General features: G+C 43.7%; 2 protein-coding genes across 2 annotated transcripts in view; both read right to left on the bottom strand.

The window, feature by feature from the left end:
• The window catches only part of LOC306792049 (dnaJ homolog subfamily B member 5), a gene marked incomplete at its 3' end in the record, with an annotated part of 3,088 nt that extends 1,795 nt beyond the window's left edge, over positions 1-1,293 (bottom strand). The window contains exons 1-2 of the mRNA XM_079289038.1: positions 1,159-1,293; positions 301-559 (exon numbers count right to left, since the gene is read on the bottom strand). Coding sequence (XP_079145164.1) covers positions 301-559; positions 1,159-1,266 — 367 coding nt within the window. The 5' untranslated portion in view covers positions 1,267-1,293. The remainder of the gene's footprint in view (positions 1-300; positions 560-1,158) is intronic.
• Positions 1,294-70,685: 69,392 nt separating this feature from the next.
• On the bottom strand, positions 70,686-131,622 carry LOC306792311 (thrombospondin-4-B-like). The gene is made up of 12 exons (XM_079289383.1): positions 131,473-131,622; positions 113,439-114,016; positions 76,532-76,697; positions 75,142-75,260; positions 74,956-75,008; positions 74,641-74,834; positions 73,376-73,554; positions 72,658-72,706; positions 72,375-72,571; positions 72,060-72,232; positions 71,757-71,896; positions 70,686-71,483 (listed from the first exon to the last, which is right to left on the bottom strand). The coding sequence occupies exons 1-12, from the start codon at positions 131,483-131,485 to the stop codon at positions 71,425-71,427; spliced, it is 1,920 nt and encodes a 639-aa protein (XP_079145509.1). The 5' UTR covers positions 131,486-131,622; the 3' UTR covers positions 70,686-71,424.
• Between the last annotated feature and the right edge of the window lie 12,557 nt (positions 131,623-144,179).

The following is a 144,179-nucleotide window of genomic DNA, read 5'->3' as shown; positions in this document are numbered from 1 at the left end:
ATTTCAATCTGCAGCTTGAATTTCTATTCTAATGTTGGTGCTTCTTCAATACAAATTCTGCATCTCCCTCTAGAAGGTTTGCTAATCATCAGCTTTTAGAAAAACTCTTAAATTGCTGAATAATTTATCAGCTGCACATGTTGAGCCGGTTTATTAGGGGTGGATGTGTTTCAGTCCCCACTACAGATCAGTATTTAGCCCTAATGAAGGCATGCATAGTTAATGCACCAGCCTGTCCTACAGTAATTAGCCAGATGTCAGTTGCTGTTTGAGCTATATTAAATCAAATCTCACTCTCACCTTCTTCTCCAAACTGGTCATAGATGCTTCTCTTCTTGGGGTCAGTCAGGATGTCGTAGGCCTCGGCGATCTCTTTGAACTTGTCCTCAGCATCCGCATCGCTGTTCTTGTCCGGGTGGAACTTGAGAGCCATCTTCCTGTAGGCCTTCTTGATCTCATCTTCATTGGATTCCGGGATGACACCCAGGACTTTGTAGAAGTCCTTGCCTGTGGGCTTGATGGCCAGGCAGGGCGTGTCCTGCTCAGACTTGGTGCTTTCCTGTTAAACACAAGAACAATGAGGGTTTAGAACATTTATTTGTCATAACTCCACTCATTTTGCATATGAATTTGAAATATAATGACTATGGTGCATGCCGCAAAAAGGCTGAGGATGAATAACTAATGAGCAACTACATTTATATTTTCATCATCTAGAATACAAAACAGGAGGGTTCATGTATTGGACTTCCTCCACATCAACTGCTGCACAGTATCTATTAATGTGCAGAGAAATGATCCCCCGGCATATAGACACTCTCTGGGAAAACACCCTTATCTCCGTGCTGCTGTGCAACTGCATATATCCATGAATGTTATAGGCTGGTGCACAACACACCGTGAGAGAGAGAGAGAGAGAGAGAGATTTCCCCCAACTACCAAGAGTCTCTGCAGCGATTGGCTGAATGCAAATCGCGACTCCACAGCAACAGAAATAAGTCAATGCTGATCAAATACAAGAGAGAGATGCATCTGCATGATGTTTTACAGCGGATTGACCAACATAATATACCTTGTAAAACATTTAAGAATTCGTTTTTTTAAATAGTGATTTAAAATACACTCAAAACAGTTAAATAATCTCAAAAATGTACATACCGCTGATGATGATGAGCCTGAGCTGTCACCTCTGTGCATAACTCGCACTTTGCACTTGACGTTGACATTTTTGTGCTTAACCCCGAACTGAGTCCAGATGAGAACCATGCTGGCTAGTAGAAGTGGTTTGTTGGAGCTACGTGTCGCTGTCCTGGTGCTGAAATCGCTCCTGGTTGTCGGGCTATGTTTCGTCCTGTCTTGAGCTCTCCCCGGCTCTCTCTTAAATACCACCGCGGCAGCTCCGTTACTATACACTCACCCGCCCACGCAGCGTGACCGAGCTTTCCCCGGATCCGCCTATTTCCTACCGCGCGGCAGGGGATGCCGGTGTCGTCAGATTGCTCGGTGGAAAGCCATTGGTGCTCCGGCGATGATCGCGCGGATGTTGCAGCCTCCCGCTCCTTCTTGAGGCTTGTTTCCGGAGTTCTTGAAGGCAGAGCCGAGCAGACAGTCACGACACGGAGTGTTTTTCTTTTTTTGTTCAGTCTGTTCTTGCCACAGACTGAACAGAACAACCAGCCATGCAGTTAAAAGATCCTGCTGTCTGTCCAGACAGCTGCACCTGCTCAGTGTCGAGTAACTATCTCTATAAATACGGTGGAGCCCAATTAAAATCTCACCCTGACATGTAGTGGAATAGAAGTATATAAAACAAAAAAATGAAATACTCAAGTTAAGTACAAGTACCCAAACTTTGTATGAAAGCACTTAATTTAAGTAAATGTTCTTAGTTACTTTCCACCACTGATTAGCACAGCAAAGGATAAGACCTTGATGCATTAAACATCTTTTTTGAGACCTCTTCTTTCTTGGGGTGTTGTATTGGATTGCATTGTATTTCCACCTCTATCAATAAGAGGTAGGGGAGGAAGAACATGTTCGCCCTACAATTAAGCAGAATTCAAAGTGGAGAAAATGACACCCTTGAAAGTTTACACTGACTGACACTAATTGTTTTCAGGTGTATTTCCTGAAGCTGAAAATGAACTTGGCGCCAATCTGTTCTGTTAATTGTGTTTCACTGAAAAGGTCAAAAAGCTTTACAGCGGCTTTATTTATTGAATGGTTCTTTATCCATTAGATTGTGCAGCTGTGCATGTAAATACTTCCACCCACGTAGTTCTGCATATATCAATTATGTATAGTGCCACAGAAAATACATGCAAACCAATGCAAATGAGCCATTTAATAGCCGACAACTGTGGAGGGAGGGGGCAGCTGCAAGTTATGTAATTGAATTGTGTTAGACCTGCTTTTTGGTGAGTGTTCACATATCTTGCTCCCGTGAAAATTCAAGATATCACCTCAAAATCTTGATGACTGACGGAAGGATGCTGATTACCTTGCTAGAAACAATAATGAACATTTTTGTAGAGTCCAATGAGTAATAATAATGATAATAATGCCTGGTTATACAAATATTATTGGGGTTGGGAGACAGGTTCTCCTCATATTTGAGTTTTAAAAGCCAGATCTTTCCCTCAAATGACTTATCTCAGTTTTTAAGTTGAATATGTTAATGGTACAGTATGTTTTACATAGTCCACATTTCACATTAGGGGCGGATAGCCAAAAACTTAACAAATGTGCTTCCTGTTAGCAGAGATTTGAAGCTGCTCTGTAATCGTTTAACTAACAGCTAACAAATGAACAGTGTCGATGAATCAGTAAACAGGGCCTCATCAGGTTGGGTAGAACAGGTTGGGTTACTATATTCCAAAATATCTCTATATAGGATACAGTTGGGTAGTGAAAAGAAACAATACTGTATATAGACAATGTTTATTGTCAGTTAATAATAAAGATTGTTCTACTCCCAGTTGTTCAGTAAGATAGTTGTCCTCAAACGCTACTTTTATGACACAACACATTTCTGCAGTAAAACAAATAAATAAAATAGAATATACATTTGGGGCAAGAAAAAAAAGAGCTAAACACCATAACCTGCTCATCCCCAAAACAATCAGAACCCCCCCCCCCCCTTTAAGTAAAATAAAAAATAAATAACCCTTCCCCTTTTCTGACTCGCTCTCCCCCCGAATAACTTCTGTACAGTCCCGAACAGAGAACTTTGTAAATGTGAGAAGAAATTGGGGAAAATCTCACAGACCCACGTGATGTTGACTTACAAATCATCACTACATGAAGGAAACTCTTTTTTGACGAAATACAGCAAGTCATCTGCTTGAATTCCGCGTTTACTGTCATTGGGCAGGAGTCAGTATTTCTATTTCGAGAGTATACTACAAGATTACGACACAGAGTCGACTCTGCAGCCGGCAGCGTAGCCATGGATATGGAAATCGGTGTCACGGGGAGCGTACATACATATATGGCAATGCTTCCTCCGCTGTGATGCTTTATACATCCAATGGGGGCTGGAGTTTCTGGGGATTCTCCTTTTGTCTTACAGGAAACGGTAGACAAATTTGGGTTGAAGATGTTGCGCCAGGAGCGTCACGCACCAGATAGCAGCTCTTACATACTATTCACAGATTGAGAGCGCTAGAGTGAATCACAGCAGCCTCTCTCACAGCGTTCATTCTTTCCTGCCCACGGGAACAGTCTGACTGTGTGTTTGGGCTGTTTTTCACACTGTCTCTCTCATAGAAACACTTACACAGTTGCCTGTCAGTCTCGGCGACAAATAACGCCAATTAAAGTGCCAAGATGTTCCGACACAGTTATTGATAGGCGGCGAGAAGGTGGACAGCTTCCATGCAGCTTAGTTGTTCTTGAGGTGTTGTTTGGTCTTCTCACATACTAAGCACTAGATGCACTATCTCTGTGCAGCTGACAGCTGTGGTTATGCAAATATTCAAATCGAGATCAAACACAGTTGATAATCCAGTCACATGGTTGCAAACATTGATGCTATGTATATAGAGTGTAAGTAGTCAAATAGCTGGATTGCACAACTCTTGAGTGTTGTGGCTCAGGGGACCAGCCATTTCTGTGGGCGGGCCTGTTTTGGCTTTTCCCCCACATTGATGTGCATGTGACTGACATGATAGCTACATTTAATGTAGGCCAATGTCTTTATTCAATCAAGAATAGGATGGCTGTTTCTTTATTATATTGTATGCTGTATGCTCAGTTATATTCAAATAATTCTGCTAACTTAGAATAAAATACTAGAATAATATTTGTTGTAACTCAGATCATAACGTTTGTCTTTTTTTGTGTTTTATTGCTGTTTAAATGTAGGCAATTGTAAGGCTTTTTATAACGTATGTCAGGTAGTTGTTCTGTATCACGGAAGCACTGCATCCTTGGGTCCATAGAGTAACAACACACATTTGAACCCATCGCTCCGAGCCACAGTTGGATCCCAAACCTTCAACCTTTGCAGGCTAAACAAAACAAGATTCAACAGTAATATCATCCAACTTGCAATGTGGTACCATTGAATATATCTCGAAAATAACTTTTTTTCTTTAGTTAAAGGCATAGTCCCACATTAGTACTATTGTTTCGTAACGACACTTGTGAAAGAAACTGTTAAAATTATGAATGGATCCCAAATGATTCTTTCGAACATCCCGCACCATTAGTAAATTACCACCAGGTCTACTTCCCCTTTTCTTGTTCCACTTATGCTGTTATCTTCTTTCTGTTGATAATGAACCATATTGAAAATACAGTTATAAAACACTTTGGCCTAGTTTGTTCTGTGAGACTTGCTATTCTTAACTGACGGGCGCTTGAGCAGACACAAAGCCGGTACAGAGACAAAGGAGTGCACGTGACTGTGTGCCCCGGCTCTCTCTTCCCTGTTATGCTCTGTAGGAGCAGTATGAGCTGCCTGCAGGGGACTGTGGAAGGTGAATCACACTGCTGTGAGCACACAGCGCTGGCACAGGGGAGGTGACGCCAACCTCATCTCACACCAGCCCACTGCCAACACTTATCCTGTCCTTCAAAAGGTTGCTGGATGAATCAACGTGCAAAAGTCCACAGACAAATCCTCTGACTAAGGTCACTCTTACCTGCAGGCGGCAGAAAAATATACTGGGGGCGGTGAGGAAAGTTTCCCTCTGTAACTACTTTGGAATATTAAGCAGAAAACAGTTTGATTTGAGGAGGTATTGGGTTCAAATTCAGGGCAAAGATAAATTAGACATTCCAGAAGAAAAAAACCAAAACTGTCATAACAAGTCATATTTTATCACCAGGCAAGAAAATAAGACGTTCTCATTTTCAAATTCTTCCCCTGCCCTCGTCTCGCACCTTCTCCCCCGATGTACTGTGCCTCCCACACATGACTGGGAGTGTGACTGGCTCTTGTGTGTCGCACCGGCTAGCTATTCGAAAGCCATGTGCCTTGGTGCACCAGATGCCCAGACAGGCAGATAGCAATAAACACACCCAGAGATTTACTCATAAATGTAAACACAAATGCAGACACAGACCCAGACAGAGCTCCATATATACGTTCTATCAGCTGACATCTTGGTTGCTTCTCTTCACAGAGATCGAAATCTTCCTGCTCGAGGAAAAGAGGAGAGAGAGAGGTTGTTCTGAAAAGGAGAGATGAGGACACAGGGAGACAGATAACGGCAGAAGAGGGCCTTTGAGGACAGGGGAAGAAGAGTACAAGCAAAAAAGGGTTTCTTAAAACATGTCAAAGCGAGGGAGAAGCACAGCAAGCATCGAAAAGAGAGGTAAAGAGAGACGATAGGAGAGAAGGATAGGACAGATTGGAGTACAGAAGGCAGTGATGGATTATGGCTGGCAGAGAATAGGGTGTTTTTGCTGGGGGAGCACTTTATCACATCTCCCCTACAGCTCGCTGTCTGCTCTGATGAACTGCTCTGCTGCATTTTAAATCAACTCACAGCAACCACGGAAATTGTGGTTTGGAGACAGGTGGAAAGACTGTCTAGTCCTTCACTTTGGTTTGTAGTGGCTCTAAAGGGATAACATCTGAAGACTGAATTAAATATCATGTATGTTATTTGAGCCAAAGACGGTATACATAATCACATTCAAATCTGACCAGTATTTTCCTCAGTGTTACTAGATATACATGCAACAACAGAGGTTCTACTCTCATCTAATCCACGACACATGATGCATATTCATCCCTTTTGTTCCTTTATTGATCATCAGCTGCATTCAATTTTTTTTTTTTTGTATATGACACTTAAATGATGCACATGTACTCATGTTGGTGCATGTGTGTGTGTTGTACAAAAGTCTGTGTTATTTCTTTAATAAGCCCCGGCCTTGAATTAGTTTTGTGATATCGTTAACATTTAAATGGATTTAATTTGTAGGATTTGGTTGACAATAAATACCAGTTTTATTCACTCTACTCAGACTGATACCTCTTATGAAATGTAATTCTTTATGGTAAAATAATTTATAGCAAATACAGGAATAAAGGATAGAGTAATTTAAAGTGTTGTACTGTAAACTACAATTGTAATAGCACATTTGTACTGTAAAACCTCACAACAGTAAATATATTGTGAACAGGTTATATTAAAAGAAATACAGGGATCTTTCCTTTCAAAGTGCCGCCCTCTGCTGTTAAAATAGCTGTACTGCATAAGAAAATGTTTGCCATTTAGAAAATATTTTTCACTGCAAGGACAGCCATTTTATATAACAGACCAGTGGCGGCTGGTCAATAGAGGGCCATGGGGCATGGCCCCACGATGAGCCACACAAAAAATAATAAAAAAAATAAAAAATTATAATAATCATAAATTATATAAATTGTTGAGTTGTTTTTCTTTGATTGATCTGCATCACTTAGCTTGATGTCTTTTGATTCACTGACATTTTATTTATTGTTTTAATCTCTATAGATTTCTTTCATTCCGCACTATTTTTAGCATTTCGTATTTTCCAAACAGCATTATGTAACACAATGTATGAGGGCCGGGTGTGATCAGGTCCAACCCCTTTGCTGCCGCACCAATCCTGATATATTGTGTTGGAGCTGTGTGATGAAGTCAAAGGTGGGGCCTGTTTCATGGTTACCTAAAGTTGAGCTGGTAAAAGTGCTCATACACATGAACAAGAGGCCTGGGGAGCACAACGATTAGGATAAGATGATGGTACGATCAAGAAAAGCCACCGGCAATCTAAAAAAGTATCGAAAAGTGGTGAACACATTCAGGAATGTGTCGGCCTGTTGATCAACTGGAAGGAACTATAGATCTAGATAAGGCTGTTGTTGGTTTGTAATTCCAAAGAATGTGTAGATTGCTTTATCTCAGGACCTTTTTTTATCCTTTTTATGAGTTTGTGTCAGACAAGATGACAATTTTATACCAGTAATGGCAGCAAAGAGTGCAAACAAGACAAAGAACTATTGAGTCACACTCCAGTCACTGATGGATTTAATCCTGATGAACAAAGTGTGCTATGTACAACTGTATGACCCAGTGAAATACACAAACCTTTTACTTTTTATTGATGAAATCATTTGAATACAATATACTGTGCACAGATGCAGGTAAAACCATCGTCTTAAACTTACATTACCATCAAATCAATCATCAATATAATCATCAAAACTATTTCAAACTGTACAGTTGGCGCTCATTCAGTGAATAACTTTTTGTATTGAAATCAGTGTAGTTGAACGGCGGTTAATCATGTGTCACTTCAGAGGTGACTCGTGCTGAAAGCTTTTATCACAAACGGAAACTTTACTGCAACCACAACAGCTAAAGGGGATTGTTTCCTGTGTGGGTTCTCATGTGTCTCTGTAAAGTTGAACGATGGTTAAAAGATCTCTTACAGACTGAGCAGCTGAAAGGTTTTTCTCCTGTGTGGGTTCTCATGTGTGCCTGTAAATGTGAACGATGGTTAAAAGATTTCTTACAGACTGAGCAGCTGAAAGGCTTTTCTCCTGTGTGGGTTCTCATGTGTCGCTGTAAAGTTGAACGCTGGTTAAAAGATTTCTTACAGACTGAGCAGCTGAAAGGCTTTTCTCCTGTGTGGGTTCTCATGTGGCTCTGTAAATGTGAACGCTGGTTAAAAGATTTCTTACAGACTGAGCAGCTGAAAGGTTTTTCTCCTGTGTGGGTTCTCATGTGTATCTGTAAAGTTGAACGCTCGTTAAAAGATTTCTTACAGACTGAGCAGCTGAAAGGTTTTTCTCCTGTGTGGGTTCTCATGTGTAACTGTAAAGTTGCACGCCTGTTAAAAGATTTCTTACAGACTGAGCAGCTGAAAGGTTTTTCTCCTGTGTGGATTCTCATGTGTGTCTGTAAAGCTGAACGCTCGTTAAAAGATTTCTTACAGACTGAGCAGCTGAAAGGTTTTTCTCCTGTGTGGGTTGTCATGTGTAACTGTAAATGTGAACGCCTGTTAAAAGATGTCTTACAGACTGAGCAGCTGAAAGGTTTTTCTCCTGTGTGGGTTCTCATGTGGCTCTGTAAAGCTGAACGCACGTTAAAAGATTTCTTACAGACTGAGCAGCTGAACGGTTTTTCTCCTGTGTGGGTTCTCATGTGGCTCTGTAAATGTGAACGCTGGTTAAAAGATTTCTTACAGACTGAGCAGCTGAAAGGCTTTTCTCCTGTGTGGGTTCTCATGTGTATCTTCAGATTTTGACTCTTGCCAAATGTTTTCTCACACTCAGAGCATCTGAAATGTTTTTCACCAGCGCTACATCGTGAATCAGTGACACGGACTTCATCAGGTTTCACATAGTTTAAACCTGACTGAGGTTCTCTGGTCTTCTTCCCATCACCACCCTCATCAGTGTCAGAAGAGTCTCCAGGCTTCTCATCAGTATCTGGTTCTGGATGTCTATCTGGATCCAAGTTCCTGTCTGGTTCTGGTCCTCCACAGTCCTCTCCATCAGCTTCTGTTCCCATCTGTTTAGTTTGTCTTTGATGAAGCTGTGAGGACTGACCTTCCTCTTCTTCATCTTCACTCTTCACAGGAGTGAATGAGAACTTGACATCGGCCTCCTCCAGACCTTGAAGCTGCTCTCCTTCCTGACTGGTGCAGAGTTCCTCCTGTTCTTCTTTCATGTGTGGGGGCTCTGGGTCCTCCTGGTCCAGACTGGAGCTCCACTCCTGCTGCTCAGAGGGAACCTCTTCTTTAACCAACAACAGCTGCTGGATGTCTGCAGGAAAACAGTAAACACACACAGAGGGGTTACAAAGACATTTTAGAATTGAGCAAATAGTCTCCTGGACATACACTTCCAGAGTATCACTAGAACCAGATAATACAATAATGTAATTAACTTATGTGACATGAACATATGAACCATTTTAAGCTGCCAAATCCATGTGGTGTTATCAAAGAACAAACTTTTACTTTAAGTTGAAATATTTCCTGTCATCTAGAAGCTGAGCGAAGAACCGCATGAACAGTGTTTGAGAGAAGAAATAAAGTGAACCCACGTGCTCTTTGTATCCGGACTTCCGGGTTGTGAACGGCGTCCAGAAGTTCCCGTTGTCGCTTATTCGCCTCTTTTGAACGAGAGAGTTCCTCCTCGTACTCTGCTATCGTTCTTTCAAACAGACCAAATATATCTTCTTCAGCCGCAGTTAGTCGTTGGCTGACTAAAGATCTCAACATTTCTACTTTAGACATTTTCACTAAACCACAGGAAGTTTTTGTGGCGTTACATTCCTGCAGCTATCCCCGTTATTCCAGTCACCAAAGTGGTTAGCTAGTAGCTCCTAGTAGCTAGCATTCACGGGAGAAAAAGAGCAAGCCGCCATTGTCTCTTTGGTCTGGGAACTCACTGACCGTTTATTTTGCGCATGCGCACAACCGCACACAGGCACATCACTGCACAGGCCACTCAACATGGCTTTGCTACTCATATAAGGAATATGCTCAACCGTTTTCCTCCAGACGAACTCCGTTAAAAACACCGTTTACTCTCATTAAACTCTGACTAGCGTTGTGTTGGTCACTTCCGTCCCCGTCCGTCTGTTTCCAGGTAGCATGCTAAGCTAACCTCAATAGCTTTATAGGCTACCAGGAGATTAGTACTCTTCTTCTTCCTCTCCTCCTTCTTCCACTTTAATGGCGGACTACAAACCAATGTGTAAGGCGCCACCTACTGGACCGGAGTGTGTAACATCATGACTTTATGACAGTTATCATTTAAACACAATAATAATGTTATTTATAAATATAATGAAACAATTATAAATAAACTTCATATTGCAGTCATATTCTGGCTTTTTAACCCGTTCCATTCAAAATATTAAATTATAAATTTAAACTGTGTGATGTTTCATGTGGTATGTCAAATGTATTTCATACATTTTGTATAAAACCGTTATCACAAACAGAACCACTATATCTCTTTTTATTGATGAAATCATTTGAATACAATATACTGTGCACAGATGCAGGTAAAACCATCGTCTTAAACTTACATTACCATCAAATCAATCATCAATATAATCATCAAAACTATTTCAAACTGTACAGTTGGCGCTCATTCAGTGAATAACTTTTTGTATTGAAATCAGTGTAGTTGAACGGCGGTTAATCATGTGTAACTTCAGAGGTGACTCGTGCTGAAAGCTTTTATCACAAACGGAAACTTTACTGCAACCACAACAGCTAAAGGGGATTGTTTCCTGTGTGGGTTCTCATGTGTTTCTGTAAAGTTGAACGATGGTTAAAAGATTTCTTACAGACTGAGCAGCTGAAAGGTTTTTCTCCTGTGTGGGTTCTCATGTGGCTCTGTAAATGTGAACGCTGGTTAAAAGATTTCTTACAGACTGAGCAGCTGAAAGGCTTTTCTCCTGTGTGGGTTCTCATGTGGCTCTGTAAAGTTGAACGCTCGTTAAAAGATTTCTTACAGACTGAGCAGCTGAAAGGCTTTTCTCCTGTGTGGGTTCTCATGTGTGTCCGTAAATGTGAACGCCTGTTAAAAGATTTCTTACAGACTGAGCAGTTGAAAGGTTTTTCTCCTGTGTGGGTTCTCATGTGGCTCTGTATAGTTGAACGCTGGTTAAAAGATTTCTTACAGACTGAGCAGCAGAAAGGTTTTTCTCCTGTGTGGGTTCTCATGTGTATCTGTAAAGTTGAACGATGGTTAAAAGATTTCTTACAGACTGAGCAGCTGAAAGGTTTTTCTCCTGTGTGGGTTCTCATGTGTCTCAGTAAATGTGAACGCTGGTTAAAAGATTTCTTACAGACTGAGCAGCTGAAAGGCTTTTCTCCTGTGTGGGTTCTCATGTGTGTCTTCAGATTTTGACTCTGGCCAAATGTTTTCTCACACTCAGAGCATCTAAAATGTTTTTCACCAGCGCTACATCGTGAATCAGTGACACGGACTTCATCAGGGTTCACATAGTTTAAACCTGACTGAGGTTCTCTGGTCTTCTTCCCATCACCACCCTCATCAGTGTCAGAAGAGTCTCCAGGCTTCTCATCAGTATCTGGTTCTGGATGTCTATCTGGATCCAAGTTCCTGTCTGGTTCTGGTCCTCCACAGTCCTCTCCATCAGCTTCTGTTCCCATCTGTTTAGTTTGTCTTTGATGAAGCTGTGAGGACTGAGCTTCCTCTTCTTCATCTTCACTTTTCACAGGAGTGAATGAGAACTTGACATCGGCCTCCTCCAGACCTTGAAGCTGCTCTCCTTCCTGACTGGTGCAGAGTTCCTCCTGTTCTTCTTTAATGTTTGGGGGCTCTGGGTCCTCCTGGTCCAGACTGGAGCTCCACTCCTGCTGCTCAGAGGGAACCTCTTCTTTAACCAACAACAGCTGCTGGACGTCTGCAGGAAAACAGTAAACACACACAGAGGGGTTACAAAGACATTTTAGAATTGAGCAAATAGTCTCCTGGACATACACTTCCAGAGTATCACTAGAACCAGATAATACAATAATGTAATCAACTTATGTGACATGAACATATGAACCATTTTAAGCTGCCAAATCCATGTGGTGTTATCAAAGAACAAACTTGTGCTTTAAGTTGAAATATTTCCTGTCATCTAGAAGCTGAGAGAAGAAATCAGCATACCTGCAAACTCATAAGAGGTGAAAGAGGTGCCAAGCACCCGAAGGGGGGGGGGGGGGGGGGGGGCGGTAGACGATCTACAAGTATTAACAATTTATTAAGTCAAGCATCAAAAACATAGATCTATGGTTTGACAAAACACAAGAATTGATTAAGTAGCCCTAGCAACAGACAAAGTCAGGGCTCCGTATACGCATCTCTCCTCAGTGTTTTGTGAGCCCTGTATCTTTATACTTTATTTGAATTTGTCCAGCACAGGGACGCATTATCTTCACCCACACACAAGCCAGGGTTGGGCCACATTGTGTGTGGGAGTCCTGGAGTCTCAGGGATGGGGAAGGTGCTGTTCCTGCAGGTTGCTACACAATATCCCACCGACTAACCCGATTCACAACACAACTAGTTACAAGTTTTAAGCTGAACCACCTGCGTGTCAGAGCTCCCTCTTTGTACAGGGAGCGCGCGAGTGCCTCACCCGGAGATTCAAACCTTTGCTCTATGACACACGCAACACTATTGCAAATCAGCGCACACACACACACACACGTTATGTTCAAAATTTCTCAAACAAAAGGTAAAGGAAAAAGCCCCCCTCCTTGTTCCAGAGATGAAGAAGCATGCAGAGGAGAAGAGGCAGCCCCCCCTCCCTTTCTTCCATCATTAAGCAGGGCCGAATCAGCTGGTTGAAGTTTAAATCAAAAGGAATTTAATATACTAACAAAAAAAAATGCAGTTACAAACTGAATTACATTATCAGTAGTAATACTTCATGAAATAGAGGCCCCATCCGCACCACACGACAGACTGGTGTGTCCGCCTCATGGTCCAGATGAGGTCTGATTATCTCCGGGGATTCAGTTTCTTTGTCCCTCCAAAGTCTCTGAAATGTCTCATATTACACATTCCTTAGCCCATCGATCAGCTCAGTGATTGGCTGAACCCTTCGGACTTCATTCGGCCACTTCCTTGACCAATTCACCCCCCTTCTTTAAGGCTGTGCTCAGAAACTCTTCAGCAACATCCCCCCTCTCTCACTTTATTGCGGTGTCATAAATTCTCTGGTTTCTCTCACAGTGCACAACAAATTCAGTGACTCTCCCTTTAGTTTAAACCTTCTACAAGTAAACAGATTGTAACATCATATCCATCGCTAGGTGCGCTTTAACACTTAAATTCATCACAATACTTATAAGTTTAATGCCTGTAAATACCGCAAGCATATTTCTACAGTAGCGAGAACCATCGAAATTAAGACAGTGTAGACATCTTAACGCTGATTGGCCAAGACTCGACACGTCGCATCAAATATGTTTTATTGAGAAGATCACGAAATCACATTTTCTCCTTGTCTCACTCCAATCTGAGAAACGCTGGCTGGCCAGTTGAACCCCCCCCCCCCCCCAAAATTGAAAACTCTACGGATCTACACTCACGTGGATGATGTATTTTGATTCAAAACGGCTTATTTCACCGAAAAGCGACACGTTTGCAGGTATTAAATCAGGACAAGAAGAAAACGACGAATTGCAACAGAGTCTCACTCCAAACTACATTAAAAGTTATCAGCCGGAGCATGAACAGTGTTTGAAAGAAGAAATAAAGTGAACCCACGTGCTCTTTGTATCCGGACTTCCGGGTTGTGAACGGCGTCCAGAAGTTCCCGTTGTCGCTTATTCGCCTCTTTTGAACGAGAGATTTCCTCCTCGTATTCTGCTATCGTTCTTTCAAACATACCTAATATATCTTCTTCAGCCGCAGTTAGTCGCTGGCTGACTAAAGATCTCAACATTTCTACTTTAGACATTTTCACTAAACCACAGGAAGTTTTTGTGGCGTTAGACATTCCTGCAGCTATCCCCGTTATTCCAGTCACCAAAGTGGTTAGCTAGTAGCTCCTAGTAGCTAGCATTCACGGGAGAAAAAGAGCAAGCCGCCATTGTCTCTTTGGTCTGGGAACTCACTGACCGTTTATTTTGCGCATGCGCACAACAGCACACAGGCACATCACTGCACAGGCCACTCAACATGGCTTTGCTACTCATATAAGGAATATGCTCAACCGTTTTCCTCCAGACGAACTCCGTTAAAAACACCGTTTACTCTCATTAAACTCTGACTAGTAGTGATGTTACGAGATGTGCCGACGCTTCGAAGCGTGTGTCGAGTAATGGAGGGGGCGTTTCCTTGAAGCGCGTATCGAGGCGTGCTTCATTTAGGGGAGGAGCCAAAAATGATGACGTCCGAAGCCTCGCTGCCCGGCGGTACCACGTGACTGCTTCGGGTTGTGGTTCAGAGTTTGCCGGGAGGTTCGACAGCTATATAAACCACTCAGGCTCCATTCAAAATGTGGGTTGTTGGTGGAGAGTTGCGGTCAGTTGAGAGTTTGGATAGTTTGGAGAGAGAGAGATAGTTTGGATAGCGTTTATATAGTTTGGAGAGAGAGAGATAGTTTGGATAGCGTTTATATAGTTTGGAGAGTTTAGAGAGAGATAGTTTGGAGAGTTAGGAGAGTGAGGAGAGAAGGATAGGTGATGGAGCCAGCTAGGAAGAGGAGGGTTTCCCCTGTGTGGGAACACTTTGATTTGATAACTCCTAATAAGGTAAGCTAAATCTAACTCTATTTCAGAGACATTTGGTTTGCTTATCAAGAACTGTATTTTTCACAGTTTCTTATTTTATTCAAAGGTGAGGTGTTTATTGTGCTCCAAGGAGTTGGGGTACAATAACAACACCTCATCCATGCTAAGGCATCACCGTGCCTTGCATGAGAATAAGGAGGAAACTGGAGCTTCACCCAGCCATTGTAAGTCATTACAATATTACAAATGCACCATCACAATTTGTCCCTGTTCACTTTTGTTTATTGTGCAAATAAAGACAGGTAACAGACACTGTATTTATTCTCTTTTAACCAGCCACCAGAAAACAAGAGCTGGATGAAGCCCTCGTCTCCATGACAGTGAAGGACACACAGCCCTTCAGTATTGTGGATGATGTTGGATTCAAGGCATTTGTGTTTGCGTTTTTGTGCACGCCAGCATCTTCTGTACCCTGTGAAAGGGTGTTTTCAAAGGCCGGAGAGGTCGTGTCAAAAAAAAGGAATCGTTTAAAACCAAACACTGTTGAGAAACTGTTATTTTTGAATAAAAATGAATAAAATGTCCCGTGTCCTGTACATCACTGTCCAAGTTCCACAAGCATATTCAGTCCCCTCTTCCTAGTTCCACAAGCACTTTCACTGTCCTCTGCCTGCTTAAGCCCATGCCATTTTCCTAAAGTGGCATAATAACATTATTACACAACCTGCCATAACATGATACTACCATTTTGGGAAAATGTACACACACAGAACACATTAAAAAAATATTTTATTATGCACATATGTCATAATTTATGTACAGAAATGATTTGGTCATACATTTTTGTAATTCAGTCATTCCCAACAGCCATAACAGACACAACAATTCAATGCATCACATTATGTGGTTCAGATACAGCTGCCTGTGATTATACACTTGGCCAGTAGGTGGTATCGTGTGCACATGAAGCATCGAGTAATGAACCCTTTCTCGAACCAATTGGCTAAAGTGTTACGAGGCCTCATGAGGCTTCATCTCGCCATCACTAACAGAAAGGTTTCCGCCAGACGAACTCCGTCAACTCCTTGTCACCGTTTACTCTGACTAGCGCTGTGTTGGTCACTTCCGTCCTCGTCCGTCTGTTTCCAGGTAGCATGCTAAGCTAACTTCAATAGCTTTATCGGCTACCAGGAGATTAGTCCTCTTCTTCTTCCTCTCCTCCGTCTTCTTCTTCTTCTTCTTCTTCTTCTTTCACTATAATGGCGGACTCCAAACCAATGTTTAAGGCGCCACCTACTGGACCGGAGTGTGTAACATCATGACTTTATGACAGTTATCATTTAAACACAATCATAATGTTATTTATAAATATAATGAAACAATTAGAAATAAACTCCATATTGCAGTCATAGTCTGTCTTTTTAACCCGTTCCATTCAAAATATTAAATAAAGCCCTTTTAAGCTGAACTTGTTTGTCCCCTGTCTCTAACAGTCCTTTGATGCTCCACTCCCTTCCTGTATCTACCACTCTGTTCCTCAGTCTTTCTCTTCCTCCACTCTATCAGCACATGTTCTACAGTTTCTTTACAGTTGCATATCTCACATTTATCCCACTCTGTCTTTTTCATGATGTGTATAATGTGTCATTGAGTCCTGTATGTCCGAACCTTAATCTGAAAGTAACATCTTCTTTTCTACTTTTACTTCCATCACTTCTCACTCTGACTGATGTCTGAATTGTGTTGTAATTTCTACCCTTATTGTCATAATTCCAAATGTCCTGCCAAGATGTCCCATCCAAAGCTTTTACCAGAGAATGTCGAGTACTCCCAACCATTGTACAGGACAGTCGATGCTATATTTCCGTTAAATCCACCCTGAATTCTAATCCAGTGTGATAGTGCTAACTCAGTTCTCCTCACATGCAATGGCATTTCCAAGTATAAGATAGATCTGACTATAAGTACATGTGTGTATTATGGTAAATTAATGTGTTGCAGATGTGTTTTCATGGCGTGTATGACGATATTTTAGCCTTGTTCTTTCAGCTGTAGCCTTAGTGGTGCGAAACAGACTTGGGAGTAAATAGAAAAGAAATGTGTAAATATTCTCTCATCACACATTCACTGACGTGTGTCGGCTTCTTGAGTCGTGTCTCACAGTCTCCGGCTACTTTAATGTTTGGTGTGGGTGATTTTAAGTTATGGAAGGAAACTTCCTTTCTGCTTAGAATTATATTTATATATATTTTTATTTATTTGCCCAAAAGTCAGTTTCACATCGCTGGGGTCTCAGCTGAAAGAATAAGAATACATCAAAGTAAAACATGAACGTGAATACACGTGTTATTATAGTCAGATCTATCACGTTATAGATGAAGCAGTGATATTATAAATCGGTTAATTTACAGAATGACAGTTAGTGATTTCTTGCCAGCTGTCCTTCCTGCATTTGTCAGTTTAAACTGCGTTACTTTCAGCATGAATTATGTTCATGTTGTTGATGTTGGTCTCAGAGTGCACCAGACTGATGCATTTAACTTTAAAATGTACAACATTTTCTTCCAGGTGAGCGTGTCCCCGGCCCCCTCTAGAAAACCAACACGAACTAGAAAATAAAAACTCAATTAGTCTACTGGATCAAGCTAAAGACAGTACCAAATCTGAGCGTGGACTCAATGAGCGATGCTCTCAAATTGAAAGAACGCGCTCTTGGATAAAGATAGGATGAAAGCTCCATCGTTCCTCCCCTGTGTGATGTTTCATGTGGTATGTCAAATGTATTTCATACATTTGGTATCAAACCGTGATCACAAACAGAACCACTATGTCTCTTATATGATTAAAGTGCCATTGATGAATAAATAATTCCTTCATCGGATGAGTGTACTTCCAATAATAAATGAATCCAGGTATACAGCTGTTTTCACAATAACCTGTAACCAAGACTGTGATGGCGTCTGTGCAAATTTACAATATGTGATTTCATATTTGATAAAGAGTCTCTCCAGCGTCATACAAACAGTTCACATTCTTTTCAAAAGACATTCTGAGCATGTGGGCCCCTGAGTGAGAGTATCCCAGTTCTTCCACAGACACTAATCCACGTAGTGCACCTGCGCCTGGAGCTCCTTGGAGATGTACCCGAGAAGGGTCGCCGTCAGCTGCTGCTTCAGGGTGGCGTTGTCCATCACTAGAGCAGTTAGCTGAGCCAAATCTGTCCACTGAATGTCTCCCAGCACGGCCAGAAGACTACCATCAAGCTTCTGCTGCTGCTGAGGACTGAGCTCCATTATGACCTGAGGCAGCGGTTTGAACTGTCCACTGGTCAGCCAGCAGCCCAGAAGGCCTCCGACAGCACCGCCTACAGGGGAAAAGGGTTTCAAACATGTGGAATTATGATTGCACACACAAACACACACAGCATGACAAGGATAGAGTGATTAACCCCCGCTGGATCATCGTCCTCGGTGTGTGCACCCATCTGGGTTGTGTGCCCATCGCCAACGCCGGAGACTTCGGAGGCTACTACTGTCCGTGCCATGGCTCCCACTACGATGCTTCAGGAAGGATAAGAAAGGGACCTGCTCCTCTAAAGCTGGAGGTTCCCTTCTATGAGTTCACTGAGGAGGACGTAGTCATAGTGGGATAAATACTGGAGCTCTGTCTCAGTTCCTCCCTGTAATATGTATTTTTTAGATGGCTCCGTGTGAGAGCGACATAAAACGTGTGTATTTACCATTAAAGACATATTTCCAACTCTATGATTGAGCTATTGTCTTTTCCCTCGTACAAAAGTGAATTCTTTTTCTTTGATTGATCTGCATCAGTTAGCTTGATGTCTTTTGATTCACTGACATTTTATTTATTGTTTTAATCTCTATAGATTTCTTTCATTCCGCACTATTTTTAGCATTTAGTATTTTCCAAACAGCATTATGTAACACAATGTATGAGGGCCGGGTGTGATCAGGTCCAACCCCTTTGCTGCCGCACCAATCCTGATATATTGTGTTGGAGATGTGTGATAAAGTCAAAGGTGGGGCCTGTTTCATGGTTACCTAAAGTTGAGCTGGTAAAAGTGCTCATACACATGAACAAGAGGCCTGGGGAGCACAACGATTAGGATAAGATGATGGTACGATCAAGAAAAGCCACCGGCAATCTAAAAAAGTATCGACAAGTTGTGAACACATTCAGGAATGTGTCGGCCTGTTGATCAACTGGAAGGAACTATAGATCGAGATAAGGATGTTGTTGGTTTGTGACTCCAAAGAATGTGTAGATTGCTTTATCTCAGGACCTTTTTTATCCTTTTTACAAGTTTGTGTCAGACAAGATGACAATTTTATACCAGTAATGGCAGCAAAGAGTGCAAACAAGACAAAGAACTATTGAGTCACACTCCAGTCACTGATGGATTTAATCCTGACGAACAAAGTGTGCTATGTACAACTGTATGAACCAGTGAAATACACACACCTTTTACTTTTTATTGATGAAATCATTTGAATACAATATACTGTGCACAGATGCAGGTAAAACCATCGTCTTAAACTTACATTACTATCAAATCAATCATCAATATAATCATCAAAACTATTTCAAACTGTACAGTTGGCGCTCATTCAGTGAATAACTTTTTGTATTGAAATCAGTGTAGTTGAACCGCGGTTAATCATGTGTCACTTCAGAGGTGACTCGTGCTGAAAGCTTTTATCACAAACGGAAACTTTACTGCAACCACAACAGCTAAATGGGATTGTTTCCTGTGTGGGTTCTCATGTGTGTCTGTAAAGTTGAACGCTGGTTAAAAGATTTCTTACAGACTGAGCAGCTGAAAGGCTTTTCTCCTGTGTGGGTTCTCATGTGTGTCTGTAAATGTGAACGCCTGTTAAAAGATTTCTTACAGACTGAGCAGCTGAAAGGTTTTTCTCCTGTGTGGGTTCTCATGTGTCTCTGTAAATGTGAACTCTGGTTAAAAGATTTCTTACAGACTGAGCAGCTGAAAGGCTTTTCTCCTGTGTGGGTTCTCATGTGGCTCTGTAAAGTTGAACTCTGGTTAAAAGATTTCTTACAGACTGAGCAGCTGAAAGGCTTTTCTCCTGTGTGGGTTCTCATGTGGCTCTGTAAATGTGAACGATGGTTAAAAGATTTCTTACAGACTGAGCAGCTGAAAGGTTTTTCTCCTGTGTGGGTTCTCATGTGTCCCTGTAAATGTGAACGATGGTTAAAAGATTTCTTACAGACTGAGCAGCTGAAAGGTTTTTCTCCTGTGTGGGTTATCATGTGTGTCTGTAAAGTTGAACGCCTGTTAAAAGATTTCTTACAGACTGAGCAGCTGAAAGGCTTTTCTCCAGTGTGGGTTCTCATGTGTCCCTGTAAATGTGAACGATGGTTAAAAGATTTCTTACAGACTGAGCAGCTGAAAGGTTTTTCTCCTGTGTGGGTTCTCATGTGTGTCTGTAAAGTTGAACGCTCGTTAAAAGATTTCTTACAGACTGAGCAGCTGAAAGGCTTTTCTCCTGTGTGGGTTCTCATGTGTGTCTGTAAAGTTGAACGCTCGTTAAAAGATTTCTTACAGACTGAGCAGCTGAAAGGCTTTTCTCCTGTGTGGGTTCTCATGTGTGTCTGTAAAGTTGAATGCCTGTTAAAAGATTTCTTACAGACTGAGCAGTTGAAAGGCTTTTCTCCTGTGTGGGTTCTCATGTGTGTCTGTAAAGTTGAACGCTGGTTAAAAGATTTCTTACAGACTGAGCAGCAGAAAGGTTTTTCTCCTGTGTGGGTTCTCATGTGTATCTGTAAAGTTGAACGCTGGTTAAAAGATTTCTTACAGACTGAGCAGCTGAAAGGTTTTTCTCCTGTGTGGGTTCTCATGTGTGTCTTCAGATTTTGACTCTGGCCAAATGTTTTCTCACACTCAGAGCATCTAAAATGTTTTTCACCAGCGCTACAATGTGAATCAGTGACACGGACTTCATCAGGTTTCACATAGTTTAAACCTGACTGAGGTTCTCTGGTCTTCTTCCCATCAGCACCCTCATCAGTGTCAGAAGAGTCTCCAGGCTTCTCATCAGTATCTGGTTCTGGATGTCTATCTGGATCCAAGTTCCTGTCTGGTTCTGGTCCTCCACAGTCCTCTCCATCAGCTTCTGTTCCCATCCGTTTAGTTTGTCTTTGATGAAGCTGTGAGGACTGAGCTTCCTCTTCTTCATCTTCACTCTTCACAGGAGTGAATGAGAACTTGACATCGGCCTCCTCCAGACCTTGAAGCTGCTCTCCTTCCTGACTGGTGCAGAGTTCCTCCTGTTCTTCTTTAATGTGTGGGGGCTCTGGGTCCTCCTGGTCCAGACTGGAGCTCCACTCCTGCTGCTCAGAGGGAACCTCTTCTTTAACCAACAACAGCTGCTGGACGTCTGCAGGAAAACAGTAAACACACACAGAGGGGTTACAAAGACATTTTAGAATTGAGCAAATAGTCTCCTGGACATACACTTCCAGAGTATCACTAGAACCAGATAATACAATAATGTAATTAACTTATGTGACATGAACATATGAACCATTTTAAGCTGCCAAATCCATGTGGCTTTATCAAAGAACAAACTTGTAATTTAAGTTGAAATATTTCCTGTCATCTAGAAGCTGAGAGAAGAAATCAGCATACCTGCAAACTCATAAGAGGTGAAAGAGGTGCCAAGCACCCGAAGGGGGGGGGACAGGGGACGGGGACGGTAGACGATCTACAAGTATTAACAATTTATTATTTATTCAGTCAAGCATCAAAAACATAGATCTATGGTTTCACAAAACACAATAATTGATTAAGTAGCCCTAGCAACAGACAAAGTCAGGGCTCCGTATACGCATCTCTCCTCTCAGTGTTTTGTGAGCCCTGTATCTTTATACTTTATTTGAATTTGTCCAGCACAGGGACGCATTATCTTCACCCACACACAAGCCAGGGTTGGGCCACATTGTGTGTGGGAGTCCTGGAGTCTCAGGGATGGGGAAGGTGCTGTTCCTGCAGGTTGCTACACAATATCCCACCGACTAACCCGATTCACAACACAACTAGTTACAAGTTTTAAGCTGAACCACCTGCGTGTCAGAGCTCCCTCTTTGTAAGGCGAGCGCGTGAGCGCCTCACCTGGAGATTCAAACCTTTGGTCTATGACACACGCAACACTATTGCAAATGAGCGCACACACACGTTATGTTCAAAATTTCTCAAACAAAAGGTAAAAGCCCCCCTCCTTGCTCCAGAGATGAAGAAGCATGCAGAGGAGAAGAGGAGAAGAGGCAGCCCCCCCCTTTCTTCCATCATTAAGCAGGGCAGAATCAGCTGGTTGAAGCTTAAATCAAAAGGAATTTAATATACTAACAAAAGAAAATGCAGTTACAAACTGAATTACATTATCAGTTGTGATACTTCATGAAATAGAGGCCCCATCCGCACCACACGACAGACTGGTGTGTCCGCCTCATGGTCCAGATGAGGTCTGATGATCTCCGAGGATTCAGTTTCTTTGTCCCTCCAAAGTCTCTGAAATGTCTCATATTACACATTCCTTAGCCCATCGATCAGCTCAGTGATTGGCTGAACCCTTCGGACTTCATTCGGCCACTTCCTTGACCAATTCACCCCCCTTCTTTAAGGCTGTGCTCAGAAACTCTTCAGCAACATCCCCCCTCTCTGACTTAATGGCGGTGTCATAAATTCTCTGGTTTCTCTCACAGTGCACAACAAAATTCAGTAACTCTCCCTTTAGTTTAAACCTTCTACAAGTAAACAGATTGTAACGCATAATATCCATTGCTAGGAGCGCTTTAAAACTTAAATTCCTCACAATACTTATAAGTTTAATGCCTGTAAATACCGCAAGCATATTTCTACAGTAGCGAGAACCATCGAAATGACCATCGAAATGAAGACAGTGTAGACATCTTAACGCTGATTGGCCAAGACTCGACACGTCGCATCAAATATGTTTTATTGCGAAGATCACGACATCACATTTTCTCTTTGTCTCACTCCAATCTGAGAAACGCTGGCTGGCCAGTTGAACCCCCCCCAACATTCTTTTTAAAACTCTACGGATCTACACTCACGTGGATGATCTATTTTGATTCAAAACGGCTTATTTCGCCAAAAAGCGACACGTTTGCTGGTATCAAATCAGGAGAAGAAGAAAACGACGAATTGCAACAGAGTCTCACTCCAAACTACATTAAAAGTTATCAGCCGGAGCATGAACAGTGTTTGAGAGAAGAAATAAAGTGAACCCACGTGCTCTTTGTATCCGGACTTCCGGGTTGTGAACGGCGTCCAGAAGTTCCCGTTGTCGCTTATTCGCCTCTTTTGAACGAGAGAGTTCCTCCTCGTACTCTGCTATCGTTCTTTCAAACATACCTAATATATCTTCTTCAGCCGCAGTTAGTCGCTGGCTGACTAAAGATCTCAACATTTCTACTTTAGACATTTTCACTCAACCACAGAAAGGTTTCCTCCAGACGAACTCCGTCAACTCCTTGTCACCGTTTACTCTGACTTGCGCTGTGTTGGTCACTTCCGTCCTCGTCCGTCTGTTTCCAGGTAGCATGCTAAGCTAACTTCAATAGCTTTATCGGCTACCAGGAGATTAGTCCTCTTCTTCCTCCTCTCCTCCGTCTTCTTCTTCTTCTTCTTCTTCTCCTTCTTCTTCTTTCACTATAATGGCGGACTCCAAACCAATGTTTAAGGCGCCACCTACTGGACCGGAGTGTGTAACATCATGACTTTATGACAGTTATCATTTAAACACAATCATAATGTTATTTATAAATACAATGAAACAATTAGAAATAAACTCCATATTGCAGTCATAGTCTGTCTTTTTAACCCGTTCCATTCAAAATATTAAATAAAGCCCTTTTAAGCTGAACTTGTTTGTCCCCTGTCTCTAACAGTCCTTTGATGCTCCACTCCCTTCCTGTATCTACCACTCTGTTCCTCAGTCTTTCTCTTCCTCCACTCTATCAGCACATGTTCTACAGTTTCTTTACAGTTGCATATCTCACATTTATCCCACTCTGTCTTTTTCATGATGTGTATAATGTGTCATTGAGTCCTGTATGTCCGAACCTTAATCTGAAAGTAACATCTTCTTTTCTACTTTTACTTCCATCACTTCTCACTCTGACTGATGTCTGAATTTTGTTGTAATTTCTACCCTTATTGTCATAATTCCAAATGTCCTGCCAAGATGTCCCATCCAAAGCTTTTACCAGAGAATGTCGAGTACTCCCAACCATTGTACAGGACAGTCGATGCTATATTTCCGTTAAATCCACCCTGAATTCTAATCCAGTGTGATAGTGTTAACTCAGTTCTCCTCACATGTAATGGCATTTCCAAGTATAAGATAGATCTGACTATAAGTACATGTGTGTATTATGGTAAATTAATGTGTTGCAGATGTGTTTTCATGGCGTGTATGACGATATTTTAGCCTTGTTCTTTCAGCTGTAGCCTTAGTGGTGCGAAACGAAAGTTACGAACGTAACTACGGTTCTATGAATCCTGGATGACCGCCAGAGGCAGTGCTTAACACTGAATGTATTCCGTCGCGCGCATGCGCAGGTCGAATATTTATATCAACAAAGTCACGTGTGACCTCGGATGACCACCGTCGTCTATAAGTTCCGGTGTCATCCTGAGCTCAGTCCTATGGAATCTTCTCGCGAGTTCACGGGATTCCGAGTGACCAAGAACTCTGGCGGTCATCCAGGATTCATAGAACCGTAGTTACGTTCGTAACTTTCGTTCTATTTCATCCTTACTGACCGCCAGAGGCAGTGCTTAACACTGGATGACTTATACCAAAAGAGTCACGAGGAAGCACAGTAACTACCCCTTATAGCTCCGGCAGAGAAAATTGGCCAAGAACCATCCCCAGTGGGTGAGGGTCGGCAACGTTAACTCTGTAGTGTTTGGTGAATGTGCTCGGTGATGCCCATGAGGCCGCCGCACATATATCCCCCACAGGCACACCACTCAGGCTTGCCCTCGGTGTGGAGACACTCTTGGTAGTGACCCTTCACCCCGGATGGCCGAGCGCAGCCGCTCGCCTTGTATGTATCGGCAATGGCCTCCACTATCCAGTGGGACAGGTGCTGTTTTTCCTTTTTTTTTTTTTTAAAAAGGAGCACAGCCATTCTTAGGCTCACCATAACTGACTATGCAGGCGGTGGCTTCCATATAAGCTCTGAGGGCCCACACTGGGCACAGCAGCCTTGACCTCTCCTCTCCCGATGGGGGAGGGGGGGGGGGTCAACTTTGCCAGCTGGATAGGCCGGTTTATATGTGAACGTATCCACCCCCTTGGGAGAAAACACTGCCTTAGGCCAGAAAGTGACACCCAAGCCATCTGAGTTCCACCTCAGACATGATTCTTCCCCTGATAGGGCATGCAGCTCGCCACATTGAGCTGAATTGACAGCAAGGAGAAAACCGTCTTGCTGATAGCCATCTAGGCTCCGCCTGTGCCAGGGGTTCAAAAGGACAAGCATAAGCTGTCCAGTACCAAGGGGAGACCGGCCCTTATCCAGGAGGGACTGTAGAAACTCAGTACAGCAGGCACGGGGCGCTGTACTGGGACCTTGTTCTGAGCCGCACACTAGTCGGAGAACAGCTTCCACCTGTTTCTTGTACTGCAGGCAGGTAGACCGCGCACTGGCATTCAGAATAGTCCGTCAGACTGGTTCTATGCAGCCACTCAGCATCCGGTCGGGCCCTCCCGTGACCCCTAATTGAAGGCGGCAGGGATTGGAATGCCAAATCCGACCCTCTAGTTGCGACAGGAGATCCCTCCTGTCGGGGAAGAACTCTGACAAGCTTATAGCAAAAGCAGAGGGACTGGTGGAAAGGCATAAAGAAGATCCTCTGGCCACGTGTGAGCCAGGGCATCTTGACCCAGAGGGCTGGTCCTCTCCGTCAGGGAGACCCAGTGGGGGCAGTGGGTCGACACGTCTGGATGCAGCCGCCACTCTCCCGGTGGAGGCTTGTAACGGAACAGGAAAACCACAACCTTGTTCCATTCTCCTGGTGGGTACATTGCCCACAGGCTGGTCAGGCGAGGGGCCTCCCAAGTCAGAAGGCCACGGTGATCCCCGTAGCAACTTCTGCAGATCTGGTGCCCCATCGATGGTTCATGGGAAATCACAGCAGAGGTGCTGTCCACCGGACAAGCACATGCTTTCCCTTCACACATGGAAGGAAGTGCTCGAGCGCTAGCTCTAGAACCTGGACCTGCGGTCTTTCAGCAGACAACTGCCCCCAGGCTGTCCTGTTCTGTCACCCTGCACCCCGCCTTGAGAGGCAGGTATCTGTTGTGACAATCTCCTGGTGGAATGGGACACTGTTCGCCAGATATGCACTCCCTCCATGGGGATAGTGAACAGATGAATAGACACTGTTTCGATAATATTATTGCCCTGTATCTGTGCCACTTGGCATCCAAGTGAAGGCTGTTCAGCCATCCGCACTGGGGCGACAGACAGGCCCTCATAGGGCCACACTAATGAAGGTTATGCTCTGAGAAGGGCTCAGGTAGCTCCTCTCCATGTTCACCTTGAGGCCCACCGGGCCACGTGAGAGAAGGCGAGCAGTGTCCTGTGGCGCCTGAAGCCGGGACGGCGCCTAGGTCAGCCAGTCTAAGTACGGCAGTATGTTCACGCCCTGCGATTGCAGGGGGAAAGGACAGCAGTAACACACTGTGGACACCCATGGGGAGATGGGAGAATCCGAATGGAAGCACCCAGGACTGAAAGTTGTGGTGATGCACCATGGGAACAGGCGTCGATAGACGTGAACCACTCTCCCTTGGAAATCCGCTGATGGGAGAAAGAACCCCGACAGCCGGCCTGGAGACATCTCCTGGCACCCCTGCCGGGGGGGACGGGGACGTAAGTAGGGTTGTATAGGTAGCGGTCCGGCCTCTCAGCAGGACGCCGAGGCCTGTTGCGGCTACTAGGGTAAGCTGGAGGCTGAGAAAACGGCCTTGTGGGCCAAAAATGGGACCCCTAGGTCTGGGGGTGCAGGCATGTCCCTGCAAAGACCAGAGAACTGCTGCCTGGTCTGGCTAGCTCTAACAGTCCGCTGAAGCGCCTGTACAGCAGCTGACTCGAACAGCTCACCAGGCTCCACTGGGACAGTATGGAGGGTCCTCCTACATGTCTCAGATAGGGGTGACTGCGCCAGCCAAACCTGGCGGCGAGTCTGAACCAGGGTGGACATCATACATCCACGTTCCCTCGATATGAGCGCAAACGCCTGCAATGAAGCATCACTGAGCAGAAGCGTCGAAGTAGCCCGCTGCAGAGAATCTGCGAGGGAAAGCATGAGGTGGGAGAGGGAGTTGTCGATACGGTGCACAGCGCTGCTGTGTCCTAAGCCCTGGATAGCAGGTCATCTTTGACCCGACATTGGGTCGAGGGCACCTGGCATCGGGCCTCAGAGTCTCCTCAGGGGAAACTGATGGACGCCATAGTCGTCTAACTGGCTGGCATACGTGCAAGGCCAGATTTTCCACCTCCTGCATGGTCTGATGTAAGGCGGGAGAGAGCCCTGGTGTCTCCACCATGCACGCAACTCCCTCAGATATTCCTTGGAGGGAGGAACAGAAAAGGTGGTGAGGGCGGGAAGGTGCCGAAGAAGGCACTCACAGGTGGATGTTCCAGCTGCTGTGTATGCCCGGCGTGCAAGCGCCATACAAATGACCAGGGTAGGTTGGTCTGGATTCAGCTGCCCTGACAGGGGGAGGTAGACCTCCCGCATCAGGTGTTCCACTTCGGCCAGCCTAGCAGACCTTACTGCTCAAGGCGTGATGCCGCAGGTCCTGCCTGGGTTCTCCCTGCTAGGGCAAGAGGTCAGGGCCGTCCTCCGGCTGAAGAGGAGCTATACAGGTCCTACAGCCGGGAGAGTTTAACATGGCCGCGATTCTGGTGGAACCCTTGTCCCACTAGTTTATGCGGAATTCCAAATCAGTCCGAGCGGGAGCGCTCTGCTGAATGTTGAGAGAACAGGCAGGGGGCAGTCAGTGGCGAGTGATCCTTCGGACACTCTTCCCTTGGCCAGCCGCTGCGGATATTGGTGACCCACCAGTTAGCCTGAGCGAGAGCACTCTGCAACTGTGGAAACAGGTCAGGCAAAGTCCTTATAGTGAGAGGGGCGAGGACACTCTCTAAGCCCACTCTCTTCACTAAGATAGTTGCTGCAGATATTAGTGTCCCCCCAGTTAGCTTGAGCGAGAGCACTCTGTTACCGTAAAAAACGGACAAAACAGAACACAGTCCGTACAGTGAGAGGGGAGCGAGGACACTCTTCACTAAGACAGCTGCTGCAGATATTGGTGTCCCACCAGTTAGCTTGAGCGAGAGCACTCTGCCACTGTGGAACAGGTCAGGAAACAGTTCTCATAGTGAGAGGGGAGCGAGGACACTCTTCACTCGGATAGTTGCTGCAGATATTGGTGCCCCACCAGTTAGCTTGAGCGAGAGCACTCTGCTACTGTGAAAACGGACAAAAAAAAAAAATCACAGTCCTTACAGTGCGAGGACACTCTCCACTTGGACAGGTGCTGTAACTCTTGGTGTGCTACCAGTTAGCCTGAGCGAGGGCACTCTGCTAACTGATATCCGCTACCGATATGTCCATAATGTTTACAACAATCAATGGACACACCGAGTATTAGCTTAGTCTAGTTAGCCGGAGCGAACTCGACAGCCGTAATGCGTAAAAACCATCAATGGGCACAACCTCAATGTTGATTTAGTATAACTAGCATTCACCGAGTTAGCCTGAGCGAGCACATCCCGCTAACTGTGATCGTTGTAATGCTACAAAGTTGATGGCCACAGCCCCAGTACCAGCTTTGTTTATCTAGTTTCCCACTGAGTTAACCTGAGCGAGGACGCTCTGTTAACTGTGACAGCTATAAGGATACAAAGTTGATGGCTACAGCCCCAGTATCAGCTTTGTTTAGCTAGTGTCCCACTGAGTTAACCTGAGCGAGGACGCTCTGTTAACTGTGACAGCTCTGTTAACTGTGACAGCCGTAAGGATACAAAGTTGATGGACGCAGTCCCAGTATCAGCTTTGTTGAGCTAGTTTCCCACTGAGTTAACCTGAGCGGGGACGCTCTGTTAACTGTGACAGCCGTAAGGATACAAAGTTGATGGCTACAGCCCCAGTATCAGCTTTGTTTAGCTAGTTTCCCACTGAGTTAACCTGAACAGGGACGCTCTGTTAACTGTGACAGCCGTAAGGATACAAAGTTGATGGACGCAGTCCCAGTATCAGCTTTGTTTAGCTAGTTTCCCACTGAGTTAACCTGAGCGAGGACGCTCTGTTAACTGTGACAGCTCTGTTAACTGTGACAGCCGTAAGGATACAAAGTTGATGGACGCAGTCCCAGTATCAGCTTTGTTTAGCTAGTTTCCCACTGAGTTAACCCGAGCGAGGACGCTCTGTTAACTGTGACAGCTCTGTTAACTGTGACAGCCGTAAGGATACAAAGTTGATGGACGCAGTCCCAGTATCAGCTTTGTTTAGCTAGTTTCCCACTGAGTTAACCTGAGCGGGGACGCTCTGTTAACTGTGACAGCCGTAAGGTTTACAAAGTTGATGGACGCAGTCCCAGCTAGCATCCAAGTTAGCCTGAGTGAAGACACTGCTAACTGCGAATTACGTCAGATGTAAAGATTAAATCTCCATGTACACAACGCAAATGCGGATCTAGTGTCTCACAAAGTTTGCCTGAGCAGGAACACTCTGCTAACTGTGATAGCCGTAACACTGTGAAGGGCGGGCCGACAGCGTAATTCTACGCTCTCGTTAGCGCGCCACTCGATTACTAGAGCGGAAGCGCTCTGCCAACCGTGGAACAAACAACTGTTATAGAAAACAATGTTAATCGATCTTACCGATTGCTGTCATCACGACTTAGCTGACCCTTATCAGACTGGTGACGACCGATGATAGGGGCGTCCACCAGTCCGGGGCTCGATGTCCGAACGGCGAACACACCTTTCCCTCCGAAGAGGGACAGCTCGTCGCAGCCTTTGGAGGGCGAGAGAACCGCAACTCCGACCGGTAGTCACAAGGCTACAGCGACGAGCTCTAATATGTCTTGATCGTAGACACATCCTTGTTTAAGCTACCATGGTAGCTAACTTGCGACGCGAGAAGAAAAAAGGGCTGAGCTCAGGATGACACCGGAACTTATAGACGACGGTGGTCATCCGAGGTCACACGTGACTTTGTTGATATAAATATTCGACCTGCGCATGCGCGCGACGGAATACATTCAGTGTTAAGCACTGCCTCTGGCGGTCAGTAAGGATGAAATAGAACAGACTTGGGAGTAAATAGAAAAGAAATGTGTAAATATTCTCTCATCACACATTCACTGACGTGTGTCGGCTTCTTGAGTCGTGTCTCACAGTCTCCGGCTACTTTAATGTTTGGTGTGGGTGATTTTAAGTTATGGAAGGAAACTTCCTTACTGCTTAGAATCATATTTATATATATTTTTATTTATTTGCCCAAAAGTCAGTTTCACATCGCTGGGGTCTCAGCTGAAAGAATAAGAATACATCAAAGTAAAACATGAACGTGAATACACGTGTTATTATAGTCAGATCTATCGCGTTATAGATGAAGCAGTGATATTATAAATCGGTTAATTTACAGAATGACAGTTAGTGATTTCTTGCCAGCTGTCCTTCCAGCATTTGTCAGTTTAAACTGCGTTACTTTCAACATGAATTATGTTCATGTTGTTGATGTTGGTCTCAGAGTGCACCAGACTGATGCATTTAACTTTAAAATGTACAACATTTTCTTCCAGGTGAGCGTGTCCCCGGCCCCCTCTAGAAAACCAACACGAACTAGAAAATAAAAACTCAATTAGTCTACTGGATCAAGCTAAAGACAGTACCAAATCTGAGCGTGGACTCAATGAGCGATGCTCTCAAATTGAAAGAACACGCTCTTGGATAAAGATAGGATGAAAGCTCCATCGTTCCGCCCCTGTGTGATGTTTCATGTGGTGTGTCAAATGTATTTTATACATTTTGTATCAAACCGTGATCACAAACAGAACCACTATGTCTCTTATATGATTAACAGTGCCATTGATGAATAAATAATTCCTTCATCGGATGAGTGTACTTCCAATAATAAATGAATCCAGGTATACAGCTGTTTTCACAATAACCTGTAACCAAGACTGTGATGGCGTCTGTGCAAATTTACAATCTGTGATTTCATATTTGATAAAGAGTCTCTCCAGCGTCATACAAACAGTTCACATTCTTTTCAAAAGACATTCTGAGCATGTGGGCCCCTGAGTGAGAGTATCCCAGTTCTTCCACAGACACTAATCCACGTAGTGCACCTGCGCCTGGAGCTCCTTGGAGATGTACCCGAGAAGGGTCGCCGTCAGCTGCTGCTTCAGGGTGGCGTTGTCCATCACTAGATCAGTTAGCTGAGCCAAATCTGTCCACTGAATGTCTCCCAGCACGGCCAGAAGACTACCATCAAGCTTCTGCTGCTGCTGAGGACTGAGCTCCATTATGACCTGAGGCAGCGGTTTGAACTGTCCACTGGTCAGCCAGCAGCCCAGAAGGCCTCCGACAGCACCGCCTACAGGGGAAAAGGGTTTCAAACATGTGGAATTATGATTGCACACACAAACACACACAGCATGACAAGGATAGAGTGATTAACCCCCGCTGGATCATCGTCCTCGGTGTGTGCACCCATCTGGGTTGTGTGCCCATCGCCAACGCCGGAGACTTCGGAGGCTACTACTGTCCGTGCCATGGCTCCCACTACGATGCTTCAGGAAGGATAAGAAAGGGACCTGCTCCTCTAAAGCTGGAGGTTCCCTTCTATGAGTTCACTGAGGAGGACGTAGTCATAGTGGGATAAATACTGGAGCTCTGTCTCAGTTCCTCCCTGTAATATGTATTTCTTAGATGGCTCCGTGTGAGAGCGACATAAAACGTGTGTATTTACTATTAAAGACATATGTCCAACTCTATGATTGAGCTATTGTCTTTTCCCTCGTACAAAAGAGTTGTTGTTCTTTGATTGATCTGCATCACTTAGCTTGATGTCTTTTGATTCACTGACATTTTATTTATTGTTTTAATCTCTATAGATTTCTTTCACTCCGCACTATTTTTAGCATTTCGTATTTTCCAAACAGCATTATGTAACACAATGTATGAGGGCCGGGTGTGATCAGGTCCAACCCCTTTGCTGCCGCACCAATCCTGATATATTGTGTTGGAGCTGTGTGATAAAGTCAAAGGTGGGGCCTGTTTCATGGTTACCTAAAGTTGAGCTGGTAAAAGTGCTCATACACATGAACAAAGTCAAAGTCAAAGTAGCTTTTATTGTCAATTTCTTGCATGTCAGGACATATAAGGAATCGAAATTACGTTTCCCACTCTCCCACGGTGGAACATAAAAGTGCAAGCACAACACATAAAACACTTCCTAGGCTAGGTTAAGACAGATATCCTAGTTAAAACATATACTGTACTATGATTAAACATTCAATACACATAAGAACGTTCAATACACATAAAAACGGGAAAGTGGGCAATTAATATAATAATTAATATTGTAGGGGCAAATGGGCAATTAATATAATAATGGGAAAAATGGGCAATTAATATAATAATGTGTGTGTGTGTGTGTGAAAAGTGGGCAATTAATATAAAAATTAATATTGTAGGGGCAATTAATATAAGACAATAAAGTGAGCTGGTGATAAGACAGTTCATTCAATTCAAAGTCCTGAGAGGTTTTTTTTTAAGTGGGGGGGGGGGGGGGGTAGTCCTGAGAGTATTCCTGGGTGTGGGCGGAGTGAGGGGAGAGAGTTCAGTGTCCTGACAGCTTGGTGAGTGAAGCTGTTCTTTAGTCTGGTGGTGCGGCAGCGGAGGCTCCTGTACCTTCTTCCAGAGGGTAGGAGGCTGAACAGACTATGTGCAGGGTGACTGGTGTCGCTTGCGATTTGAGTGGCTTTCCGGGTGAGGCGGGTGGTGTATGTTTCCTGTAACGAGGGGAGGGAGGACAAGAGGCCGGGGAGCACGATTAGGATAAGATGATGGTACGATCAAGAAAAGCCACCGGCAATCTAAAAAAGTATCGACAAGTGGTGAACACATTCAGGAATGTGTCGGCCTGTTGATCAACTGGAAGGAACTATAGATCGAGATAAGGATGTTGTTGGTTTGTGACTCCAAGGAATGTGTAGATTGCTTTATCTCAGGACCTTTTTTATCCTTTTTACAAGTTTGTGTCAGACAAGATGACAATTTTATTCCAGTAATGGCAGCAAAGAGAGCAAACAAGACAAAGAACTATTGAGTCACACTCCAGTCACTGATGGATTTAATCCTGATGAACAAAGTGTGCTATGTACAACTGTATGAACCAGTGAAATACACAAACCTTTTACTTTTTATTGATGAAATCATTTGAATACAATATACTGTGCACAGATGCAGGTAAAACCATCGTCTTAAACTTACATTACCATCAAATCAATCATCAATATAATCATCAAAACTATTTCAAACTGTACAGTTGGCGCTCATTCAGTGAATAACTTTTTGTATTGAAATCAGTGGAGTTGAACCGCGGTTAATCATGTGTCACTTCAGAGGTGACTCGTGCTGAAAGCTTTTATCACAAACGGAAACTTTACTGCAACCACAACAGCTAAAGGGGATTGTTTCCTGTGTGGGTTCTCATGTGGCTATGTAAATGTGAACGATGGTTAAAAGATTTCTTACAGACTGAGCAGCTGAAAGGCTTTTCTCCTGTGTGGGTTCTCATGTGTTTCTGTAAAGTTGAACGCTCGTTAAAAGATTTCTTACAGACTGAGCAGCTGAAAGGCTTTTCTCCTGTGTGGGTTCTCATGTGTGTCTGTAAAGTTGAACGCTGGTTAAAAGATTTCTTACAGACTGAGCAGCTGAAAGGCTTTTCTCCTGTGTGGGTTCTCATGTGTATCTGTAAATGCGAACGCTGGTTAAAAGATTTCTTACAGACTGAGCAGCTGAAAGGCTTTTCTCCTGTGTGGGTTCTCATGTGTTTCTGTAAAGTTGAACGCTCGGTAAAAGATTTCTTACAGACTGAGCAGCTGAAAGGCTTTTCTCCTGTGTGGGTTCTCATGTGTGTCTGTAAAGTTGAACGCTGGTTAAAAGATTTCTTACAGACTGAGCAGCTGAAAGGCTTTTCTCCTGTGTGGGTTCTCATGTGTAACTGTAAATGTGAATGCTGGTTAAAAGATTTCTTACAGACTGAGCAGCTGAAAGGCTTTTCTCCTGTGTGGGTTCTCATGTGTCTCTTCAGATTTTGACTATTGCCAAATGTTTTCTCACACTCAGAGCATCTAAAATGTTTTTCACCAGCGCTACAATGTGAATCAGTGACACGGACGTCATCAGGTTTCACATAGTTTAAACCTGACTGAGGTTCTCTGGTCTTCTTCCGATCAGCACCCTCATCAGTGTCAGAAGAGTCTCCAGTCTTCTCATCAGTATCTGGTTCTGGATGTCTATCTGGATCCAAGTTCCTGTCTGGTTCTGGTCCTCCACAGTCCTCTCCATCAGCTTCTGTTCCCATCTGTTTAGTTTGTCTTTGATGAAGCTGTGAGGACTGAGCTTCCTCTTCTTCATCTTCACTCTTCACAGGAGTGAATGAGAACTTGACATCGGCCTCCTCCAGACCTTGAAGCTGCTCTCCTTCCTGACTGGTGCAGAGTTCCTCCTGTTCTTCTTTCATGTGTGGGGGCTCTGGGTCCTCCTGGTCCAGACTGGAGCTCCACTCCTGCTGCTCAGAGGGAACCTCTTCTTTAACCAACAACAGCTGCTGGACGTCTGCAGGAAAACAGTAAACACACACAGAGGGGTTACAAAGACATTTTAGAATTGAGCAAATAGTCTCCTGGACATACACTTCCAGAGTATCACTAGAACCAGATAATACAATAATGTAATCAACTTATGTGACATGAACATATGAACCATTTTAAGCTGCCAAATCCATGTGGTGTTATCAAAGAACAAACTTGTACTTTAAGTTGAAATATTTCCTGTCATCTAGAAGCTGAGAGAAGAAATCAGCATACCTGCAAACTCATAAGAGGTGAAAGAGGTGCCAAGCACCCGAAGGGGGGGGGGGGGGGGGGCGGGGGGGGGGGCGGTAGACGATCTACAAGTATTAACAATTTATTAAGTCAAGCATCAAAAACATAGATCTATGGTTTCACAAAACACAATAATTGATTAAGTAGCCCTAGCAACAGACAAAGTCAGGGCTCCGTATACGCATCTCTCCTCTCAGTGTTTTGTGAGCCCTGTATCTTTATACTTTATATGAACTTGTCCAGCACAGGGACGCATTATCTTCACCCACACACAAGCCAGGGTTGGGCCACATTGTGTGTGGGAGTCCTGGAGTCTCAGGGATGGGGAAGGTGCTGTTCCTGCAGGTTGCTACACAATATCCCACCGACTAACCCGATTCACAACACAACTAGTTACAAGTTTTAAGCTGAACCACCTGCGTGTCAGAGCTCCCTCTTTGTACGGGGAGCGCCTCACCCGGAGATTCAAACCTTTGCTCTATGACACACGCAACACTATTGCAAATCAGCGCACACACACGTTATGTTCAAAATTTCTCAAACAAAAGGTAAAGGTAAAAGCCCCCCTCCTTGCTCCAGAGATGAAGAAGCATGCAGAGGAGAAGAGGCAGCCCCCCCCCCCTTTCTTCCATCATTAAGCAGGGCCGAATCAGCTGGTTGAAGTTTAAATCAAAAGGAATTTAATATACTAACAAAAGAAAATCCAGTTACAAACTGAATTACATTATCAGTAGTAATACTTCATGAAATAGAGGCCCCATCCGCACCACACGACAGACTGGTGTGTCCGCCTCATGGTCCAGATGAGGTCTGATTATCTCCGGGGATTCAGTTTCTTTGTCCCTCCAAAGTCTCTGAAATGTCTCATATTACACATTCCTTAGCCCATCGATCAGCTCAGTGATTGGCTGAACCCTTCGGACTTCATTCGGCCACTTCCTTGACCAATTCACCCCCCTTCTTTAAGGCTGTGCTCAGAAACTCTTCAGCAACATCCCCCCTCTCTGACTTTATTGCGGTGTCATAAATTCTCTGGTTTCTCTCACAGTGCACAACAAATTCAGTGACTCTCCCTTTAGTTTAAACCTTCTACAAGTAAACAGATTGTAACACATCATATCCATCGCTAGGAGCGCTTTAAAACTTAAATTCCTCACAATACTTATACCTTTAATGCCTGTAAATACCGCAAGCATATTTCTACAGTAGCGAGAACCATCGAAATGAAGACAGTGTAGACATCTTAATGCTGATTGGCCAAGACTCGACACGTCGCATCAAATATGTTTTATTGAGAAGATCACGCCATCACATTTTCTCCTTGTCTCACTCCAATCTGAGAAACGCTGGCTGGCCAGTTGACCCCCCCCCCCAAAAAAAATTGAAAACTCTACGGATCTACACTCACGTGGATGATATATTTTGATTCAAAACGGCTTATTTCACCGAAAAGCGACACGTTTGCAGGTATTAAATCAGGACAAGAAGAAAACGACGAATTGCAACAGAGTCTCACTCCAAACTACATTGAAAGTTATCAGCCGGAGCATGAACAGTGTTTGAGAGAAGAAATAAAGTGAACCCACGTGCTCTTTGTATCCGGACTTCCGGGTTGTGAACGGCGTCCAGAAGTTCCCGTTGTCGCTTATTCGCCTCTTTTGAACGAGAGATTTCCTCCTCGTATTCTGCTTTCGTTCTTTCAAACATACCTAATATATCTTCTTCAGCCGCAGTTAGTCGCTGGCTGACTAAAGATCTCAACATTTCTACTTTAGACATGTTCACTCAACCACAGAAAGGTTTCCTCCAGACGAACTCCGTCAACTCCTTGTCACCGTTTACTCTGACTTGCGCTGTGTTGGTCACTTCCGTCCTCGTCCGTGTGTTTCCAGGTAGCATGCTAAGCTAACTTCAATATCTGTATCGGCTACCAGGAGATTAGTCCTCTTCTTCTTCCTCCCCTCCGTCTTCGTCTTCTTCTTCTTCTTCTTCTTCTCCTTCTTCTTCTTTCACTTTAATGGAGGACTCCAAACCAATGTTTAAGGCGCCACCTACTGGACCGGAGTGTGTAACATCATGACTTTATGACAGTTATCATTTAAACACAATAATAATGTTATTTATAAATATAATGAAACAATTAGAAATAAACTCAATATTGCAGTCATAGTCTGTCTTTTTAACCCGTTCCATTCAAAATATTAAATAAAGCCCTTTTAAGCTGAACTTGTTTGTCCCCTGTCTAACAGTCCTTTGATGCTCCACTCCCTTCCTGTATCTACCACTCTGTTCTTCAGTCTTTCTCTTCCTCCACTCTATCAGCACATGTTCTACAGTTTCTTTACAGTTGCATATCTCACATTTATCCCACTCTGTCTTTTTCATGATGTGTATAATGTGTCATTGAGTCCTGTATGTCCGAACCTTAATCTGAAAGTAACATCTTCTTTTCTACTTTTACTTCCATCACTTCTCACTCTGACTGATGTCTGAATTTTGTTGTAATTTCTACCCTTTGTTGGGAACTAAAGGAGCGTGTTTGGGTTATCAGCATTTAAGAAACTGAATTCTTGACATCAATATAATTATTAATGTATGTAACAATTATTAATGATTATTAATAACAACGGGGCACCACCCTGCGAACAGGGACCAATAACCAAACGATAAAACTAAGTCTCATAATTAGTAGTCACTCGTAATGTCAATAGTCTGCGTATGACTATACATTCAGTGACAGTGAAGGTTTTAAGTTCGAGCACAGGCTACTACATACAGTCTTATCAAATACATATGCACAAGTAATCACAGACGACTGCTCCTTAAAGTATAACAGAGTTTATTAAATCAAAATAATAAATGATCAAAGCAATTAATATTGCAACCAACAAACGTTATCATACAATTTTATATGCCTAAACTAAAGAATGAATAAAATGGATGAGGGTGTATGTCTGTGTGTGTATGTGTGTGTGTGTGTGTGTATGTGTGCGTGGGTCTGTGGGTGAAAAGGAAGGGGAGTCTTACAGCTACCGCTAAAGACTACAAAGATGGCGGCGTCGAGTGACGCTGGCCAAAAGGGGAGGGGCCTTAAGATACTACAGCTAAACTACCACCAGATGGCAGAGTCGAGTGACTCGGACAAAATGGCGGTGAGACTGCTGTACGTAATCACATGTGCCGATGCACACATGTGTTGTGAGGCGATCGTTTGAACGGGGTTTCCCCAGGGGCAGAGATAGGAGCTGTGTGTGTGTGTTACATGAGAGGAGGAAGAAAGGAAAAAAGGAGCGAGAACTCGACGTGCATCACACTTCGGCGTGCGATGTTGTAGGGAGCCTGAGTTTGATGGTTCTATCACGCATAAGTATACCGCTGTCGTCTTTGAACTGCCGGTAACATATGCCGTGATAAGCCACGCACCTCAGCTCACTCACAGAGTCGAGTTAATGAAAAGAGAACTCCCACACGGAGTGGAAGACAATGAATGAAAATAATCCCAAATAAACAGTCATAGCAGTTAATACACTAATACAGCGGAGCTTCTCTGCTCCGTAATGATTGCGCGATATCTCAATATCACGCGACAGTAACTTAAACACACAAAAACACGGGAATATCAACATATAAATGAATGGCCTGAATTAAATTTACGTTAATTTAAGCTAAGCTATCCCCAGATGCCAAGAATCTTACTTGTCGATGCGTCGTTGAAGTATGTTCGTGGCAAAGTGGTCCGTTTTCCTCGTCGGGAAGGGGGACAGGGGGAGCTTGCGGGTCGGCGCGGCTTTGCAGCGGGCGCTGTGTGTCGCACGGCGTTTGCTGGTGCGGCTTCGGTCCGTTGGCGTGAGCTCGCTCTGGAGCGAAACGCAGACGTGATCTATCCTCGCTGCAGGGAGGGTGATCTAACTTCGGCTGACGGCGTGGTCCGTGCGTCTTACCGGGAATCGTCGGTGAAGGAGGGAGGCTTGGTCGTCTTTCCTTCGCCGGAATGTGTGCACAAAAAGAAAAAGAAGCAAAAAGCGGAGAACGGATCGCTGAAGCGGATTCGTTATCGCGGGCGGAGTGGGCCTTTACTCGGCGTGGAACACGGCTGTTTCGTCCAGCGAAATGGCTTGTGACCTGACAGGGTTTGATGAGGGTTTGAGGGCCGCGGCTCCCTCGTGGCCTTCGGTTGCCAGCGTCGTGCTGGAGGTAGGAGGCTGGTGTGTCTTCATATGTCCAAGGACGGGTCCCAGGGCGAAGAGAGCGTTGTGTGCTCCCTGTCTCAGCCGAGGTCGAAGGGAAAAGCGTGCAGGTCCAGGGCGAAGAGAGTGTTTGCGTGCCTCCTGTTACCCCGGAGGGATTGTTGGAAAAAGCATTGGGGTGTGATCTGCAGGCAGTTTTGTTGAACAGTGGTTGAACCACAGGGGTCCTGGGGTCTCTTGGCCTTCGGCCAATGAGATGGCAGCGGTGCATTCAGGTGACCATGGTTTTTTGGGGGGGGGGGGACATTTACACCCGAGTGTGAAATTCCTCTGCTCTCATCAAACTACAACTCAGGATGAAACCTTTGCTTGAAAAAGTGCAGGCCTGATTCTCTTTGTCCACAGCACATTTTGAAGCCATTTGGTCAGACCCCAACACCTTATTGTCATAATTCCAAATGTCCTGCCAAGATGTCCCATCCAAAGCTTTTACCAGAGAAAGTCGAGTACTCCCAACCATTGTACAGGACAGTCTATGCTATATTTCCGTTAAGTCCACCCTGAATTCTAATCCAGTGTGATAGTGCTAACTCAGTTCTCCTCACATGTAATGGCAGTTCCCTGGATTTCACCAGCAATGCATTATGGGTGTGGTTTTGACTCGGGAGATGAGTCAGAGGAGAACCATCCAGAAGAAAAGGTGAACATATAAAAGTCCATTCAGACAGGTTCTACGAGGAACATCCGGTTCCGCTGCAACTTGGTGGGTAACAAAAGCCCCTTAAACTAATAAAAAAGTATATCATTACTCCTATCTTCAGTTACCTTCCATCTGTACATATGTAACAGTTGTGGGTCGTGGAACGAGACGACTCAAGTGATTGTTTTCCAACATTTATTTATTGAAGACAAAATATCACCAATGAATTGCCTTCAGACCGTTTTCTGCCCCTCTGCTCCCTCAGCAACGTGTGATTGAATTCATTTTCTTCAAATACACACTGACCAATCAGAGCTCGGTACGTGGACCGTTAATGAATATTACATAATCACAGTTTAAACTGACAAATGCAAAAAAAGACAGCTGGCAATAAATCTCAGACTGTGTGAATTAGTAAATTAACAGATTTATGACATCACTGCTTCATTTAGAGCACGATAGATCTGACTATAAGTACATGTGTGTATTATGGTAAATTAATGTGTTGCAGATGTGTTTTCATGGCGTGTATGACGATATTTTAGCCTTGTTCTTTCAGCTGTAGCCTTAGTGGTGCGAAACAGACTTGGGAGTAAATAGAAAAGAAATGTGTAAATATTCTCTCATCACACATTCACTGACGTGTGTCGGCTTCTTGAGTCGTGTCTCACAGTCTCCGGCTACTTTAATGTTTGGTGTGGGTGATTTTAAGTTATGGAAGGAAACTTCCGTACTGCTTAGAATTATATTTATATATTTTTTTATTTATTTGCCCAAAAGTCCGTTTCACATCGCTGGGGTCTCAGCTGAAAGAATAAGAATACATCAAAGTAAAACATGAACGTGAATACACGTGTTATTATAGTCAGATCTATCGCGTTATAGATGAAGCAGTGATATTATAAATCGGTTAATTTACAGAATGACAGTTAGTGATTTCTTGCCAGCTGTCCTTCCTGCATTTGTCAGTTTAAACTGCGTTACTTTCAGCATGAATTATGTTCATGTTGTTGATGTTGGTCTCAGAGTGCACCAGACTGATGCATTTAACTTTAAAATGTACAACATTTTCTTCCAGGTGAGCGTGTCCCCGGCCCCCTCTAGAAAACCAACACTAACTAGAAAATAAAAACTCAATTAGTCTACTGGATCAAGCTAAAGACAGTACCAAATCTGAGCGTGGACTCAATGAGCGATGCTCTCAAATTGAAAGAACACGCTCTTGGATAAAGATAGGATGAAAGCTCCATCGTTCCTCCCCTGTGTGATGTTTCATGTGGTGTGTCAAATGTATTTCATACATTTTGTATAAAACCGTTATCACAAACAGAACCACTATGTCTCTTATATGATTAACAGTGCCATTGATGAATACATAATTCCTTCATCGGATGAGTGTACTTCCAATAATAAATGAATCCAGGTATACAGCTGTTTTCACAATAACCTGTAACCAAGACTGTGATGGCGTCTGTGCAAATTTACAATCTGTGATTTCATATTTGATAAAGAGTCTCTCCAGCGTCATACAAACAGTTCACATTCTTTTCAAAAGACATTCTGAGCATGTGGGCCCCTGAGTGAGAGTATCCCAGTTCTTCCACAGACACTAATCCACGTAGTGCACCTGCGCCTGGAGCTCCTTGGAGATGTACCCGAGAAGGGTCGCCGTCAGCTGCTGCTTCAGGGTGGCGTTGTCCATCACTAGAGCAGTTAGCTGAGCCAAATCTGTCCACTGAATGTCTCCCAGCACGGCCAGAAGACTACCATCAAGCTTCTGCTGCTGCTGAGGACTGAGCTCCATTATGACCTGAGGCAGCGGTTTGAACTGTCCACTGGTCAGCCAGCAGCCCAGAAGGCCTCCGACAGCACCGCCTACAGGGGAAAAGGGTTTCAAACATGTGGAATTATGATTGCACACACAAACACACACAGCATGACAAGGATAGAGTGATTAACCCCCGCTGGATCATCGTCCTCGGTGTGTGCACCCATCTGGGTTGTGTGCCCATCGCCATCGCCGGAGACTTCGGAGGCTACTACTGTCCGTGCCATGGCTCCCACTACGATGCTTCAGGAAGGATAAGAAAGGGACCTGCTCCTCTAAAGCTGGAGGTTCCCTTCTATGAGTTCACTGAGGAGGACGTAGTCATAGTGGGATAAATACTGGAGCTCTGTCTCAGTTCCTCCCTGTAATATGTATTTCTTAGATGGCTCCGTGTGAGAGCGACATAAAACGTGTGTATTTACCATTAAAGACATATGTCCAACTCTATGATTGAGCTATTGTCTTTTCCCTCGTACAAAAGTGAGTTGTTTTTCTTTGATTGATCTGCATCACTTAGCTTGATGTCTTTTGATTCACTGACATTTTATTTATTGTTTTAATCTCTATAGATTTCTTTCATTTCGCACTATTTTTAGCATTTCGTATTTTCCAAACAGCATTATGTAACACAATGTATGAGGGCCGGGTGTGATCAGGTCCAACCCCTTTGCTGCCGCACCAATCCCGATATATTGTGTTGGAGCTGTGTGATGAAGTCAAAGGTGGGGCCTGTTTCATGGTTACCTAAAGTTGAGCTGGTAAAAGTGCTCATACACATGAACAAGAGGCCTGGGGAGCACAACGATTAGGATAAGATGATGGTACGATCAAGAAAAGCCACCGGCAATCTAAAAAAGTATCGAAAAGTGGTGAACACATTCAGGAATGTGTCGGCCTGTTGATCAACTGGAAGGACCGATAGATCGAGATAAGGATGTTGTTGGTTTGTGACTCCAAAGAATGTGTAGATTGCTTTATCTCAGGACCTTTTTCATCCTTTTTACGAGTTTGTGTCAGACAAGATGACAATTTTATTCCAGTAATGGCAGCAAAGAGTGCAAACAAGACAAAGAACTATTGAGTCACACTCCAGTCACTGATGGATTTAATCCTGATGAACAAAGTGTGCTATGTACAACTGTATGAACCAGTGAAATACACAAACCTTTTACTTTTTATTGATGAAATCATTTGAATACAATATACTGTGCACAGATGCAGGTAAAACCATCGTCTTAAACTTACATTACCATCAAATCAATCATCAATATAATCATCAAAACTATTTCAAACTGTACAGTTGGCGCTCATTCAGTGAATAACTTTTTGTATTGAAATCAGTGTAGTTGAACCGCGGTTAATCATGTGTCACTTCAGAGGGGACTCGTGCTGAAAGCTTTTATCACAAACGGAAACTTTACTGCAACCACAACAGCTAAAGGGGATTGTTTCCTGTGTGGGTTCTCATGTGTGTCTGTAAAGTTGAACGCACGGTAAAAGATTTCTTACAGACTGAGCAGCTGAAAGGTTTTTCTCCTGTGTGGGCTCTCATGTGTATCTGTAAAGTTGAACTCTGGTTAAAAGATTTCTTACAGACTGAGCAGCTGAAAGGTTTTTCTCCTGTGTGGGTTCTCATGTGGCTCTGTAAAGTTGAACGCACGTTAAAAGATTTCTTACAGACTGAGCAGCAGAAAGGTTTTTCTCCTGTGTGGGTTCTCATGTGTGTCTGTAAAGTTGAACGCTGGTTAAAAGATTTCTTACAGACTGAGCAGCTGAAAGGCTTTTCTCCTGTGTGGGTTCTCATGTGTCTCTTCAGATTTTGACTATTGCCAAATGTTTTCTCACACTCAGAGCATCTAAAATGTTTTTCACCAGCGCTACAATGTGAATCAGTGACACGGACGTCATCAGGTTTCACATAGTTTAAACCTGACTGAGGTTCTCTGGTCTTCTTCCGATCAGCACCCTCATCAGTGTCAGAAGAGTCTCCAGTCTTCTCATCAGTATCTGGTTCTGGATGTCTATCTGGATCCAAGTTCCTGTCTGGTTCTGGTCCTCCACAGTCCTCTCCATCAGCTTCTGTTCCCATCTGTTTAGTTTGTCTTTGATGAAGCTGTGAGGACTGAGCTTCCTCTTCTTCATCTTCACTCTTCACAGGAGTGAATGAGAACTTGACATCGGCCTCCTCCAGACCTTGAAGCTGCTCTCCTTCCTGACTGGTGCAGAGTTCCTCCTGTTCTTCTTTCATGTGTGGGGGCTCTGGGTCCTCCTGGTCCAGACTGGAGCTCCACTCCTGCTGCTCAGAGGGAACCTCTTCTTTAACCAACAACAGCTGCTGGACGTCTGCAGGAAAACAGTAAACACACACAGAGGGGTTACAAAGACATTTTAGAATTGAGCAAATAGTCTCCTGGACATACACTTCCAGAGTATCACTAGAACCAGATAATACAATAATGTAATCAACTTATGTGACATGAACATATGAACCATTTTAAGCTGCCAAATCCATGTGGTGTTATCAAAGAACAAACTTGTACTTTAAGTTGAAATATTTCCTGTCATCTAGAAGCTGAGAGAAGAAATCAGCATACCTGCAAACTCATAAGAGGTGAAAGAGGTGCCAAGCACCCGAAGGGGGGAGGGGGGGTAGACGATCTACAAGTATTAAGAATTTATTGTTTATTAAGTCAAGCATCAAAAACATAGATCTATGGTTTCACAAAACACAATAATTGATTAAGTAGCCCTAGCAACAGACAAAGTCAGGGCTCCGTATACGCATCTCTCCTCTCAGTGTTTTGTGAGCCCTGTATCTTTATACTTTATATGAATTTGTCCAGCACAGGGACGCATTATCTTCACCCACACACAAGCCAGGGTTGGGCCACGTTGTGTGTGGGAGTCCTGGAGTCTCAGGGATGGGGAAGGTGCTGTTCCTGCAGGTTGCTATACAATATCCCACCGACTAACCCGATTCACAACACAACTAGTTACAAGTTTTAAGCTGAACCACCTGCGTGTCAGAGCTCCCTCTTTGTACGGCGAGCGCGTGAGCGCCTCACCTGGAGATTCAAACCTTTGGTCTATGACACACGCAACACTATTGCAAATCAGCGCACACACACGTTATGTTCAAAATTTCTCAAACAAAAGGTAAAGGAAAAAGCCCCCCTCCTTGTTCCAGAGATGAAGAAGCATGCAGAGGAGAAGAGGCAGCCCCCCCTCCCTTTCTTCCATCATTAAGCAGGGCCGAATCAGCTGGTTGAAGTTTAAATCAAAAGGAATTTAATATACTAACAAAAGAAAATGCAGTTACAAACTGAATTACATTATCAGTAGTAATACTTCATGAAATAGAGGCCCCATCCGCACCACACGACAGACTGGTGTGTCCGCCTCATGGTCCAGATGAGGTCTGATTATCTCCGGGGATTCAGTTTCTTTGTCCCTCCAAAGTCTCTGAAATGTCTCATATTACACATTCCTTAGCCCATCGATCAGCTCAGTGATTGGGTGAACCCTTCGGACTTCATTCGGCCACTTCCTTGACCAATTCACCCCCCTTCTTTAAGGCTGTGCTCAGAAACTCTTCAGCAACATCCCCCCTCTCTCACTTTATTGCGGTGTCATAAATTCTCTGGTTTCTCTCACAGTGCACAACAAATTCAGTGACTCTCCCTTTAGTTTAAACCTTCTACAAGTAAACAGATTGTAACATCATATCCATCGCTAGGTGCGCTTTAACACTTAAATTCATCACAATACTTATAAGTTTAATGCCTGTAAATACCGCAAGCATATTTCTACAGTAGCGAGAACCATCGAAATTAAGACAGTGTAGACATCTTAACGCTGATTGGCCAAGACTCGACACGTGGCATCAAATATGTTTTATTGAGAAGATCACGACATCACATTTTCTCCTTGTCTCACTCCAATCTGAGAAATGCTGGCTGGCCAGTTGACCCCCCTCCCCCCCAAAATTGAAAACTCTACGGATCTACACTCACGTGGATGATATATTTTGATTCAAAACGGCTTATTTCACCGAAAAGCGACACGTTTGCAGGTATTAAATCAGGACAAGAAGAAAACTACGAATTGCAACAGAGTCTCACTCCAAACTACATTAAAAGTTATCAGCCGGAGCATGAACAGTGTTTGAAAGAAGAAATAAAGTGAACCCACGTGCTCTTTGTATCCGGACTTCCGGGTTGTGAACGGCGTCCAGAAGTTCCCGTTGTCGCTTATTCGCCTCTTTTGAACGAGAGATTTCCTCCTCGTATTCTGCTATCGTTCTTTCAAACATACCTAATATATCTTCTTCAGCCGCAGTTAGTCGCTGGCTGACTAAAGATCTCAACATTTCTACTTTAGACATTTTCACTAAACCACAGGAAGTTTTTGTGGCGTTAGACATTCCTGCAGCTATCCCCGTTATTCCAGTCACCAAAGTGGTTAGCTAGTAGCTCCTAGTAGCTAGCATTCACGGGAGAAAAAGAGCAAGCCGCCATTGTCTCTTTGGTCTGGGAACTCACTGACCGTTTATTTTGCGCATGCGCACAACAGCACACAGGCACATCACTGCACAGGCCACTCAACATGGCTTTGCTACTCATATAAGGAATATTGTTGTGAAAAATAAAGCTATCTTCCACACCCAGGGCAGATTTAAGAATACGACGAAAGCTCTCAGAGACGTTTAGTTATATCAATATCCAGATTTATTATATCAAAGCAATAGATTTATTATCAACAAAGTTATTCAGCCAACACAATTAAACATGCATGGGCTCTAATGATTTTCCTCGCAGAGGTCCACCATAAGACACGCTTGAACACATCAGCGTGACCCTTAATATAGGGGGTCCGCCCCTTGATACACATTGGTCAAAGTCAAATATGCAAACGTAGCACGTTTGTACGTGTATTACGCTTGGAGGCCGTGAATGTCCATTCACCTTGGCCCCTCCCAGAAGGCATCTTCTTCCGTCAGTGTGTGTGAAATGTTGTCGACTGCGGGGGGGTGACTGGTTTAATACAGCCCGAGGCTGCTGGGCCTACTCTAAGCTGCCGGCCCTGCTCTTGTGACGCAGTTAAGCCAGTGATCTGCCAGTAATCTTCCACTGCTGCTCTCTCGCTCTACTGTCTCATATGAGTACTGCCTGAGTCACTATTAAAGCTAAGACTATTTAAGCTGCTATAAGCTACTGGTTATTAGAACTGCAAATAAGCTAGTGTTTAATTAAGCTGCATATAAACTAGTTGCTAATTAAAGCTATTCTATCCCTACTAATTGCAAACAGTAGAAGGTGTAACCTATTACACCTTAAAAGGAATATTTTCTCAACAATATGCTCAACCGTTTTCCTCCAGACGAACTCCGTTAAAAACACCGTTTACTCTCATTAAACTCTGACTAGCGTTGTGTTGGTCACTTCCGTCCTCGTCCGTCTGTTTCCAGGTAGCATGCTAAGCTAACCTCAATAGCTTTATAGGCTACCAGGAGATTAGTACTCTTCTTCTTCCTCTCCTCCTTCTTCTTCTTTCACTTTAATGGCGGACTACAAACCAATGTGTAAGGCGCCACCTACTGGACCGGAGTGTGTAACATCATGACTTTATGACAGTTATCATTTAAACACAATAATAATGTTATTTATAAATATAATGAAACAATTATAAATAAACTTCATATTGCAGTCATATTCTGGCTTTTTAACCCGTTCCATTCAAAATATTAAATAAAGCCCTTTTAAACTGAACTTGTTTGTCCCCTGTCTCTAACAGTCCTTTCATGCTTCACTCCCTTCCTGTATCTACCACTCTGTTCTTCAGTCTCTCTTTCCACTCTGAACTTCCTCCACTCTATCAGCACATGTTCTACAGTTTCTTTACAGTTGCATATCTCACATTTATCCCACTGTGTCTTTTTCATGATGTGTATAATGTGTCATTGAGTCCTGTATGTCCGAACCTTAATCTGAAAGTAACATCTTCTTTTCTACTTTTACTTCCATCACTTCTCACTCTGACTGATGTCTGAATTGTGTTGTAATTTCTACCCTTATTGTCATAATTCCAAATGTCCTGCCAAGATGTCCCATCCAAAGCTTTTACCAGAGAATGTCGAGTACTCCCAACCATTGTACAGGACAGTCGATGCTATATTTCCTTTAAGTCCACCCTGAATTCTAATCCAGTGTGATAGTGCTAACTCAGTTCTCCTCACATGTAATGGCATTTCCAAGTATAAGATAGATCTGACTATAAGTACATGTGTGTATTATGGTAAATTAATGTGTTGCAGATGTGTTTTCATGGCGTGTATGACGATATTTTAGCCTTGTTCTTTCAGCTGTAGCCTTAGTGGTGCGAAACAGACTTGGGAGTAAATAGAAAAGAAATGTGTAAATATTCTCTCATCACACATTCACTGACGTGTGTCGGCTTCTTGAGTCGTGTCTCACAGTCTCCGGCTACTTTAATGTTTGGTGTGGGTGATTTTAAGTTATGGAAGGAAACTTCCTTACTGCTTAGAATCATATTTATATATATTTTTATTTATTTGCCCAAAAGTCAGTTTCACATCGCTGGGGTCTCAGCTGAAAGAATAAGAATACATCAAAGTAAAACATGAACGTGAATACACGTGTTATTATAGTCAGATCTATCGCGTTATAGATGAAGCAGTGATATTATAAATCGGTTAATTTACAGAATGACAGTTAGTGATTTCTTGCCAGCTGTCCTTCCAGCATTTGTCAGTTTAAACTGCGTTACTTTCAGCATGAATTATGTTCATGTTGTTGATGTTGGTCTCAGAGTGCACCAGACTGATGCATTTAACTTTAAAATGTACAACATTTTCTTCCAGGTGAGCGTGTCCCCGGCCCCCTCTAGAAAACCAACACGAACTAGAAAATAAAAACTCAATTAGTCTACTGGATCAAGCTAAAGACAGTACCAAATCTGAGCGTGGACTCAATGAGCGATGCTCTCAAATTGAAAGAACACGCTCTTGGATAAAGATAGGATGAAAGCTCCATCGTTCCTCCCCTGTGTGATGTTTCATGTGGTGTGTCAAATGTATTTTATACATTTTGTATCAAACCGTGATCACAAACAGAACCACTATGTCTCTTATATGATTAACAGTGCCATTGATGAATAAATAATTCCTTCATCGGATGAGTGTACTTCCAATAATAAATGAATCCAGGTATACAGCTGTTTTCACAATAACCTGTAACCAAGACTGTGATGGCGTCTGTGCAAATTTACAATCTGTGATTTCATATTTGATAAAGAGTCTCTCCAGCGTCATACAAACAGTTCACATTCTTTTCAAAAGACATTCTGAGCATGTGGGCCCCTGAGTGAGAGTATCCCAGTTCTTCCACAGACACTAATCCACGTAGTGCACCTGCGCCTGGAGCTCCTTGGAGATGTACCCGAGAAGGGTCGCCGTCAGCTGCTGCTTCAGGGTGGCGTTGTCCATCACTAGAGCAGTTAGCTGAGCCAAATCTGTCCACTGAATGTCTCCCAGCACGGCCAGAAGACTACCATCAAGCTTCTGCTGCTGCTGAGGACTGAGCTCCATTATGACCTGAGGCAGCGGTTTGAACTGTCCACTGGTCAGCCAGCAGCCCAGAAGGCCTCCGACAGCACCGCCTACAGGGGAAAAGGGTTTCAAACATGTGGAATTATGATTGCACACACAAACACACACAGCATGACAAGGATAGAGTGATTAACCCCCGCTGGATCATCGTCCTCGGTGTGTGCACCCATCTGGGTTGTGTGCCCATCGCCAACGCCGGAGACTTCGGAGGCTACTACTGTCCGTGCCATGGCTCCCACTACGATGCTTCAGGAAGGATAAGAAAGGGACCTGCTCCTCTAAAGCTGGAGGTTCCCTTCTATGAGTTCACTGAGGAGGACGTAGTCATAGTGGGATAAATACTGGAGCTCTGTCTCAGTTCCTCCCTGTAATATGTATTTTTTAGATGGCTCCGTGTGAGAGCGACATAAAACGTGTGTATTTACCATTAAAGACATATGTCCAACTCTATGATTGAGCTATTGTCTTTTCCCTCGTACAAAAGAGTTGTTTTTCTTTGATTGATCTGCATCAGTTAGCTAGTCTTTTGATTCACTGACATTTTATTTATTGTTTTAATCTCTATAGATTTCTTTCATTCCGCACTATTTTTAGCATTTAGTATTTTCCAAACAGCATTATGTAACACAATGTATGAGGGCCGGGTGTGATCAGGTCCAACCCCTTTGCTGCCGCACCAATCCTGATATATTGTGTTGGAGCTGTGTGATGAAGTCAAAGGTGGGGCCTGTTTCATGGTTACCTAAAGTTGAGCTGGTAAAAGTGCTCATACACATGAACAAGAGGCCTGGGGAGCACAACGATTAGGATAAGATGATGGTACGATCAAGAAAAGCCACCGGCAATCTAAAAAAGTATCGACAAGTTGTGAACACATTCAGGAATGTGTCGGCCTGTTGATCAACTGGAAGGAACTATAGATCGAGATAAGGATGTTGTTGGTTTGTAATTCCAAAGAATGTGTAGATTGCTTTATCTCAGGACCTTTTTTATCCTTTTTACAAGTTTGTGTTAGACAAGATGACAATTGTATTCCAGTAATGGCAGCAAAGAGTGCAAACAAGACAAAGAACTATTGAGTCACACTCCAGTCACTGATGGATTTAATCCTGATGAACAAAGTGTGCTATGTACAACTGTATGAACCAGTGAAATACACAAACCTTTTACTTTTTATTGATGAAATCATTTGAATACAATATACTGTGCACAGATGCAGGTAAAACCATCGTCTTAAACTTACATTACCATCAAATCAATCATCAATATAATCATCAAAACTATTTCAAACTGTACAGTTGGCGCTCATTCAGTGAATAACTTTTTGTATTGAAATCAGTGTAGTTGAACCGCGGTTAATCATGTGTCACTTCAGAGGTGACTCGTGCTGAAAGCTTTTATCACAAACGGAAACTTTACTGCAACCACAACAGCTAAAGGGGATTGTTTCCTGTGTGGGTTCTCATGTGTGTCTGTAAAGTTGAACGCTGGTTAAAAGATTTCTTACAGATTGAGCAGCTGAAAGGCTTTTCTCCTGTGTGGGTTCTCATGTGTGTCTGTAAATGTGAACGCCTGTTAAAAGATTTCTTACAGACTGAGCAGCTGAAAGGTTTTTCTCCTGTGTGGGTTCTCATGTGGCTCTGTAAAGTTGAACGCTGGTTAAAAGATTTCTTACAGATTGAGCAGCTGAAAGGCTTTTCTCCTGTGTGGGTTCTCATGTGGCTCTGTAAATGTGAACGATGGTTAAAAGATTTCTTACAGACTGAGCAGCTGAAAGGCTTTTCTCCTGTGTGGGTTCTCATGTGTGTCTGTAAAGTTGAACGCACGTTAAAAGATTTCTTACAGACTGAGCAGCTGAAAGGTTTTTCTCCTGTGTGGGTTCTCATGTGTCTCTGTAAAGCTGAACGCCTGTTAAAAGATTTCTTACAGACTGAGCAGCTGAAAGGCTTTTCTCCTGTGTGGGTTCTCATGTGTATCTGTAAAGTTGAACGCTGGTTAAAAGATTTCTTACAGACTGAGCAGTTGAAAGGCTTTTCTCCTGTGTGGGTTCTCATGTGTGTCTGTAAAGCTGAACGCTCGTTAAAAGATTTCTTACAGACTGAGCAGCTGAAAGGTTTTTCTCCTGTGTGGGTTCTCATGTGTGTCTGTAAATGTGAACGCCTGTTAAAAGATTTCTTACAGACTGAGCAGCTGAAAGGTTTTTCTCCTGTGTGGGTTCTCATGTGTCTCTTCAGATTTTGACTATTGCCAAATGTTTTCTCACACTCAGAGCATCTAAAATGTTTTTCACCAGCGCTACATCGTGAATCACTGACACGGACTTCATCAGGTTTCACATAGTTTAAACCTGACTGAGGTTCTCTGGTCTTCTTCCCATCAGCACCCTCATCAGTGTCAGAAGAGTCTCCAGTCTTCTCATCAGTATCTGGTTCTGGATGTCTATCTGGATCCAAGTTCCTGTCTGGTTCTGGTCCTCCACAGTCCTCTCCATCAGCTTCTGTTCCCATCTGTTTAGTTTGTCTTTGATGAAGCTGTGAGGACTGAGCTTCCTCTTCTTCATCTTCACTCTTCACAGGAGTGAATGAGAACTTGACATCGGCCTCCTCCAGACCTTGAAGCTGCTCTCCTTCCTGACTGGTGCAGAGTTCCTCCTGTTCTTCTTTAATGTGTGGGGGCTCTGGGTCCTCCTGGTCCAGACTGGAGCTCGACTCCTGCTGCTCAGAGGGAACCTCTTCTTTAACCAACAACAGCTGCTGGACGTCTGCAGGAAAACAGTAAACACACACAGAGGGGTTACAAAGACATTTTAGAATTGAGCAAATAGTCTCCTGGACATACACTTCCAGAGTATCACTAGAACCAGATAATACAATAATGTAATCAACTTATGTGACATGAACATATGAACCATTTTAAGCTGCCAAATCCATGTGGTGTTATCAAAGAACAAACTTGTAATTTAAGTTGAAATATTTCCTGTCATCTAGAAGCTGAGAGAAGAAATCAGCATACCTGCAAACTCATAAGAGGTGAAAGAGGTGCCAAGCACCCGAGGGGGGGGGGGGGGGGGGGGGGGGGGACGGGGACGGGACGGTAGACGATCTACAAGTATTAACAATTTATTATTTATTCAGTCAAGCATCAAAAACATAGATCTATGGTTTCACAAAACACAATAATTGATTAAGTAGCCCTAGCAACAGACAAAGTCAGGGCTCCGTATACGCATCTCTCCTCTCAGTGTTTTGTGAGCCCTGTATCTTTATACTTTATTTGAACTTGTCCAGCACAGGGACGCATTATCTTCACCCACACACAAGCCAGGGTTGGGCCACATTGTGTGTGGGAGTCCTGGAGTCTCAGGGATGGGGAAGGTGCTGTTCCTGCAGGTTGCTACACAATATCCCACCGACTAACCCGATTCACAACACAACTAGTTACAAGTTTTAAGCTGAACCACCTGCGTGTCAGAGCTCCCTCTTTGTACGGGGAGCGCCTCACCCGGAGATTCAAACCTTTGCTCTATGACACACGCAACACTATTGCAAATCAGCGCACACACACGTTATGTTCAAAATTTCTCAAACAAAAGGTAAAGGTAAAAGCCCCCCTCCTTGCTCCAGAGATGAAGAAGCATGCAGAGGAGAAGAGGCAGCCCCCCCCCCCCCTTTCTTCCATCATTAAGCAGGGCCGAATCAGCTGGTTGAAGTTTAAATCAAAAGGAATTTAATATACTAACAAAAGAAAATCCAGTTACAAACTGAATTACATTATCAGTAGTAATACTTCATGAAATAGAGGCCCCATCCGCACCACACGACAGACTGGTGTGTCCGCCTCATGGTCCAGATGAGGTCTGATTATCTCCGGGGATTCAGTTTCTTTGTCCCTCCAAAGTCTCTGAAATGTCTCATATTACACATTCCTTAGCCCATCGATCAGCTCAGTGATTGGCTGAACCCTTCGGACTTCATTCGGCCACTTCCTTGACCAATTCACCCCCCTTCTTTAAGGCTGTGCTCAGAAACTCTTCAGCAACATCCCCCCTCTCTGACTTAATGGCGGTGTCATAAATTCTCTGGTTTCTCTCACAGTGCACAACAAAATTCAGTAACTCTCCCTTTAGTTTAAACCTTCTACAAGTAAACATATTGTAACGCATAATATCCATTGCTAGGAGCGCTTTAAAACTTAAATTCCTCACAATACTTATAAGTTTAATGCCTGTAAATACCGCAGCATATTTATACAGTAGCGAGAACCATCGAAATGACCATCGAAATGAAGACAGTGTAGACATCTTAACGCTGATTGGCCAAGACTCGACACGTCGCATCAAATATGTTTTATTGCGAAGATCACGACATCACATTTTCTCTTTGTCTCACTCCAATCTGAGAAACGCTGGCTGGCCAGTTGAACCCCCCCCCCCAACATTCTTTTTAAAACTCTACGGATCTACACTCACGTGGATGATCTATTTTGATTCAAAACGGCTTATTTCGCCAAAAAAGCGACACGTTTGCAGGTATCAAATCAGGAGAAGAAGAAAACGACGAATTGCAACAGAGTCTCACTCCAAACTACATTAAAAGTTATCAGCCGGAGCATGAACAGTGTTTGAGAGAAGAAATAAAGTGAACCCACGTGCTCTTTGTATCCGGACTTCCGGGTTGTGAACGGCGTCCAGAAGTTCCCGTTGTCGCTTATTCGCCTCTTTTGAACGAGATATTTCCTCCTCGTACTCTGCTATCGTTCTTTCAAACATACCTAATATATCTTCTTCAGCCGCAGTTAGTCGCTGGCTGACTAAAGATCTCAACATTTCTACTTTAGACATTTTCACTCAACCACAGAAAGGTTTCCTCCAGACGAACTCCGTCAACTCCTTGTCACCGTTTACTCTGACTAGCGCTGTGTTGGTCACTTCCGTCCTCGTCCGTCTGTTTCCAGGTAGCATGCTAAGCTAACTTCAATAGCTTTATCGGCTACCAGGAGATTAGTCCTCTTCTTCTTCCTCTCCTCCGTCTTCTTCTTCTTCTTCTTCTTTCACTATAATGGCGGACTCCAAACCAATGTTTAAGGCGCCACCTACTGGACCGGAGTGTGTAACATCATGACTTTATGACAGTTATCATTTAAACACAATCATAATGTTATTTATAAATATAATGAAACAATTAGAAATAAACTCCATATTGCAGTCATAGTCTGTCTTTTTAACCCGTTCCATTCAAAATATTAAATAAAGCCCTTTTAAGCTGAACTTGTTTGTCCCCTGTCTCTAACAGTCCTTTGATGCTCCACTCCCTTCCTGTATCTACCACTCTGTTCCTCAGTCTTTCTCTTCCTCCACTCTATCAGCACATGTTCTACAGTTTCTTTACAGTTGCATATCTCACATTTATCCCACTGTGTCTTTTTCATGATGTGTATAATGTGTCATTGAGTCCTGTATGTCCGAACCTTAATCTGAAAGTAACATCTTCTTTTCTACTTTTACTTCCATCACTTCTCACTCTGACTGATGTCTGAATTTTGTTGTAATTTCTACCCTTATTGTCATAATTCCAAATGTCCTGCCAAGATGTCCCATCCAAAGCTTTTACCAGAGAATGTCGAGTACTCCCAACCATTGTACAGGACAGTCGATGCTATATTTCCTTTAAGTCCACCCTGAATTCTAATCCAGTGTGATAGTGCTAACTCAGTTCTCCTCACATGTAATGGCATTTCCAAGTATAAGATAGATCTGACTATAAGTACATGTGTGTATTATGGTAAATTAATGTGTTGCAGATGTGTTTTCATGGCGTGTATGACGATATTTTAGCCTTGTTCTTTCAGCTGTAGCCTTAGTGGTGCGAAACAGACTTGGGAGTAAATAGAAAAGAAATGTGTAAATATTCTCTCATCACACATTCACTGACGTGTGTCGGCTTCTTGAGTCGTGTCTCACAGTCTCCGGCTACTTTAATGTTTGGTGTGGGTGATTTTAAGTTATGGAAGGAAACTTCCTTACTGCTTAGAATCATATTTATATATATTTTTATTTATTTGCCCAAAAGTCAGTTTCACATCGCTGGGGTCTCAGCTGAAAGAATAAGAATACATCAAAGTAAAACATGAACGTGAATACACGTGTTATTATAGTCAGATCTATCGCGTTATAGATGAAGCAGTGATATTATAAATCGGTTAATTTACAGAATGCCAGTTAGTGATTTCTTGCCAGCTGTCCTTCCAGCATTTGTCAGTTTAAACTGCGTTACTTTCAGCATGAATTATGTTCATGTTCTTGATGTTGGTCTCAGAGTGCACCAGACTGATGCATTTAACTTTAAAATGTACAACATTTTCTTCCAGGTGAACGTGTCCCCGGCCCCCTCTAGAAAACCAACACGAACTAGAAAATAAAAACTCAATTAGTCTACTGGATCAAGCTAAAGACAGTACCAAATCTGAGCGTGGACTCAATGAGCGATGCTCTCAAATTGAAAGAACGCGCTCTTGGATAAAGATAGGATGAAAGCTCCATCGTTCCTCCCCTGTGTGATGTTTCATGTGGTATGTCAAATGTATTTCATACATTTTGTATAAAACCGTTATCACAAACAGAACCACTATGTCTCTTATATGATTAACAGTGCGATTGATGAATAAATAATTCCTTCATCGGATGAGTGTACTTCCAATAATAAATGAATCCAGGTATACAGCTGTTTTCACAATAACCTGTAACCAAGACTGTGATGGCGTCTGTACAAATTTACAATCTGTGATTTCATATTTGATAAAGAGTCTCTCCAGCGTCATACAAACAGTTCACATTCTTTTCAAAAGACATTCTGAGCATGTGGGCCCCTGAGTGAGAGTATCCCAGTTCTTCCACAGACACTAATCCACGTAGTGCACCTGCGCCTGGAGCTCCTTGGAGATGTACCCGAGAAGGGTCGCCGTCAGCTGCTGCTTCAGGGTGGCGTTGTCCATCACTAGAGCAGTTAGCTGAGCCAAATCTGTCCACTGAATGTCTCCCAGCACGGCCAGAAGACTACCATCAAGCTTCTGCTGCTGCTGAGGACTGAGCTCCATTATGACCTGAGGCAGCGGTTTGAACTGTCTACTGGTCAGCCAGCAGCCCAGAAGGCCTCCGACAGCACCGCCTACAGGGGAAAAAGGTTTCAAACATGTGGAATTATGATTGCACACACAAACACACACAGCATGACAAGGATAGAGTGATTAACCCCCGCTGGATCATCGTCCTCGGTGTGTGCACCCATCTGGGTTGTGTGCCCATCGCCAACGCCGGAGACTTCGGAGGCTACTACTGTCCGTGCCATGGCTCCCACTACGATGCTTCAGGAAGGATAAGAAAGGGACCTGCTCCTCTAAAGCTGGAGGTTCCCTTCTATGAGTTCACTGAGGAGGACGTAGTCATAGTGGGATAAATACTGGAGCTCTGTCTCAGTTCCTCCCTGTAATATGTATTTCTTAGATGGCTCCGTGTGAGAGCGACATAAAACGTGTGTATTTACTATTAAAGACATATTTCCAACTCTATGATTGAGCTATTGTCTTTTCCCTCGTACAAAAGTGAGTTGTTTTTCTTTGATTGATCGGCATCACTTAGCTTGATGTCTTTTGATTCACTGACATTTTATTTATTGTTTTAATCTCTATAGATTTCTTTCATTCCGCACTATTTTTAGCATTTCGTATTTTCCAAACAGCATTATGTAACACAATGTATGAGGGCCGGGTGTGATCAGGTCCAACCCCTTTGCTGCCGCACCAATCCTGATATATTGTGTTGGAGCTGTGTGATGAAGTCAAAGGTGGGGCCTGTTTCATGGTTACCTAAAGTTGAGCTGGTAAAAGTGCTCATACACATGAACAAGAGGCCTGGGGAGCACAACGATTAGGATAAGATGATGGTACCATCAAGAAAAGCCACCGGCAATCTAAAAAAGTATCGACAAGTTGTGAACACATTCAGGAATGTGTCGGCCTGTTGATCAACTGGAAGGACCGATAGATCGAGATAAGGATGTTGTTGGTTTGTGACTCCAAAGAATGTGTAGATTGCTTTATCTCAGGACCTTTTTCATCCTTTTTACGAGTTTGTGTCAGACAAGATGACAATTTTATTCCAGTAATGGCAGCAAAGAGTGCAAACAAGACAAAGAACTATTGAGTCACACTCCAGTCACTGATGGATTTAATCCTGATGAACAAAGTGTGCTATGTACAACTGTATGACCCAGTGAAATACACAAACCTTTTACTTTTTATTGATGAAATCATTTGAATACAATATACTGTGCACAGATGCAGGTAAAACCATCGTCTTAAACTTACATTACCATCAAATCAATCATCAATATAATCATCAAAACTATTTCAAACTGTACAGTTGGCGCTCATTCAGTGAATAACTTTTTGTATTGAAATCAGTGTAGTTGAACCGCGGTTAATCATGTGTCACTTCAGAGGGGACTCGTGCTGAAAGCTTTTATCACAAACGGAAACTTTACTGCAACCACAACAGCTAAAGGGGATTGTTTCCTGTGTGGGTTCTCATGTGGCTATGTAAATGTGAACGCCTGTTAAAAGATTTCTTACAGACTGAGCAGCTGAAAGGCTTTTCTCCTGTGTGTGTTCTCATGTGTGTCTGTAAAGTTGAACGCACGGTAAAAGATTTCTTACAGACTGAGCAGCTGAAAGGTTTTTCTCCTGTGTGGGTTCTCATGTGGCTCTGTAAAGTTGAACGCACGTTAAAAGATTTCTTACAGACTGAGCAGCAGAAAGGTTTTTCTCCTGTGTGGGTTCTCATGTGTCCCTGTAAAGTTGAACGCTGGTGAAAAGATTTCTTACAGACTGAGCAGCAGAAAGGTTTTTCTCCTGTGTGGGTTCTCATGTGTATCTGTAAAGTTGAACTCTGGTTAAAAGATTTCTTACAGACTGAGCAGCTGAAAGGTTTTTCTCCTGTGTGGGTTCTCATGTGTATCTGTAAATATGAACGCTGGTTAAAAGATTTCTTACAGACTGAGCAGCTGAAAGGCTTTTCTCCTGTGTGGGTTCTCATGTGTCTCTTCAGATTTTGACTATTGCCAAATGTTTTCTCACACTCAGAGCATCTAAAATGTTTTTCACCAGCGCTACATCGTGAATCAGTGACACGGACTTCATCAGGTTTCACATAGTTTAAACCTGACTGAGGTTCTCTGGTCTTCTTCCCATCAGCACCCTCATCAGTGTCAGAAGAGTCTCCAGTCTTCTCATCAGTATCTGGTTCTGGATGTCTATCTGGATCCAAGTTCCTGTCTGGTTCTGGTCCTCCACAGTCCTCTCCATCAGCTTCTGTTCCCATCTGTTTAGTTTGTCTTTGATGAAGCTGTGAGGACTGAGCTTCCTCTTCTTCATCTTCACTCTTCACAGGAGTGAATGAGAACTTGACATCAGCCTCCTCCAGACCTTGAAGCTGCTCTCCTTCCTGACTGGTGCAGCATTCCTCCTGTTCTTCTTTCATGTGTGGGGGCTCTGGGTCCTCCTGGTCCAGACTGGAGCTTGACTCCCGCTGCTGAGAGGGAACCTCTTCTTTAACCAACAACAGCTGCTGGACGTCTGCAGGAAAACAGTAAACACACACAGAGGGGTTACAAAGACATTTTAGAATTGAGCAAATAGTCTCCTGGACATACACTTCCAGAGTATCACTAGAACCAGATAATACAATAATGTAATCAACTTATGTGACATGAACATATGAACCATTTTAAGCTGCCAAATCCATGTGGCGTTATCAAAGAGAACAAACTTGTACTTTAAGTTGAAATATTTCCTGTCATCTAGAAGCTGAGAGAAGAAATCAGCATACCTGCAAACTCATAAGCGGTGAAAGAGGTGCCAAGCACCCGAAGGGGGACGGGGGGGGGGGGGGGGGGGCGGGGGCGGTAGACGATCTACAAGTATTAACAATTTATTAAGTCAAGCATCAAAAACATAGATCTATGGTTTCACAAAACACAATAATTGATTAAGTAGCCCTAGCAACAAACAAAGTCAGGGCTCCGCATACGCATCTCTCCTCTCAGTGTTTTGTGAGCCCTGTATCTTTATACTTTATTTGAACTTGTCCTGCACAGGGACGCATTATCTTCACCCACACACAAGCCAGGGTTGGGCCACATTGTGTGTGGGAGTCCTGGAGTCTCAGGGATGGGGAAGGTGCTGTTCCTGCAGGTTGCTACACAATATCCCACCGACGAACCCGATTCACAACACAACTAGTTACAAGTTTTAAGCTGAACCACCTGCGTGTCAGAGCTCCCTCTTTGTACAGGGAGCGCGCGAGTGCCTCACCCGGAGATTCAAACCTTTGCTCTATGACACACGCAACACTATTGCAAATCAGCGCACACACACACACACGTTATGTTCAAAATTTCTCAAACAAAAGGTAAAGGAGAAAGCCCCCCTCCTTGTTCCAGAGATGAAGAAGCATGCAGAGGAGAAGAGGCAGCCCCCCCTCCCTTTCTTCCATCATTAAGCAGGGCCGAATCAGCTGGTTGAAGTTTAAATCAAAAGGAATTTAATATACTAACAAAAGAAAATGCAGTTACAAACTGAATTACATTATCAGTAGTAATACTTCATGAAATAGAGGCCCCATCCGCACCACACGACAGACTGGTGTGTCCGCCTCATGGTCCAGATGAGGTCTGATTATCTCCGGGGATTCAGTTTCTTTGTCCCTCCAAAGTCTCTGAAATGTCTCATATTACACATTCCTTAGCCCATCGATCAGCTCAGTGATTGGGTGAACCCTTCGGACTTCATTCGGCCACTTCCTTGACCAATTCACCCCCCTTCTTTAAGGCTGTGCTCAGAAACTCTTCAGCAACATCCCCCCTCTCTGACTTTATTGCGGTGTCATAAATTCTCTGGTTTCTCTCACAGTGCACAACAAATTCAGTGACTCTCCCTTTAGTTTAAACCTTCTACAAGTAAACAGATTGTAACATCATATCCATCGCTAGGTGCGCTTTAACACTTAAATTCATCACAATACTTATAAGTGTAATGCCTGTAAATACCGCAAGCATATTTCTACAGTAGCGAGAACCATCGAAATTAAGACAGTGTAGACATCTTAACGCTGATTGGCCAAGACTCGACACGTGGCATCAAATATGTTTTATTGAGAAGATCACGACATCACATTTTCTCCTTGTCTCACTCCAATCTGAGAAATGCTGGCTGGCCAGTTGACCCCCGCCCCCCCCAAAATTGAAAACTCTACGGATCTACACTCACGTGGATGATATATTTTGATTCAAAACGGCTTATTTCACCGAAAAGCGACACGTTTGCAGGTATTAAATCAGGACAAGAAGAAAACTACGAATTGCAACAGAGTCTCACTCCAAACTACATTAAAAGTTATCAGCCGGAGCATGAACAGTGTTTGAAAGAAGAAATAAAGTGAACCCACGTGCTCTTTGTATCCGGACTTCCGGGTTGTGAACGGCGTCCAGAAGTTCCCGTTGTCGCTTATTCGCCTCTTTTGAACGAGAGATTTCCTCCTCGTATTCTGCTTTCGTTCTTTCAAACATACCTAATATATCTTCTTCAGCCGCAGTTAGTCGCTGGCTGACTAAAGATCTCAACATTTCTACTTTAGACATTTTCACTAAACCACAGGAAGTTTTTGTGGCGTTAGACATTCCTGCAGCTATCCCCGTTATTCCAGTCACCAAAGTGGTTAGCTAGTAGCTCCTAGTAGCTAGCATTCACGGGAGAAAAAGAGCAAGCCGCCATTGTCTCTTTGGTCTGGGAACTCACTGACCGTTTATTTTGCGCATGCGCACAACAGCACACAGGCACATCACTGCACAGGCCACTCAACATGGCTTTGCTACTCATATAAGGAATATGCTCAACCGTTTTCCTCCAGACGAACTCCGTTAAAAACACCGTTTACTCTCATTAAACTCTGACTAGCGTTGTGTTGGTCACTTCCGTCCTCGTCCGTCTGTTTCCAGGTAGTGTTGAGAATAAATCTCATGTTGAGGAGAAAACTCAGGTGAACAGACTTAGGTCGAGGCGTTTAGCTCAATTCAAGCAATAAGGTTTATTTGTGACAGAAGTATTATGTCCAGCAGTTAAACGTGCACGGACCTAAAAAGTTCACTCTGTAGGAGTGAATGAAAAGCTAAAAGGCGCTTAGACAGAGTGCGCATGCGTTCATATATTAGGTCCTCCTTTTGGAGCCTATTGGTCAAAGCAATAGTAGGAGGCGGATTTGTTTCTAGCATTCAAATGGCCTGATGGAGCACTGAGCATCTCCGCCCACACTGGCTCACGTCCGGGATCCGCCTTCTCTGGAACGTCAGTGTGTGAGATGTTGATTCAGCCGCATATTGTTATGTTCGGCCAAACTAGATAAGCTAGGCGCTAGATATGCAAGGGCGCCTCTTTCTATCTCTAAGATGGAGCAGGCAGTTGAGACTGGTTCTCTGTAAGACTATGTGACATTTAACTGGGGCAAAAGCTATCCTTCAGAGTTCTAGTAATTTCCACTTTGTTCAGGCGAGTGCGAGAGTGCCCCACCTGGCGTTTTTGACCTTCTTGTACTAGAACTCACATATCCGCGTATAAGCTGTGTTTAACATTGAATGAATGTATATTTTTATTTACAAATCCCCCTTTTCACACCTGCTAGGTGTGAACTTCTATGTTTTGGAACTACTCATTCAATGGCTGTAACTCGATGTTTAGGTCCCTATCTGAATCGTCTGGATCGGAAACTGGTGGGGTGCTATGTCTAGTTCGGGTGTGTGTCTGATTCGGGAATGGAGGGGGAGAGGGGCGGTTGAATGAGATGGGTGCTGGTGTGTCTGATACTTGGTTTCTAATCCCCAGATCAGTAAGGCAACTAGTATGCCCATTCCCACCCCCATTATAGTTTTCTTCCCACATCCCACCCCTTCCCAGGTGAAGCGCTGCCGACCTCGGTCGGCGGGGTTTGCATAAGGGTCCCCTAGACAGCGTCTAAGTTCCTGATGCATTTTCCAAATTAGTGCGAATTTCTCCTAGTGTTCTGGTTGGTACCGGTGCTGGGACACAATGTGTCAGGTGGTGCCAAGGGGCGCCTGATTTGCCCTTGACCTGAACCGAGTGTGAAGTAACCTCCTTCACCTCGTACGGCCCAGTCCACCTGGGGTCAGTCCACTTGCGCTTGTGAACCTTGACCCTGACCCAATCACCTACTTGTATCTGCTTTCCAGCTGCCGCTGCTTCAGGTACTGCTCGAGTCCTCTCGATCTGCTTGGAGAGAGCTTCAGCAAGAGAAGTTAGGGCACTCATATAGTCAGACATTTCAATCTGCTGTACATCCAGAGGTGGCATATGACCTCCATCTCTGGGTGGACCTGGCATCGGCCGGCCAGTCATGATCTCGTGTGGGGAGAGATGTGTTTCTCCCCCTTTTCCGGACCTCATGGCCATAAGGGCCAGGGGCAGGGCCTCAACCCATGTTAATTTGGAGCCCGCGCAAACTTTGGCAATTTTGGCCTTAAGGGTCTGATTCGCTCGTTCCACCAGGCCCTGAGATTGCGGGTGATAGACTGACCCGAATCGGTGTGTGATTCCCAGAAATTGCTCTACCTGTGCGAGCATGGTGTTGCTAAAGTGTGATCCGTTATCAGAGCGGATGCATCTCGGCACTCCGTAACGGGGAATCAGTTCTGTCTGCAGCCACCTTACAACTGTCTGCGCGTCTTCTCTCTTGGTGGGAATTGCTTCCACCCATCTTGAAAATCTGTCTACCATTACCAAGATGTACCTCTTTCCCTGCACTCTGTTCTCTAGTCCCATATCTGTATAATCTATGCTGATGTCTTGGAAACAGGCAGAGGGCACGGGATAGGATCCCATCGGTGTCTTGAATGGTTTTCTTGGGTTGTGATTTCCACAAATTTGACATTCATCGCAGAAGAGGAAAGATATCGCTTCCATGTGCGGATGCCACCATAGTTGTTTTAAATTGTCCAATGTCCGTTTCTTTCCCTCGTGTGTAGGTCCGTGGGCCCCTGGTAGGAGTGCTGCACACAGTTCTGCTGAGGCAACCACTCTGCCGTCGTGGGCTCTCCACAGACCTTCTTTGTCTTTTGAGGCTCCTTTTCGTGTCCATTCGGACCATTCCTAAGGTCCCGCTTTCTTTTGATGTTCTTTGATGTGCTCGATTGTGAGCTCAGGGCGGATGTTGGCTTCCAGTGGATGGCCCATGACAATATGAGATTTTCCACAGTGTCAAGTTCTGATGTGTGATACATCAGTACCTGTCTCTCACCCCCCTTTTTCTGGAAGAGTACAGCATTGAGTAGGCTGTCTCTTTCGGAAACATCAAGGTGGAACGGTAGGGAGTAGTCTGGGGACATGAGTGCAGTGGACGTGGTCCAGGGGAGTTTTGTATGGGAAAAGCTGAGTGATTTTTGGTTTGAGAATGTTGAACCAATATTGGATGGCAGGGGTCTGGGGGCCAGTTTGAAGACAGCGTAGCCAGAAAACTTCTTCGTCTGTGGGGGACACTGTCTCTGTAATGGGAGCAAGGGAGAGAATGCGTACTGGCATGGACAACGTACTAGTTGGTGGGTTGGACGAGACATGGACACCGTCTTGGTTCATCCAGATGATCAGATTGAGGCGAGTCATCAGATCGCGTCCTGTGTGGCATGGGCCCCGCCTTGGAGACCATGTCCCTCGTCCCAAGGAGCCTGATGGGCCCCTTGCTGTGGTCTTTGTCCATCATAGCCATGTCCGCCTCCTCCTCTGGAGTATTGTCCTCTTCCTCTCTGTGTTTGCTGCCGTGCTGACCTGCAGTGTCTTGCGAAGTGTCCCGGTTTCCCACAGTTGTAGCAGAAATAGGATGCTCCTCTGCCTCCAGGCTCTCCTCTTCTTCTGGCTCCTCTTCTTCCACCCCATTGGCCCTGAGGGACCCATGGGCGTGACTGTTCACCGCCTGCTGACATCATAGCTATCAAGACCTCCAGTGGGACAGAGGGAGTAGGTGCCGTTGGAGGTGGAGCCGGTGCAGGTTGGACTACCAGCTGTTGTTGCTGTTTAGCCTTAGATTTCTTGGTTGCCTTAGCGCGTCTTGTTCTTTGAGTTGTTTCTTGAGTAGGGCCTTCTGCAGGGCCTTAATTTCTGTGTCACTACCCGCCTCAGTTTGAATGTGCTTGGAGAGGTAATGTCGGAGCTGGGCGTTCCACATGTCTTGTGTCATTTCTTCTAGGCCAACCACTGCGTCCATGGACCGGCGAGGTCCATCAGGGAGGCCTCGTTTTACCATTGTACGCCATAGTGCCACTGTGGTAATGCTTGCATCATGTGGCTCTCTGAAGGCCTCGCGCCACACACGTTCTGCTCTGGCCAAGTACAGGGGCGGGGGCTCTGCCGGGGCCCAGATGAATGCTGCCACTGCGCCTTGGTTCACTGGAGTGGGGAACTTAGTTCTGAGCTCCTGCCACAACGCTGTACGATATCGATCAAAGGGGTCGGCATCTGGTGCCACACCGGCGCCTGCCATGTATAGTAGGGTAGTACACTGGGTTGGGTCCAGACAGCGGGAGAGAAGTGCTCTCAGGTCGCCCACTGCCAGCTGGCGGCCAGCAGTCAAAGATTCCATGAGCTCAATCCATGGATTGGCTCCCGCGTGGAGGGATGGGAGCTGTTGTACCATGCTGGTCATGTCTGCAAACCCAAAAGGCACAAATTGATCACGCAGTGGGTCCGCGAGAGTGGGGGCTGCTCTCAGGGGATATTCACCTGCATCAATCTCTTCTGTTTCTCCTTTGAGGGGCGGGCCCTGGGGCAGAAGGTGATACTGGGGGGGAGGAACCGGAGGAAGTGTTGGAGACAGGCCAGTTGAGGGCGGGGGAGGGGCCGAGGCCAGAGATGCCTGGCCCGGTTCCTGTGCAGTCTTTTCCAGACCTACCGGGGCTTGAGTGGTAGGGGTGATGTCGAGGGGGGTAATGTCGAGTGACTGATGGGGCCTGGTTTGTTCTTTTCCGGTCGGCATGTCCACCTGTATCCGATCCGTCATGGCCGTTCCTAGTGCCATCATTGCCACTCGCTGTTCCTCTTCTCTGTCTTTGCGGGCTTGCTTCAGTGGGTTAGCGAACCCCCATCGCTTGGTTTGATTTGTCGTTTGATTTCTCTCTGCAGTCTGTGCTTGAGCCACTCGTTTTGTCAAATCGTTGGTAACGAGCAGGAGGTCGTTGATCGATGGAGGTAGTGGACTGGCCGCCTTCCACCATCCCTCCTCTTGCCATCGTTTCATGCAGTTTTCCCAATGTGTCTTGTCTCTTTTCCATGCAGTCTTGCCTCCTGTGTCTGTTACAGCTTTTTTCAGTTTTGCACGCAGTGCTTCTGAGTAGCCACCAGATGGAGCCACAGCTCCAGCCATGTCTTCTTGTGTTCTTCTTCTTCTTTTTTTCAAATCAAGTTTTTTTTTTTTTTTTTTAAATCAATTCCAATCTTCTTTTTTTTTTTTTTTTTCTTCAATTCAAATTTCAAATTTCAAATTTCAAAATTTTCAATATAAAATGTTTGGATGCAGTACTCCCGAATGTCCACCAGATGGAGCCAAAGCTCCTGTCGAATGTTCTTCTTGCAGTTCCTGGAGTACCACCAGAGGGAGCCAAAGCTCCTGTCAAATGTTCTTGTGCCCTCTGTCCTAGTTGTTATCTCTCCCTGTTTTGGCTGGCTGCAGCTGCCTTCCTTATCTAAGATGTTCACTCCCTTGCCTCTGTGTCTTTGCCTGCTGTGTCTTCGCTCCTAAATTTGTTCACGGTCCATATGGAACACAATTTCCAATAAATCTGTATTCTTTGTAACTCTACCAGTAAAACTCACACATATATTAACCCTCAGCTTTCCTCTTCTATCCTAGTGTTTTGTGGTTCTGTGTTTGAGTGCAAAGTTTGTGTCTTATGCGTGTGCTCTGCTCCACTGACCGTCAATCTCTGAGAAGCACACCAACCTGGTGAAAAACACTACAACTTTACCACTACACATGTACTCTCTAACACCTGTACGCTTCACACAGTCACTCACATCCATACCAGATTGACACCATACACTGCCGTCGCTGAAATACGCACAAATCACATATAGATCTGCTCTTATAGCGTTTTCACGAGCACGGTCCCCGAAGGAAATGGATACCTAATAGGCATTACTCAACACTCAACCGACCATACACAGCCGTGATTCCACAAATAATCGCACACAGACCTCGTCAGGAAAGGTCTATTGACCTTTTTGTTTACAGTGTACGCCTTGTGCGAACACGGTCCCTAAGGAAATGGCGGATTCTTGTGCATTCTCTGAATTCCGACGTGTGTCTCCCTGAGACATTACCCAGCACTCAATCGACCACACACAGCCGTGATTCCACAAATAATCGCACACAGACCTCGTCAGGAAAGGTCTATTGACCTTTTTGTTTACAGTGTACGCCTTGTGCGAGCACGGTTCCTAAGAAAGTGGCGATATCTTGTGCTACAATTGAATCGATGTCTCCCTGAGATCATCTATGCTGCATGCAAACCCATACACTGCCACTTCTGCAATACTGGTACACAAACCTCATCAATTACTTCATCAATTTGACCTCATCAATTTATTTTTCTCAATTAAAATTCTCTGGATGGATCTTCGTTTTACAGTGTACAACATTGCATGAACGTGGTCCCCTTTAGGAAATGGCGTTTTGCAGTCTCCAGACACACTACTTTCACATCTGCGTATTTCAACAACAATTCCTACAACTCGATCCAAACCTCAGTTTGCAACTTCGCAAAAATCAACAGTGTGGCCCGGAATTCAGTCTTTCAGACCGTCATTGGTCAGCGAACCGAAGCTTTCGCCACGGCTGTGTAACCTCCGAACAGTTATCAAAACTTACACGGTGAACACGATGCCAGTTTATAGAATTTACAATCCTTAATTTCTGTTAGATCCACTCACACACATGTACATTCTATGCTAAAAAACCCCCACTGCTGTCATAACAATCCTGTCACAATGCTTCGTCAATTTATCTTTAAAAATTTAGTCAACGCAATTCTTTACTCACCCCCGGTACTCCTGATCAATTCAATTTGGTTTTTCCTACATACAATTCTGCAGATTTCATTTAAATAGGCTCTGCTCTTACCTTTTGATTGCAGCTGCTTTGATCAGTTTCCCGAGATTATAAGAATGGCTCCGATTGTCAGCCGGAATCCCCAGCCTCTCGGGAAAACACCTGTTGTTTTGTCTGTTGACAGAAGAAAAAGTCCGTCACGAGATGTCTCTCCTACTGATCGTTAAAGCCAAACTCTGCTACCATGTTGAGAATAAATCTCATGTTGAGGAGAAAACTCAGGTGAACAGACTTAGGTCGAGGCGTTTAGCTCAATTCAAGCAATAAGGTTTATTTGTGACAGAAGTATTATGTCCAGCAGTTAAACGTGCACGGACCTAAAAAGTTCACTCTGTAGGAGTGAATGAAAAGCTAAAAGGCGCTTAGACAGAGTGCGCATGCGTTCATATATTAGGTCCTCCTTTTGGAGCCTATTGGTCAAAGCAATAGTAGGAGGCGGATTTGTTTCTAGCATTCAAATGGCCTGATGGAGCACTGAGCATCTCCGCCCACACTGGCTCACGTCCGGGATCCGCCTTCTCTGGAACGTCAGTGTGTGAGATGTTGATTCAGCCGCATATTGTTATGTTCGGCCAAACTAGATAAGCTAGGCGCTAGATATGCAAGGGCGCCTCTTTCTATCTCTAAGATGGAGCAGGCAGTTGAGACTGGTTCTCTGTAAGACTATGTGACATTTAACTGGGGCAAAAGCTATCCTTCAGAGTTCTAGTAATTTCCACTTTGTTCAGGCGAGTGCGAGAGTGCCCCACCTGGCGTTTTTGACCTTCTTGTACTAGAACTCACATATCCGCGTATAAGCTGTGTTTAACATTGAATGAATGTATATTTTTATTTACATTAGCATGCTAAGCTAACCTCAATAGCTTTATAGGCTACCAGGAGATTAGTACTCTTCTTCTTCCTCTCCTCCTTCTTCTTCTTTCACTTTAATGGCGGACTACAAACCAATGTGTAAGGCGCCACCTACTGGACCGGAGTGTGTAACATCATGACTTTATGACAGTTATCATTTAAACACAATAATAATGTTATTTATAAATATAATGAAACAATTATAAATAAACTTCATATTGCAGTCATATTCTGGCTTTTTAACCCGTTCCATTCAAAATATTAAATAAAGCCCTTTTAAACTGAACTTGTTTGTCCCCTGTCTCTAACAGTCCTTTCATGCTTCACTCCCTTCCTGTATCTACCACTCTGTTCTTCAGTCTCTCTTTCCACTCTGAACTTCCTCCACTCTATCAGCACATGTTCTACAGTTTCTTTACAGTTGCATATCTCACATTTATCCCACTCTGTCTTTTTCATGATGTGTATAATGTGTCATTGAGTCCTGTATGTCCGAACCTTAATCTGAAAGTAACATCTTCTTTTCTACTTTTACTTCCATCACTTCCCACTCTGACTGATGTCTGAATTGTGTTGTAATTTCTACCCTTATTGTCATAATTCCAAATGTCCTGCCAAGATGTCCCATCCAAAGCTTTTACCAGAGAATGTCGAGTACTCCCAACCATTGTACAGGACAGTCGATGCTATATTTCCTTTAAGTCCACCCTGAATTCTAATCCAGTGTGATAGTGCAAACTCAGTTCTCCTCACATGTAATGGCAGTTCCCTGGATTTCACCAGCAATGCATTATGGGTGTGGTTTTGACTCGGGAGATGAGTCAGAGGAGAACCATCCAGAAGAAAAGGTGAACAGATAAAAGTCCATTCAGACAGGTTCTACGAGGAACATCCGGTTCCGCTGCAACTTGGTGGGTAACAAAAGCCCCTTAAACTAATAAAAAAGTATATCATTACTCCTATCTTCAGTTACCTTCCATCTGTACATATGTAACAGTTGTGGGTCATGGAACGAGACGACTCAAGTGATTGTTTTCCAACATTTATTTATTGAAGACAAAATATCACCAATGAATTGCCTTCAGACCGTTTTCTGCCCCTCTGCTCCCTCAGCAACGTGTGATTGAATTCATTTTCTTCAAATACACACTGACCAATCAGAGCTCGGCACGTGGACCGTTAATGAATATTACATAATCACAGTTTAAACTGACAAATGCAAAAAAAGACAGCTGGCAATAAATCTCAGACTGTGTGAATTAGTAAATTAACAGATTTATGACATCACTGCTTCATTTAGAGCAGGATAGATCTGACTATAAGTACATGTGTGTATTATGGTAAATTAATGTGTTGCAGATGTGTTTTCATGGCGTGTATGACGATATTTTAGCCTTGTTCTTTCAGCTGTAGCCTTAGTGGTGCGAAACAGACTTGGGAGTAAATAGAAAAGAAATGTGTAAATATTCTCTCATCACACATTCACTGACGTGTGTCGGCTTCTTGAGTCGTGTCTCACAGTCTCCGGCTACTTTAATGTTTGGTGTGGGTGATTTTAAGTTATGGAAGGAAACTTCCTTACTGCTTAGAATTATATTTATATATATTTTTATTTATTTGCCCAAAAGTCAGTTTCACATCGCTGGGGTCTCAGCTGAAAGAATAAGAATACATCAAAGTAAAACATGAATGTGAATACACGTGTTATTATAGTCAGATCTATCGCGTTATAGATGAAGCAGTGATATTATAAATCGGTTAATTTACAGAATGACAGTTAGTGATTTCTTGCCAGCTGTCCTTCCAGCATTTGTCAGTTTAAACTGCGTTACTTTCAGCATGAATTATGTTCATGTTGTTGATGTTGGTCTCAGAGTGCACCAGACTGATGCATTTAACTTTAAAATGTACAACATTTTCTTCCAGGTGAGCGTGTCCCCGGCCCCCTCTAGAAAACCAACACGAACTAGAAAATAAAAACTCAATTAGTCTACTGGATCAAGCTAAAGACAGTACCAAATCTGAGCGTGGACTCAATGAGCGTTGTTAATTGTATCTTTTCCGGAGGACCTCCTCCCGGGAGCAAAGACCAATGTCTCTCAATTCATCAGCGCAGCTAATCGGGGATAAGAATGTTCTTATTAGGAAAGTATTTCCTGCTCAAGCTAAACCGTGGCCTTTGTTTCTAGAGTTTCAACCGAGAACGTGCCAATCCTCTGGGGAAGTATAGAGGTTATTTTCATGCATTCAATTAGTTCATTTGTTGTATGCATGCGCAGTATGTGTTGTCTTTAACATATCTAATCATCAAAACATGTCAACATTTTAAAGGAAAAATAAGAATGAGCCTGTTCAACACCGATGTACTTTAAAGCCCTTTTACTTTGACCAGGATTGTGACTACATAGATATGAAATGATCAAGATGTCAAGGACCAAATGATGGAAAGAGAAAACATGGCTAAACTGAGCTTTAAGTTAATCTTCTACAGTAAGTGAGGCAAGGCACAGTCTGACATTTGAGTCATACAAGACTTGGTGTCCTCTTTACAAACGTAGTAGAAATACCGCTCTGATAAACAAATAAAACCAGTTTATGATCAAAATGTAACATCAGTATGAGGCTGATCCGAAGCGGTAACTTTCCTTCCAGTTGTTTGAACAATTTTATCATGCTACACATATGCTAAAATCTCTCGTGTGGAAAATACCGTTTAAAAATTATAATAATGTTCCCTTTATTTTGAAAATATATGGAAACTGTCCATTATTGACCATATTTTGCATTTTGTAATTTGATGTTACATGTTTTCGGTGTATTTATGTCATATCACATAGCATCATTTTCAGTAAAAATCATTATAACTTATAACCTTCAGCATAATGAGCTCAGCTGGATTCATTAAGAGTTAATCAAACAGTAAAAACACATTCGGGTAACAGAAAGAGACATGATAATATGCACATACAGTACGGAGATTGTGATCATATATGCACTGAAACTGTACACGTCAATACACAGACGGACAGACACACACTCACACATTCACACATTCACACACAAGCAGTCTTCAGAGATCTGGCGTCATGTTTCTCTCTCGACTTCAGAGTGAGTCGGCGCCGTGCTGAGTGCTGAACTCCTGGAAATCCTCTGGGATGGTGTCTGTGGAAGAGAGAAGTCGGGTATCATGAGATGAGCTCAGACTCTAAAGCCAAAACGAGGCCAAACCAATTCTATTCACAGCTGTAGTCTGCAACAACAACATCAGATCTCAATCTAAAATCACTTTCCAGACGCAAGCAATGAAAGACCGTAAGAAGATATGTATTGGAAACAAACCTCAAGACAATCGCTGCATAGCATGCAATCAGGGTAATTCAAAATATATAAAAATAATAGAATATGTGGATTTGTGATTCAGTGTTCCTCCCTCACCATTGCAGCGGTATTTCAAATTGGACCAGATGATGTTTTCCTGAGAGAAACAGAACACGCCGAGTCGTCCTCCTCTCATGGTCGTGTCAATTGTCACGCCAGAGTCGGCCACCAGCTCAGTTCCTTCATAGAACCGCGCCCTAAACAAAACACACAATTAAAACAAATAATCGACGTTCCACTCTCACCACTTTGGGGAAATATGCTTATTCACTTGCTTGCTGAGAGTTAGATGGAGCAACAATTACGGGTTTTTTCGTGTAATCAATATGAAGATTGTCCGGAACACGGTTGGTCGTATACCTGATGTATCCAACCTGTGGGCGATGCTGCAGGTACCAACGGTAGGACACCTTGTCCTTCCAGCCCACATTCCTGGGGTCCTTCCACAGCAGACGCACCTGGTCGTTGGTGTCTCCCGTGTGCCACAGAGAGTTTCTCAAGTGCTCCCCGGGACCCGATTTAGACTTCACAGCCTGATGAACAGCGACAGATAACAGAGAGAAGTAAGGGGGAGAGAGCGAGAGAGAGGAAGAAATGTGGAAAATATGTCGAGGGATTAAAAATAGGATGAGCACGAATCTGCTGCCTGGGGGAGTTGATGACTTGTGCTTTCACCTTAAGTTGGATGCCGGGCTCAGCCACAGCTCTGAAGGGTGTTGCCTGCCAGTAGGTCTGTTCAGTCTGCTTCCACATCACCACGTAGAAGGAGGACGAGTCCTGGTAGCCAAAGATGAAGCCGGCGTAGTCGTCGTCGGTCACTGTATTTACGTGAAATGTTCCTTCGAAGTCCACTCCACTGAAAGCAGTGTAACCTGGCAACAGAAATCAGTATATTACTGATGTTCAGACATTGTGCATTTTATTCACTGATATTCAACGCAGAGGAAATACTTCTTACCAACAGCAAGTCCTGGGTCACTATTCATGGTCTGGATAATTTCCATTCCCTGTGTGAGAAAGAGTTGTGAATAAGACATTTTGCACCCTGATGCCTTCATTTGCTACACTGTACACGAATTAATGCAGAAGCAGACAGCCAAATAATTCCATCAGATTTTCAGATGATACGGCTATATTAAGTCTGCTGCTGGAGATTGCCACTTTTAAAGACTGGTGTGACAGCCACCGCCTCATTTTTAACGGTAATACCAAAAGACAGAGGAAATCATATTTGAGAGCTGCAGCTCATGGCCCTGTAATCATTGGTGACAGTGCAATTGAGCAGGTGTGCTCCTATAAGTACTCGGGAATACAAATGGACAATAAATTAAATTGAGAGTGTCCACGTTGATTATCCGTGTGCTAGGCTGGCTCAGAGGCTTTCTCTGCAGACTCAGACTGAACTGAGATCACGTCAACGTTGGACAACGCTGTGCTGGAAAGCATCATTAAATATGGTATGGCACCTCACAGTTAAAAAATCGAGAATCAACAACACGGTTAAACGAGGCACTGTTGTATATTGTCTTGTGTATTTTCTGTCGTCGTGGTACGATTTCACGCATCACGATTCACATTTCTTATTGTTATTGGTTCTGTTGTTTAGATAAAAATATCGACCATAGCTGCTTCAACTTGTACATGGAGAGGGAATTTTCAGCTTTTAGTAATCTCACCTGGTTCAGAACAACCCAGTTGGGGTCGATCTGGGCGTCGCCCTCAGGGTCCAGCACCACCGTCTGATAGGCCCTGAAGTCAGTCAAGGTGACCTCAGCATTCTCAGGGCAGTTGTCGATCCTGTCAATCACTTTGTCCTGGTCAAAGTCAGACTCGCACATGTCTCCAACTCCATCATCTGAGGGACAACAGAGAGGAGATTTAGACTTAAATTAAAGTAAGAAAGACCGTGAGTCATTGTTCCAATAGGTCAGAGGTGCAGAGACTTGTTAACAGTTTTTGATTACACACACTGGCAAAGATTGTGTTGCGTCATTTATTCAAAGTAACGAGCTCCTTTTAAATCCTTTTTAAACCAGCGTGTTTCCTGCGTTGTCACAATGAGGAGATTTCAGACTGGCTTAAGCAAAAATGTCAAAAAGGCCGACAGAGCTGAATATAAAACATCCCCAAATGTCCTTTCTTAAGGGGCTATTCACATTTCAAGCAAAAGAGCAAGGCTGTATGTTGCATTGGTTTAATATAGATGGATTGTATCTCTCTAGTCTGCACCCTGCTGTGTGGGTTCAGCATTAGAGCTGCTGTGTCTGCCGTGGTTAAAAAAGTGCCACGCTGTAGTCTACTCTGTGGTGTTCGTGTCTTGTAGTGTGCAGTTCTGATATGGATTATTAAATGGAAGGAAATGTGTTGATGCACTTTTATCACTGTGGAAGTGCAACAGCTGCTACGACGTCAAGAAGGTCCGACTTGGCGGTTCTTGGCATAAAAGCTTCATTCTGTGTCAACGATTGAATTGATGCTCAATCGGGCAAATGCCTGAATGTCTTGTGTGCATCTTGTAAAACATTTGGACTCAGTAAATACACTTTTTGTGTTTTGTTATTTTCCCAACTGTCAGCTCCAACTTACATCTCTTGACTCCCTGACTGCCAAAAAAAGCTGTCTTGACTTGATTTGAATTGACACTCCAGGGGGCATGTTTTACACAGAAAATGTCCCAATGAGTCACCAAAAATGCCACTCAATGTGCTCACAGTTGCTTTTGTTTGATCTGCGTTGGTGTGCAACTGGGGACCAAAATTGCTTTCAAAGGAAAGTCAGGGAGCAGTTCGGGGAGAATGTGGAGATGAAATTATGAACATTTATCTGATCACCAGGCTGGTTTTCAGCCAAATATATCAACAATCATATGTGATTATTACTGTAAACTGATTTGACTGCGTGGTATATGAGGAGGTGCGATGTCTTTTAGACCATCGCTCACCGTTGTCGTCGATCTGGTCAGGATTTGGTGCCAGCCGGCAGTTGTCTGGTCCCGGTGGCAGAGTGTCAGGGATCCCGTCGTTGTCGTCGTCATCGTCACACTCGTCACCCAGCCCGTCTTTGTCACTGTCCAGCTGGGAGCTATTTATTACGAATGGGCAATTATCCTTGGTGTCCTGGTGACCGTCGCCATCACTACAAGGGAAAGTGACACGATCGCATGATGTGAAAAAAGGCTGTAGTACTAGCAGTAGTATGAAACAGCAGTTCAGATATCTGCAAGAACACAACATGAAGACTGGGAGAATATCGTTACCTGTCTTGGTTTGTGTCACAGGAGTCTCCAACCAGGTCGTGGTCAATATCAGACTGAAACAAGAGCAGAGAGTTCATGAAAAACACCATTTCTTTTACACTTGAGGGACTCTAGTAACAAAGTGTACTCAGTTACTTTCCACCACAGCTATCCGTCCCTCCATCCCTCCATCTGGTTCTGACTGACCTGGTTTGGGTTGGGGATGTCGGGGCAGCTGTCGCAGGCGTCTCCCACTCCGTCTCCGTCCCGGTCCAGCTGGTCTCTGTTTTGGACAAGCTGGCAATTGTCCAGAAAGTTCTTCAGGCCTATGCTCGCCAGTCAACAGGAGGAGATGGTTCGTGTTATTTAGCAGTCAGTCTGACTCCGTCTCAGCAGGGAAATATATAGTATTGTCATGGATGACATATTCGGAGGTGGCAAGTACAGATAATATTGTACTGTAGTAGAATAAATACTCTTCTCATTGTCCCTTTTTCTGAACTCCCACAAAAGATATCAGTGAATTTCTATGATTCTGTGACAATAAGTCGATTGACAGAATATTTACCTGCAACAATTCTGATAATAAATCCAAAAATGCCCAAAAATATTTAGTTCCAGTTTACTCATTTTAGGAATTGGGGAATCTTATGTGTCAGTAAATTGATTTTACTCCGGCTTTTGGACCATTGGTCAGACAAAACAAGCTTTTTGAAGATTTCAACTTGGGCTTTAAGACATTTTCCACTATTTTTTGTCATTTTACAAACCCCTCGTTTTATAGAGAGAATAATCTGCAGATTGGAATCGTTGGCTGCAGACCTATCATAAAAGAAACCAAGTTACTGCCCAGTGGAAATATAAACAGATATGGATGTTGCCAATATGGAAGAATGATTACATGGATACATAATGAGATATTATCTTCATCTGTTTGAATTGAGGTTTGATCTCTAAAATCAAAGTAATGCATTAAAGTAACTCTCTCACACTTAGTGAAGTCAATCAGTGAATTTATATTTGATTTTTGAATGCATATGAAAAATGTAGACATTACATCCATACTACTGTTTGAACTATATCGACTGAATAATTATATGGCGTGGTACTTGTAATTCCACCACTAGGTTGCACTGTTGTATTTGCTGTGAAGGTGAACGGCAGTTTGTGTTCAGATGCTATTTCTTATTCATCGCAGGGAGGCAGCAGCAGCCCCACGAATGCATAAAGGTCAAGCAGCAGCAATAGAGGAGAAACCATCTTCTCTGCCATGGGGTTTTCTGAGGTGTAATCATGCTGGTGAATGATCAAAGCTTGTGTTCGCTCAGGGGTCAGACTGCTTTCGGCCTTAACTTTTCTTTTTTTTTGCAGTGCTGTTTGTTATGCCTCAGCTGGCTTATAAAAACATCCATACAACTGTATTTTTTTTACAACATGATTAAGAGAGATTTGTACTGTAAAATCTGCATTATTTAATGTAAGAGCAGGGTGTAAATGTGAAGGAAGGAACAGAATAATACGTTTAATTAAACGGAGAGTGCCTTCAGTGCTGGTTATATAAGCACGAGCATCGGTGCTATTTTATTTATCTCCATACCGTCTCCATCCATATCATCATCGCAGGCGTCCCCTTTGCCGTCGCTGTCGGTGTCGGTGTCCTTCTGGTCCGGGTTCTCCACCGTGCGACAGTTATCACAGGCGTCGCCGTGGCTGTCCTTATCGCTGTTCCTCTGGTCCACGTTGGCCTTCAACCTGCAGTTGTCCTGAGACAGACGGAGAACACAAAGGCCCCGTTCACATCACGTGTATTTGTTTTCAGTGGACAAGCTTGCATGTGCATGCATGTTTTCGTACGGATTAATACAACTATATATATATCAACTGGAAGGAACTATAGATCGAGATAAGGATGTTGTTGGTTTGTGACTCCAAAGAATGTGTAGATTGCTTCATCTCAGGACCTTTTTTATCCTTTTTACGAGTTTGTGTCAGACAAGATGACAATTTTATTCCAGTAATGGCAGCAAAGAGAGCAAACAAGACAAAGAACTATTGAGTCACACTCCAGTCACTGATGGATTTAATCCTGACGAACAAAGTGTGCTATGTACAACTGTATGAACCAGTGAAATACACAAACCTTTTACTTTTTATTGATGAAATCATTTGAATACAATATACTGTGCACAGATGCAGGTAAAACCATCGTCTTAAACTTACATTACCATCAAATCAATCATCAATATAATCATCAAAACTATTTCAAACTGTACAGTTGGCGCTCATTCAGTGAATAACTTTTTGTATTGAAATCAGTGTAGTTGAACCGCGGTTAATCATGTGTCACTTCAGAGGTGACTCGTGCTGAAAGCTTTTATCACAAACGGAAACTTTACTGCAACCACAACAGCTAAAGGGGATTGTTTCCTGTGTGGGTTCTCATGTGTCTCTGTAAAGCTGAACGATGGTTAAAAGATCTCTTACAGACTGAGCAGCTGAAAGGTTTTTCTCCTGTGTGGGTTCTCATGTGTGTCTGTAAAGTTGAACGCACGTTAAAAGATTTCTTACAGACTGAGCAGCTGAAAGGTTTTTCTCCTGTGTGGGTTCTCATGTGTATCTTCAGATTTTGACTCTTGCCAAATGTTTTCTCACACTCAGAGCATCTAAAATGTTTTTCACCAGCGCTACATCTTGAATCACTGACTTCATCAGGTTTCACATAGTTTAAACCTGACTGAGGTTCTCTGGTCTTCTTCCCATCAGCACCCTCATCAGTGTCAGAAGAGTCTCCAGGCTTCTCATCAGTATCTGGTTCTGGATGTCTATCTGGATCCAAGTTCCTGTCTGGTTCTGGTCCTCCACAGTCCTCTCCATCAGCTTCTGTTCCCATCTGTTTAGTTTGTCTTTGATGAAGCTGTGAGGACTGAGCTTCCTCTTCTTCATCTTCACAGGAGTGAATGAGAACTTGACATCGGCCTCCTCCAGACCTTGAAGCTGCTCTCCTTCCTGACTGGTGCAGAGTTCCTCCTGTTCTTCTTTCATGTGTGGGGGCTCTGGGTCCTCCTGGTCCAGACTGGAGCTCGACTCCTGCTGCTCAGAGGGAACCTCTTCTTTAACCAACAACAGCTGCTGGATGTCTGCAGGAAAACAGTAAACACACACAGAGGGGTTACAAAGACATTTTAGAATTGAGCAAATAGTCTCCTGGACATACACTTCCAGAGTATCACTAGAACCAGATAATACAATAATGTAATCAACTTATGTGACATGAACATATGAACCATTTTAAGCTGCCAAATCCATGTGGCGTTATCAAAGAGAACAAACTTGTACTTGAAGTTGAAATATTTCCTGTCATCTAGAAGCTGAGAGAAGAAATCAGCATACCTGCAAACTCATAAGAGGTGAAAGAGGTGCCAAGCACCCGAAGGGGGGGGGGGGGGTAGACGATCTACAAGTATTAAGAATTTATTGTTTATTAAGTCAAGCATCAAAAACATAGATCTATGGTTTCACAAAACACAATAATTGATTAAGTAGCCCTAGCAACAGACACAAAGTCAGGGCTCCGCATACGCATCTCTCCTCTCAGTGTTTTGTGAGCCCTGTATCTTTATACTTTATTTGAACTTGTCCAGCACAGGGACGCATTATCTTCACCCACACACAAGCCAGGGTTGGGCCACATTGTGTGTGGGAGTCCTGGAGTCTCAGGGATGGGGAAGGTGCTGTTCCTGCAGGTTGCTACACAATATCCCACCGACTAACCCGATTCACAACACAACTAGTTACAAGTTTTAAGCTGAACCACCTGCGTGTCAGAGCTCCCTCTTTGTACGGGGAGCGCCTCACCCGGAGATTCAAACCTTTGCTCTATGACAGTGATTCTTAACCATAGGGCCGCGGCCCATGATTGGGCCGCGAGCGCCACCTAGAGGGCCGCGAAAAACTTTCAGTTTTGCACCTGTGGGCCGCGAGGGCCGCGGGACCGCATAGGTTATCAATAGAAGACACCAGATATATCACTGTTATCCATGAGACACTCAGTTACAATACAGCTTCCCACCACCTGGTGGCGGTAATGCGTCAGTCAGTTGTTTAACAAGCTGCAATAAGCAGAAGAAGACACTCAGCTAGCCGCTAGCCTGTAGCGAAAGTTATGGATAAGTTATTAAAAAGAAAAAATGAAGACGACAGTGGTGCCATACCCCCCAAAAGTCTAAATGTGTGCGCAAGTACAACCCTGACTTTCTTAAGTACGGCTTTGTGAACGGAGGCAACGAGGCAGAGCCGAGGGCTCAGTGTGTGGAATGTGAGCTAATGCTATCAAACGAAGCACTGAAGCCTTCAAAAATAAAGCGACACGTAGCGACGAAACATCCAACGCTCGTGGGAAAGTCTGTTGGGCTTCTTGTTGTGTATGCAGGTTTACATACACATGATAATAAATGTCTTTGTGATCATCACATTCTGTCATCTCATTTATTTAACAAGGGTTTTGCCTGTTCAACACCGGCATCCTCGATCCCCTCCCCTTCCGTTCCTACGGCTTGTTTGCGCAAATACGTCACAAAACATGTCCGTGTTTGGTATCCCAGCATGCCCAAAATCCTCATCTTTGCAAAGAAATCATCGATTTTCTTTCATTTCTTATGGTTTCTCCACAAAAGGAGCCCACACACACACTGTCCAAAGTCGCCATAACCGCTGCAAGTCGTATCTTGCAGCATTTCGACGGAAAAAGACACATTACAGACCCGACAACGTGCTAGCGGATGTTACCATGGAGCTCCTGGCTTCAGAAAACGCTAGTACTTATAGTACAAACCTTATCCTCCTCTTCCGTAAGCCGTCAACCAACGTTTGTGTAACTGAGCTGTTCTCATTCTCGTTCGTGCGCTCGGTCGCAGCCATTAAGCACAGCAAGTCCGCTACTCACACACCATGTCTTCCACCATATATACATCGTTTTTGCAATTTGCAAAGGCTTATAATAAAAGGAAAATAATATAAAATCACAATATAAAGGGAGAAACACCTTTAGTGTGTCAGAATATCATGTGTTACCATGTGTCCATTTGGGTCTCCAAATGTCCTTTTAGAGCTCGGCCTGGATCTCTTCATGAAGAAACTCTGTAGAATGGTCATACTTTGTCCAATCTTCTTCAAATGTGAGGCAGTTGTTCACTGATAGTGTAGTTACAGCCCTATGGAGTGGTCTCGTGTGACGTCACAGTTTAGCTGTCGGCCATGTTGGAGTACACACAAAGCCACTGGCATGCACGGCTGAGTCGCATAACCTATCGGTGGTGAACTTTTGTGCTGTCTTTGGTTGTGGCAGCAGAGCTGATAGAGACAAGAAATCATTCTTTCGTTTGCCAGCGGTCATTACACATCAAGGAAATGACACGAAGGAGCTATCCAAGCGACGTCGCGAGAAATGGCTGTCACGCATCTCTCGAGATATAAAGGAATGGAATTTGGCGTACACTAGAGTATGTGCGGATCACTTTATAAGTGGTCAGTGATTTTATTTACTAATTCGTTTGTGAACAGTATTTAATAAAGGAAATATAAATTAAACTTGGACATGAGAAGGTTACCGAAGCTTCATCGGCCCGTGACAGCAGTCGGTACCAGAGACGTGTCGAGCGTGTACAACAGGCGAAACACAGAGATGCAGCCTCAGCATTGCTTGATATGAGTTTAACGTCAGATCATATATATATACACACACACCGATGGATGAAGTTATGGGTTAGTTTAAAGTTAATTCCTACACACACGCACACAATGACGTGCATGTACAATGTAAACAAACACACGTGTCTGTTTGCGCTGAGTAAACATTGAATATTGCTAAATATCTGACCAGATCTGTATATATTTACTCTTCCAATGACGAGATGAGAATTCTCGACGACCGTTGCTTTGACGTCTCGGACCCATCCACTGACAAACTGATTATAAGCGTCGAGCCCTTTGTAGCACGCCAACTCGTCTTCTGTGTAAGGACTGGGGGTGTTCACGAGATACGTGTAGATGTTGGCGTAGTTTACCGATGGAAGATAAGTAGGATCGGCACTGAAACCATCTGCACTCATCGTATAGGGATCCAAGTTACCAATAACCTTCAATTTGGCCAGGTAGTGAACCTTTGATGCACTATCCAGTGATTCAAAGTATGGTATTTTCGCCGCACTTCCTTGTTTACTCGCCGCCATGTAGGTTCTGTATGTACTCCAACATGGCCGACCGACCTCGTAACTAAGGAGATCGTGACGTCGGTGAGACCACTCCATACTGTCCTTTACCTGTACAGATACAGCCACCGGCAGTTATTTATACTGAAAGATACTTTTTTATTTTATGCGGACAAAAATCTTAAATTTGTACTGACTCCAAAGGCCCACTGCTCTGTTTCTGTATGACCTGCAGGTGTTCTGACACTTGTGATGCATATAGTCAGAGTGGGCCCCGGGACACTTTGTACTTGAAAAGTTGGGCCCCGAGGTCAAAAAGGTTAAGAACCCCTGCTCTATGACACACGCAACACTATTGCAAATGAGCGCACACACACGTTATGTTCAAAATTTCTCAAACAAAAGGTAAAAGCCCCCCTCCTTGCTCCAGAGATGAAGAAGCATGCAGAGGAGAAGAGGCAGCCCCCCCCCTTTCTTCCATCATTAAGCAGGGCCGAATCAGCTGGTTGAAGCTTAAATCAAAAGGAATTTAATATACTAACAAAAGAAAATGCAGTTACAAACTGAATTACATTATCAGTTGTGATACTTCATGAAATAGAGGCCCCATCCGCACCACACGACAGACTGGTGTGTCCGCCTCATGGTCCAGATGAGGTCTGATTATCTCCGGGGATTCAGTTTCTTTGTCCCTCCAAAGTCTCTGAAATGTCTCATATTACACATTCCTTAGCCCATCGATCAGCTCAGTGATTGGCTGAACCCTTCGGACTTCATTCGGCCACTTCCTTGACCAATTCACCCCCCTTCTTTAAGGCTGTACTCAGAAACTCTTCAGCAACATCCCCCCTATCTGACTTAATGGCGGTGTCATAAATTCTCTGGTTTCTCTCACAGTGCACAACAAAATTCAGTAACTCTCCCTTTAGTTTAAACCTTCTACAAGTAAACAGATTGTAACGCATAATATCCATTGCTAGGAGCGCTTTAAAACTTAAATTCCTCACAATACATAATAATAAAAATACATAATAATAATAATACATAATTAAAAAAGTTTAATGCCTGTAAATACCGCAAGCATATTTCTACAGTAGCGAGAACCATCGAAATGAAGACAGTGTAGACATCTTAACGCTGATTGGCCAAGACTCGACACGTCGCATCAAATATGTTTTATTGAGAAGATCACGACATCACATTTTCTCCTTGTCTCACTCCAATCTGAGAAACGCTGGCTGGCCAGTTGACCCCCCCCCCCCCCCCCCCCAAAAAAATTGAAAACTCTACGGATCTACACTCACGTGGATGATATATTTTGATTCAAAACGGCTTATTTCACCGAAAAGCGACACGTTTGCAGGTATTAAATCAGGACAAGAAGAAAACGACGAATTGCAACAGAGTCTCACTCAAAACTACATTAAAAGTTATCAGTCGGAGCATGAACAGTGTTTGAGAGAAGAAATAAAGTGAACCCACGTGCTCTTTGGATCCGGACTTCCGGGTTGTGAACGGCGTCCAGAAGTTCCCGTTGTCGCTTATTCGCCTCTTTTGAACGAGAGATTTCCTCCTCGTACTCTGCTATCGTTCTTTCAAACATGCCTAATATATCTTCTTCAGCCGCAGTTAGTCGCTGGCTGACTAAAGATCTCAACATTTCTACTTTAGACATTTTCACTAAACCACAGAAAGGTTTCCTCCAGACGAACTCCGTCAACTCCTTGTCACCGTTTACTCTGACTTGCGCTGTGTTGGTCACTTCCGTCCTCGTCCGTGTGTTTCCAGGTAGCATGCTAAGCTAACTTCAATATCTTTATCGGCTACCAGGAGATTAGTCCTCTTCTTCTTCCTCCCCTCCGTCTTCTTCTTCTTCTTCTTCTTCTTCTCCTTCTTCTTCTTTCACTTTAATGGAGGACTCCAAACCAATGTTTAAGGCGCCACCTACTGGACCGGAGTGTGTAACATCATGACTTTATGACAGTTATCATTTAAACACAATAATAATGTTATTTATAAATATAATGAAACAATTAGAAATAAACTCAATATTGCAGTCATAGTCTGTCTTTTTAACCCGTTCCATTCAAAATATTAAATAAAGCCCTTTTAAGCTGAACTTGTTTGTCCCCTGTCTAACAGTCCTTTGATGCTCCACTCCCTTCCTGTATCTACCACTCTGTTCTTCAGTCTCTCTTTCCACTCTATCAGCACATGTTCTACAGTTTCTTTACAGTTGCATATCTCACATTTATCCCACTCTGTCTTTTTCATGATGTGTATAATGTGTCATTGAGTCCTGTATGTCCGAACCTTAATCTGAAAGTAACATCTTATTTTCTACTTTTACGTCCATCACTTCTCACTCTGACTGATGTCTGAATTTTGTTGTAATTTCTACCCTTTGTTGGGAACTAAAGGAGCGTGTTTGGGTTATCAGCATTTAAGAAACTGAATTCTTGACATCAATAGAATTATTAATGTATGTAACAATTATTAATGATTATTAATAACAACGGGGCACCACCCTGCGAACAGGGACCAATAACCAAACGATAAAACTAAGTCTCATAATTAGTAGTCACTCGTAATGTCAATAGTCTGCGTATGACTATACATTCAGTGACAGTGAAGGTTTTAAGTTCGAGCACAGGCTACTACATACAGGTTTATCAAATACATATGCACAAGTAATCACAGACGACTGCTCCTTAAAGTATAACAGAGTTTATTAAATCAAAATAATAAATGATCAAATCAATTAATATTGCAACCAACAAATGTTATCATACAATTTTATATGCCTAAACTAAAGAATGAATAAAATGGATGAGGGTGTATGTCTGTGTGTGTATGTGTGTGTGTATGTGTGTGTGGGTCTGTGGGTGAAAAGGAAGGGGAGTCTTACAGCTACCGCTAAAGACTACAAAGATGGCGGCGTCGAGTGACGCTGGCCAAAAGGGGAGGGGCCTTAAGATACTACAGCTAAACTACCACCAGATGGCAGAGTCGAGTGACTCGGACAAAATGGCGGTGAGACTGCTGTACGTAATCACGTGTGCCGATGCACACATGTGTTGTGAGGCGATCGTTTGAACGGGGTTTCCCCAGGGGCAGAGATAGGAGCTGTGTGTGCGTGTTACGTGAGAGGAGGAAGAAAGGAAAAAAGGAGCGAGAACTCGACGTGCATCACACTTCGGCGTGCGATGTTGTAGGGAGCCTGAGTTTGATGGTTCTATCACGCATAATTATACCGCTGTCGTCTTTGAACTGCCGGTAACATATGCCGTGATAAGCCACGCACCTCAGCTCACTCACAGATTCGAGTTAATGAAAAGAGAACTCCCACACGGAGTGGAAGACAATGAATGAAAATAATCCCAAATAAACAGTCATAGCAGTTAATACACTAATACAGCGGAGCTTCTCTGCTCCGTAATGATTGCGCGATATCTCAATATCACGCGACAGTAACTTAAACACACAAAAACACGGGAATATCAACATATAAATGAATGGCCTGAATTAAATTTACGTTAATTTAAGCTAAGCTATGCCCAGATGCCAAGAATCTTACTTGTCGATGCGTCGTTGAAGTATGTTCGTGGCAAAGTGGTCCGTTTTCCTCGTCGGGAAGGGGGAGCAGGGGGAGCTTTCTGGTCAGCGTGGCTTTGCAGCGGGCGCTGTGTGTCGCACGGCGTTTGCTGGTGCGGCTTCGGCCCGTTGGCGTGAGCTCGCTCTGGAGCGAAACGCAGACGTGATCTATCCTCGCTGCAGGGAGGGTGATCTAACTTCGGCTGACGGCGTGGTCCGTGCGTCTTACCAGGAATCGTCGGTGAAGGAGGGAGGCTTGGTCGTCTTTCCTTCGCCGGAATGTGTGCACAAAAAGAAAAAGAATCAAAAAGCGGAGAACGGATCGCTGAAGCGGATTCGTTATCGCGGGCGGAGTGGGCCTTTACTCAGCGTGGAACACTGTTGTTTCGTCCAGCGAAATGGCTTGTGACCTGACAGGGTTTGATGAGGGTTTGAGGGCCGCGGCTCCCTCGTGGCCTTCGGTTGCCAGCGTCGTGCTGGAGGTAGGAGGCTGGTGTGTCTTCATATGTCCAAGGACGGGTCCCAGGGCGAAGAGAGCATTGTGTGCTCCCTGTCTCAGCCGAGGTCGAAGGGAAAAAGCGTGCAGGTCCGGGGCGAAGAGAGTGTTTGCGTGCCTCCTGTTACCCCGGAGGGATTGTTGGAAAAAGCATTGGGGTGTGATCTGCAGGCAGTTTTGTTGAACAGTGGTTGAACCACAGGGGTCCTGGGGTCTCTTGGCCTTCGGCCAATGAGATGGCAGCGGTGCATTCAGGTGACCATGGTTTTTTTGGGGGGGGGGGACATTTACACCCGAGTGTGAAATTCCTTTGCTCTCATCAAACTACAACTCAGGATGAAACCTTTGCTTGAAAAAGTGCAGGCCTGATTCTCTTTGTCCACAGCACATTTTGAAGCCATTTGGTCAGACCCCAACACCTTATTGTCATAATTCCAAATGTCCTGCCAAGATGTCCCATCCAAAGCTTTTACCAGAGAAAGTCGAGTACTCCCAACCATTGTACAGGACAGTCGATGCTATATTTCCGTTAGGTCCACCCTGAATTCTAATCCAGTGTGATAGTGCTAACTCAGTTCTCCTCACATGTAATGGCAGTTCCCTGGATTTCACCAGCAATGCATTATGGGTGTGGTTTTGACTCGGGAGATGAGTCAGAGGAGAACCATCCAGAAGAAAAGGTGAACAGATCCATTCAGTTCCATTCAGATCCAACCAGTCCATTCAGACAGGTTCTACGAGGAACATCCGGTTCCGCTGCAACTTGGTGGGTAACAAAAGCCCCTTAAACTAATAAAAAAGTATATCATTACTCCTATCTTCAGTTACCTTACATCTGTACATATGTAACAGTTGTGGGTCGTGGAACGAGACGACTCAAGTGATTGTTTTCCAACATTTATTTATTGAAGACAAAATATCACCAATGAATTGCCTTCAGACCGTTTTCTGCCCCTCTGCTCCCTCAGCAACGTGTGATTGAATTCATTTTCTTCAAATACACACTGACCAATCAGAGCTCGGCACGTGGACCGTTAATGAATATTACACAATCACAGTTTAAACTGACAAATGCAAAAAAAGACAGCTGGCAATAAATCTCAGACTGTGTGAATTAGTAAATTAACAGATTTATGACATCACTGATTCATTTAGTGCAGGATAGATCTGACTATAAGTACATGTGTGTATTATGGTAAATTAATGTGTTGCAGATGTGTTTTCATGGCGTGTATGACGATATTTTAGCCTTGTTCTTTCAGCTGTAGCCTTAGTGGTGCGAAACAGACTTGGGAGTAAATAGAAAAGAAATGTGTAAATATTCTCTCATCACACATTCACTGACGTGTGTCGGCTTCTTGAGTCGTGTCTCACAGTCTCCGGCTACTTTAATGTTTGGTGTGGGTGATTTTAAGTTATGGAAGGAAACTTCCGTACTGCTTAGAATTATATTTATATATTTTTTTATTTATTTGCCCAAAAGTCAGTTTCACATCGCTGGGGTCTCAGCTGAAAGAATAAGAATACATCAAAGTAAAACATGAACGTGAATACACGTGTTATTATAGTCAGATCTATCGCGTTATAGATGAAGCAGTGATATTATAAATCGGTTAATTTACAGAATGACAGTTAGTGATTTCTTGCCAGCTGTCCTTCCTGCATTTGTCAGTTTAAACTGCGTTACTTTCAGCATGAATTATGTTCATGTTGTTGATGTTGGTCTCAGAGTGCACCAGACTGATGCATTTAACTTTAAAATGTACAACATTTTCTTCTAGGTGAGCGTGTCCCCGGCCCCCTCTAGAAAACCAACACTAACTAGAAAATAAATACATAATTCCTTCATCGGATGAGTGTACTTCCAATAATAAATGAATCCAGGTATACAGCTGTTTTCACAATAACCTGTAACCAAGACTGTGATGGCGTCTGTGCAAATTTACAATATGTGATTTCATATTTGATAAAGAGTCTCTCCAGCGTCATACAAACAGTTCACATTCTTTTCAAAAGACATTCTGAGCATGTGGGCCCCTGAGTGAGAGTATCCCAGTTCTTCCACAGACACTAATCCACGTAGTGCACCTGCGCCTGGAGCTCCTTGGAGATGTACCCGAGAAGGGTCGCCGTCAGCTGCTGCTTCAGGGTGGCGTTGTCCATCACTAGAGCAGTTAGCTGAGCCAAATCTGTCCACTGAATGTCTCCCAGCACGGCCAGAAGATACCATCAAGCTTCTGCTGCTGCTGAGGACTGAGCTCCATTATGACCTGAGGCAGCGGTTTGAACTGTCCACTGGTCAGCCAGCAGCCCAGAAGGCCTCCGACAGCACCGCCTACAGGGGAAAAGGGTTTCAAACATGTGGAATTATGATTGCACACACAAACACACACAGCATGACAAGGATAGAGTGATTAACCCCCGCTGGATCATCGTCTTCGGTGTGTGCACCCATCTGGGTTGTGTGCCCATCGCCAACGCCGGAGACTTCGGAGGCTACTACTGTCCGTGCCATGGCTCCCACTACGATGCTTCAGGAAGGATAAGAAAGGGACCTGCTCCTCTAAAGCTGGAGGTTCCCTTCTATGAGTTCACTGAGGAGGACGTAGTCATAGTGGGATAAATACTGGAGCTCTGTCTCAGTTCCTCCCTGTAATATGTATTTCTTAGATGGCTCCGTGTGAGAGCGACATAAAACGTGTGTATTTACTATTAAAGACATATTTCCAACTCTATGATTGAGCTATTGTCTTTTCCCTCGTACAAAAGAGTTGTTGTTCTTTGATTGATCTGCATCACTTAGCTTGATGTCTTTTGATTCACTGACATTTTATTTATTGTTTTAATCTCTATAGATTTCTTTCATTCCGCACTATTTTTAGCATTTCGTATTTTCCAAACAGCATTATGTAACACAATGTATGAGGGCCGGGTGTGATCAGGTCCAACCCCTTTGCTGCCGCACCAATCCTGATATATTGTGTTGGAGCTGTGTGATGAAGTCAAAGGTGGGGCCTGTTTCATGGTTACCTAAAGTTGAGCTGGTAAAAGTGCTCATACACATGAACAAAGTCAAAGTCAAAGTAGCTTTTATTGTCAATTTCTTGCATGTCAGGACATATAAGGAATCGAAATTACGTTTCCCACTCTCCCACGGTGGAACATAAAAGTGCAAGCACAACACATAAAACACTTCCTAGGCTAGGTGAAGACAGATATCCTAGTTAAAACATATACTGTACTATGATTAAACATTCAATACACATAAGAACGTTCAATACACATAAAAACGGGAAAAGTGGGCAATTAATATAATAATTAATATTGTAGGGGCAAATGGGCAATTAATATAATAATGGGAAAAATGGGCAATTAATATAATAATGTGTGTGTGTGTGTGTGTGTGTGAAAAGTGGGCAATTAATATAAAAATTAATATTGTAGGGGCAATTAATATAAGACAATAAAGTGAGCTGGTGATAAGACAGTTCATTCAATTCAAAGTCCTGAGAGGTTTTTTTTTTTTTTTTTTTAGGTGGGGGGGGGGGGGGGGGGGGTAGTCCTGACAGTATTCCTGGGTGTGGGGGGAGTGAGGGGAGAGAGTTCAGTGTCCTGACAGCTTGGTGAGTGAAGCTGTTCTTTAGTCTGGTGGTGCGGCAGCGGAGGCTCCTGTACCTTCTTCCAGAGGGTAGGAGGCTGAACAGACTATGTGCAGGGTGACTGGTGTCGCTTGCGATTTGAGTGGCTTTCCGGGTGAGGCGGGTGGTGTATATTTCCTGTAACGAGGGGAGGGGAGGACAAGAGGCCGGGGAGCACGATTAGGATAAGATGATGGTACGATCAAGAAAAGCCACCGGCAATCTAAAAAAGTATCGACAAGTGGTGAACACATTCAGGAATGTGTCGGCCTGTTGATCAACTGGAAGGAACGATAGATCTAGATAAGGATGTTGTTGGTTTGTGACTCCAAAGAATGTGTAGATTGCTTCATCTCAGGACCTTTTTTATCCTTTTTACAAGTTTGTGTCAGACAAGATGACAATTTTATTCCAGTAATGGCAGCAAAGAGAGCAAACAAGACAAAGAACTATTGAGTCACACTCCAGTCACTGATGGATTTAATCCTGATGAACAAAGTGTGCTATGTACAACTGTATGAACCAGTGAAATACACAAACCTTTTACTTTTTATTGATGAAATCATTTGAATACAATATACTGTGCACAGATGCAGGTAAAACCATCGTCTTAAACTTACATTACCATCAAATCAATCATCAATATAATCATCAAAACTATTTCAAACTGTACAGTTGGCGCTCATTCAGTGAATAACTTTTTGTATTGAAATCAGTGTAGTTGAACGGCGGTTAATCATGTGTCAATTCAGAGGTGACTCGTGCTGAAAGCTTTTATCACAAACGGAAACTTTACTGCAACCACAACAGCTAAAGGGGATTGTTTCCTGTGTGGGTTCTCATGTGTCTCTGTAAAGCTGAACGATGGTTAAAAGATCTCTTACAGACTGAGCAGCTGAAAGGTTTTTCTCCTGTGTGGGTTCTCATGTGTATCTGTAAAGTTGAACGCCTGTTAAAAGATTTCTTACAGACTGAGCAGCTGAAAGGCTTTTCTCCTGTGTGGGTTCTCATGTGTATCTGTAAAGTTGAACGCTCGTTAAAAGATTTCTTACAGACTGAGCAGCTGAAAGGTTTTTCTCCTGTGTGGGTTCTCATGTGTGTCTGTAAAGTTGAACGCCTGTTAAAAGATTTCTTACAGACTGAGCAGCTGAAAGGTTTTTCTCCTGTGTGGGTTCTCATGTGGCTCTGTAAATGTGAACGCCTGTTAAAAGATTTCTTACAGACTGAGCAGCTGAAAGGTTTTTCTCCTGTGTGGGTTCTCATGTGTCTCTTCAGATTTTGACTCTTGCCAAATGTTTTCTCACACTCAGAGCATCTAAAATGTTTTTCACCAGCGCTACATCTTGAATCAGTGACACGGACTTCATCAGGTTTCACATAGTTTAAACCTGAATGAGGTTCTCTGGTCTTCTTCCCATCACCACCCTCATCAGTGTCAGAAGAGTCTCCAGTCTTCTCATCAGTATCTGGTTCTGGATGTCTATCTGGATCCAAGTTCCTGTCTGGTTCTGGTCCTCCACAGTCCTCTCCATCAGCTTCTGTTCCCATCTGTTTAGTTTGTCTTTGATGAAGCTGTGAGGACTGAGCTTCCTCTTCTTCATCTTCACTCTTCACAGGAGTGAATGAGAACTTGACATCGGCCTCCTCCAGACCTTGAAGCTGCTCTCCTTCCTGACTGGTGCAGAGTTCCTCCTGTTCTTCTTTAATGTGTGGGGGCTCTGGGTCCTCCTGGTCCAGACTGGAGCTCCACTCCTGCTGCTCAGAGGGAACCTCTTCTTTAACCAACAACAGCTGCTGGACGTCTGCAGGAAAACAGTAAACACACACAGAGGGGTTACAAAGACATTTTAGAATTGAGCAAATAGTCTCCTGGACATACACTTCCAGAGTATCACTAGAACCAGATAATACAATAATGTAATCAACTTATGTGACATGAACATATGAACCATTTTAAGCTGCCAAATCCATGTGGTGTTATCAAAGAACAAACTTGTACTTTAAATTGAAATATTTCCTGTCATCTAGAAGCTGAGCGAAGAACCGCATGAACAGTGTTTGAGAGAAGAAATAAAGTGAACCCACGTGCTCTTTGTATCCGGACTTCCGGGTTGTGAACGGCGTCCAGAAGTTCCCGTTGTCGCTTATTCGCCTCTTTTGAACGAGAGAGTTCCTCCTCGTACTCTGCTATCGTTCTTTCAAACAGACCAAATATATCTTCTTCAGCCGCAGTTAGTCGTTGGCTGACTAAAGATCTCAACATTTCTACTTTAGACATTTTCACTAAACCACAGGAAGTTTTTGTGTCGTTAGACATTCCTGCAGCTATCCCCGTTATTCCAGTCACCAAAGTGGTTAGCTAGTAGCTCCTAGTAGCTAGCATTCACGGGAGAAAAAGAGCAAGCCGCCATTGTCTCTTTGGTCTGGGAACTCACTGACCGTTTATTTTGCGCATGCGCACAACCGCACACAGGCACATCACTGCACAGGCCACTTAACATGGCTTTGCTACTCATATAAGGAATATGCTCAACCGTTTTCCTCCAGACGAACTCCGTTAAAAACACCGTTTACTCTCATTAAACTCTGACTAGCGTTGTGTTGGTCACTTCCGTCCCCGTCCGTCTGTTTCCAGGTAGCATGCTAAGCTAACCTCAATAGCTTTATAGGCTACCAGGAGATTAGTACTCTTCTTCTTCCTCTCCTCCTTCTTCCACTTTAATGGCGGACTACAAACCAATGTGTAAGGCGCCACCTACTGGACCGGAGTGTGTAACATCATGACTTTATGACAGTTATCATTTAAACACAATAATAATGTTATTTATAAATATAATGAAACAATTATAAATAAACTTCATATTGCAGTCATATTCTGGCTTTTTAACCCGTTCCATTCAAAATATTAAATAAAGCCCTTTTAAACTGAACTTGTTTGTCGCCTGTCTCTAACAGTCCTTTCATGCTTCACTCCCTTCCTGTATCTACCACTCTGTTCTTCAGTCTCTCTTTCCACTCTGAACTTCCTCCACTCTATCAGCACATGTTCTATAGTTTCTTTACAGTTGCATATCTCACATTTATCCCACTCTGTCTTTTTCATGATGTGTATAATGTGTCATTGAGTCCTGTATGTCCGAACCTTAATCTGAAAGTAACATCTTCTTTTCTACTTTTACTTCCATCACTTCTCACTCTGACTGATGTCTGAATTGTGTTGTAATTTCTACCCTTATTGTCATAATTCCAAATTTCCTGCCAAGATGTCCCATCCAAAGCTTTTACCAGAGAATGTCGAGTACTCCCAACCATTGTACAGGACAGTCGATGCTATATTTCCTTTAAGTCCACCCTGAATTCTAATCCAGTGTGATAGTGCAAACTCAGTTCTCCTCACATGTAATGGCAGTTCCCTGGATTTCACCAGCAATGCATTATGGGTGTGGTTTTGACTCGGGAGATGAGTCAGAGGAGAACCATCCAGAAGAAAAGGTGAACAGATAAAAGTCCATTCAGACAGGTTCTACGAGGAACATCCGGTTCCGCTGCAACTTGGTGGGTAACAAAAGCCCCTTAAACTAATAAAAAAGTATATCATTACTCCTATCTTCAGTTACCTTACATCTGTACATATGTAACAGTTGTGGGTCGTGGAACGAGACGACTCAAGTGATTGTTTTCCAACATTTATTTATTGAAGACAAAATATCACCAATGAATTGCCTTCAGACCGTTTTCTGCCCCTCTGCTCCCTCAGCAACTTGTGATTTAATTCATTTTCTTCAAATACACACTGACCAATCAGAGCTCGGCACGTGGACCGTTAATGAATATTACATAATCACAGTTTAAACTGACAAATGCAAAAAAAGACAGCTGGCAATAAATCTCAGACTGTGTGAATTAGTAAATTAACAGATTTATGACATCACTGCTTCATTTAGAGCAGGATAGATCTGAGTACATGTGTGTATTATGGTAAATGAATGTGTTGCAGATGTGTTTTCATGGCGTGTATGACGATATTTTAGCCTTGTTCTTTCAGCTGTAGCCTTAGTGGTGCGAAACAGACTTGGGAGTAAATAGAAAAGAAATGTGTAAATATTCTCTCATCACACATTCACTGACGTGTGTCGGCTTCTTGAGTCGTGTCTCACAGTCTCCGGCTACTTTAATGTTTGGTGTGGGTGATTTTAAGTTATGGAAGGAAACTTCCGTACTGCTTAGAATTATATTTATATATTTTTTTATTTATTTGCCCAAAAGTCAGTTTCACATCGCTGGGGTCTCAGCTGAAAGAATAAGAATACATCAAAGTAAAACATGAACGTGAATACACGTGTTATTATAGTCAGATCTATCGCGTTATAGATGAAGCAGTGATATTATAAATCGGTTAATTTACAGAATGCCAGTTAGTGATTTCTTGCCAGCTGTCCTTCCAGCATTTGTCAGTTTAAACTGCGTTACTTTCAGCATGAATTATGTTCATGTTGTTGATGTTGGTCTCAGAGTGCACCAGACTGATGCATTTAACTTTAAAATGTACAACATTTTCTTCCAGGTGAGCGTGTCCCCGGCCCCCTCTAGAAAACCAACACGAACTAGAAAATAAAAACTCAATTAGTCTACTGGATCAAGCTAAAGACAGTACCAAATCTGAGTGTGGACTCAATGAGCGATGCTCTCAAATTGAAAGAACACGCTCTTGGATAAAGATAGGATGAAAGCTCCATCGTTCCTCCCCTGTGTGATGTTTCATGTGGTATGTCAAATGTATTTCATACATTTTGTATAAAACCGTTATCACAAACAGAACCACTATGTCTCTTATATGATTAACAGTGCCATTGATGAATAAATAATTCCTTCATCGGATGAGTGTACTTCCAATAATAAATGAATCCAGGTATACAGCTGTTTTCACAATAACCTGTAACCAAGACTGTGATGGCGTCTGTGCAAATTTACAATCTGTGATTTCATATTTGATAAAGAGTCTCTCCAGCGTCATACAAACAGTTCACATTCTTTTCAAAAGACATTCTGAGCATGTGGGCCCCTGAGTGAGAGTATCCCAGTTCTTCCACAGACACTAATCCACGTAGTGCACCTGCGCCTGGAGCTCCTTGGAGATGTACCCGAGAAGGGTCGCCGTCAGCTGCTGCTTCAGGGTGGCGTTGCCCATCACTAGAGCAGTTAGCTGAGCCAAATCTGTCCACTGAATGTCTCCCAGCACGGCCAGAAGACTACCATCAAGCTTCTGCTGCTGCTGAGGACTGAGCTCCATTATGACCTGAGGCAGCGGTTTGAACTGTCCACTGGTCAGCCAGCAGCCCAGAAGGCCTCCGACAGCACCGCCTACAGGGGAAAAGGGTTTCAAACATGTGGAATTATGATTGCACACACAAACACACACAGCATGACAAGGATAGAGTGATTAACCCCCGCTGGATCATCGTCCTCGGTGTGTGCACCCATCTGGGTTGTGTGCCCATCGCCAACGCCGGAGACTTCGGAGGCTACTACTGTCCGTGCCATGGCTCCCACTACGATGCTTCAGGAAGGATAAGAAAGGGACCTGCTCCTCTAAAGCTGGAGGTTCCCTTCTATGAGTTCACTGAGGAGGACGTAGTCATAGTGGGATAAATACTGGAGCTCTGTCTCAGTTCCTCCCTGTAATATGTATTTCTTAGATGGCTCCGTGTGAGAGCGACATAAAACGTGTGTATTTACTATTAAAGACATATTTCCAACTCTATGATTGAGCTATTGTCTTTTCCCTCGTACAAAAGTGAGTTGTTTTTCTTTGATTGATCTGCATCACTTAGCTTGATGTCTTTTGATTCACTGACATTTTATTTATTGTTTTAATCTCTATAGATTTCTTTCATTCCGCACTATTTTTAGCATTTCGTATTTTCCAAACAGCATTATGTAACACAATGTATGAGGGCCGGGTGTGATCAGGTCCAACCCCTTTGCTGCCGCACCAATCCTGATATATTGTGTTGGAGCTGTGTGATGAAGTCAAAGGTGGGGCCTGTTTCATGGTTACCTAAAGTTGAGCTGGTAAAAGTGCTCATACACATGAACAAGAGGCCTGGGGAGCACAACGATTAGGATAAGATGATGGTACCATCAAGAAAAGCCACCGGCAATCTAAAAAAGTATCGACAAGTTGTGAACACATTCAGGAATGTGTCGGCCTGTTGATCAACTGGAAGGACCGATAGATCGCGATAAGGATGTTGTTGGTTTGTGACTCCAAAGAATGTGTAGATTGCTTTATCTCAGGACCTTTTTCATCCTTTTTACGAGTTTGTGTCAGACAAGATGACAATTTTATTCCAGTAATGGCAGCAAAGAGTGCAAACAAGACAAAGAACTATTGAGTCACACTCCAGTCACTGATGGATTTAATCCTGATGAACAAAGTGTGCTATGTACAACTGTATGAACCAGTGAAATACACAAACCTTTTACTTTTTATTGATGAAATCATTTGAATACAATATACTGTGCACAGATGCAGGTAAAACCATCGTCTTAAACTTACATTACCATCAAATCAATCATCAATATAATCATCAAAACTATTTCAAACTGTACAGTTGGCACTCATTCAGTGAATAACTTTTTGTATTGAAATCAGTGTAGTTGAACCGCGGTTAATCATGTGTCACTTCAGAGGGGACTCGTGCTGAAAGCTTTTATCACAAACGGAAACTTTACTGCAACCACAACAGCTAAAGGGGATTGTTTCCTGTGTGGGTTCTCATGTGGCTATGTAAATGTGAACGCCTGTTAAAAGATTTCTTACAGACTGAGCAGCTGAAAGGCTTTTCTCCTGTGTGTGTTCTCATGTGTGTCTGTAAAGTTGAACGCACGGTAAAAGATTTCTTACAGACTGAGCAGCTGAAAGGTTTTTCTCCTGTGTGGGTTCTCATGTGGCTCTGTAAAGTTGAACGCACGTTAAAAGATTTCTTACAGACTGAGCAGCAGAAAGGTTTTTCTCCTGTGTGGGTTCTCATGTGTCCCTGTAAAGTTGAACGCTGGTGAAAAGATTTCTTACAGACTGAGCAGCTGAAAGGCTTTTCTCCTGTGTGGGTTCTCATGTGTATCTGTAAAGTTGAACTCTGGTTAAAAGATTTCTTACAGACTGAGCAGCTGAAAGGTTTTTCTCCTGTGTGGGTTCTCATGTGGCTCTGTAAAGTTGAACGCACGTTAAAAGATTTCTTACAGACTGAGCAGCAGAAAGGTTTTTGTCCTGTGTGGGTTCTCATGTGTGTCTGTAAAGTTGAACGCACGTTAAAAGATTTCTTACAGACTGAGCAGCAGAAAGGTTTTTCTCCTGTGTGGGCTCTCATGTGTCCCTGTAAAGTTGAACGCTGGTGAAAAGATTTCTTACAGACTGAGCAGCTGAAAGGCTTTTCTCCTGTGTGGGTTCTCATGTGTATCTGTAAAGTTGAACTCTGGTTAAAAGATTTCTTACAGACTGAGCAGCTGAAAGGTTTTTCTCCTGTGTGGGTTCTCATGTGTTTCTGTAAAGTTGAACGCTCGTTAAAAGATTTCTTACAGACTGAGCAGCTGAAAGGCTTTTCTCCTGTGTGGGTTCTCATGTGTATCTGTAAAGTTGAACTCTGGTTAAAAGATTTCTTACAGACTGAGCAGCTGAAAGGTTTTTCTCCTGTGTGGGTTCTCATGTGTTTCTGTAAAGTTGAACGCACGTTAAAAGATTTCTTACAGACTGAGCAGCTGAAAGGTTTTTCTCCTGTGTGGGTTCTCATGTGTATCTGTAAATATGAACGCTGGTTAAAATATTTCTTACAGACTGAGCAGCTGAAAGGCTTTTCTCCTGTGTGGGTTCTCATGTGTCTCTTCAGATTTTGACTCTTGCCAAATGTTTTCTCACACTCAGAGCATCTAAAATGTTTTTCACCAGCGCTACAATGTGAATCAGTGACACGGACGTCATCAGGTTTCACATAGTTTAAACCTGACTGAGGTTCTCTGGTCTTCTTCCCATCAGCACCCTCATCAGTGTCAGAAGAGTCTCCAGTCTTCTCATCAGTATCTGGTTCTGGATGTCTCTCTGGATCCAAGTTCCTGTCTGGTTCTGGTCCTCCACAGTCCTCTCCATCAGCTTCTGTTCCCATCTGTTTAGTTTGTCTTTGATGAAGCTGTGAGGACTGAGCTTCCTCTTCTTCATCTTCACTCTTCACAGGAGTGAATGAGAACTTGACATCAGCCTCCTCCAGACCTTGAAGCTGCTCTCCTTCCTGACTGGTGCAGCGTTCCTCCTGTTCTTCTTTCATGTGTGGGGGCTCTGGGTCCTCCTGGTCCAGACTGGAGCTTGACTCCCGCTGCTGAGAGGGAACCTCTTCTTTAACCAACAACAGCTGCTGGACGTCTGCAGGAAAACAGTAAACACACACAGAGGGGTTACAAAGACATTTTAGAATTGAGCAAATAGTCTCCTGGACATACACTTCCAGAGTATCACTAGAACCAGATAATACAATAATGTAATCAACTTATGTGACATGAACATATGAACCATTTTAAGCTGCCAAATCCATGTGGCGTTATCAAAGAGAACAAACTTGTACTTTAAGTTGAAATATTTCCTGTCATCTAGAAGCTGAGAGAAGAAATCAGCATACCTGCACTCATAAGAGGTGAAAGAGGTGCCAAGCACCCGAAGGGGGACGGGGGGGCGGGGGGGGGGGGGCGGTAGACGATCTACAAGTATTAACAATTTATTAAGTCAAGCATCAAAAACATAGATCTATGGTTTCACAAAACACAATAATTGATTAAGTAGCCCTAGCAACAAACAAAGTCAGGGCTCCGTATACGCATCTCTCCTCTCAGTGTTTTGTGAGCCCTGTATCTTTATACTTTATTTGAACTTGTCCTGCACAGGGACGCATTATCTTCACCCACACACAAGCCAGGGTTGGGCCACATTGTGTGTGGGAGTCCTGGAGTCTCAGGGATGGGGAAGGTGCTGTTCCTGCAGGTTGCTACACAATATCCCACCGACGAACCCGATTCACAACACAACTAGTTACCAGTTTTAAGCTGAACCACCTGCGTGTCAGAGCTCCCTCTTTGTACAGGGAGCGCGCGAGTGCCTCACCCGGAGATTCAAACCTTTGCTCTATGACACACGCAACACTATTGCAAATCAGCGCACACACACACACACGTTATGTTCAAAATTTCTCAAACAAAAGGTAAAGGAAAAAGCCCCCCTCCTTGTTCCAGAGATGAAGAAGCATGCAGAGGAGAAGAGGCAGCCCCCCCTCCCTTTCTTCCATCATTAAGCAGGGCCGAATCAGCTGGTTGAAGTTTAAATCAAAAGGAATTTAATATACTAACAAAAGAAAATGCAGTTACAAACTGAATTACATTATCAGTAGTAATACTTCATGAAATAGAGGCCCTATCCGCACCACACGACAGACTGGTGTGTCCGCCTCATGGTCCAGATGAGGTCTGATTATCTCCGGGGATTCAGTTTCTTTGTCCCTCCAAAGTCTCTGAAATGTCTCATATTACACATTCCTTAGCCCATCGATCAGCTCAGTGATTGGGTGAACCCTTCGGACTTCATTCGGCCACTTCCTTGACCAATTCACCCCCCTTCTTTAAGGCTGTGCTCAGAAACTCTTCAGCAACATCCCCCCTCTCTCACTTTATTGCGGTGTCATAAATTCTCTGGTTTCTCTCACAGTGCACAACAAATTCAGTGACTCTCCCTTTAGTTTAAACCTTCTACAAGTAAACAGATTGTAACATCATATCCATCGCTAGGTGCGCTTTAACACTTAAATTCATCACAATACTTATAAGTTTAATGCCTGTAAATACCGCAAGCATATTTCTACAGTAGCGAGAACCATCGAAATTAAGACAGTGTAGACATCTTAACGCTGATTGGCCAAGACTCGACACGTGGCATCAAATATGTTTTATTGAGAAGATCACGACATCACATTTTCTCCTTGTCTCACTCCAATCTGAGAAATGCTGGCTGGCCAGTTGACCCCCCCCCCCCCAAAATTGAAAACTCTACGGATCTACACTCACGTGGATGATATATTTTGATTCAAAACGGCTTATTTCACCGAAAAGCGACACGTTTGCAGGTATTAAATCAGGACAAGAAGAAAACTACGAATTGCAACAGAGTCTCACTCCAAACTACATTAAAAGTTATCAGCCGGAGCATGAACAGTGTTTGAAAGAAGAAATAAAGTGAACCCACGTGCTCTTTGTATCCGGACTTCCGGGTTGTGAACGGCGTCCAGAAGTTCCCGTTGTCGCTTATTCGCCTCTTTTGAACGAGAGATTTCCTCCTCGTATTCTGCTTTCGTTCTTTCAAACATACCTAATATATCTTCTTCAGCCGCAGTTAGTCGCTGGCTGACTAAAGATCTCAACATTTCTACTTTAGACATTTTCACTAAACCACAGGAAGTTTTTGTGGCGTTAGACATTCCTGCAGCTATCCCCGTTATTCCAGTCACCAAAGTGGTTAGCTAGTAGCTCCTAGTAGCTAGCATTCACGGGAGAAAAAGAGCAAGCCGCCATTGTCTCTTCGGTCTGGGAACTCACTGACCGTTTATTTTGCGCATGCGCACAACAGCACACAGGCACATCACTGCACAGGCCACTCAACATGGCTTTGCTACTCATATAAGGAATATGCTCAACCGTTTTCCTCCAGACGAACTCCGTTAAAAACACCGTTTACTCTCATTAAACTCTGACTAGCGTTGTGTTGGTCACTTCCGTCCTCGTCCGTCTGTTTCCAGGTAGCATGCTAAGCTAACCTCAATAGCTTTATAGGCTACCAGGAGATTAGTACTCTTCTTCTTCCTCTCCTCCTTCTTCTTCTTTCACTATAATGGCGGACTACAAACCAATGTGTAAGGCGCCACCTACTGGACCGGAGTGTGTAACATCATGACTTTATGACAGTTATCATTTAAACACAATAATAATGTTATTTATAAATATAATGAAACAATTATAAATAAACTTCATATTGCAGTCATATTCTGGCTTTTTAACCCGTTCCATTCAAAATATTAAATAAAGCCCTTTTAAACTGAACTTGTTTGTCCCCTGTCTCTAACAGTCCTTTCATGCTTCACTCCCTTCCTGTATCTACCACTCTGTTCTTCAGTCTCTCTTTCCACTCTGAACTTCCTCCACTCTATCAGCACATGTTCTACAGTTTCTTTACAGTTGCATATCTCACATTTATCCCACTCTGTCTTTTTCATGATGTGTATAATGTGTCATTGAGTCCTGTATGTCCGAACCTTAATCTGAAAGTAACATCTTCTTTTCTACTTTTACTTCCATCACTTCTCACTCTGACTGATGTCTGAATTGTGTTGTAATTTCTACCCTTATTGTCATAATTCCAAATGTCCTGCCAAGATGTCCCATCCAAAGCTTTTACCAGAGAATGTCGAGTACTCCCAACCATTGTACAGGACAGTCGATGCTATATTTCCTTTAAATCCACCCTGAATTCTAATCCAGTGTGATAGTGCAAACTCAGTTCTCCTCACATGTAATGGCAGTTCCCTGGATTTCACCAGCAATGCATTATGGGTGTGGTTTTGACTCGGGAGATGAGTCAGAGGAGAACCATCCAGAAGAAAAGGTGAATAGATAAAAGTCCATTCAGACAGGTTCTACGAGGAACATCCGGTTCCGCTGCAACTTGGTGGGTAACAAAAGCCCCTTAAACTAATAAAAAAGTATATCATTACTCCTATCTTCAGTTACCTTACATCTGTACATATGTAACAGTTGTGGGTCGTGGAACGAGACGACTCAAGTGATTGTTTTCCAACATTTATTTATTGAAGACAAAATATCACCAATGAATTGCCTTCAGACCGTTTTCTGCCCCTCTGCTCCCTCAGCAACGTGTGATTGAATTCATTTTCTTCAAATACACACTGACCAATCAGAGCTCGGCACGTGGACCGTTAATGAATATTACATAATCACAGTTTAAACTGACAAATGCAAAAAAAGACAGCTGGCAATAAATCTCAGACTGTGTGAATTAGTAAATTAACAGATTTATGACATCACTGCTTCATTTAGAGCAGGATAGATCTGACTATAAGTACATTTGTGTATTATGGTAAATTAATGTGTTGCAGATGTGTTTTCATGGCGTGTATGACGATATTTTAGCCTTGTTCTTTCAGCTGTAGCCTTAGTGGTGCGAAACAGACTTGGGAGTAAATAGAAAAGAAATGTGTAAATATTCTCTCATCACACATTCACTGACGTGTGTCGGCTTCTTGAGTCGTGTCTCACAGTCTCCGGCTACTTTAATGTTTGGTGTGGGTGATTTTAAGTTATGGAAGGAAACTTCCTTACTGCTTAGAATTATATTTATATATATTTTTATTTATTTGCCCAAAAGTCAGTTTCACATCGCTGGGGTCTCAGCTGAAAGAATAAGAATACATCAAAGTAAAACATGAACGTGAATACACGTGTTATTATAGTCAGATCTATCGCGTTATAGATGAAGCAGTGATATTATAAATCGGTTAATTTACAGAATGACAGTTAGTGATTTCTTGCCAGCTGTCCTTCCAGCATTTGTCAGTTTAAACTGCGTTACTTTCAGCATGAATTATGTTCATGTTGTTGATGTTGGTCTCAGAGTGCACCAGACTGATGCATTTAACTTTAAAATGTACAACATTTTCTTCCAGGTGAGCGTGTCCCCGGCCCCCTCTAGAAAACCAACACGAACTAGAAAATAAAAACTCAATTAGTCTACTGGATCAAGCTAAAGACAGTACCAAATCTGAGCGTGGACTCAATGAGCGATGCTCTCAAATTGAAAGAACACGCTCTTGGATAAAGATAGGATGAAAGCTCCATCGTTCCTCCCCTGTGTGATGTTTCATGTGGTGTGTCAAATGTATTTCATACATTTGGTATAAAACCGTTATCACAAACAGAACCACTATGTCTCTTATATGATTAACAGTGCCATTGATGAATAAATAATTCCTTCATCGGATGAGTGTACTTCCAATAATAAATGAATCCAGGTATACAGCTGTTTTCACAATAACCTGTAACCAAGACTGTGATGGCGTCTGTGCAAATTTACAATCTGTGATTTCATATTTGATAAAGAGTCTCTCCAGCGTCATACAAACAGTTCACATTCTTTTCAAAAGACCTTCTGAGCATGTGGGCCCCTGAGTGAGAGTATCCCAGTTCTTCCACAGACACTAATCCACGTAGTGCACCTGCGCCTGGAGCTCCTTGGAGATGTACCCGAGAAGGGTCGCCGTCAGCTGCTGCTTCAGGGTGGCGTTGTCCATCACTAGAGCAGTTAGCTGAGCCAAATCTGTGCACTGAATGTCTCCCAGCACGGCCAGAAGACTACCATCAAGCTTCTGCTGCTGCTGAGGACTGAGCTCCATTATGACCTGAGGCAGCGGTTTGAACTGTCCACTGGTCAGCCAGCAGCCCAGAAGGCCTCCGACAGCACCGCCTACAGGGGAAAAGGGTTTCAAACATGTGGAAATATGATTGCACACACAAACACACACAGCATGACAAGGATAGAGTGATTAACCCCCGCTGGATCATCGTCCTCGGTGTGTGCACCCATCTGGGTTGTGTGCCCATCGCCAACGGCGGAGACTTCGGAGGCTACTACTGTCCGTGCCATGGCTCCTACTACGATGCTTCAGGAAGGATAAGAAAGGGACCTGCTCCTCTAAAGCTGGAGGTTCCCTTCTATGAGTTCACTGAGGAGGACGTAGTCATAGTGGGATAAATACTGGAGCTCTGTCTCAGTTCCTCCCTGTAATATGTATTTTTTAGATGGCTCCGTGTGAGAGCGACATAAAACGTGTGTATTTACCATTAAAGACATATTTCCAACTCTATGATTGAGCTATTGTCTTTTCCCTCGTACAAAAGAGAGTTGTTTTTCTTTGATTGATCTGCATCACTTAGCTTGATGTCTTTTGATTCACTGACATTTTATTTATTGTTTTAATCTCCATAGATTTCTTTCATTCCGCACTATTTTTAGCATTTAGTATTTTCCAAACAGCATTATGTAACACAATGTATGAGGGCCGGGTGTGATCAGGTCCAACCCCTTTGCTGCCGCACCAATCCTGATATACTGTGTTGGAGCTGTGTGATAAAGTCAAAGGTGGGGCCTGTTTCATGGTTACCTAAAGTTGAGCTGGTAAAAGTGCTCATACACATGAACAAGAGGCCTGGGGAGCACAACGATTAGGATAAGATGATGGTACCATCAAGAAAAGCCACCGGCAATCTAAAAAAGTATCGACAAGTTGTGAACACATTCAGGAATGTGTCGGCCTGTTGATCAACTGGAAGGAACTATAGATCGAGATAAGGCTGTTGTTGGTTTGTGACTCCAAGGAATGTGTAGATTGCTTTATCTCAGGACCTTTTTCATCCTTTTTACTTGTTTGTGTTAGACAAGATGACAATTTTATTCCAGTAATGGCAGCAAAGAGTGCAAACAAGTAAGATAAAGGACTATTGAGTCACACTCCAGTCACTGATGGATTTAATCCTGACAAACAAAGTGTGCTATGTACAACTGTATGAACCAGTGAAATACACAAACCTTTTACTTTTTATTAATGAAATCATTTGAATACAATATACTGTGCACAGATGCAGGTAAAACCATCGTCTTAAACTTACATTACCATCAAATCAATCATCAATATAATCATCAAAACTATTTCAAACTGTACAGTTGGCGCTCATTCAGTGAATAACTTTTTGTATTGAAATCAGTGTAGTTGAACCGCGGTTAATCATGTGTCACTTCAGAGGTGACTCGTGCTGAAAGCTTTTATCACAAACGGAAACTTTACTGCAACCACAACAGCTAAAGGGGATTGTTTCCTGTGTGGGTTCTCATGTGTTTCTGTAAAGTTGAACTCTGGTTAAAAGATCTCTTACAGACTGAGCAGCTGAAAGGTTTTTCTCCTGTGTGGGTTCTCATGTGTCCCTGTAAATGTGAACGATGGTTAAAAGATTTCTTACAGACTGAGCAGCTGAAAGGCTTTTCTCCTGTGTGGGTTCTCATGTGTGTCTGTAAAGTTGAACTCTGGTTAAAAGATTTCTTACAGACTGAGCAGCTGAAAGGCTTTTCTCCTGTGTGGGTTCTCATGTGGCTCTGTAAATGTGAACGATGGTTAAAAGATTTCTTACAGACTGAGCAGCTGAAAGGTTTTTCTCCTGTGTGGGTTCTCATGTGTCCCTGTAAATGTGAACGATGGTTAAAAGATTTCTTACAGACTGAGCAGCTGAAAGGTTTTTCTCCTGTGTGGGTTCTCATGTGTGTCTGTAAAGTTGAACGCCTGTTAAAAGATTTCTTACAGACTGAGCAGCTGAAAGGCTTTTCTCCTGTGTGGGTTCTCATGTGGCTCTGTAAATGTGAACGCTGGTTAAAAGATTTCTTACAGACTGAGCAGCTGAAAGGCTTTTCTTCTGTGTGGGTTCTCATGTGTCTCTTCAGATTTTGACTCTTGCCAAATGTTTTCTCACACTCAGAGCATCTAAAATGTTTTTCACCAGCGCTACATCTTGAATCAGTGACACGGACTTCATCAGGTTTCACATAGTTTAAACCTGACTGAGGTTCTCTGGTCTTCTTCCCATCACCACCCTCATCAGTGTCAGAAGAGTCTCCAGTCTTCTCATCAGTATCTGGTTCTGGATGTCTATCTGGATCCAAGTTCCTGTCTGGTTCTGGTCCTCCACAGTCCTCTCCATCAGCTTCTGTTCCCATCTGTTTAGTTTGTCTTTGATGAAGCTGTGAGGACTGAGCTTCCTCTTCTTCATCTTCACTCTTCACAGGAGTGAATGAGAACTTGACATCGGCCTCCTCCAGACCTTGAAGCTGCTCTCCTTCCTGACTGGTGCAGAGTTCCTCCTGTTCTTCTTTAATGTGTGGGGGCTCTGGGTCCTCCTGGTCCAGACTGGAGCTCCACTCCTGCTGCTCAGAGGGAACCTCTTCTTTAACCAACAACAGCTGCTGGACGTCTGCAGGAAAACAGTAAACACACACAGAGGGGTTACAAAGACATTTTAGAATTGAGCAAATAGTCTCCTGGACATACACTTCCAGAGTATCACTAGAACCAGATAATACAATAATGTAATTAACTTATGTGACATGAACATATGAACCATTTTAAGCTGCCAAATCCATGTGGTGTTATCAAAGAACAAACTTGTAATTTAAGTTGAAATATTTCCTGTCATCTAGAAGCTGAGAGAAGAAATCAGCATACCTGCAAACTCATAAGAGGTGAAAGAGGTGCCAAGCACCCGAAGGGGGGGACGGGGGGGGGGGGGGGGGGCGGGGACGGTAGACGATCTACAAGTATTAACAATTTATTATTTATTCAGTCAAGCATCAAAAACATAGATCTATGGTTTCACAAAACACAAGAATTGATTAAGTAGCCCTAGCAACAGACAAAGTCAGGGCTCCGTATACGCATCTCTCCTCAGTGTTTTGTGAGCCCTGTATCTTTATACTTTATATGAACTTGTCCAGCACAGGGACGCATTATCTTCACCCACACACAAGCCAGGGTTGGGCCACGTTGTGTGTGGGAGTCCTGGAGTCTCAGGGATGGGGAAGGTGCTGTTCCTGCAGGTTGCTACACAATATCCCACCGACTAACCCGATTCACAACACAACTAGTTACAAGTTTTAAGCTGAACCACCTGCGTGTCAGAGCTCCCTCTTTGTACGGCGAGCGCGTGAGCGCCTCACCTGGAGATTCAAACCTTTGGTCTATGACACACGCAACACTATTGCAAATGAGCGCACACACACGTTATGTTCAAAATTTCTCAAACAAAAGGTAAAAGCCCCCCTCCTTGCTCCAGAGATGAAGAAGCATGCACAGGAGAAGAGGCAGCCCCCCCCCCTTTCTTCCATCATTAAGCAGGGCAGAATCAGCTGGTTGAAGCTTAAATCAAAAGGAATTTAATATACTAACAAAAGAAAATGCAGTTACAAACTGAATTACATTATCAGTTGTGATACTTCATGAAATAGAGGCCCCATCCGCACCACACGACAGACTGGTGTGTCCGCCTCATGGTCCAGATGAGGTCTGATGATCTCCGGGGATTCAGTTTCTTTGTCCCTCCAAAGTCTCTGAAATGTCTCATATTACACATTCCTTAGCCCATCGATCAGCTCAGTGATTGGCTGAACCCTTCGGACTTCAGTCGGCCACTTCCTTGACCAATTCACCCCCCTTCTTTAAGGCTGTGCTCAGAAACTCTTCAGCAACATCCCCCCTCTCTGACTTAATGGCGGTGTCATAAATTCTCTGGTTTCTCTCACAGTGCACAACAAAATTCAGTAACTCTCCCTTTAGTTTAAACCTTCTACAAGTAAACAGATTGTAACGCATAATATCCATTGCTAGGAGCGCTTTAAAACTTAAATTCCTCACAATACTTATAAGTTTAATGCCTGTAAATACCGCAAGCATATTTCTACAATAGCGAGAACCATCGAAATGACCATCGAAATGAAGACAGTGTAGACATCTTAACGCTGATTGGCCAAGACTCGACACGTCGCATCAAATATGTTTTATTGCGAAGATCACGACATCACATTTTCTCTTTGTCTCACTCCAATCTGAGAAACGCTGGCTGGCCAGTTGACCCCCCCCCCCCCCAACATTCTTTTTAAAACTCTACGGATCTACACTCACGTGGATGATCTATTTTGATTCAAAACGGCTTATTTCGCCGAAAAGCGACACGTTTGCAGGTATAAAATCAGGACAAGAAGAAAACGACGAATTGCAACAGAGTCTCACTCCAAACTACATTAAAAGTTATCAGCCGGAGCATGAACAGTGTTCGAGAGAAGAAATAAAGTGAACCCACGTGCTCTTTGTATCCGGACTTCCGGGTTGTGAACGGCGTCCAGAAGTTCCCATTGTCGCTTATTCGCCTCTTTTGAACGAGAGAGTTCCTCCTCGTACTCTGCTATCGTTCTTTCAAACATACCTAATATATCTTCTTCAGCCGCAGTTAGTCGCTGGCTGACTAAAGATCTCAACATTTATACTTTAGACATTTTCACTCAACCACAGAAAGGTTTCCGCCAGACGAACTCCGTCAACTCCTTGTCACCGTTTACTCTGACTTGCGCTGTGTTGGTCACTTCCGTCCTCGTCCGTCTGTTTCCAGGTAGCATGCTAAGCTAACTTCAATAGCTTATCGGCTACCAGGAGAGTAGTCCACTTCTTCTTCCTCTCCTCCGTCTTCTTCTTCTTCTTCTTCTTCTCCTTCTTCTTCTTTCACTATAATGGCGGACTCCAAACCAATGTTTAAGGCGCCACCTACTGGACCGGAGTGTGTAACATCATGACTTTATGACAGTTATCATTTAAACACAATAATAATGTTATTTATAAATATAATGAAACAATTAGAAATAAACTCCATATTGCAGTCATAGTCTGGCTTTTTAACCCGTTCCATTCAAAATATTAAATAAAGCCCTTTTAAGCTGAACTTGTTTGTCCCTTGTTTGTCTCTAACAGTCCTTTGATGCTCCACTCCCGTCCTGTATCTACCACTCTGTTCTTCAGTATTTCTCTTCCTCCACTCTATCAGCACATGTTCTATAGTTTCTTTACAGTTGCATATCTCACATTTATCCCACTCTGTCTTTTTCATGATGTGTATAATGTGTCATTGAGTCCTGTATGTCCGAATCTTAATCTGAAAGTAACATCTTCTTTTCTACTTTTACTTCCATCACTTCTCACTCTGACTGATGTCTGAATTGTGTTGTAATTTCTACCCTTATTGTCATAATTCCAAATGTCCTGCCAAGATGTCCCATCCAAAGCTTTTACCAGAGAATGTCGAGTACTCCCAACCATTGTACAGGACAGTCGATGCTATATTTCCGTTAAGTCCACCCTGAATTCTAATCCAGTGTGATAGTGCTAACTCAGTTCTCCTCACATGTAATGGCAGTTCCCTGGATTTCACCAGCAATGCATTATGGGTGTGGTTTCGACTCTGGAGATGAGTCAGAGGAGAACCATCCAGAAGAAGAGGTGAACAGATAAAAGTCCATTCAGACAGGTTCTACGAGGAACATCCGGTTCCGCTGCAACTTGGTGGGTAACAAAAGCCCCTTACACGAATACAAAAGTATATCATTACTCCTATCTTCAGTTACCTTCCATCTGTACATATGTAACAGTTGTGGGTCGTGGAACGAGACGACTCAAGTGATTGTTTTCCAACATTTATTTATTGAAGACAAAATATCACCAATGAATTGCCTTCAGACCGTTTTCTGCCCCTCTGCTCCCTCAGCAACGTGTGATTGAATTCATTTTCTTCAAATACACACTGACCAATCAGAGCTCGGCACGTGGACCGTTAATGAATATTACATAATCACAGTTTAAACTGACAAATGCAAAAAAAGACAGCTGGCAATAAATCTCAGACTGTGTGAATTAGTAAATTAACAGATTTATGACATCACTGCTTCATTTAGAGCAGGATAGATCTGACTATAAGTACATGTGTGTATTATGGTAAATTAATGTGTTGCAGATGTGTTTTCATGGCGTGTATGACGATATTTTAGCCTTGTTCTTTCAGCTGTAGCCTTAGTGGTGCGAAACAGACTTGGGAGTAAATAGAAAAGAAATGTGTAAATATTCTCTCATCACACATTCACTGACGTGTGTCGGCTTCTTGAGTCGTGTCTCACAGTCTCCGGCTACTTTAATGTTTGGTGTGGGTGATTTTAAGTTATGGAAGGAAACTTCCGTACTGCTTAGAATTATATTTATATATTTTTTTATTTATTTGCCCAAAAGTCAGTTTCACATCGCTGGGGTCTCAGCTGAAAGAATAAGAATACATCAAAGTAAAACATGAACGTGAATACACGTGTTATTATAGTCAGATCTATCGCGTTATAGATGAAGCAGTGATATTATAAATCGGTTAATTTACAGAATGACAGTTAGTGATTTCTTGCCAGCTGTCCTTCCTGCATTTGTCAGTTTAAACTGCATTACTTTCAGCATGAATTATGTTCATGTTGTTGATGTTGGTCTCAGAGTGCACCAGACTGATGCATTTAACTTTAAAATGTACAACATTTTCTTCCAGGTGAGCGTGTCCCCGGCCCCCTCTAGAAAACCAACACAAACTAGAAAATAAAAACTCAATTAGTCTACTGGATCAAGCTAAAGACAGTACCAAATCTGAGCGTGGACTCAATGAGCGATGCTCTCAAATTGAAAGAACACGCTCTTGGATAAAGATAGGATGAAAGCTCCATCGTTCCTCCCCTGTGTGATGTTTCATGTGGTGTGTCAAATGTATTTTATACATTTTGTATAAAACCGTTATCACAAACAGAACCACTATGTCTCTTTTTATTGATGAAATCATTTGAATACAATATACTGTGCACAGATGCAGGTAAAACCATCGTCTTAAACTTACATTACCATCAAATCAATCATCAATATAATCATCAAAACTATTTCAAACTGTACAGTTGGCACTCATTCAGTGAATAACTTTTTGTATTGAAATCAGTGTAGTTGAACCGCGGTTAATCATGTGTCACTTCAGAGGTGACTCGTGCTGAAAGCTTTTATCACAAACGGAAACTTTACTGCAACCACAACAGCTAAAGGGGATTGTTTCCTGTGTGGGCTCTCATGTGTATCTGTAAAGTTGAACGATGGTTAAAAGATTTCTTACAGACTGAGCAGCTGAAAGGTTTTTCTCCTGTGTGGGTTCTCATGTGTCTCTGTAAAGTTGAACGCTGGTTAAAAGATTTCTTACAGACTGAGCAGCTGAAAGGTTTTTCTCCTGTGTGGGTTCTCATGTGGCTCTGTAAAGTTGAACGCTCGTTAAAAGATTTCTTACAGACTGAGCAGCTGAAAGGTTTTTCTCCTGTGTGGGTTCTCATGTGGCTCTGTAAAGTTGAACGCTCGTTAAAAGATTTCTTACAGACTGAGCAGCAGAAAGGTTTTTCTCCTGTGTGGGTTCTCATGTGTCCCTGTAAAGTTGAACGCTGGTTAAAAGATTTCTTACAGACTGAGCAGCTGAAAGGCTTTTCTCCTGTGTGGGTTCTCATGTGTATCTGTAAATATGAACGCTGGTTAAAAGATTTCTTACAGACTGAGCAGCTGAAAGGCTTTTCTCCTGTGTGGGTTCTCATGTGTCTCTTCAGATTTTGACTATTGCCAAATGTTTTCTCACACTCAGAGCATCTAAAATGTTTTTCACCAGCGCTACAATGTGAATCAGTGACACGGACGTCATCAGGTTTCACATAGTTTAAACCTGACTGAGGTTCTCTGGTCTTCTTCCCATCAGCACCCTCATCAGTGTCAGAAGAGTCTCCAGTCTTCTCATCAGTATCTGGTTCTGGATGTCTATCTGGATCCAAGTTCCTGTCTGGTTCTGGTCCTCCACAGTCCTCTCCATCAGCTTCTGTTCCCATCTGTTTAGTTTGTCTTTGATGAAGCTGTGAGGACTGAGCTTCCTCTTCTTCATCTTCACTCTTCACAGGAGTGAATGAGAACTTGACATCGGCCTCCTCCAGACCTTGAAGCTGCTCTCCTTCCTGACTGGTGCAGAGTTCCTCCTGTTCTTCTTTAATGTGTGGGGGCTCTGGGTCCTCCTGGTCCAGACTGGAGCTCCACTCCTGCTGCTCAGAGGGAACCTCTTCTTTAACCAACAACAGCTGCTGGACGTCTGCAGGAAAACAGTAAACACACACAGAAGGGTTACAAAGACATTTTAGAATTGAGCAAATAGTCTCCTGGACATACACTTCCAGAGTATCACTAGAACCAGATAATACAATAATGTAATCAACTTATGTGACATGAACATATGAACCATTTTAAGCTGCCAAATCCATGTGGCGTTATCAAAGAGAACAAACTTGTACTTGAAGTTGAAATATTTCCTGTCATCTAGAAGCTGAGAGAAGAAATCAGCATACCTGCAAACTCATAAGAGGTGAAAGAGGTACCAAGCACCCGAAGGGGGGGGGGGGGGGGGGGGGGGGGGTAGACGATCTACAAGTATTAACAATTCATTATTTATTCAGTCAAGCATCAAAAACATAGATCTATGGTTTCACAAGACACAAGAATTGATTAAGTAGCCCTAGCAACAAACAAAGTCAGGGCTCCGCATACGCATCTCTCCTCTCAGTGTTTTGTGAGCCCTGTATCTTTATACTTTATTTGAACTTGTCCAGCACAGGGACGCATTATCTAAACCCACACACAAGCCAGGGTTGGGCCACATTGTGTGTGGGAGTCCTGGAGTCTCATGGATGGGGAAGGTGCTGTTCCTGCAGGTTGCTACACAATATCCCACCGACTAACCCGATTCACAACACAACTAGTTACAAGTTTTAAGCTGAACCACCTGCGTGTCAGAGCTCCCTCTTTGTACGGCGAGCGCGTGAGCGCCTCACCTGGAGATTCAAACCTTTGCTCTATGACACACGCAACACTATTGCAAATCAGCGCACACACACGTTATGTTCAAAATTTCTCAAACAAAAGGTAAAAGCCCCCCTCCTTGCTCCAGAGATGAAGAAGCATGCAGAGGAGAAGAGGCAGCCCCCCCCCCTTTCTTCCATCATTAAGCAGGGCAGAATCAGCTGGTTGAAGCTTAAATCAAAAGGAATTTAATATACTAACGAAAGAAAATGCAGTTACAAACTGAATTACATTATCAGTAGTAATACTTCATGAAATAGAGGCCCCATCCGCACCACACGACAGACTGGTGTGTCCGCCTCATGGTCCAGATGAGGTCTGATGATCTCCGGGGATTCAGTTTCTTTGTCCCTCCAAAGTCTCTGAAATGTCTCATATTACACATTCCTTAGCCCATCGATCAGCTCAGTGATTGGCTGAACCCTTCGGACTTCATTCACCCCCTTTCTTGAAGGCTGTGCTCAGAAACTCTTCAGCAACATCCCCCCCTCTCTGACTTTATTGCGGTGTCATAAATTCTCTGGTTTCCCTCACAGTGCACAACAAATTCAGTAACTCTCCCTTTAGTTTAACCCTTCTACAAGTAAACATATTGTAACACATCATATCCATCGCTAGGTGCGCTTTAACACTTAAATTCCTCACAATACTTATACCTTTAATGCCTGTAAATACCGCAAGCCTATTGCTCATACACATGAACAAGAGGCCTGGGGAGCACAACGATTAGGATAAGATGATGGTACGATCAAGAAACGCCACCGGCAATCTAAAAAAGTATCGAAAAGTGGTGAACACATTCAGGAATGTGTCGGCCTGTTGATCAACTGGAAGGAACGATAGATCGAGATAAGGATGTTGTTGGTTTGTGACTCCAAAGAATGTGTAGATTGCTTTATCTCAGGACCTTTTTTTATCCTTTTTACAAGTTTGTGTCAGACAAGATGACAATTTTATTCCAGTAATGGCAGCAAAGAGAGCAAACAAGACAAAGAACTATTGAGTCACACTCCAGTCACTGATGGATTTAATCCTGATGAACAAAGTGTGCTATGTACAACTGTATGAACCAGTGAAATACACAAACCTTTTACTTTTTATTGATGAAATCATTTGAATACAATATACTGTGCACAGATGCAGGTAAAACCATCGTCTTAAACTTACATTACCATCAAATCAATCATCAATATAATCATCAAAACTATTTCAAACTGTACAGTTGGCGCTCATTCAGTGAATAACTTTTTGTATTGAAATCAGTGTAGTTGAACCGCGGTTAATCATGTGTCACTTCAGAGGTGACTCGTGCTGAAAGCTTTTATCACAAACGGAAACTTTACTGCAACCACAACAGCTAAAGGGGATTGTTTCCTGTGTGGGTTCTCATGTGTCCCTGTAAATGTGAACGCCTGTTAAAAGATTTCTTACAGACTGAGCAGCTGAAAGGTTTTTCTCCTGTGTGGGTTCTCATGTGTAACTGTAAAGTTGAACGCTGGTTAAAAGATTTCTTACAGACTGAGCAGCTGAAAGGTTTTTCTCCTGTGTGGGTTCTCATGTGGCTCTGTAAATTTGAACGATGGTTAAAAGATTTCTTACAGACTGAGCAGCTGAAAGGCTTTTCTCCTGTGTGGGTTCTCATGTGTGTCTGTAAAGTTGAACGCACGTTAAAAGATTTCTTACAGACTGAGCAGCTGAAAGGCTTTTCTCCTGTGTGGGTTCTCATGTGTTTCTGTAAATTTGAACGATGGTTAAAAGATTTCTTACAGACTGAGCAGCTGAAAGGCTTTTCTCCTGTGTGGGTTCTCATGTGTGTCTGTAAAGTTGAACGCACGTTAAAAGATTTCTTACAGACTGAGCAGCTGAAAGGCTTTTCTTCTGTGTGGGTTCTCATGTGTGTCTGTAAAGTTGAACGCACGTTAAAAGATTTCTTACAGACTGAGCAGCTGAAAGGTTTTTCTCCTGTGTGGATTCTCATGTGTCTCTTCAGATTTTGACTATTGCCAAATGTTTTCTCACACTCAGAGCATCTAAAATGTTTTTCACCAGCGCTACATCGTGAATCAGTGACACGGACTTCATCAGGTTTCACATCGTTTAAACCTGACTGAGGTTCTCTGGTCTTCTTCCCATCACCACCCTCATCAGTGTCAGAAGAGTCTCCAATCTTCTCATCAGTATCTGGTTCTGGATGTCTATCTGGATCCAAGTTCCTGTCTGGTTCTGGTCCTCCACAGTCCTCTCCATCAGCTTCTGTTCCCATCTGTTTAGTTTGTCTTTGATGAAGCTGTGAGGACTGAGCTTCCTCTTCTTCATCTTCACTCTTCACAGGAGTGAATGAGAACTTGACATCAGCCTCCTCCAGACCTTGAAGCTGCTCTCCTTCCTGACTGGTGCAGAGTTCCTCCTGTTCTTCTTTAATGTGTGGGGGCTCTGGGTCCTCCTGGTCCAGACTAGAGGTCCACTCCCGCTGCTCAGAGGGAACCTCTTCTTTAACCAACAACAGCTGCTGGACGTCTGCAGGAAAACAGTAAACACACACAGAGGGGTTACAAAGACATTTTAGAATTGAGCAAATAGTCTCCTGGACATACACTTCCAGAGTATCACTAGAACCAGATAATACAATAATGTAATCAACTTATGTGACATGAACATATGAACCATTTTAAGCTGCCAAATCCATGTGGCGTTATCAAAGAGAACAAACTTGTACTTTAAGTTGAAATATTTCCTGTCATCTAGAAGCTGAGAGAAGAAATCAGCATACCTGCAAACTCATAAGAGGTGAAAGAGGTGCCAAGCACCCGAAGGGGGGGGGGGGGGGGGGGGGGGGGGGTAGACGATCTACAAGTATTAACAATTCATTATTTATTCAGTCAAGCATCAAAAACATAGATCTATGGTTTCACAAAACACAAGAATTGATTAAGTAGCCCTAGCAACAAACAAAGTCAGGGCTGCGTATACGCATCTCTCCTCTCAGTGTTTTGTGAGCCCTGTATCTTTATACTTTATATGAACTTCTCCAGCACAGGGACGCATTATCTTCACCCACACACAAGCCAGGGTTGGGCCACATTGTGTGTGGGAGTCCTGGAGTCTCAGGGATGGGGAAGGTGCTGTTCCTGCAGGTTGCTAAGCAATATCCCACCGACTAACCCGATTCACAACACAACTATTTACAAGTTTTAAGCTAAACCACCTGCGTGTCAGAGCTCCCTCTTTGTACGGGAAGCGCGTGAGCGCCTCACCTGGAGATTCAAACCTTTGCTCTATGACAGGGGTTCTTAACCTTTTTGACCTCGGGGCCCAACTTTTCAAGTACAAAGTGTCCCGGGGCCCACTCTGACTATATGCATCAAAAGTGTCAGACAACCTGTAGGTCATACAGAAACAGAGCAGTGGGCCTTTGGAGTCAGTAAAAATTTAAGATTTTTGTCCGCATAAAATAAAAAAGTATCTTTCAGTATAAATAACTGCCGGTGGCTGTATCTGTACAGGTAAAGGACAGTGTAGGGCTGTAACTACACTATCAGTGAACAACTGCCTCAAATTTGAAGAAGATTGGACAAAGTATGACCATTCTACAGTGTTTCTTCATGAAGAGATCCAGGCGGAGCTCTAAAAGGACATTTGGAGACCCAAATGGACACATGGTAACCACATGATATTCTGACACACTAAAGGTGGTTCTCCCTTTATATTGTGATTTTATATTATTTTCCTTTTATTTTTAGCCTTTGCAAATTGCAAAAACTATGTATATATGGTCGAAGACATGGTGTGTGAGTAGCGGACTTGCTGTGCTTAATGGCTGCGACCGAGCGCACGAACGAGAATGAGAATAGCTCAGTTACGCAAACGTTGGTTGACGGCTTATGGAAGAGGAGGATACGGTTTGTACTATGGAGTGGTCTCACCTACGTCACGATCTCCTTAGTTACGAGGTCTGTCGGCCATGTTGGAGTACATACAGATCCTACATGGCGGCGCGTAAACAAGGAAGTGCGGCGAAAATACAATACTTTGAATCACTGGATAGTGCATCAAAGGTTCGCTACCTGGCCAAATTGAAGGTTATTGGTAACTCGGATCCCTATACGATGAGTGCAGATGGTTTCAGTGCCGATCCTACTTATCTTCCATCGGTAAACTACGCCAACATCTACACGTATCTCGTGAACACCCCCAGTCCTTACACAAAAGACGAGCTGGAGTGCTACAAAGGGCTCGACGCTTATAATCAGTTTGTCAGTGGATGGGTCCGAGACGTCAAAGCAACGGTCGTCGACAATTCTCATCTCGTCATTGGAAGAGTAAATATATACAGATCTGGTCAGATATTTAGCAATATTCAATGTTTACTCAGCGCAAACAGACACGTGTGTTTGTTTACATTGTACGTGCACGTCATTGTGTGCGTGTGTGTAGGAATTCACTTTCAACTAACTCCTAACTTCATCCCCCCCCACACATATATATATATATATATATATACATATATATATATGATCTGACGTTAAACTCATATCAAGCAATGCTGAGGCTGCATCTATGTGTTTCGCCTGTCGTACACGCTCGACACGTCTCTGGTACCGACTGCTGTCACGGGCCGATGAAGCTTCGGTAACCTTCTCATGTCCAAGTTTAATTTATATTTCCTTTATTAAATACTGTTCACAAACGAATTAGTAAATAAAATCACTGACCACTTATAAAGTGATCCGCACATACTCTAGTGTACGCCAAATTCCATCCTTTATATCTCGAGAGATGCGTGACAGCCATTTCTCGCGACGTCGCTTGGATAGCTCCTTCGTGTCATTTCCTTGATGTGTAATGACCGCTGGCAAACGAATGAATGATTTCTTGTCTCTATCAGCTCTGCTGCCACAACCAAAGACAGCACAAAAGTTCACCACCGATAGGTTATGCGACTCAGCCGTGCATGCCAGTGGCTTTGTGTGTACTCCAACATGGCCGACAGCTAAACTGTGACGTCACACGAGACCACTCCATAAGTACTAGCGTTTTCTGAAGGCACTAGCTCCATGGTAACATCCGCTAGCACGTTGTTGGGTCTGTAATGTGTCTTTTTCCGTCGAAATGCTGCAAGCACTTTGTGGAGAAACCATAAGATACTTATAAGTTGAATGCCTGTAAATACCGCAAGCATATTTATACAGTAGCGAGAACCATCGAAATGAAGCCAGTGTAGACATCTTAACGCTGATTGGCCAAGACTCGACACGTCGCATCAAATATGTTTTATTGCGAAGATCACGACGTCACATTTTCTCCTTGTCTCACTCCAATCTGAGAAACGCTGGCTGGCCAGCTGGCCAGCTGGCCAGTTGACCCCCCCCAACATTTTTTTTAAAACTCTACGGATCTACACTCACGTGGATGATATATTTTGATTCAAAACGGCTTATTTCGCCAAAAAGCGACACGTTTGCAGGTATTAAATCAGGACAAGAAGAAAACGACGAATTGCAACAGAGTCTCACTCCAAACTACATTGAAAGTTATCAGCCGGAGCATGAACAGTGTTTGAGAGAAGAAATAAAGTGAACCCACGTGCTCTTTGTATCCGGACTTCCGGGTTGTGAACGGCGTCCAGAAGTTCCCGTTGTCGCTTATTCGCCTCTTTTGAACGATAGATTTCCTCCTCGTACTCTGCTATCCTTCTTTCAAACATACCTAATATATCTTCTTCAGCCGCAGTTAGTCGCTGGCTGACTAAAGATCTCAACATTTCTACTTTAGACATTTTCACTCAACCACAGAAAGGTTTCCGCCAGACGAACTCCGTCAACTCCTTGTCACCGTTTACTCTGACTAGCGCTGTGTTGGTCACTTCCGTCCTCGTCCGTGTGTTTCCAGGTAGCATGCTAAGCTAACTTCAATATCTTTATCGGCTACCAGGAGATTAGTCCTCTTCTTCTTCCTCTCCTCCGTCTTCGTCTTCTTCTTCTTCTTTCACTTTAATGGCGGACTCCAAACCAATGTTTAAGGCGCCACCTACTGGACCGGAGTGTGTAACATCATGACTTTATGACAGTTATCATTTAAACACAATAATAATATTATTTATAAATATAATGAAACAATTATAAATAAACTTCATATTGCAGTCATATTCTGGCTTTTTAACCCGTTCCATTCAAAATATTAAATAAAGCCCTTTTAAACTGAACTTGTTTGTCCCCTGCCTCTAACAGTCCTTTCATGCTTCACTCCCTTCCTGTATCTACCACTCTGTTCTTCAGTCTCTCTTTCCACCCTGAACTTCCTCCACTCTATCAGCACATGTTCTACAGTTTCTTTACAGTTGCATATCTCACATTTATCCCACTCTGTCTTTTTCATGATGTGTATAACGTGTCATTGAGTCCTGTATGTCCGAACCTTAATCTGAAAGTAACATCTTCTTTTCTACTTTTACTTCCATCACTTCTCACTCTGACTGATGTCTGAATTTTGTTGTAATTTCTACCCTTATTGTCATAATTCCAAATGTCCTGCCAAGATGTCCCATCCAAAGCTTTTACCAGAGAATGTCGAGTACTCCCAACCATTGTACAGGACAGTCGATGCTATATTTCCGTTAAGTCCACCCTGAATTCTAATCCAGTGTGATAGTGCTAACTCAGTTCTCCTCACATATAATGGCAGTTCCCTGGATTTCACCAGCAATGCATTATGGGTGTGGTTTTGACTCGGGAGATGAGTCAGAGGAGAACCATCCAGAAGACAAGGTGAACAGATAAAAGTCCATTCAAACAGGTTCTAGGAGGAACATCCGGTTCCGCTGCAACTTGGTGGGTAACAAAAGCCCCTTAAACTAATAAAAAAGTATATCATTACTCCTATCTTCAGTTACCTTCCATCTGTACATATGTAACAGTTGTGGGTCGTGGAACGAGACGACTCAAGTGATTGTTTTCCAACATTTATTTATTGAAGACAAAATATCACCAATGAATTGCCTTCAGACCGTTTTCTGCCCCTCTGCTCCCTCAGCAACGTGTGATTTAATTCATTTTCTTCAAATACACACTGACCAATCAGAGCTCGGTACGTGGGCCGTTAATGAATATTACATAATCACAGTTTAAACTGACAAATGCAAAAAAAGACGGCTGGCAATAAATCTCAGACTGTGTGAATTAGTAAATTAACAGATTTATGACATCACTGCTTCATTTAGAGCAGGATAGATCTGACTATAAGTACATGTGTGTATTATGGTAAATGAATGTGTTGCAGATGTGTTTTCATGGCGTGTATGACGATATTTTAGCCTTGTTCTTTCAGCTGTAGCCTTAGTGGTGCGAAACAGACTTGGGAGTAAATAGAAAAGAAATGTGTAAATATTCTCTCATCACACATTCACTGACATGTGTCGGCTTCTTGAGTCGTGTCTCACAGTCTCCGGCTACTTTAATGTTTGGTGTGGGTGATTTTAAGTTATGGAAGGAAACTTCCTTACTGCTTAGAATCATATTTATATATATTTTTATTTATTTGCCCAAAAGTCAGTTTCACATCGCTGGGGTCTCAGCTGAAAGAATAAGAATACATCAAAGTAAAACATGAACGTGAATACACGTGTTATTATAGTCAGATCTATCGCGTTATAGATGAAGCAGTGATATTATAAATCGGTTAATTTACAGAATGACAGTTAGTGATTTCTTGCCAGCTGTCCTTCCAGCATTTGTCAGTTTAAACTGCGTTACTTTCAGCATGAATTATGTTCATGTTGTTGATGTTGGTCTCAGAGTGCACCAGACTGATGCATTTAACTTTAAAATGTACAACATTTTCATCCAGGTGAGCGTGTCCCCGGCCCCCTCTAGAAAACCAACACGAACTAGAAAATAAAAACTCAATTAGTCTACTGGATCAAGCTAAAGACAGTACCAAATCTGAGTGTGGACTCAATGAGCGATGCTCTCAAATTGAAAGAACACGCTCTTGGATAAAGATAGGATGAAAGCTCCATCGTTCCTCCCCTGTGTGATGTTTCATGTGGTATGTCAAATGTATTTCATACATTTTGTATAAAACCGTTATCACAAACAGAACCACTATGTCTCTTATATGATTAACAGTGCCATTGATGAATAAATAATTCCTTCATCGGATGAGTGTACTTCCAATAATAAATGAATCCAGGTATACAGCTGTTTTCACAATAACCTGTAACCAAGACTGTGATGGCGTCTGTGCAAATTTACAATCTGTGATTTCATATTTGATAAAGAGTCTCTCCAGCGTCATACAAACAGTTCACATTCTTTTCAAAAGACATTCTGAGCATGTGGGCCCCTGAGTGAGAGTATCCCAGTTCTTCCACAGACACTAATCCACGTAGTGCACCTGCGCCTGGAGCTCCTTGGAGATGTACCCGAGAAGGGTCGCCGTCAGCTGCTGCTTCAGGGTGGCGTTGTCCATCACTAGAGCAGTTAGCTGAGCCAAATCTGTCCACTGAATGTCTCCCAGCACGGCCAGAAGACTACCATCAAGCTTCTGCTGCTGCTGAGGACTGAGCTCCATTATGACCTGAGGCAGCGGTTTGAACTGTCCACTGGTCAGCCAGCAGCCCAGAAGGCCTCCGACAGCACCGCCTACAGGGGAAAAGGGTTTCAAACATGTGGAATTATGATTGCACACACAAACACACACAGCATGACAAGGATAGAGTGATTAACCCCCGCTGGATCATCGTCCTCGGTGTGTGCACCCATCTGGGTTGTGTGCCCATCGCCAACGCCGGAGACTTCGGAGGCTACTACTGTCCGTGCCATGGCTCCCACTACGATGCTTCAGGAAGGATAAGAAAGGGACCTGCTCCTCTAAAGCTGGAGGTTCCCTTCTATGAGTTCACTGAGGAGGACGTAGTCATAGTGGGATAAATACTGGAGCTCTGTCTCAGTTCCTCCCTGTAATATGTATTTTTTAGATGGCTCCGTGTGAGAGCGACATAAAACGTGTATTTACCATTAAAGACATATTTCCAACTCTATGATTGAGCTATTGTCTTTTCCCTCGTACAAAAGTGAATTATTTTTCTTTGATTGATCTGCATCAGTTAGCTTGATGTCTTTTGATTCACTGACATTTTATTTATTGTTTTAATCTCTATAGATTTCTTTCATTCCGCACTATTTTTAGCATTTAGTATTTTCCAAACAGCATTATGTAACACAATGTATGAGGGCCGGGTGTGATCAGGTCCAACCCCTTTGCTGCCGCACCAATCCTGATATATTGTGTTGGAGCTGTGTGATGAAGTCAAAGGTGGGGCCTGTTTCATGGTTACCTAAAGTTGAGCTGGTAAAAGTGCTCATACACATGAACAAGAGGCCTGGGGAGCACAACGATTAGGATAAGATGATGGTACGATCAAGAAAAGCCACCGGCAATCTAAAAAAGTATCGAAAAGTGGTGAACACATTCAGGAATGTGTCGGCCTGTTGATCAACTGGAAGGAACTATAGATCGAGATAAGGATGTTGTTGGTTTGTGACTCCAAGGAATGTGTAGATTGCTTCATCTCAGGACCTTTTTCATCCTTTTTACGAGTTTGTGTCAGACAAGATGACAATTTTATTCCAGTAATGGCAGCAGCAAAGAGTGCAAACAAGACAAAGAACTATTGAGTCACACTCCAGTCACTGATGGATTTAATCCTGATGAACAAAGTGTGCTATGTACAACTGTATGAACCAGTGAAATACACAAACCTTTTACTTTTTATTGATGAAATCATTTGAATACAATATACTGTGCACAGATGCAGGTAAAACCATCGTCTTAAACTTACATTACCATCAAATCAATCATCAATATAATCATCAAAACTATTTCAAAATGTACAGTTGGCACTCATTCAGTGAATAACTTTTTGTATTGAAATCAGTGTAGTTGAACCGCGGTTAATCATGTGTCACTTCAGAGGTGACTCGTGCTGAAAGCTTTTATCACAAACGGAAACTTTACTGCAACCACAACAGCTAAAGGGGATTGTTTCCTGTGTGGGTTCTCATGTGTGTCTGTAAAGTTGAACGCACGTTAAAAGATTTCTTACAGACTGAGCAGCTGAAAGGCTTTTCTCCTGTGTGGGCTCTCATGTGTTTCTGTAAATTTGAACGATGGTTAAAAGATTTCTTACAGACTGAGCAGCTGAAAGGCTTTTCTCCTGTGTGGGCTCTCATGTGTCCCTGTAAAGTTGAACGCTGGTTAAAAGTTTTCTTACAGACTGAGCAGCTGAAAGGTTTTTCTCCTGTGTGGGTTCTCATGTGGCTCTGTAAAGTTGAACGCACGTTAAAAGATTTCTTACAGACTGAGCAGCTGAAAGGCTTTTCTCCTGTGTGGGTTCTCATGTGGCTCTGTAAATTTGAACGATGGTTAAAAGATTTCTTACAGACTGAGCAGCTGAAAGGCTTTTCTCCTGTGTGGGTTCTCATGTGTCCCTGTAAAGTTGAACGCTGGTTAAAAGATTTCTTACAGACTGAGCAGCTGAAAGGTTTTTCTCCTGTGTGGGTTCTCATGTGTCTCTTCAGATTTTGACTATTGCCAAATGTTTTCTCACACTCCGAGCATCTAAAATGTTTTTCACCAGCGCTACATCGTGAATCAGTGACACGGACTTCATCAGGTTTCACATAGTTTAAACCTGACTGAGGTTCTCTGGTCTTCTTCCCATCACCACCCTCATCAGTGTCAGAAGAGTCTCCAGTCTTCTCATCAGTATCTGGTTCTGGATGTCTACCTGGATCCAAGTTCCTGTCTGGTTCTGGTCCTCCACAGTCCTCTCCATCAGCTTCTGTTCCCATCTGTTTAGTTTGTCTTTGATGAAGCTGTGAGGACTGAGCTTCCTCTTCTTCATCTTCACTCTTCACAGGAGTGAATGAGAACTTGACATCAGCCTCCTCCAGACCTTGAAGCTGCTCTCCTTCCTGACTGGTGCAGAGTTCCTCCTGTTCTTCTTTCATGTGTGGGGGCTCTGGGTCCTCCTGGTCCAGACTGGAGCTTGACTCCCGCTGCTGAGAGGGAACCTCTTCTTTAACCAACAACAGCTGCTGGACGTCTGCAGGAAAACAGTAAACACACACACAGAGGGGTTACAAAGACATTTTAGAATTGAGCAAATAGTCTCCTGGACATACACTTCCAGAGTATCACTAGAACCAGATAATACAATAATGTAATCAACTTATGTGACATGAACATATGAACCATTTTAAGCTGCCAAATCCATGTGGCGTTATAAAAGAGAACAAACTTGTACTTTAAGTTGAAATATTTCCTGTCATCTAGAAGCTGAGAGAAGAAATCAGCATACCTGCAAACTCATAAGAGGTGAAAGAGGTGCCAAGCACCCGAAGGGGGGGGGGGGGGGTAGACGATCTACAAGTATTAACAATTTATTAAGTCAAGCATCAAAAACATAGATCTATGGTTTCACAAAACACAATAATTGATTAAGTAGCCCTAGCAACAAACAAAGTCAGGGCTCCGCATACGCATCTCTCCTCAGTGTTTTGTGAGCCCTGTATCTTTATACTTTATTTGAACTTGTCCAGCACAGGGACGCATTATCTTCACCCACACACAAGCCAGGGTTGGGCCACATTGTGTGTGGGCGTCCTGGAGTCTCAGGGATGGGGAAGGTGCTGTTCCTGCAGGTTGCTACACAATATCCCACCGACTAACCCGATTCACAACACAACTAGTTACAAGTTTTAAGCTGAACCACCTGCGTGTCAGAGCTCCCTCTTTGTACGGCGAGCGCGTGAGTGCCTCACCCGGAGATTCAAACCTTTGCTCTATGACACACGCAACACTATTGCAAATCAGCGCACACACACGTTATGTTCAAAATTTCTCAAACAAAAGGTAAAAGCCCCCCTCCTTGCTCCAGAGATGAAGAAGCATGCAGAGGAGAAGAGGCAGCCCCCCCCCCCCTTTCTTCCATCATTAAGCAGGGCAGAATCAGCTGGTTGAAGTTTAAATCAAAAGGAATTTAATATACTAACAAAAGAAAATGCAGTTACAAACTGAATTACATTATCAGTAGTAATACTTCATGAAATAGAGGCCCCATCCGCACCACACGACAGACTGGTGTGTCCGCCTCATGGTCCAGATGAGGTCTGATTATCTCCGGGAATTCAGTTTCTTTGTCCCTCCAAAGTCTCTGAAATGTCTCATATTACACATTCCTTAGCCCATCGATCAGCTCAGTGATTGGCTGAACCCTTCGGACTTCATTCGGCCACTTCCTGACCAATTCACCCCCCTTCTTTAAGGCTGTGCTCAGAAACTCTTCAGCAACATCCCCCCTCTCTGACTTAATGGCGGTGTCATAAATTCTCTGGTTTCCCTCACAGTGCACAACAAATTCAGTGACTCTCCCTTTAGTTTAAACCTTCTACAAGTAAACATATTGTAACACATCATATCCATCGCTAGGTGCTCTTTAACACTTAAATTCCTCACAATACTTATACCTTTAATGCCTGTCAATACCGCAAGCATATTTATACAGTAGCGAGAACCATCGAAATGACCATCGAAATTAAGACAGTGTAGACATCTTAACGCTGATTGGCCAAGACTCGACACGTCATATCAAATATGTTTTATTGCGAAGATCACGACATCACATTTTCTCCTTGTCTCACTCCAATCTGAGAAACGCTGGCTGGCCGGTTGACTAAAAAAATTGAAAACTCTACGGATCTACTACACTCACGTGGATGATATATTTTGATTCAAAACGGCTAATTTCGCCGAAAAGCGACACGTTTGCAGGTATTAAATCAGGACAAGAAGAAGACGACGAATTGCAACAGAGTCTCACTCCAAACTACATTAAAAGTTATCAGCCGGAGCATGAACAGTGTTTGAGAGAAGAAATAAAGTGAACCCACGTGCTCTTTGTATCCGGACTTCCGGGTTGTGAACGGCGTCCAGAAGTTCACGTTGTCGCTTATTCGCCTCTTTTGAACGAGAGAGTTCCTCCTCGTACTCTGCTATCGTTCTTTCAAACATACCTAATATATCTTCTTCAGCCGCAGTTAGTCGCTGGCTGACTAAAGATCTCAACATTTCTACTTTAGACATTTTCACTCAACCACAGAAAGGTTTCCTCCAGACGAACTCCGTCAACTCCTTGTCACCGTTTACTCTGACTTGCGCTGTGTTGGTCACTTCCGTCCTCGTCCGTCTGTTTCCAGGTAGCATGCTAAGCTAACTTCAATAGCTTTATCGGCTACCAGGAGATTAGTCCTCTTCTTCTTCCTCTCCTCCGTCTTCTTGTGCTTCTTCTCCTTCTTCTTCTTTCACTTTAATGGAGGACTCCAAACCAATGTTTAAGGCGCCACCTACTGGACCGGAGTGTGTAACATCATGACTTTATGACAGTTATCATTTAAACACAATCATAATGTTATTTATAAATATAATGAAACAATTAGAAATAAACTCCATATTGCAGTCATAGTCTGTCTTTTTAACCCGTTCCATTCAAAATATTAAATAAAGCCCTTTTAAGCTTGTTTGTCCCCTGTCTCTAACAGTCCTTTGATGCTCCACTCCCTTCCTGTATCTACCACTCTGTTCCTCAGTCTTTCTCTTCCTCCACTCTATCAGCACATGTTCTACAGTTTCTTTACAGTTGCATATCTCACATTTATCCCACTCTGTCTTTTTCATGATGTGTATAATGTGTCATTGAGTCCTGTATGTCCGAACCTTAATCTGAAAGTAACATCTTCTTTTCTACTTTTACTTCCATCACTTCTCACTCTGACTGATGTCTGAATTTTGTTGTAATTTCTACCCTTATTGTCATAATTCCAAATGTCCTGCCAAGATGTCCCATCCAAAGCTTTTACCAGAGAATGTCGAGTACTCCCAACCATTGTACAGGACAGTCGATGCTATATTTCCGTTAAATCCACCCTGAATTCTAATCCAGTGTGATAGTGCTAACTCAGTTCTCCTCACATGTAATGGCATTTCCAAGTATAAGATAGATCTGACTATAAGTACATGTGTGTATTATGGTAAATGAATGTGTTGCAGATGTGTTTTCATGGCGTGTATGACGATATTTTAGCCTTGTTCTTTCAGCTGTAGCCTTAGTGGTGCGAAACGAAAGTTACGAACGTAACTACGGTTCTATGAATCCTGGATGACCGCCAGAGGCAGTGCTTAACACTGAATGTATTCCGTCGCGCGCATGCGCAGGTCGAATATTTATATCAACAAAGTCACGTGTGACCTCGGATGACCACCGTCGTCTATAAGTTCCGGTGTCATCCTGAGCTCAGTCCTATGGAATCTTCTCGCGAGTTCACGGGATTCCGAGTGACCAAGAACTCTGGCGGTCATCCAGGATTCATAGAACCGTAGTTACGTTCGTAACTTTCGTTCTATTTCATCCTTACTGACCGCCAGAGGCAGTGCTTAACACTGGATGACTTATACCAAAAGAGTCACGAGGAAGCACAGTAACTACCCCTTATAGCTCCGGCAGAGAAAATTGGCCAAGAACCCTCCCCAGTGGGTGAGGGTCGGCAACGTTAACTCTGTAGTGTTTGGTGAATGTGCTCGGTGATGCCCATGAGGCCGCCGCACATATATCCCCCACAGGCACACCACTCAGGCTTGCCCTCGGTGTGGAGACACTCTTGGTAGTGACCCTTCACCCCGGATGGCCGAGCGCAGCCGCTCGCCTTGTATGTATCGGCAATGGCCTCCACTATCCAGTGGGACAGGTGCTGTTTTTCCTTTTTTTTTTTTTTAAAAAGGAGCACAGCCATTCTTAGGCTCACCATAACTGACTATGCAGGCGGTGGCTTCCATATAAGCTCTGAGGGCCCACACTGGGCACAGCAGCCTTGACCTCTCCTCTCCCGATGGGGGAGGGGGGGGGGTCAACTTTGCCAGCTGGATAGGCCGGTTTATATGTGAACGTATCCACCCCCTTGGGAGAAAACACTGCCTTAGGCCAGAAAGTGACACCCAAGCCATCTGAGTTCCACCTCAGACATGATTCTTCCCCTGATAGGGCATGCAGCTCGCCACATTGAGCTGAATTGACAGCAAGGAGAAAACCGTCTTGCTGATAGCCATCTAGGCTCCGCCTGTGCCAGGGGTTCAAAAGGACAAGCATAAGCTGTCCAGTACCAAGGGGAGACCGGCCCTTATCCAGGAGGGACTGTAGAAACTCAGTACAGCAGGCACGGGGCGCTGTACTGGGACCTTGTTCTGAGCCGCACACTAGTCGGAGAACAGCTTCCACCTGTTTCTTGTACTGCAGGCAGGTAGACCGCGCACTGGCATTCAGAATAGTCCGTCAGACTGGTTCTATGCAGCCACTCAGCATCCGGTCGGGCCCTCCCGTGACCCCTAATTGAAGGCGGCAGGGATTGGAATGCCAAATCCGACCCTCTAGTTGCGACAGGAGATCCCTCCTGTCGGGGAAGAACTCTGACAAGCTTATAGCAAAAGCAGAGGGACTGGTGGAAAGGCATAAAGAAGATCCTCTGGCCACGTGTGAGCCAGGGCATCTTGACCCAGAGGGCTGGTCCTCTCCGTCAGGGAGACCCAGTGGGGGCAGTGGGTCGACACGTCTGGATGCAGCCGCCACTCTCCCGGTGGAGGCTTGTAACGGAACAGGAAAACCACAACCTTGTTCCATTCTCCTGGTGGGTACATTGCCCACAGGCTGGTCAGGCGAGGGGCCTCCCAAGTCAGAAGGCCACGGTGATCCCCGTAGCAACTTCTGCAGATCTGGTGCCCCATCGATGGTTCATGGGAAATCACAGCAGAGGTGCTGTCCACCGGACAAGCACATGCTTTCCCTTCACACATGGAAGGAAGTGCTCGAGCGCTAGCTCTAGAACCTGGACCTGCGGTCTTTCAGCAGACAACTGCCCCCAGGCTGTCCTGTTCTGTCACCCTGCACCCCGCCTTGAGAGGCAGGTATCTGTTGTGACAATCTCCTGGTGGAATGGGACACTGTTCGCCAGATATGCACTCCCTCCATGGGGATAGTGAACAGATGAATAGACACTGTTTCGATAATATTATTGCCCTGTATCTGTGCCACTTGGCATCCAAGTGAAGGCTGTTCAGCCATCCGCACTGGGGCGACAGACAGGCCCTCATAGGGCCACACTAATGAAGGTTATGCTCTGAGAAGGGCTCAGGTAGCTCCTCTCCATGTTCACCTTGAGGCCCACCGGGCCACGTGAGAGAAGGCGAGCAGTGTCCTGTGGCGCCTGAAGCCGGGACGGCGCCTAGGTCAGCCAGTCTAAGTACGGCAGTATGTTCACGCCCTGCGATTGCAGGGGGAAAGGACAGCAGTAACACACTGTGGACACCCATGGGGAGATGGGAGAATCCGAATGGAAGCACCCAGGACTGAAAGTTGTGGTGATGCACCATGGGAACAGGCGTCGATAGACGTGAACCACTCTCCCTTGGAAATCCGCTGATGGGAGAAAGAACCCCGACAGCCGGCCTGGAGACATCTCCTGGCACCCCTGCCGGGGGGGACGGGGACGTAAGTAGGGTTGTATAGGTAGCGGTCCGGCCTCTCAGCAGGACGCCGAGGCCTGTTGCGGCTACTAGGGTAAGCTGGAGGCTGAGAAAACGGCCTTGTGGGCCAAAAATGGGACCCCTAGGTCTGGGGGTGCAGGCATGTCCCTGCAAAGACCAGAGAACTGCTGCCTGGTCTGGCTAGCTCTAACAGTCCGCTGAAGCGCCTGTACAGCAGCTGACTCGAACAGCTCACCAGGCTCCACTGGGACAGTATGGAGGGTCCTCCTACATGTCTCAGATAGGGGTGACTGCGCCAGCCAAACCTGGCGGCGAGTCTGAACCAGGGTGGACATCATACATCCACGTTCCCTCGATATGTGCGCAAACGCCTGCAATGAAGCATCACTGAGCAGAAGCGTCGAAGTAGCCCGCTGCAGAGAATCTGCGAGGGAAAGCATGAGGTGGGAGAGGGAGTTGTCGATACGGTGCACAGCGCTGCTGTGTCCTAAGCCCTGGATAGCAGGTCATCTTTGACCCGACATTGGGTCGAGGGCACCTGGCATCGGGCCTCAGAGTCTCCTCAGGGGAAACTGATGGACGCCATAGTCGTCTAACTGGCTGGCATACGTGCAAGGCCAGATTTTCCACCTCCTGCATGGTCTGATGTAAGGCGGGAGAGAGCCCTGGTGTCTCCACCATGCACGCAACTCCCTCAGATATTCCTCGGAGGGAGGAACAGAAAAGGTGGTGAGGGCGGGAAGGTGCCGAAGAAGGCACTCACAGGTGGATGTTCCAGCTGCTGTGTATGCCCGGCGTGCAAGCGCCATACAAATGACCAGGGTAGGTTGGTCTGGATTCAGCTGCCCTGACAGGGGGAGGTAGACCTCCCGCATCAGGTGTTCCACTTCGGCCAGCCTAGCAGACCTTACTGCTCAAGGCGTGATGCCGCAGGTCCTGCCTGGGTTCTCCCTGCTAGGGCAAGAGGTCAGGGCCGTCCTCCGGCTGAAGAGGAGCTATACAGGTCCTACAGCCGGGAGAGTTTAACATGGCCGCGATTCTGGTGGAACCCTTGTCCCACTAGTTTATGCGGAATTCCAAATCAGTCCGAGCGGGAGCGCTCTGCTGAATGTTGAGAGAACAGGCAGGGGGCAGTCAGTGGCGAGTGATCCTTCGGACACTCTTCCCTTGGCCAGCCGCTGCGGATATTGGTGACCCACCAGTTAGCCTGAGCGAGAGCACTCTGCAACTGTGGAAACAGGTCAGGCAAAGTCCTTATAGTGAGAGGGGCGAGGACACTCTCTAAGCCCACTCTCTTCACTAAGATAGTTGCTGCAGATATTAGTGTCCCCCCAGTTAGCTTGAGCGAGAGCACTCTGTTACCGTAAAAAACGGACAAAACAGAACACAGTCCGTACAGTGAGAGGGGAGCGAGGACACTCTTCACTAAGATAGTTGCTGCCGATATTGGTGTCCCACCAGTTAGCTTGAGCGAGAGCACTCTGCCACTGTGGAAACAGGTCAGGCAAAGTCCTTATAGTGAGAGGGGCGAGGACACTCTTCACTAAACTAGTTGCTGCAGATATTGGTGTCCCACCAGTTAGCTTGAGCGAGAGCACTCTGCCACCGTGGAAACAGGCCAGGCAAGTCCTTATAGTGAGAGGGGAGCGAGGACACTCTTCACTAAGCTAGTTGCTGCAGATATTGGTGTCCCACCAGTTAGCTTGAGCGAGAGCACTCTGCTACTGTGAAAACGGACAAAAAGAACACAGTCCTTACAGTGAGAGGGGAGCGAGGACACTCTTCACTAAGACAGCTGCTGCAGATATTGGTGTCCCACCAGTTAGCTTGAGCAAGAGCACTCTGCCACTGTGGAACAGGTCAGGAAACAGTTCTCATAGTGAGAGGGGAGCGAGGACACTCTTCACTCGGATAGTTGCTGCAGATATTGGTGCCCCACCAGTTAGCTTGAGCGAGAGCACTCTGCTACTGTGAAAACGGACAAAAAAAAAAAACCACAGTCCTTACAGTGCGAGGACACTCTCCACTTGGACAGGTGCTGTAACTCTTGGTGTGCTACCAGTTAGCCTGAGCGAGGGCACTCTGCTAAATGATATCCGCTACCGATATGTCCATAATGTTTACAACAATCAATGGACACACCGAGTATTAGCTTAGTCTAGTTAGCCGGAGCGAACTCGACAGCCGTAATGCGTAAAAACCATCAATGGGCACAACCTCAATGTTGATTTAGTATAACTAGCATTCACCGAGTTAGCCTGAGCGAGCACATCCCGCTAACTGTGATCGTTGTAATGCTACAAAGTTGATGGCCACAGCCCCAGTACCAGCTTTGTTTATCTAGTTTCCCACTGAGTTAACCTGAGCGAGGACGCTCTGTTAACTGTGACAGCTGTAAGGATACAAAGTTGATGGCTACAGCCCCAGTATCAGCTTTGTTTAGCTAGTGTCCCACTGAGTTAACCTGAGCGAGGACGCTCTGTTAACTGTGACAGCTCTGTTAACTGTGACAGCCGTAAGGATACAAAGTTGATGGACGCAGTCCCAGTATCAGCTTTGTTGAGCTAGTTTCCCACTGAGTTAACCTGAGCGGGGACGCTCTGTTAACTGTGACAGCCGTAAGGATACAAAGTTGATGGCTACAGCCCCAGTATCAGCTTTGTTTAGCTAGTTTCCCACTGAGTTAACCTGAACAGGGACGCTCTGTTAACTGTGACAGCCGTAAGGATACAAAGTTGATGGACGCAGTCCCAGTATCAGCTTTGTTTAGCTAGTTTCCCACTGAGTTAACCTGAGCGAGGACGCTCTGTTAACTGTGACAGCTCTGTTAACTGTGACAGCCGTAAGGATACAAAGTTGATGGACGCAGTCCCAGTATCAGCTTTGTTTAGCTAGTTTCCCACTGAGTTAACCCGAGCGAGGACGCTCTGTTAACTGTGACAGCTCTGTTAACTGTGACAGCCGTAAGGATACAAAGTTGATGGACGCAGTCCCAGTATCAGCTTTGTTTAGCTAGTTTCCCACTGAGTTAACCTGAGCGGGGACGCTCTGTTAACTGTGACAGCCGTAAGGTTTACAAAGTTGATGGACGCAGTCCCAGCTAGCATCCAAGTTAGCCTGAGTGAAGACACTGCTAACTGCGAATTACGTCAGATGTAAAGATTAAATCTCCATGTACACAACGCAAATGCGGATCTAGTGTCTCACAAAGTTTGCCTGAGCAGGAACACTCTGCTAACTGTGATAGCCGTAACACTGTGAAGGGCGGGCCGACAGCGTAATTCTACGCTCTCGTTAGCGCGCCACTCGATTACTAGAGCGGAAGCGCTCTGCCAACCGTGGAACAAACAACTGTTATAGAAAACAATGTTAATCGATCTTACCGATTGCTGTCATCACGACTTAGCTGACCCTTATCAGACTGGTGACGACCGATGATAGGGGCGTCCACCAGTCCGGGGCTCGATGTCCGAACGGCGAACACACCGTTCCCTCCGAAGAGGGACAGCTCGTCGCAGCCTTTGGAGGGCGAGAGAACCGCAACTCCGACCGGTAGTCACAAGGCTACAGCGACGAGCTCTAATATGTCTTGATCGTAGACACATCCTTGTTTAAGCTACCATGGTAGCTAACCTGCGACGCGAGAAGAAAAAAGGGCTGAGCTCAGGATGACACCGGAACTTATAGACGACGGTGGTCATCCGAGGTCACACGTGACTTTGTTGATATAAATATTCGACCTGCGCATGCGCGCGACGGAATACATTCAGTGTTAAGCACTGCCTCTGGCGGTCAGTAAGGATGAAATAGAACAGACTTGGGAGTAAATAGAAAAGAAATGTGTAAATATTCTCTCATCACACATTCACTGACGTGTGTCGGCTTCTTGAGTCGTGTCTCACAGTCTCCGGCTACTTTAATGTTTGGTGTGGGTGATTTTAAGTTATGGAAGGAAACTTCCTTACTGCTTAGAATCATATTTATATATATTTTTATTTATTTGCCCAAAAGTCAGTTTCACATCGCTGGGGTCTCAGCTGAAAGAATAAGAATACATCAAAGTAAAACATGAACGTGAATACACGTGTTATTATAGTGAGATCTATCGCGTTATAGATGAAGCAGTGATATTATAAATCGGTTAATTTACAGAATGACAGTTAGTGATTTCTTGCCAGCTGTCCTTCCAGCATTTGTCAGTTTAAACTGCGTTACTTTCAACATGAATTATGTTCATGTTGTTGATGTTGGTCTCAGAGTGCACCAGACTGATGCATTTAACTTTAAAATGTACAACATTTTCTTCCAGGTGAGCGTGTCCCCGGCCCCCTCTAGAAAACCAACACGAACTAGAAAATAAAAACTCAATTAGTCTACTGGATCAAGCTAAAGACAGTACCAAATCTGAGCGTGGACTCAATGAGCGATGCTCTCAAATTGAAAGAACACGCTCTTGGATAAAGATAGGATGAAAGCTCCATCGTTCCGCCCCTGTGTGATGTTTCATGTGGTGTGTCAAATGTATTTTATACATTTTGTATCAAACCGTGATCACAAACAGAACCACTATGTCTCTTATGTGATTAACAGTGCCATTGATGAATAAATAATTCCTTCATCGGATGAGTGTACTTCCAATAATAAATGAATCCAGGTATACAGCTGTTTTCACAATAACCTGTAACCAAGACTGTGATGGCGTCTGTGCAAATTTACAATCTGTGATTTCATATTTGATAAAGAGTCTCTCCAGCGTCATACAAACAGTTCACCTTCTTTTCAAAAGACATTCTGAGCATGTGGGCCCCTGAGTGAGAGTATCCCAGTTCTTCCACAGACACTAATCCACGTAGTGCACCTGCGCCTGGAGCTCCTTGGAGATGTACCCGAGAAGGGTCGCCGTCAGCTGCTGCTTCAGGGTGGCGTTGTCCATCACTAGAGCAGTTAGCTGAGCCAAATCTGTCCACTGAATGTCTCCCAGCACGGCCAGAAGACTACCATCAAGCTTCTGCTGCTGCTGAGGACTGAGCTCCATTATGACCTGAGGCAGCGGTTTGAACTGTCCACTGGTCAGCCAGCAGCCCAGAAGGCCTCCGACAGCACCGCCTACAGGGGAAAAGGGTTTCAAACATGTGGAATTATGATTGCACACACAAACACACACAGCATGACAAGGATAGAGTGATTAACCCCCGCTGGATCATCGTCCTCGGTGTGTGCACCCATCTGGGTTGTGTGCCCATCGCCAACGCCGGAGACTTCGGAGGCTACTACTGTCCGTGCCATGGCTCCCACTACGATGCTTCAGGAAGGATAAGAAAGGGACCTGCTCCTCTAAAGCTGGAGGTTCCCTTCTATGAGTTCACTGAGGAGGACGTAGTCATAGTGGGATAAATACTGGAGCTCTGTCTCAGTTCCTCCCTGTAATATGTATTTTTTAGATGGCTCCGTGTGAGAGCGACATAAAACGTGTGTATTTACTATTAAAGACATATTTCCAACTCTATGATTGAGCTATTGTCTTTTCCCTCGTACAAAAGAGTTGTTTTTCTTTGATTGATCTGCATCACTTAGCTTGATGTCTTTTGATTCACTGACATTTTATTTATTGTTTTAATCTCTATAGATTTCTTTCATTCCGCACTATTTTTAGCATTTTCCAAACAGCATTATGTAACACAATGTATGAGGGCCGGGTGTGATCAGGTCCAACCCCTTTGCTGCCGCACCAATCCTGATATATTGTGTTGGGGCTGTGTGATGAAGTCAAAGGTGGGGCCTGTTTCATGGTTACCTAAAGTTGAGCTGGTAAAAGTGCTCATACACATGAACAAGAGGCCTGGGGAGCACAACGATTAGGATAAGATGATGGTACGATCAAGAAAAGCCACCGGCAATCTAAAAAAGTATCGACAAGTTGTGAACACATTCAGGAATGTGTCGGCCTGTTGATCAACTGGAAGGAACTATAGATCGAGATAAGGATGTTGTTGGTTTGTGACTCCAAAGAATGTGTAGATTGCTTCATCTCAGGACCTTTTTCATCCTTTTTACAAGTTTGTGTCAGACAAGATGACAATTTTATTCCAGTAATGGCAGCAAAGAGTGCAAACAAGACAAAGAACTATTGAGTCACACTCCAGTCACTGATGGATTTAATCCTGATGAACAAAGTGTGCTATGTACAACTGTATGACCCAGTGAAATACACAAACCTTTTACTTTTTATTGATGAAATCATTTGAATACAATATACTGTGCACAGATGCAGGTAAAACCATCGTCTTAAACTTACATTACCATCAAATCAATCATCAATATAATCATCAAAACTATTTCAAACTGTACAGTTGGCGCTCATTCAGTGAATAACTTTTTGTATTGAAATCAGTGTAGTTGAACCGCGGTTAATCATGTGTCACTTCAGAGGTGACTCGTGCTGAAAGCTTTTATCACAAACGGAAACTTTACTGCAACCACAACAGCTAAATGGGATTGTTTCCTGTGTGGGTTCTCATGTGTCTCTGTAAATGTGAACTCTGGTTAAAAGATTTCTTACAGACTGAGCAGCTGAAAGGCTTTTCTCCTGTGTGGGTTCTCATGTGGCTCTGTAAAGTTGAACTCTGGCTAAAAGATTTCTTACAGACTGAGCAGCTGAAAGGCTTTTCTCCTGTGTGGGTTCTCATGTGGCTCTGTAAATGTGAACGATGGTTAAAAGATTTCTTACAGACTGAGCAGCTGAAAGGTTTTTCTCCTGTGTGGGTTCTCATGTGTCCCTGTAAATGTGAACGATGGTTAAAAGATTTCTTACAGACTGAGCAGCTGAAAGGCTTTTCTCCTGTGTGGGTTCTCATGTGTGTCTGTAAAGTTGAACGCACGTTAAAAGATTTCTTACAGACTGAGCAGCTGAAAGGTTTTTCTCCTGTGTGGGTTCTCATGTGTGTCTGTAAAGTTGAACGCACGTTAAAAGATTTCTTACAGACTGAGCAGCTGAAAGGTTTTTCTCCTGTGTGGGTTCTCATGTGTGTCTGTAAAGTTGAACGCACGTTAAAAGATTTCTTACAGACTGAGCAGCTGAAAGGTTTTTCTCCTGTGTGGGTTCTCATGTGTATCTGTAAAGTTGAACTCTGGTTAAAAGATTTCTTACAGACTGAGCAGCTGAAAGGCTTTTCTTCTGTGTGGGTTCTCATGTGGCTCTGTAAATGTGAACGCTGGTTAAAAGATTTCTTACAGACTGAGCAGCTGAAAGGTTTTTCTCCTGTGTGGGTTCTCATGTGTATCTGTAAAGTTGAACTCTGGTTAAAAGATTTCTTACAGACTGAGCAGCTGAAAGGCTTTTCTTCTGTGTGGGTTCTCATGTGGCTCTGTAAATGTGAACGCATGTTAAAAGATTTCTTACAGACTGAGCAGCTGAAAGGTTTTTCTCCTGTGTGGGTTCTCATGTGTCTCTTCAGATTTTGACTATTGCCAAATGTTTTCTCACACTCAGAGCATCTAAAATGTTTTTCACCAGCGCTACATCTTGAATCAGTGACACGGACTTCATCAGGTTTCACATAGTTTAAACCTGACTGAGGTTCTCTGGTCTTCTTCCCATCAGCACCCTCATCAGTGTCAGAAGAGTCTCCAGTCTTCTCATCAGTATCTGGTTCTGTATGTCTATCTGGATCCAAGTTCCTGTCTGGTTCTGGTCCTCCACAGTCCTCTCCATCAGCTTCTGTTCCCATCTGTTTAGTTTGTCTTTGATGAAGCTGTGAGGACTGAGCTTCCTCTTCTTCATCTTCACAGGAGTGAATGAGAACTTGACATCGGCCTCCTCCAGACCTTGAAGCTGCTCTCCTTCCTGACTGGTGCAGAGTTCCTCCTGTTCTTCTTTAATGTGTGGGGGCTCTGGGTCCTCCTGGTCCAGACTGGAGCTTGACTCCCGCTGCTGCGAGGGAACCTCTTCTTTAACCAACAACAGCTGCTGGACGTCTGCAGGAAAACAGTAAACACACACAGAGGGGTCACAAAGACATTTTAGAATTGAGCAAATAGTCTCCTGGACATACAATTCCAGAGTATCACTAGAACCAGATAATACAATAATGTAATCAACTTATGTGACATGAACATATGAACCATTTTAAGCTGCCAAATCCATGTGGCGTTATAAAAGAGAACAAACTTGTACTTTAAGTTGAAATATTTCCTGTCATCTAGAAGCTGAGAGAAGAAATCAGCATACCTGCAAACTCATAAGAGGTGAAAGAGGTGCCAAGCACCCAAAGGGGGGGGGGGGGGGTAGACGATCTACAAGTATTAACAATTTATTAAGTCAAGCATCAAAAATATAGATCTATGGTTTCACAAAACACAATAATTGATTAAGTAGCCCTAGCAACAAACAAAGTCAGGGCTCCGCATACGCATCTCTCCTCAGTGTTTTGTGAGCCCTGTATCTTTATACTTTATTTGAACTTGTCCAGCACAGGGACGCATTATCTTCACCCACACACAAGCCAGGGTTGGGCCACATTGTGTGTGGGCGTCCTGGAGTCTCAGGGATGGGGAAGGTGCTGTTCCTGCAGGTTGCTACACAATATCCCACCGACTAACCCGATTCACAACACAACTAGTTACAAGTTTTAAGCTGAACCACCTGCGTGTCAGAGCTCCCTCTTTGTACGGCGAGCGCGTGAGTGCCTCACCCGGAGATTCAAACCTTTGCTCTATGACACACGCAACACTATTGCAAATCAGCGCACACACACGTTATGTTCAAAATTTCTCAAACAAAAGGTAAAAGCCCCCCTCCTTGCTCCAGAGATGAAGAAGCATGCAGAGGAGAAGAGGCAGCCCCCCCCCCTTTCTTCCATCATTAAGCAGGGCAGAATCAGCTGGTTGAAGTTTAAATCAAAAGGAATTTAATATACTAACAAAAGAAAATGCAGTTACAAACTGAATTACATTATCAGTAGTAATACTTCATGAAATAGAGGCCCCATCCGCACCACACGACAGACTGGTGTGTCCGCCTCATGGTCCAGATGAGGTCTGATTATCTCCGGGGATTCAGTTTCTTTGTCCCTCCAAAGTCTCTGAAATGTCTCATATTACACATTCCTTAGCCCATCGATCAGCTCAGTGATTGGCTGAACCCTTCGGACTTCATTCGGCCACTTCCTTGACCAATGGAGTGGTCTCGTGTGACGTCACAGTTTAGCTGTCGGCCATGTTGGAGTACATGTTGGAGTACACACAGCCACTGGCATGCACGGCTGAGTCGCAGAACCTATCGATCATGGTGAACTTTTGTGCTGTCTTTGGTTGTGGCAGCAGAGCTGATAGAGACAAGAAATCATTCTTTGGTTTGCCAGCGGTCATTACACATCAAGGAAATTACACGACGGAGCTATCCAAGCGACGTCGCCAGAAATGGCTGTCGCGCATCTCTCGAGATATAAAGGAATCGAATTTGGGGTACACTCGAGTATGTGCGGATCACTTTATAAGTGGTCAGTGATTTTATTTGCAAATTCGTTTGTGAACAGTATTTAATAAAGGAAATATAAATTAAACATGGACATGAGAAGGTTACCGAAGCTTCATCGGCCCGTGACAGCAGTCGGTGCCAGAGACGTGTCGAGCGTGTACAACAGGCGAAACACATAGATGCAGCCTCAGCATTGCTTGATATGAGTTTAACGTCGTATCATGTATATATATATATGTGTATATATATATATATATATGTGTGGGGGGGGATGAAGTTAGGAGTTAGTTGAAAGTGAATTCCTACACACACGCACACAATGACATGCACGTACAATGTAAACAAACACACGTGTCTGTTTGCGCTGAGTAAACATTGAATATTGCTAAATATCGGACCAGATCTGTATATATTTACCCTTCCAATGACGAGATGAGAATTCTCGACGACCGTTGCTTTGACGTCTCGGACCCATCCACTGACAAACTGATTATAAGCGTCGAGCCCTTTGTAGCACTCCAGCTCGTCTTTCGTGTAAGGACTCGGGGTGTTCACGAGATACGCGTAGATGTTGGCGTAGTTTACCGATGGAAGACAAGTAGGATCGGCACTGAAACGATCTGCACTCATCGTATAAGGATCCAAGTTACCAATAACCTTCAATTTGGCAAGGTAGCGAACCTTTGATGCACTATCCAGTGATTCAAAGTATGGTATTTTCGCCGCACTTCCTTGTTTACTCGCCGCCATGGAGGATCTGTATGTACTCCAACATGGCCGACCGACCTGGTAACTAAGGAGATCGTGACGTCAGTGAGACCACTCCATTCACCCCCCTTCTTTAAGGCTGTGCTCAGAAACTCTTCAGCAACATCCCCCCTCTCTGACTTTATTGCGGTGTCATAAATTCTCTGGTTTCCCTCACAGTGCACAACAAATTCAGTGACTCTCCCTTTAGTTTAAACCTTCTACAAGTAAACATATTGTAACACATCATATCCATCGCTAGGTGCTCTTTAACACTTAAATTCCTCACAATACTTATACCTTTAATGCCTGTCAATACCGCAAGCATATTTATACAGTAGCGAGAACCATCGAAATTAAGACAGTGTAGACATCTTAACGCTGATTGGCCAAGACTCGACACGTCGCATCAAATATGTTTTATTGCGAAGATCACGACATCACATTTTCTCCTTGTCTCACTCCAATCTGAGAAACGCTGGCTGGCCGGTTGACTAAAAAAAATTGAAAACTCTACGGATCTACTACACTCACGTGGATGATATATTTTGATTCAAAACGGCTAATTTCGCCGAAAAGCGACACGTTTGCAGGTATTAAATCAGGACAAGAAGAAGACGACGAATTGCAACAGAGTCTCACTCCAAACTACATTAAAAGTTATCAGCCGGAGCATGAACAGTGTTTGAGAGAAGAAATAAAGTGAACCCACGTGCTCTTTGTATCCGGACTTCCGGGTTGTGAACGGCGTCCAGAAGTTCCCGTTGTCGCTTATTCGCCTCTTTTGAACGAGAGAGTTCCTCCTCGTACTCTGCTATCGTTCTTTCAAACATACCTAATATATCTTCTTCAGCCGCAGTTAGTCGCTGGCTGACTAAAGATCTCAACATTTCTACTTTAGACATTTTCACTCAACCACAGAAAGGTTTCCTCCAGACGAACTCCGTCAACTCCTTGTCACCGTTTACTCTGACTAGCGCTGTGTTGGTCACTTCCGTCCTCGTCCGTCTGTTTCCAGGTAGCATGCTAAGCTAACTTCAATAGCTTTATCGGCTACCAGGAGATTAGTCCTCTTCTTCTTCCTCTCCTCCGTCTTCTTGTTCTTCTTCTCCTTCTTCTTCTTTCACTTTAATGGAGGACTCCAAACCAATGTTTAAGGCGCCACCTACTGGACCGGAGTGTGTAACATCATGACTTTATGACAGTTATCATTTAAACACAATCATAATGTTATTTATAAATATAATGAAACAATTAGAAATGAACTCCATATTGCAGTCATAGTCTGTCTTTTTAACCCGTTCCATTCAAAATATTAAATAAAGCCCTTTTAAGCTGAACTTGTTTGTCCCCTGTCTCTAACAGTCCTTTGATGCTCCACTCCCTTCCTGTATCTACCACTCTGTTCCTCAGTCTTTCTCTTCCTCCACTCTATCAGCACATGTTCTACAGTTTCTTTACAGTTGCATATCTCACATTTATCCCACTCTGTCTTTTTCATGATGTGTATAATGTGTCATTGAGTCCTGTATGTCCGAACCTTAATCTGAAAGTAACATCTTCTTTTCTACTTTTACTTCCATCACTTCTCACTGACTGATGTCTGAATGTTGTTGTAATTTCTACCCTTATTGTCATAATTCCAAATGTCCTGCCAAGATGTCCCATCCAAAGCTTTTACCAGAGAATGTCGAGTACTCCCAACCATTGTACAGGACAGTCAATGCTATATTTCCGTTACGTCCACCCTGAATTCTAATCCAGTGTGATAGTGCTAACCAGTGGTGTATAAAGTACTCAAAAGCCATACTTGAGTAAAAGTAAAGATACCTTACTGGAAAACTACTCAAGTAAAAGTAAAAAGTCACCTCTTAGAATACTACTTGAGTAAAAGTCTTAAAGTATCTGATATTTATTGTACTTAAGTACAAAAGTACTTTAGTATCAAAAGTAATTTTCTGACATTAAATGTACCTCATAACCTGAACATTAAATGAACATCATAACCTGTTCATTAAAAGTAAAAGTACAAGTAAATGCTGTTAATAAAAAAGCAAAGGGTCAGAATTGTGAGAATGATGAAGTTTATTCTTTTAAGTGCTGTGGCACCATGACCAAGGACATGGAGCTGTGTTGAACATAATTGGGTTGGCTGTGATCCATCCAGGAGCAACAATGTTCAACATAATATATTGTACATAAGTATACTTTTGCATCTACTATGAACTTATCATCATAATTCTCCGTAAAGCAATATGACACTATGAAGGAGTTGTAACAGTGCGTTTATAAGTCTGCTCATTAGACTAGAGGATGTAGAGGACCAATGCATAATATTATGTTCAGCAAAACATATCCACTTGATGCATCAGGTCAGTGTTTAGAGAAAGGACGCCTGCCTTGTAAACTCCTATGGGCCTGATTTAAACACAATAGACAAAGGTTTTGCTCAAGCTGAATCTGCAATTGGGCGACTGCTACCATCATAACTCCATCTGATCATCCACAACATGACTCAAATATCAAAACATGATCAATACTAAAGCAGCAACACAGTCATTACTTGAAACTGAAACATGTCCTGTTCATCTTCAAAAGAGGTTGGTTTTCAAAATTGCGAGAATTCAGTCTCTCTCTTCTTGGGCTGAAGACTCGTCCTGCGATGCTAAATATCCTTTCACAGGCCGCTGAGGCAGGTAGAGGTGTGTTCAGCGTCACAGACAGCTTGCACACAGCTGCGAAGAATTCCCCGAATGCTGCGCTCTCGCGGCTCCTGTCAATCCGTGTATACAGCTATAGCTAACGTTAGCCAACTAGTGCTGCACAACTGTCAACACTTCCTCAGCTCACTAACTCGCTAGCGATCCACGGGTGTTGGTCTTCGTCACCACCGTCGTTTGTTGCGGGAGTAGCAGGTGCTTCCATTTCTGCTTCCATCATGAAATCAGTCATCGTAGAGTGGAATTATACTCATGTAGTCGCTCGCTAGCTTATAGCATGTGGCATCACTGGGAATCAAAACACTGCAGCTTTGAGAGCACTTGTTTGCAATTGCGCATTAACGTGATTAACCAATGATTTAACTTGCTGCTAGGACCACTGATTCACCAAACCTGCTGGCTTGCAGTCTGTGTTCCACCACAGTCCCCGACGCTGCTCTCATGATTCATTTTGTTTCTGAAGATAGATTTGATTTTGTAGCGAGTAACGAAGGTTTCAGGGGAAATGTATCGGAGCAAAAGTATCAGTTTTCTTTGCAAAATGTAGTGAAGTAAAAGTAAAAAGTAAACAGAAATATAAGTAGTAAAGTAAAGTACAGATACCCAAAAAAACTACTTAAGTACAGTAACGAAGTATTTCTACTTCGTTACTATACACCACTGGTGCTAACTCAGTTCTCCTCACATGTAATGGCAGTTCCCTGGATTTCACCAGCAATGCATTATGGGTGTGGTTTTGACTCGGGAGATGAGTCAGAGGAGAACCATCCAGAAGATGTTGTGAAAAATAAAGTTATCTCCCACACTCAGAGCGGATTTAAGAGGATAATGAAAGCTCTCACGAGGCGTTATAGTTATATTAAAAGCAATAGGTTTATTTATCAACAGAGTTATTCAGCCCTGCAGTAATACGTGCACGGGTCACTAATAGCTTCGCTCGCAGAGCTCCACCATTTAGACACGCTTCATCATAGCAGCGTAATCATTTATGTAAGGTTCCGCCTCTAGAGGCCCATTGGTTCAAGTCAAAGTTGCAGGCTGAGCATGTTTTTACATGTATTCAACCTGGTTGGAGCCTGAGCATATCCGCCCACACTGGCCCGTCCCAGAAGGTGTAGTCATCTGTCAGTGTGTAGTGAGATTTTGAGGCGAGAGGACCTGGAAAGTATGTGAAGAGGGAGTCTGCTGGGGCGTTGTCCCTGAATCTCACTTTCTATTGTTCCTTCCTTATCTATCTAAAGATGGCGGCCTGTTTCTTGTGGCGCAGTTAAAGTTATTAATCTCCCTCTTACTTCTCCCTTGCCCTAGCGTGTACTGTGAGTATTGCGTGAGTGATTATTAAATCTGCATAACCTAGTGGCTATTTAAAGCTGCATAACCTAGTGGCTATCAAAACTGCAAATAAGCTAATTTTCTCAACAAATCCCTCTCTTGACGTCTGAAAGACGTCACTTTCTTTACCTTCCTACCCTGTTACACGCCTGTGTCTGGCTCTGCCTCATCTGACCCTAACAGGCTGGTCTGCTCCTCCCATACTGGGTAAGCTCCATAAGGAGGGGGTGGTGGGGGTTCCTTGGAGAGGGCAGTTGTGATGAGACGGCTAACCTAAGAACGAATACAGGGTATTATACAACATCCACATGACACCAGTATTGCAATGAACACTCCCGCTGACACTGCTATTGACAAGATCAGGTTCTTCCATTTTCCAAACATGTTTTCCATCCAATCTCCAAATGGATTGTTTACACCTGATGCTTCCTGCATTTCTTTTGACAGTGCCCTCAGACTATTCAGTGCTTTTATGACTGAACCGTCCGGCGCAGTGTTGTTGGGGATGACAGTGCAACACAGATCTCCAAACATTGAGCAAACACCCCCTTTTTCAGCAAGCAACATGTCTACAGCATTCTGTTCTGCATAGAAATCAAAGAAGTTGGGGCCAGCTGCTCAGCCAGGCCCTCTATTGCATCCCTAGTATGATTAGCCAAGCGAAGAACATTGTAATGCACATTATTAATACGATCAACATTTTTATTTACTGTTATCCATGGAATGATACATACGATACTCTCAAAACCTGCTGGTCTACCAATTTGTATTCATTAGGCACTCCTCTGGGCACTCCGATTTCATCCATGTAGGTTGGACCTTTGTCCAGACTGAACTCAGTTCCAGCTGCTCTTTTTGCTAAGATATGTCTGCGTCTGCATTGGGTCAGGCTTTGTAAGCTTTGAAATATCCTACTGCAGTTGCGTTATCAATTGGTGGAAATATGGATGCCAGAGTTGTGCAATTTGGTGGAGTAGCTATTTTAGTCATATTTGTCATGCACGCGTATCCTGTTGGGTCAGATTCAGGATATAGTGGTGCTGGTTCGGTGAACATAGCTGCTCTTGCTGCAGCACAAGCTACACAGCCACCCATTTAGTTTATAGCATTATCAACTATCCAATTTAACCAAACATTGTTGCTTCCATGTCCTGTAGCTAATTGGATCACCTGTTGGGGAGTCCATTTAGAAAAGTCTTCTGACAAGACAATTGGTGGGTCCGGTGGTGGTGGTGGTCTGTACGGAATTATGTTTATCTGAATTCCTACTCTCGGGTCTTTGCCGGGGACGTCCACTAATAGGGCAAACCATATTATGTTTTTCCTGTGCTGCTTTTGGTGACGTTGTTTAGAGACAGAGATAAGGGATTGGTTGTTGGCGAAAAGTCTCGTTGGAATTCTATTTTGTCCCATAAGGTCTTTCTCGTCTGTGGCTTCCACCGCCCTGTGTATTTTGTTACCGCGCCCCAGGAATAACAAAACGCCTTGGACGCGACGTTCACGTAATTCTCACATCTCTTGACTACGGAATGGTCAGCACACAAATACACAGCATAACCTCTCCATGCTTTTGGTCTTCCTCCACAGTTAATCACATCACACAAATCAAAAGTAAAAACGGTCTTGCTCCCCTTGGTGTAGTTTAAGGTCAGATATGCACGACACGCTTTTGGTGGTCGCTTGTATGCCGGTTCTGAGGCATCTCTTTTTTGCCTACTCTTCCCTCTCTCGAGGTTGTTTTGAGTTTTGTTCACATCCTTGCCGCTTGTTGTCAGATTGCAGCTTGGATGACTCTCAAACCCTGTCAGATTTTGCA

The sequence above is a fragment of the Melanostigma gelatinosum genome (assembly GCF_949748355.1).
Source record: "Melanostigma gelatinosum genome assembly, chromosome: 18".
In the NCBI taxonomy this organism is placed as follows: Eukaryota; Metazoa; Chordata; class Actinopteri; order Perciformes; family Zoarcidae; genus Melanostigma; species Melanostigma gelatinosum.
This window is presented reverse-complemented; position numbering and strand designations above follow the sequence as displayed.

What these genes read in the sequence shown, in the direction of transcription:
- LOC306792311 (XM_079289383.1), bottom strand. An exon ending in CCACAGGTTGGATACATCAG is followed by an intron (nt 71,897 to 72,059) that starts GTATACGACCAA and finishes TGTTTTGTTTAG; the next exon opens with GGCGCGGTTCTATGAAGGAA. An exon ending in TTTGAAATACCGCTGCAATG is followed by an intron (nt 71,484 to 71,756) that starts GTGAGGGAGGAA and finishes TCTCTTCCACAG; the next exon opens with ACACCATCCCAGAGGATTTC.